The 144,179-nt window shown below is 36.7% G+C and overlaps 3 protein-coding genes across 8 annotated transcripts; 2 read left to right on the top strand and 1 right to left on the bottom strand.

Moving 5' to 3' along the window:
- The first annotated feature begins 30,401 nt into the window (after positions 1 to 30,401).
- Positions 30,402 to 61,344, top strand: ALDH1A1 (aldehyde dehydrogenase 1 family member A1). The gene is made up of 13 exons (XM_068175777.1): positions 30,402 to 30,579; positions 37,789 to 37,893; positions 41,529 to 41,669; positions 44,802 to 44,931; positions 46,002 to 46,063; positions 48,073 to 48,201; positions 50,569 to 50,682; positions 52,261 to 52,363; positions 52,925 to 53,109; positions 54,591 to 54,755; positions 56,566 to 56,723; positions 58,248 to 58,322; positions 61,097 to 61,344. The coding sequence occupies exons 1-13, from the start codon at positions 30,436 to 30,438 to the stop codon at positions 61,167 to 61,169; spliced, it is 1,584 nt and encodes a 527-aa protein (XP_068031878.1). The 5' UTR covers positions 30,402 to 30,435; the 3' UTR covers positions 61,170 to 61,344.
- A 15,997-nt stretch (positions 61,345 to 77,341) lies between these two features.
- CCNH (cyclin H) lies at positions 77,342 to 92,255 on the top strand. 5 transcript variants are annotated; one of them, XM_068177559.1, is made up of 10 exons: positions 77,345 to 77,514; positions 77,607 to 77,729; positions 78,912 to 78,985; positions 79,246 to 79,456; positions 79,764 to 79,927; positions 81,654 to 81,721; positions 84,171 to 84,282; positions 84,799 to 84,859; positions 86,594 to 86,684; positions 89,882 to 92,255. In XM_068177559.1, the coding sequence occupies exons 1-9, from the start codon at positions 77,398 to 77,400 to the stop codon at positions 86,636 to 86,638; spliced, it is 975 nt and encodes a 324-aa protein (XP_068033660.1). In that variant the 5' UTR covers positions 77,345 to 77,397; the 3' UTR covers positions 86,639 to 86,684; positions 89,882 to 92,255. The 5 variants fall into 5 exon arrangements, with proteins under 5 accessions (XP_068033658.1, XP_068033660.1, XP_068033661.1 ...); XM_068177560.1 differs by lacking the exon at positions 89,882 to 92,255 and adding an exon at positions 88,777 to 88,958; XM_068177557.1 differs by lacking the exons at positions 86,594 to 86,684; positions 89,882 to 92,255 and adding an exon at positions 88,777 to 88,958 and having other exon boundaries at positions 77,342 to 77,514.
- RASA1 (RAS p21 protein activator 1) lies at positions 88,103 to 141,049 on the bottom strand. 2 transcript variants are annotated; one of them, XM_068177556.1, is made up of 26 exons: positions 140,760 to 141,046; positions 125,925 to 126,074; positions 124,445 to 124,580; positions 123,644 to 123,714; positions 120,689 to 120,806; positions 119,806 to 119,837; positions 117,417 to 117,469; positions 117,227 to 117,301; positions 116,641 to 116,791; positions 113,609 to 113,687; positions 110,597 to 110,717; positions 108,389 to 108,545; positions 106,681 to 106,768; positions 104,526 to 104,603; positions 103,197 to 103,354; positions 102,833 to 102,909; positions 98,736 to 98,908; positions 98,367 to 98,526; positions 98,042 to 98,184; positions 97,196 to 97,311; positions 95,960 to 96,046; positions 93,546 to 93,613; positions 91,811 to 91,899; positions 90,939 to 91,016; positions 89,633 to 89,767; positions 88,103 to 88,983 (listed from the first exon to the last, which is right to left on the bottom strand). In XM_068177556.1, exons 3-26 carry the CDS (start codon positions 124,568 to 124,570, stop codon positions 88,900 to 88,902), a joined length of 2,517 nt encoding a protein of 838 aa, XP_068033657.1. In that variant the 5' UTR covers positions 124,571 to 124,580; positions 125,925 to 126,074; positions 140,760 to 141,046; the 3' UTR covers positions 88,103 to 88,899. The 2 variants fall into 2 exon arrangements, with proteins under 2 accessions (XP_068033657.1, XP_068033656.1); XM_068177555.1 differs by lacking the exon at positions 117,227 to 117,301 and having other exon boundaries at positions 140,393 to 141,049.
- Between the last annotated feature and the right edge of the window lie 3,130 nt (positions 141,050 to 144,179).

Genomic DNA, 144,179 nt, shown 5'->3' with positions numbered 1-144,179 from the left:
AACTGTCTGTATTATTCCTGCCTCAGGCAAAGGCAAACCCATCTGTGGGATGGTGCTTTTGCTCAAGCACTGGGGTGCAGCTTTGCGGGTAATAAAGGACAATGGCGAAATCCAGGTTGTGCCCCAAGGGGATTTGATTTTGGGTAAGAATAGCCAATAAATTAAACTGAATTATGTTAATAACTAAGCACTGTGTTATTACCACTTCTGTGATGGCTCCATGTGCATCACCTCACTGAGCACTTCATGGTATTGCTCTTAACAACAAGCCTTCTGTAGGTCTGAGCCTGACCCTCTCATCACAGCAATGAAGAATGTACTTTGATAAAACTGAGCAAGTGCAGCAGTACTGGAATCAGAACTGACTTAAATGTGCAGCATGCAACCATCCAACACCTCACAACATTTTTACTGCTCAAAGATTATTATCAAGAATGAAGGCCAAAATCATAGACTAAATGAATTCAAAATTTTGTGGGGGTTTTTGGTTGGCGTTTTTTGGTCTTTGTTTTGTTTTGTTTTGTTGTTGTGGTTTTTGGTGGTTTTTTTTTTTTTTTTTTTTTTTTTTTTTGGTTTGGTTTGGTTTGGTTGGGTTTTTTTGTGCAGACATTTTATGAACATTTGGCAAAGGTACTCCATAGACTTAGAGAATGATATTTATATTTATATCTATCAAAACAGATAAGTAGTAAAGGTGTTGAGATATTGAGGAGAGTGAAACTTAGCATGACATATACGGTATGGATAAGGAGTGGCTCCCATCATTGCTTTCATGATTTCAAGTACAGTAGAGTTAATTTCTTCTCAGAAGCTGTTACCATACTGTGTTTTAGATTCAGAATGAGAATGGTGTTGATAACACACTGATGTTTTGGTTTTTTTGCCAAGTTGTGCTTATCCTAACTCAATGACTTTTTTCCCTTATCTGCCAATAAGGTACACAAAAGAAACTGGAAGGGAGCATAGCTGGAACTGTTGGCTTGAATTGATTAAAGGTATGTTCCACACCACAGAACATCATGGCCAGTATATAATCTGGAGGAGCTACCTGAAGGATAAACTGGTTTGGATTCAGGAAGCGGGGTTTGGCATTTAAGCTTAAGTGAAATATAAAAAAGAATGAAATTTGTTCATTATCTGCCAAGAGTAAAATTGTATGGGTGTTCTATTTCATCAGTTCTGGAAGCTACTTATTCCTCTCATAAAGGTGAGTGGGTGGAGAGAAATTGCATTGTGCAGCCCTTGCAGCTTTTCCCCCTACCCCCTTATTATTATTATTATTGTTGTTGTTGTTGTTATCATTGCTATTATTGTTATTATCATTACTATTATTGTTGTTGTTATTATTGTTATTTACAATCACTACTGTATTTAACTTTATTTGCTGTTATTATTGTATTTTACTTTATTTTTAATTATTAAACTGTTATTAACTCCACATACAAGTGTTACTTGGATTCTTCTAATTCCACTGGGGTGGAGATGGAAGAGAAGAGGGTTTGAGTGAGTGGGGACATGGTTTTTCATCTCTAGTTGAGTTTAAAACCACAGCAATTACTTATGCAGGCACATTCTAAGGAAAAGTTAGGGGAATTAAGTGGTACTTTTAGCTCCTGCATTTGCCATGGCATCATTTTTCAGGTTCAAATAGATATTACTTTTTGCTTCTCATTTAAATTCAGTTCTTTAAAATTTTATAGACAACCACAAACTAGAAAGATTAACTAGCTTGTGAAAAATCCAACCCTCAAGGTAAAATAGTGATGAATAGATAAATTAGGGTGTCATGACATAGCATGGTGGTTAGGAAAAAGAGACTTGAGTTTTAATGTATTGTATAATTCAGAAATATAGTGTGAATTACTCCATTCTGTCTTCAGCCAGGATAGAGTGCGGACTACAAATGGTAGACAATGGGAAAAGTAGAGGAAGGAGTGGGAATCTTCCAAATTCCCTACAAATCATATTAGTTGAATAGACATAATGACTCTCTACTGACGTTTTGGACTTATGTTGCAAGAACCAGAGTTTTCAGATTTTTACACAATCTTATTTATTGTTTTCATATCTTACAAGGGTTTTAGAGTTGGAATCCATGGAGAAATTTCAGTACTCTGGAAAACTAACAATCAGGACTCTAGTCAGGATTTTCTTTTTCTACTGCCTTGCTAAAAGAAAATTTTGATTTTTCTTACACACACACACAAAAAAAAAAACAAAAAACCCTTATTAGGCCAGTGTAGTGCTGTGGGAAGAGTTCTCTAGCAGAAATTTCACATTTCACCTCAGGCTAAATTCCTGTTTCCCTGAACTAGGAAAGTAACTCTAATACTTCCAAGGTCAGGGCATACTTTTTTCTGTGTATTCAAAAAGCCCCATGTCAACTGTGACTGTTTTAGTCCTCACTGTGCATCTTTAAATATTACTATACTACTGAGAATGAAATGGTAGTAAATTATTTCTACTTAATTCTGCAATCATCTTGGTAAAAGGGGCACAGTATGCTCTGTCACCCAGCCTTCACTTCAATTTGCTCTAACCCATCCTCTGTGGATGCATTCCACAGAGGTGTTATCCTCTAACTAATCAAAAATGTCTAGTCATACTGCAATTATTCCTCACTGCAGTACAATATAGATAATTGAAATTTATCATTTTTTGCTCTTACATTCTGCTTACACTGAGCCACTGTGAAAGAAAGTATAACAATTCCTTATAGCCCTCTTAGTGTCATCCCTGTGGAGAATAAATCATCCAGCAGTCATTTTTCCCCCCTTTGAAGTCATCCATCCAAAGTCACCAACCACTCAATTTTGGCAATATTCACAGAACAGACCTCAGGGTTGCATGGCTGCACATTAAATAGTAGTAGATATTTAACTTTGCCTTTTGAGTACAGATTGTTTGAAATCTCTGGCAGTGTCTTCAAAAAGCCAGTGTTGCAGGAGTCTTAGTTTCTATTGACTTCTATGTATGTCATTATCTTAGTTTCTTATTTACTTTGCTCTGCCATAGATCTTATCTGAGGTTTCTGATTCTCTACAGTGTTACACTATTTTTTACTGAATCCACCACTATACTTAGTAAAACAGGTAACAGAGTGTTACCTGTTAATTTATAATGCATTTTTAATTTTAAATTATTGAGTAATACTATTATCAGGTCATTTAATACAAATAAAATATAGACACACTTTAAAGCTTTATTACTGAGTTTGAGTCTGGAAATGTAACACCTTTTGAGCTGAATTTAGTGCAAAACTTTATAGTTGCTTTCTGTATCTACAGATACAGAACATGGCCCAGAAAAGCAACTAAATCATTAGCAGTCTATGAACAGGAAATTGCTTTATGTGTGGAATAAGAAACTTCCAGAACGGATGAAATAAAACACGAGTACAATTTTACTCTTGGCAGATAATAAACAAAGTTAATTCTTATTTGTATTTCACCTGAGCTTAAATTGCAGTTAAGTTCATCACACAACCACTACATTAGTATCACTTCACTGATCTACAGTTTATGTAAAGGCGTGGCTGAGAGCATGATTCCCACATATCACAACTAAATATAGGCAGCGTTAAAGCTACACATCAACACTCAAAAGTAACTTCATAGTTTGCAATGTGGTTGTATAGGCTTGAATAGGACTCTAAACATTTCTCATACAGATGTGATAAAGACAAGCCCTGTAAGCAACTATGAATAAACAAAGAAAACTGTTCAGATGACATCTCAAGGTAAAACTGACAGTTAAATTGACAGTTTTACAGAAAAGATAGAAAGTATTTTCAGACACCTAGTTAATTTCTGTTCTGAACTTCCTAGGAAAGAGCTTTCCAACAGCTCAGAAGTACCTTAATGTTCCTAAAAGGGTTGAGCAAATTGAAGTTTATGAAAATTCCACCATCAAGATTCTTTTTCTGAAACATGCTTGATCTGCTGCCCATGAATTCAGAATCCAGACTGAACTTTTTCTTGGTTCTCCCTTCATTGCCTCTTTCATGGTTTGTCCTGCCACGGCTCCTTTTAAAGGTACGGATCTCATCATAATGAAAACTTGGCAGTTTAAAACAGAATTAAAAGAATTTCTCAGAAGAAAAACTGTTGCTACTATAGAACAAAAAAACAAATAATGGTTATCTTGGATTGAGAAGACACTTCAAATACCTTCTGAAAAATGCTGCTGATAAGTATTAAACAGAAAATTGAACTGCAAGATGTTTCTCAGAAAACAGTTAAAAACCCCCAAAATAGCTGATTATTAACTCTTGGGAATCTACAGCAGTTTTGGCAATGTAGCATGAAAGATACAACCACAACTACTTTCTTTACCTTAAAGCCTAACAACTTAATTTTGATTACACATGCTATAAATTTAAATTATTTCACTGTTAGTCAGAATTTGCTAAGTATGGATGTAAATTAAATGAGAACTGAGCCCTATATTGCTATGTTTTGCATTATTCCAAAAGAGATTGTATACAAATAATGCCTTAACAAATCCTAACCACATGCACAGAATTTAAAATGTTGAAAGGATGTTATGAACAGTAATGAACTGGCAGCACAAGACTATTTGCCACTGCAGCCTTTTAAGCAACTTGAGTTACCTCAGGTTTAAGGGATTTCAGCTGTGAAAGTTAGGTTTTGAAATCAACAAATTCTTATCAGTGGAAATAGTGAATGAGTAAGAAGGGAAAGACTTGTACTTTTACAAAACATTTCATAATAGTCTGTAGGTAATGTTTATAGTACACACTGTATTAATTTATCAGGTTGTCAGGAACAAAAGTGTTTCTATAAAATATAGACTGCAAGGTAATTCACTTCAACAATTCATTTGTCTATATTGCAGTTTATTATTGCCACTTGAAAGAAAACATGATGCAAGAAGTAATGAGGATTAAGCGTGTATACAGCAAAATTCTTCTGTTGATACATTAACAAATTAATATAATGGAATCTCTACAGTACTCAAAAGTACTATTTATTCAGTTATGAAGAAAAACATGTTAAAATTCTAATCATAAAGCAATCATGTCAGCTGAGGGACAGTGTTAAAGTATTTTTGGGACTCAACCAATATTAGAGCAGTACAGCAGTTCCCCGGGAGCAGCAAAACTTCTTTGAATACAAAAGTTCTTTTAATATAGAAAACAGATGACTTTAGTAGTCACACTCAAGTAACAATTTACTGAGAAAGCAGCTGTCTTTGAAAAAATATAAAATGCAGAAAAACATGAGAGTTCATAAAGGTAATAAAACTCCACCTAAAAGAATGACTAAAGAATCAGCTAAATTACATTCCTTTGATCAGTAAAATCTCTTCTTCAAATTTATTGCAGGTGGTCATCCATAGAAGAAAACAGCAACTGAAGAGATTTTTTTAATTAGACACATTGCTGTCTTAAAGGAAAAACAATCATAAAAAGGCAGCCCTAGGAAAAAAAAATTAAAAGTAGGGGGGCTTGCCTGTATGAAGAAATGGTACATAAATCTTCATGTAACAGGCTCTTTACACAGCTTGGTTAGCTCAAATTCAACTAAACTTACCATGACAAGGTGCAAATTGATCTCCTCACAGTTAACTATTTATGCAATACAATAAAAAAGTCAGAAACAACAAACTCCAAGATTTTAAGGTTACTTTAAAACTGTAATTAACACAAACACTTCCAGGCTGAAGGACAGACAGATTGCTCTCCTGAGAGATTCTGATTGTCCCATTCTGGAAATCCTAGTGCATTGCTTGTGGCAGAGTCAACCTGTTGGCTCTCACACTACCACAGTCTGAATAGTGCCAGGCTCTGGGGACTTTCTCTCTTCCTTCAATATGTGACACTTCATAAAGCTCCAGCATTTTCCTGACAGTTCTGATCCTGTCCTTTACAACTACAAGGCCACACACTGTAAAAAGTAACACAATGACTGAAGCATTTCCCATAAAATTGTCTGCTGTACTAATTTTCCAGCAGCTGTCAAAGACTCATCCTTTGCATTTGTTTTGGGGGAAAGTCCTCTAACTGAATTTTTTTATAGAAACATGACCGTGAGTTTTGGAGCTAGAGGTTTGCTGCTTGGCAACAAATTTAGGAGTGTTATGCCTAGAATTTTCCTGGACAACTGATTCTTAGAGCCAGATATGCAAGGTTTCTATAGAAAATTGAATCATTTTTGTCTTACTGTGAAAATCTGAATTACAGTTAATGTGGAGCATGTGCTAAATACCTGTACTATTTCTCAGCATGCTAAATACTGTCTTTAGGGTAACAGACATTTGCTGCTTACCTTAATTTCCAATAGATACCAAGTTAAAGTAAACTGTACTGTGTATGCTGCATGAATCTGGCACACTGAGGTGTATCAGACATGTAGTTCACTTCAAGAGGCTGTTTCATCACTAAAACGTTCAGTAAAAATAGTACACATATTAGACAATTTTTTGCATTTCCTCCAAACTAAAATACATTGTCTTTTTCTGGTGGACATATCAGTGCCTGAAATTAACCCATGTTAAGTGATGCAGCTGAAGATTCAGTCATGCCAGACATTATTTATGGGAAAGGACTTGTCTGAATTCCCTGAGCTCCTGTTAGCTTGACTTGGCAACTGTTAAGACATTCTACAGCAGAACAAAGGCAAAATCTGACAGACAAGAGCCAAAAAGCCCTCATCCTCCACTGATCTGAAAGTGATTGAATGAAAAAACGATTAGTAATATGGCAATTTCTCCATATGATAACATATGGCTTCCACTCTGAAGAGTGCATTACTATCTACCAGAAGATATTCGGCTTTGGTGAGCACAATGTTACACCACATTTATGTTTCTCAGGAATCCACACTAGAACTAATGGAGACACAATAGGTGTTGTAATATTTGCCAATGGTTGAAACACATCCAAATACTAAAAAAACACAACTGAAATATAAGTCACCTCTGGTTGTACAGATCTGACATTGTTTCACTGCTGGAGTAGTTTAGCAGTAGTGTGACTAAACTCAGTGAGTTGTGCTGATGTAAATTTGGTGTGACACTAGCTTCAGGCATAAATCTACATTGAGTGCTGATCATTATTTTAGAGCTTTCAGTACTCCGAGGCCAGAAAAATAAAGAGGTAGAAAGGGTTTACTCAAAATGAACAGGCTTAAAACTTGGATATGAGTTGCCAAATGCTGCATCATTCAGGTAATTGCTGCATGTATAAGTGGCTAGGATAGTCACAGTCCAGTCAGGTGCTGACATAATTTAAGCAAGATGTACAGAATTGCTAAGAGTGGATGCTAAGACTAATGACTGTTCTCATGTGTTCACATTTGTCTCAGCACTAATGCCTGTGCTTGACAACCTCATGTCACAAATGAATTGTTAGGCTGCTTAAGGAGCTGTCATCAAAGCTGTTGGCAAAAAAAGCAGGTTTTTATATAAATTTGAGAAAGTTCCATTTTAACAGAGCTCAGTGGCAAGGTTCACTCTGTCACAGCTGAATCATATATAAGGAAGTCAAACTAAAATCAATGTAGAGTGATTTATATAGAGACTGTAAGATGGTTAAAGTACAAAGAATGTAGATACAAGAAGTTAAGGGTTCAAAAGGGTATAGTAGCACTTAATAATTGACTAATTTAATGTATATACACTTATATGCCACAATTATAACAGTGACTTAATTACAAATTCAGGATAAGAACATTCATACCGTAACCAACTCTCACACATGTGCACAGGCAAAGAGTTTTATGCATGTACATCTGTGTTTTTAAAGGAACCCATCAAAAATTACCCTTGAGTTCAGTCAAATGCTCACATCAAATCCCCTAGCATCTCTTAATGGGCTCTGTTGCACTTCGAGGAGTGTGTACTGCGTTGGGTAAGTATCAGCTGAGGCCTCATAATCAGTGGCAGTCTTTCAAGTACTGTGCACTGGAGAGCTTGCAGGCTCCAAGAGCCATCCCACTGGGATGGGGGTACTGACGCAGGAGTCATGCCTCAGGAGAGCTCAGAGGGCAGCTCCCGAAGGGGAGCTTGGACTGCTGGTCATGGGGTTGTGAGATAGTTTGCTTTAGTTATCTGTCATTTTCCATGCTGGCCAAAACACAAGCTGGCAGCTACTGGACTTTTTCCCACAAGGTCCAGTAATGATGGTACCATTCCACATGGGCTGCAATACATTTTTTCAAAAGATCTTGTAACATTGGTAGTATTTCACTTGGGTTACAATTAAATGGGGGTATCAGGAAACTAACTTTGCTGAAGCAACTGCTTTAGGAAATTCCTGCAAGCACCGAGTGATAGAACACAAAATAGTAGCAGAATAGAATACCTTGTGATCCGATAATTGTTACAAAATTGAAGGTTTCACGCCATCTTTATTTTTTAAAAAAGCTTAGATTGGTTATCTGCATGGCCTCAGCATTTGTAAGTCACCACATTGGAGAGGGTATACTTCAGATATTGATTATTTTTCGAGTTCTCTGAAGTCTCAGAGAGATGCATACTCACACAGATTCACTGAGCTCCAGCCTGCAGAATTTTGCAGAACACTATTTCTAGTAAAATGTAAGATTCAATGTGTGTGTGGTTGCTGATGAATTGACCTATCTATGGGATATTTGTCACCATGCAGTAAGGTACATGTTGAAGGCATTTTCCTATTATGATGGGGGGTTTCTAGATTTCCAGATAAACTTTTAATACAGTTAGAAAATTTATTGTCTTTTAAAAGCAAAATTTATTTCTGAAATTATCTGCCCAAGATGTCTATGATAATTATCATGCAGAAAACATTAATTGCTTGACTTTGCACGTCTCCTCAAAACAAATGTTGATTGAATAACTTGAAGATAATTACAGAAATTAAAAAATAATTATTTTATATGAATGAGAGGAATTAAAAATTCCATATTATTCAGTGGAACACAATTCTTAATGAAGGACTGCTATAGGTGTGTAGTAGTAGATTAAAGTTTTAATCTGATGTAACTTCATTGATTCCAACACTTACCAGTAACCTGACTGTAGTTTTTCATTATTTATACTGTGTGATATAAGTATTTCCCATTTTTTCTACATTAGGATTATAACAGAAGTGCACATTTTCATTTTCCTTTTTTTTCCTCTTCTTTGGGTGCTGGGTTTCACTTTGTGTAAGCTGATATTTGGGGCTTGCATCTACATATATTTTGGAAAACATTTAGTTCTCCAGGTAGCTGATTTTGTTTTATCTGCCTTCATTCCCATTACTATGTTAGTTTGGAAAAGGAAAGACTAATCTCATAATACTCCTTTAGCAAGCAGACTGGCAAAATGTGCAAGTGGAACTGTATCCCCTCTTTATATCCTCAATCCATGTTCAGCCTTCCTGAGAGCAAGAGAAGTCAAATACTTGATGCCTAGCGCTATGGCGATCTAGTTTTCAAAGTCTCACAACAGTTGCAAAACTCCATTTCTGGCAGCTTTTTGTGCAAGGTTATCCATGGTTAAAGCATATTGTTACAGCTTCACTTAGCCAAAGAGGGGTTATACACTGGTGTGGTCTAGAGAGACAGGACTCTACATTAGGTTTGTGTAAACACGTAGTGTAATGTGTGTACACAACAAGTTTAATATCAGTTCTCTACAGAGCTTTGCCTATTTCACAGAATTCACAGAATCACTAGGTTGGAAGAGACCTTAAAATCATCAAGTCAAACCCGTGCCCTAACTAAAACCATGGCACTGAGTGCCACATCCAGTCTTTTTTTAAACACATCCAGGGATGGTGACTCCACCACCTCCCCAGGCAGACCATTCCAGAAGTTTATCACTCTTTCTGTAAAAAAACTTTTTCCTAATATCCAGCCAATTTGTTCCGGGACTTCAGCAAAATTATCCTCATTTTCCCTTTTCTCATGTTTTTCCATGAAAGCAATTTTTCAGCTGGCATAAAACATTCATCTCAATGTGCAAAAGTGTCTTTGATAAAGGGGAAAAAGTGATTGCATGTTGCATATAAGTAAAACCTTACAAAGTGAAGGCCTTGTAAAGTCATGGCTCAGGTCTGCTACTTCAGCTAAGCAGAAAAGGACTATAGAGAAGTGACTCAGCTGAATTAGAAGTAGAAAAACAAGTTATATAACCATCACGTGTTCACATCATGGTCTATGGTGGTTGGTTGAATTATGTTTGTTATGATTTAAAAGTATGTAACTGATAAAGGCCTGACTGTTTAAAAAGGCCTGCCTTTAACAATAAAGCGCCTCGCCTTTGCACCTGCCTGGTGACCCTATGTCTCTACACACCCTCACTCGCCTCACAATTGTACACTGTACAAAACTAATTTCAGAAAGATAAGTTAATTTGCAACTATGTAAATTTGATCTTTCTCATTTACCTATGTGTGCACACAGGTGCTATACAAAATGACCTGCCAGTTAAAACTAGCAAAACCACACACCAACTATTTTGGTTTTTTTTGTGTGGTCTTAAAAGGCATTTGGAACAAGAGATTTCTAACCTGTTTATTTTCCAGTAAGAAGAGACAGGATGGTGTCATGTGTTCAGAAATGTTATGTTCTAAATAATCATGTCTAAAAATGGTAAAACAGTTACCTTTTTGGCATCCTGCACCCAGATGACGACGGTCTGTGCTTTGTGCTGACTACAATCAGACTGTAAAAAAAGACTGTATGTTAACTGTAATATGGCTTCTGTAAAATATCACTCCCAAGTGTGAGATTACATGATGAAATGCAGCAGACTAAACCTATCCACTGTCACAATTTATTCTTGTACTTTTGAAATGTCATTGTAAGATTGAAGTCACAGAAGTGCAGAAGGGATTCCACTGAATTGGAAGGGACCCACAAGGATCATTAAGTCCAGCACCTGGCCCTGTGGAGAATGGCCCAAGTGTCACACCATGAGCCTGAGAGCATTGCCCAAATGGTTCTTGAACTCAGGTAGGCTTGATGCTGTGAGCACTTCCCTGGGGAGCCTGTCCCAATGCCCAACCACCCTCTGGGTAAAGAACCTTTTTTTTTAATATCCAGCCTAAAGCTCCCCAACACAATTTCATGCCATTCCCTCGGGTCCTGCCAGTGGTTACCAAACAGAAGAGATCATGAGATATGGTTGGCCCTCCTGGCTGCCAGGGCACTGCTGACTCACATGCAGCTTTTCAACTGACCAGGACCCCCAGGTTCCTTTCTGCAGCACTGCTCTCCAGCATCTCATTCACCAGTTTATTTAACACAACCTGGGTTGTCCCATTCAAGGTACTGAATTCGGCACTTTCCCTTGTTGTACTTCATATGGTTGGTGATTGCCCAGCTCTCTAATTTTGAGGTCTCTCCTCAGGGCCTCCTTGCCTTTGAGGGAGTCAACAGCTTGTCCCAGTTTTGTATCATCTGTGAACTTGCTCAGTACCCCTTCCACTCCTGAGTTCAAGTCATTTATGGAGATGTTGAAGAGCACAGGGCTGAGGATGGAGATCTGTAGAATCTGACTGGTGACAGATCAGCTGTCTGATGTCACCCCATCATGCCTGACCTTCACCCTTCATGCCTGACCTGTGAGTCAGTTGCTCACCCACCCCATGATGTGTTTATCCAGCTGTGTGCTGCACATTTTCTCCAGAAGGATACTGGGAGAGACACTATTGAAAGCTTTTCTGAAATCCAAAAAGAGTGCATCCACTGGCTTCCCTTGATCAACTGTGTGGGTTATCTTGTCATAAAAGGATCACAGGTTTGATAAGCAGGACTTCCCTCTTACGAAGCCATGCTGGCTGTGAGCAGTGACTGTGTTGTCCTTTAGTTGTTTTTCAATACCTTCCAGAATAATCTTCTCCATAACTTTAGTGAGACTAAAAAACCTGTAGTTTCCAGGGTCATTCTTTTTGCTGTTTTTGAAAGTTAGGACAAAGTTAGCCAGCTTCCAGTCAACTGTGATGTCTCCTCTATCTTTGGGTTAATCTACCTTACTCAAAACAAAAGTACAATCTTGGCTTTGCGTTACTAAGAGAAATAAACTGTAGTATATATGCAGAAGGGACCCACAAGGATCATCTTAGCATTGTTAGCACCATCCTCTAACTGAGTTAATCTGTTCTCTCATTATTTCTTTTTTTTTTAGGAAATTACAATAGCAGAGAATGCAAAACACAATTGTCCTATACCTACACATTGTCCTTCACATCTCTGTTGGCTAGCTTTTAAGCCTACTAGCAGTAGGTCTGTAGTTTCCATGGTAGGAACTGTTTAAAGGTAACCAGAATTTTCCTTCCATTACTTTTAATTTTAAAACTACAATTCACACTCTCTTTTTTCCTTTGCTTTGGTAAACAGCTAGTGTTAGATGCAGGTTAAAATAGAACATCTCTCAGCATATGGCAACAACTTCTCCTGAAAGTTTTCAAGTGAGATGTGTTTGTAGGTAAGTAAATTCTATGGCCCATGTGGACCTGGACATATACACATATCTGCAAAAATAATATTCCCACAGCTGCGCTAGCTATGACATGTTTTCTTATTATTATTGTGGCCCTACTTGTTCACCAATGCAGTATGTTAAATTCTATGGATATCCAAAGTCACTTAGTGATTGCAAAGACACAGGTGCTCGGATATCTGGGGCACAGACTGTTTTATCATTTGCCTATGTTGCAGAATACATTTCAAAAGCTATTTTTTGTATCTCTCTTATACAGAACATATCCTGCTCCAAGGGAAAAAAAATGACACAATGAAAAAAAAAAAAAAAAAAACACAAAAAAACCCCAAAAAAAACAAAACAAAACAAAAAAACTCATGTCAAAAAAAACCCCCTTGTTGTTAATGAGATGAAGATGTTGGAATTTTAAAGTCATTTTTCCCTATCTGAAAAAAAGTGCCAAAATTTTCCTTGAAAAAAAAATAATCTAAGAAAACTCAGTGCAAAGTTCTGTCCTCCATTGGCTGCATTTGTAATTAAATTTGCATTTGTGTTCAGTCTAAAACAAGGTGCTGTAGGATCCCCTTTCCCATCCTCCCAATCCAGCTCCTTCTCCTCCGAGCCCAAGCCTGGGCTGTGTCCCAGCACCCTGTGTTCCCCTCCCGTCCTGAGGATGTCCAGGGTGGTTAGGATTCGTCAGGTCACACCTCAGCCTGTCAGGACTTGGCGGCGCGTCCTTTGCCCTGCTGCAGCCCATTGCTTCATTTCATCTGCACAGAGCCTGGCAACAGCCTGGCCTTGTTGCATGCAAACAACCACAGCCAGCCAAAACGAGCTAGCTGTTTTCATCCTGCTTACCTGTCACATCCCTATGGCTCTTGCTAAACTATTCAGTGCTGTTATTAACCCCAGTCTGGGCCACAGTAAAGAAGCAAGCACTGCACACATGCTTGTGCACGTGTGTGTGCAGGCACATGCAGGCATAGGGCCCAGCAAAAGCTTCTGGTTCTGGGTTGAGAGTGCTGGGGGCTAGTCTACATCCCCAGTCCTTTCCTCTCCCACCTCTCTCCTTTCCCCCCTTCCTCTCCCCACACCACACTGCCTGCTTAAACTCCTCCTCACTCAGCTCCACGCTGCTTTCAACATCTCTCACTGCTTTCCCAGTTTTTCTCTAATTTTGTTAATGTGAAATATTGACTCATTCTATGTCTTCCACTGCCTTGGTCTGACAACCTGTTTTCTTCATGGCACTTCTTTCTTTTAACCTGATCCCCAGTGACTCCCCTCACCAGCCTGCCCCTCCTCCCTGTCATCATCTGGTCTCCCCTTCTACCTCTCCTTCTCATGTTGCTTTCTGCCCCTCTTCTCTTCTGCCCAGCCTGAATCAATGGAGCAGGGACATCCATGGAAGAGGTGAGGTCTCAGTCCAGGTAGTCCTACAGCCTCAACTGCAACCACAGCAAACACACTCCTGTTGTCCTCTGCCTCCTGCAGGCTCCCACCCTCATCTTGGCTCCTGGAGGAAGGAGACCTCAGGCACAGAAACATGGGAGCTTTGGCCAGAGTCTTCTTCTGGGACTGGGGCAAAAAGGTACCCTTCTAAACGTGGCATTTCACACAGTATGTGCACACCTGAAAATTGATTTTTACTTGCTTTATCTTGAAATTTGTTTAATTAGGGGCTGTGCTTTCAAGGCAAACAACTAACTTACTGGTAATAGGAGAGTGAGAGAAGAGCCAGGATAGCAGTGAGTGCTGAAGTAGTTTCTAAAAAGTAGCAATAATCTAACATTAGTGCAATATTGTATTGCTTATGTTTCTTTGGTGTTTTTGCAAGATGTCTTTGCCTCTTGTTAGAAATAAAAGGCAAATCTGTTCTTAGGCGATTCTTCTCCCCTACTTTTCAGCCTTAATGGTATTTGCATCTCCTCCACCTTCTTCCTTTTTCTTTTCCTTTCTCCATCCCTTTTAAGTTGTAATTCAATCTCTTCCAACACATGATCACTTTTCTTTTTTTGGCACTCCCTCCACCCACTCTCTCATTAGTTTGAGTTAAAACAGAACAATCCAAAACAGAGGCACAGACACAACTACGTGATTTCATTGTCTAAAGGAGACAGAAAACCAGTGGGGATTCTCTTATCTAGACTAACATCTTCCCAATGGTTAACCTAACTGGCTTTAAAATGTTCCTCAATTGCAGATTTGGGACAACAATCTTTCCCTGTTTCCTTTTCTTTTCTTTTTTTTCTTTTCTTTTTTTTTTTTTTTTCATTTCATCATTGGCAAGAATGAGTGAATTGGATTGACATGGAGGTGATAGAGGAAGAGAAATAGTCTACACGTCAAAATGACAATTTATATTACATGGTTAACAGAATGAGTGGTACGTGCAATGGCTGTGGGTATTTTCATCTGCTGTGTTGTACAATAAGGTCCTTTTTTTTCCCCGAAGTGTATCATCAAGATCACTCCCAATTCAATGCAGATTGTTTGCTGGAAGGATCTCCTTCTAACAGTAACATTATTTGATAAATGTCATACTGAAACAAGAATCTAAGTATTCACTTGTTTCTATTAGTGAATCGTGTATATATAAAGGTCAGGCCCGGTATTTTTCCTGTAGTGCTGATCACAGACCATAGGGCAGAGTGTGCTGTGGAAGTGAATTATAACACATCTAAGAAATCAAGCCCTGATTCTGAAGGTAAGGCCTTACATTTTTTGACTGACTACCTACGGCGCTCTTTGGATGAAATGCATGCTTAGGAAAGACAGGTATAGCTGTGCAACTAATAGAAAAATTTATGCCTGCATTAAACATAAATATGAGTGCTTTTGAGCACTTATGAGGCTGTTTATATATGTATATTTAAATGCAAAAATATGTAAAGTTTTAATCTTCAAAGATTGTTGTGTAAGATTCATGAACTATAGACAGACACATTTATAATAATTGTTGGATTACATTTTTAATTTGGTATATATGTGCCTGCATGCGTATGAAGTTGTGTGGCAGTAATTTGTGTCAATAATTTATCCATTAATTTGCAATGCTAATGCAATAAAACTTTAAAGTTACACAACTTTCAATGATCTTTTTTGAAATCTGATATCCAGGATATAGAATAAAAAATCTATTGGAAAAAAGGAAACAGAGACATTGTAAGTACTGCCATCAAAATGTCATTATCTGTGTTAAGAAAAAATAATTTCCTTTATGCCAGAAGCATCTCTTTATGACAGAGAAGACATCAGACTAATGAGACACAAAAGGAATGCTTAATGAATGACAAAGTATAAGCTTGATTATCAGAACATACCAGAGTGCCACAGCACTGGAGAAGATAATATCCCCTCAAAAAGACATCCTTGGAGGTTTTACTGGGGGGTAGGGGGGCATGAAGTTTCTGGCTGGATATAGAAAACATGAGACCAAATATCTCCATAAAAAGATGTTGCAAGACGTTTAGGAGTTTTTTTACAATTTATTATTGTAAAAATTACTGTTTGTTTATTTATTACCCTAGCTATTGGTACAGTTATGTGCAAAGTGCATTAAATCCAGTAAGGAGATAGATTTGGTCCTTATACTGTTCCTCCATTTGATCTTTTCTTTCTATAGTAATGCAAAAATGTAGTGATTGTTGTGGGTCTACTTTAAACCACAAATGAAAAATTGTTCTTTTTCACCCATGGAATTAAAAGAATTTACCTTAACACCTATATTTCAGTACTGGCCATTAAAACCATTTAATTTATACAATCTTTCTCTGTGCGTTTTAGATTACAATGTAAGAGTGGCAAAAGAAAAAGATATAAACATATACTTTGATAAAAATTAAGAACTTTAAAAATCTCTATACTAGATGACATTAATAATTTTATGTAGTGATGACATTAATAATTTTATGAAGTATTGACATCTGAAACGATATTAATTCCAGTGCTATGAAGAAGCCAAAAAACTTGTATGACTCATTAATAATAAATCAATTTATTATTCAGAAAGAAAAATACTGGGGGGGACTTGTAAAATGAAGTTAATGTAAAATCTATCAAAAAGATGCCCAGAAAGTAAAAACTTTTCGAAAGTTTTTTAGAAAGAAATAATTTCCACTTTATCACACATATAGTAAACATGCTAGTAATTCCTCAAGAGTAAAGATCCCTTCACATGCTCAGATTAAAACCATGGTTTCTGTCATATCTTGTGGCTTTCCTCATTTCAAACCAATAGGCCAGCCACTGAAACTTTTCCATGCCTAAAACAGCATGATTTTCTGTACAGTGCACATAAACCCCATCTTCCACCAGCATATAAAATGGTATGGCAAGAGTAGGAGAAAGATGGTGCTATGGTGTAAGAAGTTTGCATTTTAGTATGGCCATTTGTCATAAGCTGAGAGGAATGACTAGAAGATTGTTACGTAACACAAAGCAGAATCTACAGTCCCGGCTGTTCTCAATTCACTGCTGTCCCTGAAGTCCAGTTCAGACACAGCTTCGACAGCAAGCTCAGCTTGAGCCACCACGCTCAGTATGACACTTTGTGAAAGCTTCAGAATGCAGGGTAAGATAATAAACAGCTGCAGAACCAAGCAAAAAGTAACTTCTAAAATGCAAAGGTAATGCAGAGGTGTCTGTGTCCTGTAGATATTAGTAGCACATAGCAGTTAATACATGTGGTTGTCTAACCAGACAAAAACTAAAGCCAATTGTTTTATAAATTATCCTTTAAGAGACACTGCTCCTAGTGGATCAACAGCTCTAAATCAGTTTGGCATGATGATAGTTTATCTTGTGCTGCTAATGCCAATTGTTTTATAAATTATCCTAGTTTATCTTGTGCTGCTAATGCTTATGCCTACACTGCAGTTGATTTAGACCTAGTCTTGAGACATACAGAGGTAGATTCACAGAGATAAATATACTTGTAGGATGCAGTGGTATTTCGACACTTGAAATAACAACCTTTTTGGATTTCATATCGTGCTTAAATACACCTCAGAACTAAAACTCAGACAAAGAATTATTTTAAAATTCACTGCTTATATGTTTAGACAAATTGCTAAAAAGTACATAAAAGCAGATACTGCTGGCTAAACAAAAAAAAATCCAGAAAAACAGAAGCTTATAATGTTTGAGCTGCAGCAATAGAATTTGTGTACTTAATGAATTTGTTTAGGCTATATAGAAAAATACTAATTATGATGACCCAGAATCATCTTGTGCACAGGTACATGCAGAATATTAATTGGATTGCTAAATTCCTCAGAAGCCAGAGGTGCAGTAGGAAATTTTGATGATTAATAAGCCTTAACCTGTTGATAGGAATGCTGGAAAAAGATTTAGTGATAGTAAGTACAGCTTGCTGGATACAGAAATGCTTGCATCTTCATATAGCAGCATAAAAATCTATACAAAAATCTTTTTCATCCTTTATCCAGAGATGTTTGAATGCTTTTATATTTTAATCATGGAGATAGATAACTGAAATTGTTAGGATGAAGTGGGCATATTCTTACTGTAATGGAGTTAACTACCCAAATATCCTTTCAGTTTTTGAACCCTGACCATTCCTTTTTACAAACACTTCCTTTTTAAATCACTGCATGGCATTGCACAGACTACAGGGTTCTGCAAATGCTCACCATCAAGCAAAGTACTTTCTATTATTAATATTCATCTCAATTCTCCATATTGGCTGTACAGCTACAGGCACCAACCTATTTGACAAAATGTCTTTACGTGATACTCAGGTTAGTATCTTCTCTTAATTGCTAGTGTATTGCTTAAGCCCTAATTTGAGTCAATGAATTTAATTGATCTTCTTTTTAAACTTCCATTACCACTCATATTTATTCCAAAATTAAAGCAAAATTAGTAGTAAATAAAATTTAGAGCCCTGAGAAGTAATATCCTTTTAGATAAAAGGAAGCAGCTTTTCTTATTTTGTGGTCAGGTCTCGGGGAAAAAAAAAAAAGAAATCAGAGAACTTTTATTTGGGTGTATTTGTGAAATTATGACATTTTTGTGTGTTTGAAATTTTAAAGCTTTTTTGAAAACAAATTGCCATGACTAATATTAAGAAATATTCTGTGTGGTATTTGAATAAACTGAACAATGAAATATTGTACAAAAGCACATAGCCTTCAGAATATGTTGTCAGCGTATATTATTTAACTAATTCTGTACTTCAGTTCACGATGGAATTAAGAATTGGATAGGAAAAAGGGGATGGATTTGAAATGCCTTATTGAAACTTTACCCTTATTCACTCTTACAGTTGTCACAGAGGTAGCATGGCAAGATAACTACTTCTCTGGCCTCATAAAAACCAGTTAGTGTGTTTGATGTTGTCTTGTTTTTAAATTCTTTATTTGTACAATTGTAGCTACACTAAAACAAGACAAGACTTTTTAGTCCAATAGAATAAAATGTTCATATTACTTTGCTTTACATGCTATCACAAAGAGAAGACATGGGAAAATATTGTCAAAGAAACTTTTCCACTTTGTCTTTCAGAACATTTTAAACTGGTCGTCTTTCCATCCAAAAACTGCTGTCTATGATTAAATAGTTGTGATTGTATTAAGTGAACTGAAAATGCAATTCCTCGAGCACTGAACACTTCTGAACTGTGAGTACTAAAAGTATTGATAAATTTACTTCCATCCTGTGACAATTTAACAGTACTCTTTGACTTTATATGAACTTACATGACTTTTCTAGCTAGATAAACATCCTCTAATTTTAAAATTTTTCTTGCTCTTCATTGGAAACTACAGCACTTGAATTTCATGTAATTTCTCCTCAGTGAACAGCTATTCTGTAGTTTTTCTCAGAACACTTCTGTGTGTACTCAGAACACACAGAGTCGTGTTTTGACAAAAACAACTGAGAAGAAATTTTTGTCTCTTTTCACAGAGATATGACAGTATTATTTTCCATCATTAAGGGTCCTTGGCAATGAAGGACACTTTGGAAAGGAATGTATAGAGAGGTTTGCGTTTCTAAGAACTTACAATTTTGGAAAATACTAGACAGCTGTTACACTTGTAGCACATAATTATTAACAACCTAGTATGTAGCTGTCAGCTTTACCACTTCTAGTGTACTGCAGTGATTTAAAACAAGACACAGGGAAAGCAAGTTTATCAAGGAATGGTAAATAAAAAAGTGAGAAGTTTCTGTGTTAGTAAAGAGGCTGAGTGCCCTTTTATGCCCCTAACTACTGTAATTAACTGATTAGACTACAGTGGAAGAAAAGTTGCTCTGCCCAGAAAAAACCTGGTTTCTGCTCAGAAAAGTGGAACTGCAGTTTGAGCTCCAGTTTCCAGTAGTTAAAAAATTGGACAATTGCTTTGGGAACATTTCTCTTCAAAAGGCACATCACAGAGACACAATTTATGTTTCCTTGCAATATTTATCCATTGCAAGGAAACATAGATTGTGTGCATGTGCTCTCACTGAGGTGGCAAAAGGAGGATTTAGCTATAATTTAGTAGAATGGGAAAATATTCAAAGTGAAAACTACAAAACAAGTATTTCTTACTGAGACCTTTCCTCACAGGTTTGCTTATATTCACTTAGATTGTTTAAAATACTGTCTTCCACTGCCTGCAAAACTTCTGTGTCAGTGGAATCTGGCAAGATAAGCAAACAAGAAAGACAAGTAATAGTTTAATTTTTCAAGCCAGATTTATAACTTTAGCTATATGCCATTTGTTTTTCATTAAAAATTTGTAAGGAATAAATATTAACTTCTGCTTTTGACCACGGTCTCCTGCCCTTGATTTATTTTTGCCTCTGCTTTCTCCAGCATGATATGCTGATCATCCAAGTAAATTTCAGTTTATTGCTATCATTATTATCCCAAATACAACTATCATCCAAGAAATGCATAATTCAAAGAACTTTTTCAGTACTTAGTATAATTATTGTGCATAAACCCTAGAATTCTCACTACCAAAGCAATATGCCACAGAACAGGTCTTTGGCAGGCTTCAGCAAGATACTGGAAAATGCACTAAAATTTTATCAATATAATTATTTATCTCAGGAATAAGAAACCTTGACATTCTCCGTTGTCATAGTTTTTCTTACACAGAACCAAGGAGGTTTTAAATTTTTCTACTGCCTTGTAATTTGTACAGTTAAATTAAAATTGAAATAATATTAACTTAGTTTTAAAAAATATATAGAACTCCTCAGAGATTTACTTTAAAGGTCTGAACTTGAGTCTTTTCATGGGACACTTTGGCAGCAGATGACATTACACAAAAATCATCTAAAAAAGACGTTTATTTACATTCTTAATTACATAGATTACCAGGGCTGCATCCACAATTGATCAGAACATTAGCCTAATGTTACAAAATATCAAACAACAGGAAAAGCACTCTGAGACTTTAGGGTTTCATGTGTTTATGGAAAGAGAAGCAGAGAAGCAGAAAGCATGCCACAATTTGTGGATTAAAAAAGCCCCAAATGTTACTCTTGTTTTCTTATAAGTTCTATAACAATCAGAAAATATTTGCAAGCATTTTTTTTTTCCTCAGGATGACAGTAAGTTATTTAAATACTGTAACATTTTATTGGACTATAATGTTTCCATTTCAAACATTCTTACTCCTTTGAGAAGGAATTTTCCTTCTTTTTCTAATTTTCTTCTTAGAAGTGAAGTGAAATGTATTTATTGAATCAGTCCCAAAAAATGAATCTTGTTCTATCTGCAGTAAAAAACAAATACACACAGAGGTGGCACATCCACAAAACATACTTCTAATTTTAGATGAAAAGTGAATAATGTCACACACTACATATAGGGGTATGGTTACACTGTAAGTTTGGTTCCTTCCCAGATTTACTGTTGCTGGGTTTGTATTTGTAATTCTGCTGGCTAACACATTTCTGTAGAAAAGCTAAAAGATTGGCTCCCAAAGTGTGCATTATTAACCTGACTTCCTGTAGCACGTTGTTATCATCTATTTTCCATCCTGAAATGCATTTAAGGCAACTTACAGAAACTACTAGTACATTTCAAATTTCTCACAACTCATATTTCTTTTTAAATGCAATTATTTAATTAGATGATTACCAGGACTTAAAACTGCACCTTCAGAAGATTTGCAAGATAACAGGAAAGCTCTTGACAGGATTCAGTGGATGCTGGACTGATCACATCATCTTTTCAAAAATCCAAATCAACTGCTTGAGCTGTTAATTCTCATTCAGCAGTGATGCTAATGAGTAGCATACACACAGTAGTACAATATTTCTACCAACAAACACATGAGAACTGGATTAGAACCATTTGGGCATTGGAAAGTTCTTCACAGAAAGAGTAATTCAGCATTGAAATGGGCTGCTCAGGGAGGTGGTGAAGTCACTGTCACTGGAGACGTTTAAGAAAAACCTGGATGTGGTACTCATTGCCGTGGTCTATTTGACAAGGTGGTGTTGGGTCATAGGTTGGGCTTGATTACCTCAAAGGTCTTTTGCAAAGTAGCTGATTCTGTGATTCTGTGATTCTAAGTAGAGAGAAATGGGAATAACAAATAACAAGGTAATGTATCCAACTCACTACACCTAAACTTGAAATTAAGGCTTTAACTACAGAACAGGAGATAATATAAATCTCCTTCCTAATTACCTTAAAAGGAGAGTAGACTCGATCATCTGGAAAACAGAGACTCTTCATAATGTGCTGCAAAAGTTTTATTCTATATCGAATTTTGAATTCTGAGTCCTAGTTCGCCAGACGAGAGATGCTCAGATTTACAACCAGGTTAAAGTTCACTTTTCACTAGAAACAGCCATCTCTGACAGCATCCACAGAAACCTCCCTGAAATTTGCAAACAAAGGCAGGTCTTGCTTCATATTATTTGTTTGTTTGTTTAAGTTAAACTAAAAAGTTGGGAAACAGAGGAGCTGGAAATCCATCAAAATCCTCCACTGACTTTACAATACAAGGAAAGTACTTGAGTGTCACAGTCAATTTTGAAATGCTTTGTAATTAGTCACTGTGCCGAGTTTTTAATTCCAAATAAGTCACTTTCCTACTAAAAATATGGTTCTTTCTTAGCAGTTCCAATTACATTTCAAGTGTTACAAAGGGGAATTTTGACCTCAAGATTATTTATCTGATGCATGGTTTCTAGCCAGCTCTGTAGGAACTTCCTGGAAATAACAGTGTAAATAATAAACAGCAAGTTAGAGTGGGGAGTGAAGGACAGGAGGACAAAAATGAATAATCATGTACTTCTTATTAGTTTTACATAAGTTCAGTTGCCATTTCAGTAGACATTGTCTTAATGCCTTCTACTAATTGCAAGTTTCAAATTCTATTCTAGCAGTTAACTACCATGATGTAGGGAAAAGATACTCAAGTAAAAAGATGTGGATTTTTTTCACTGCAGTGAACTCAGAACCTAATACATCCTATATCAAAACACACAAAAATAAGCCTTTCAAAAGTACTGTAGTAATGATGATGTTGGTAATTAATATAAGACAGTAACATGAATATAACAAAAGCTGATGTAAAGAAATTAAGGAATATTCATTCAGAGAATTGTTTCTAAATATCAAAGGAGGTAGGCGTTAAATATACTTCTTTTTAATTTTAGCTGCTGAGAGACTTCTTTTAGATTCTCTTCAGAACATTAAAATTAGAAAGAGGGTTGTTTTCACTAATAAGTCTTTCATAGCTGAAGAACACAATTACTACACACAGGCTTAAAAAGCACACAAAGCAATTATGTGAAATCAGTTGAGGCTGTCTAAAACTTGGCTTTGAAACAAAGATTCATGGAGAAAATGCTGAAAATTACTTGGCAGTAATTGTTCCTAAAAAGGTAGGTTAATGACTAGTGTTGGGTCTGATTGTGATCTAACCCTGACCAGTTTTTTTCAACTGATTTACATCAAATTATTCATGAAGTTCACTGATAAGAGCTTTTATTGTGACCTGTGTCATAAAATCCTTCTCTTTATTTGTAATCAATTATTTGAGAAACCTTCAAATTATTGCATCACTTATTACTTGTGCCGTCATTTGAACTATGTACCAAGAAAAGTTTTAAAAATTAGTTTGATTTTTTTAGCAGGAAAAGCAGGAATATATTTGTTCTGGTTCACAAAAAGATACTGTAAATATAAGTCGTTCTATGCTGCCAAGACTGGACTTATAGTTTACAATAAAACTGTATTCATTTATTAACTAATGCATTGTTCTGGTAATACTGTTCTATTAAGAGTTCTCATTTTCTCAGACCAGATATTCCATCCAGTATTGCAAAAAGGACATAAATGTTGACTGTGATCATAAAGTTGGATGAGCAATTGACACATATTAATTAAAATTGTCCTGTTGACATGAAAACTCACTTACTCTAATTGAAAAAAACCCATACTTTTGTCATATAAGAACTTACTAATTGACTCTTTCTATGACCTTAATGGCAAATATTCTCAGGATTGAATAATAACTGGGAATTAGGAGAGTATGGAAAATTCTATTGATAGGAGTAAAATAGAGTTGCTTACATTCCATATTTTAGGGCAAATTAAGAGTAAGACTTTTACAAGCAAGTTATGGTTTTTTACAGGTCTTATCCCAGTTTTGTGAGAATTTTCTTCTTTGTCTAGAAATAGATACACTTTTGTTGCATCAGACTATGCTGAGTTCTTTTTATTTGTTTCTGCTTGATTGCCTTCTCCACAGAAACTCTTATACCTTTTAATTTTGTGTTAATTTTTTTATGATAAACTGAAAAAAAAACCAAAAAACCAAAAACCAATTGCAAGTCATTTCAATTTAAGGATGCAAAATATACTATATTCTACCAAATATTCCTGCAACTTTTAAGAAATGCTGTTATGATGAAATAGATAGAATTTTAATTTATATTATGAAGAATATTACTTCCTGTAACTTAAATGGGTTCTATAGATAAATGGTTTTTTAAATGGTGCAATAATTCCTGCATCACTATTCACTCTCTCATTGTCCCATAGTATATCCAGTTCCTTTTATTTTAGTTTGATATTTTCATGATCCCATTTTAGCCATTATTTTATGTGTAAATTGTCCTATATACAAAAATAAAACATCTGTTTCCAAAAATCAATATACATTATGATTCATGCTCCAAAAAATATAGACTATAATGTGCAGATGTCCAACTAGCAGAAAGAGAAATAAATAATTCTAAAAATGTATTTGGCATCATAGAATGATAAAATTATTAGGATTGGAAGGGACCTTAAGTATCATTTAATTCCAACCCCCGTGCCATGGGCAGGGCCACTTTCCCCTAGACCAGGTTTCTCACAGCCTCATCCAGACTGGCCTTGAACACTGACAGAGTTCGGGCATCCACAGCTTCTCTGGGCAACCTGTGCCAGCACCTCACCAACCCTCACAGTAAAGAATTTTTTCTGACATCTAATCAAAACCTGCCCTTTTTCATTAGAGCCATGACCTCTTGTCACTACATGTCCTCATGAAACTTCATTTTTCCAGCTTCCTTGTGCCAGGCTGCCTTTACTGTTGTCTGCCCTGAGATCTCCCTAGAGCCATCTTTTCTCCAAACTGAACAGCCCAACTCTCTTAGTGTGTTTCTCTGCAAGAGGTGCTCCAGCACCCTGAGCATCTCCATGGACTTGTTCCAGCAGGTCCACATCCTTCTTATGCTGGGAACACCAGAGCTGGATGCAGCACTGCAGGTGGGGTGTCATTAGTTCAGAGTAGAGGGGAGAAATACCTCACTCGATCTGATGGCCTCAATTCTATTTGTGCAGCCCAGGATGCAGTTAACCTTCTGGAATGCCAGTGCAAATTGTCAAAACTATGGATATTCTCACCCACCAACACCCCCAAGTCCTTCTCCTTAGAGTTATTCCCAATCTATTCTTCGCCAACACGGTTTTTGGGCTTTGGCTTGCCCTAACCCAGGTGCAGGACTGCTGAAGTTTATGAGGCTCTCACAGGTCCCCATCTCAAGCCTGTCCAATCCCTTCCCTCCAACTTTCACGATGAAATGCAGTATCTTAAACCTACCCACTGTCACAATTTATTCTTGTACTTTTGAAATGTCATCGTGAGATGAAAGTCACAGAATCACAGGAGGGATTCCATGGAGATGGAAGGGACACACAAGTATGATTGAGTACAGCTCCTGACTCTGCACAGGACACCCCAGGAGCAACACTATGAGCCTAAGAGCATGTTCCAAATGATTCTTGAACTCAGGAAGACTTGGCGCTCTGAGCACTTCCCTGGGGAGCCTGTTCCAGTGCCCAATCACCCTCTGGGTGATAAATCTTTTTTTCTGATATCCAACCTAAACTTCCCCTGACTCAGCTTCATGTCATTTCCTTGAATCCTGTCACTTGTCACAATGATGAAGAGAATGGAGAAACGCATTCCAAGACATTTCTTCGTACTCTGTTATTGTCCATGTTGCAAAAGGAAAGATTTTTCATTAACAGAGTTCAAATTTCAAACTCAAATAGATAGATATGCATATGTCTACTGCCTCATTCCATAAGTATATATATTACCAAAATTTTATAATAACTGAAGAACTGCTAGTTATGCTCAGAGATACTGGTGATTACATTAAATTTTACATTACATTAAATTACATCTGTATTTTCAGAAATGCAGGATAGTCAGTGTCCTGCAAGAAGGCAACAGAATTTGCTCTGTAGCCTTGAAAATCTTGTCATTTTTACTTCAGTGCTTTGCAATTAGAGTTATGAGAACTTGCACATTCTACCAAGATTTGGACTATCAGTTTGGATGGGCAAAAAAGCATGAATTTCACACCAGTTCTGCCTCATTTCTGATGTGTCTGCCCTTCCACATCACACTAAACAGCAGCCACTGTTTCTGTTCTACTGCCATTAATGCAATGCCATAAGGAAGCTTACCAAAGAGCACAGAGAATTTCAGAACAAGAATCCAGTGATTTTGCAAATCTTGGAGATGTCCTCTTTCAAAACATATATTGGTGCTTTTGTTCTTTAGATCTTCCACTTCTAACTTAATGCTCATTTCTGACAGTATCAATCGGGGATCTGCTCATATCCCTGAATAATTCCCTTTCTGAACTCCCTGTATATTCTGCATTTGGAAGAAATGTTTCAGATAATCAAGATTTTTAGTAACAGTGATATTGTCTCAACAGAGATTTTTCTTTTTTAAAAATTGTGAGGTTTTATAAAGCCTAGGCATGCACTTCAGCATTCAAGACTCAGTCTGAATTCAGCACAGATGATGCAATACAACTACTGAGTGCAGCAGCTCATCCTGTGCAACCCCTACTCCAGAGAACTTTGGACAGTAGTGTATAAGTCACCATGGAAGATTATTTATCTCCAGTGTTTTAAATTATAGCAACATTGTAGAGGTTACTTTGATTTCTATGTTCCCTTTTAGAAGGCATTGTGTAGTTCAGGTTGTAATTCTGATTGATCATTGGATGAGAGAGATATTTAGTTTGAAAAGTTTCCACATCTGTAAGTGAAAAAACCCAAAGGTAGAGAGCATCTACTCTCTGTTTACTTGCAGTAGTCCTTGCACTCTAATGTGCTCTGGCATTAAAGGTGGTTAAAGATAAATACATGCAATCTTTATGCACCTTTGATCTATGCACCTTTGAGCATGTCTAGAACAAAATAAGATTTAGATTTATTTAATGATATGAAGGGCAAGATTTTTTTTTTTTTCCATAGAAACCAATGCACCAGATTTTCTTACTGCTCTGATTACAATTTCAGCTTTATACAAAGATTTAGTCAATTGTCCCCTATTGCTGGAGAATGGAGGCACCTGGACTGTGGGAACTTGACAATATGGCAGTCATAAAAGAAAAAAAAAGGGAAAAAAAAAGCAGGGAAAAGGGAAAATAAAGACTGTTTAGAAAAAATACAAGCTTGTGCCTACTTATGGGGTGTAAAATCCCAAGAGTTTACGGCCTTTAGAGAAATCAAAGCAATTTCTGGATGAACAAAATTCCAAAAATAATCTTCTTCTACAATATAAAGTAAATATTTCTCTATGAAATGCTAGAAGGGCATAGAACATGGCTTTCAGACAGAATTAGTTCAACATACACTGGCATAAAAATACCAAGTAAAATCAAAAATTTCTCCTGGACTGATATCTCAGGGCAGGTAGGAAAGGCCAGGGTATTACAGATGGAAGGAGCTTTGTATTAGGGACAAGAATCCAGTCACAGGTCACATCTGGCTTGTTCTTGTGATGCACTGGTTTCATTAGTTGGATTTCCAGCTAGCCCAACTAGAAGGTCTGCCTTCATCTGTGCATTTCTGGTTATTAAATTAAATCTTGTATAATGAATATGGCCTCAATATAGGCCCAATAGTTTGCACACCTAAACTACAATAAACTCAGTGAAAATGTTACAACATTGTTGATGTCCCACTGTATGGTCACATATAAGGAGATCTTGTAATTTGGTATGCTGTGTTAGATGGTTTTTTTGGGTTTTTTTGTTTGTTTGTTTGTTTGTTTTTTGTCCAATCTTTGAGAAGAGACACATAGAAAAATGATTTACAGCTTTCTTCTAGCATAAAACTTTGACTTCCTGACACAGAGTGACACAGGTCAGACCTAAAGTTCCTGCAGCCATTGGTCTTGTATTTTACCACAGCCAATGTCATTCAGCAAGGCATATCACAGCTTAATCACAACTTGTACAGTGGAGCTCTACTCTTGTTCCTCTCTGAACTTGTATTAAACAGGGAACTCAGTAGTTTTGAACTGGAATAAAAGTTATGCTTTGGAATATAGAAAGTGCTATCACAAAATCAGAAAATACATCACATACTTCTCCAGGGTGTGTAGTCTCTAGGGCTCCTTCCTTTGGCAGTGAAAAGATAACAAGCAACAAGCAAATTACTGACCAAAGAAAAGAAAGAATTAGGTAGAATATAACATTTCCAAGAACAGATTACAACAAAACTATGTAACCTTCAATAGCTGTATTATCCAATTGTTGCATAATTCACTACTTGAAATAATAGTACAGTCCTATAAATAGTTATAATTCTTGAATTTCATATCATTATTTAGGTGAAATGTGAAAGAATTATGACTCAGGATGTGGAAAAAGTCCTAGAATGAAAATAGCAGAAAGCTAGAATAAACAGGAGATGGTATATGAGGAAAATAAAATACTTCCTGCACTAGTCTAAAATTAATCCTAGACTGAAAATAGATAGGAAGGAAAGTGAAGGTGATTCATGAAATCCAAGGGCTAAATAGGGAAAAAGAAAGAGAAAAGGATTAGGGTTAGGATTAGTGTTAGGGTTAGAGTATGTCTTAGGGTTAAAGTATGTCTTAAATGAATAAATGGTGTGGAAAACAAAGCCGTGATTACTAGCATTTTTGGAAAAATTGAAACTTTACATCCAGCATCTTTAAAGCCTGCCTATAAGGATTTTAGTCTGTCCCTTATAGATATGGAAAGAAGACATTTGCTATCATTTCCGTAAGGAGTTATAATAATTAACTTCTAGTTTAAATGCTTTTCTTTAAAAATTTGGAATACAATGGTACCTAAATGAGAATGCATTTAAAACACTCTCATCTGTGACAAAGACCTTTGCTTTACCTGAAACCAGAGAAATCCACTGATCTCTGTTTTGCATCTCCAGTTAGGCAAATCTGAGCAATTTGCGGGGGTATTAACTAGAGACAAGGTGTTTGTGATTAATGGAGAAATTAGTGGTGGGAAGACTGCAGTCTTACACATTTAAGTAGACTTAAGTGTGTAAGTCTGGAAAAAAAAAATTCTACACAAGAATAGGACTGCCAAGTTATATTCCAAACAAAAATAAACAAACCCTATTTAGACATTCTGTTTTCTGCATGAGACATAAGACTCAAAGACATTCTCTAAGGCAGGTAAACACTGTAACCCAAAATGTTAAAGTCTGAAAATGCTAATCAAAAATATGAACTACATTAAATTACTGTGAGCTGTGAATTCTCCAAGCATATATGTAATCTCAATGAAAGCAATAATATAATTTCATTCTATTTCTATGGTCTGGATCCACTGTGCATTAATCAGAAGCCTGGAATATAAAAGCAGGTTCTGTGAGACCACTAATCAGAAAAGGCAGGACTTGATAAAAAGGAGTTTCTTGTACCTTATAAAATTATTTGCCTGTGAAAGATATATGTTTTTCTTTGAATAATCAGAACAGAAGAGTGTGTTCCATACAGAGTAGAAAAGTCTAGTTTATTGAACAATTTGTTTTGTACTCAGATATTCCAAAGGGCACTGTGTTAACAATTTTGTCCTTAAATTTGTGACGTTGTCTAGAATAACAATTTTTTGTTTAGTTCTACCCAGAGAGAATTTTTTTCTGGATTGATCATTTTTTCCACCTTCACATTTTTGAAAAACACATGAAGGATTTTTTATCACCCTAGTCTTCCCTTATCTCTGTGATCTACAAAACAAACATTAATTACGTTACTTCTAATGTACTCTGAACATATTAAAATGTAACCTAAGGTGGCTTATTTTTAATGAATGCTTTCTAGCTCAGGTAATTATTCTCAACCTTCTAGAAAGAACAGCTTGGTTTATTTTCAGATCTAGCAAGTCTGTCTTTACCTTCAGACCTGCCTTCAAGTACGTGAAGGAGTTCCCTTAGAATCTGGATACCTGCTTGCTGAGAGAAAGCAATTTTACAGGTAAGATGAGGAGGTCTTAAGCTCTGGTCTCCAGTAAGGAATTCGTAGTGTCTGCCTAGGCAGATTGTTTCAGCAGCATGTGCTTCATCAAGGTCTCAGCTCACTGAAAAGGCTGTTGCTTTTGGTCATAAAAATAAGTAGTGTCATTTTCTCTTTGTGATGAATTCTTTCATCCAATCATGTTCCTGCATGCAAATATACCATGGCTGGTTCAGATAAAAAGCACAAATAAAGCCAAGAGCTCAGTCAGGGCAAAACCCACTGCATTCCCTTTATGCCTTATTTCACCTGTGTTTTAGGAACATCCTCAAACTTCTCAACTGAAATCATGAAGAAACAAGGCTCAGACGGCAATCCTGCTCCAGTTATGCCAGCGCTGCCAGAACCATTAAAAGATCTGAAAATTAAGTACACCAAGGTTAGTAGCACTTGCTTTTCCTAATCTTTCTTATGCATTCACTTCAGACAGTAGGATATGCTCATTTTAACCTTACATGAACTAGGAAGACACTGTAAATCAGTGCTTAAAATGTTGATTCTGGCTGAATTCTGATTTTACACATATTAGCAAGTGATGTTCAGTGATCCTTTTAACCTAATTTAAAGCACCTATATGTGCACGCATGATAGAATCATTCCATAATTCACTTGGTGTGGGTGCTGTTTTTCTCCTGAAACAAATTTACGTCAGTGATAAGTTTACCAGAAAGTATAAATGGAGAAAAGAAGGAAATGTTTTGACTATATTATTTTTTAGAACAGTGAATTAAAACAGCAAATTAAAAATATGTTAGCATATTGCATTGTGTTATAATCAGATTCAAATAATTATACCAGATAAGCTTACATGGAAAGGGATGTGTGAAAACAAAATTAAAATAAAATTAATTCTGGTCATATATTTACATTGGAGAAAATGAACCTGCTTTTGAATTTGTTTTTCAGGTAAACAAGTAACTAATAAACTAGATATAGTCTACCAATATAACTATGCAATAGTACCATAAACTCCTTGAAATAGAAAATTCTTTCCATATAGAGTTAGAAATATACAGATAAAGAAGGTCTGGATCCAGACTTGTGTTTCCAGCTTTAAAGGACTCTTTGCTGGTTTTATATCATAATATTGTATCGTAGCACATAGAAATCTGCTAGAACTTTGGAAAAGTGTTGACAGAAACTTTGACCTCTGAAACATTCAGGTTTGAATAGATCAGAAATGACCTCTTAACTCTGGAGATTCTTGGTTACTGTTCTTTTATTTTTCTTGATACCATTGCAAGGGAAATAATTTTATTTTCTAGAACTACTGTTTAGTTTCTTTTCCTAAAATAGGTATTCATCTAAATTAGTTCTTTTAAATTCCATCCTCTCCATCCTATTCCATTCTATCCTTTTTTTCTAATGGAAAAAACTTCACCATGTTCCATTACATGTCTTTCTTGAATAAATCACACAGGATCTTACTTTGTAAATATTTAACTGGAAAGATATGTAGTTCTGCCATGTAGTAGCCTGCTAATGCTCTTCCTGTCTCAAAATAATTATTTTATTCTTTGATTTTTTTAGTTTTCTAAAGGAAAACAACTAATATGCGAAAAACACCAAGTAAAGCAACTGAATAATATGCAATACACACATTCCTGTAAATATTTCCATCCTTTTAAAATATTTCATTATTAAGAATCTATTCTGTTAGTACAAAAAAAGCAACCAAAAGACAGCCAGCATTGTTGAAAAGTCTAGTTTGTAGTGTGCAATCAAGGAGAGTGTCACATAATAAATATTTATTTTGCCATGACAATAGGTACTATTTCCTTAGAAGCTGCATATAAATTCTAATTATGTAGAAAAGCAATGCACTTGTTTATAAAATCTAGCACATGTCTGTGGAGGCTTGATTTTTGCAATGCTTTCCTCCTCTCTTCAAATATCACATAGGATTGTCTGAAAGCCCCAGCAGTGTACTAAGGGATAGGGAGTTGGGAAAACAGAAATGTCATCACATACACAACACTCATTCCACAATTTAGTAAGGCCTCTGCACTCCTGTGTACACATCCCATTCCTCTCCTGTCCCATACAATCTGGAACATGGGATGTGAGTGACTAGTAACACTGGAAGAATCAAGATGAGGGAAGCAATAATTACTGCTGATGTATTAACCTTTCTGTTTAAATCAGCTAGAACCATTTCCTTCATCTTTGCAACCTCCAATTTATCTTTTTCTACCATTGCATAATACCAACAGTCATCACAAAAGGATCCGAAGAGAGATCTGCAGGAGATGTTCCAAGGACTATCTTTACTTAACAGTCTACTTTATTTTCTATGTTTGGGATCATTTGTGGCTTTTCACATGGTTCACTTAACTAAATGATCTATAGATTGGTATAGCTATATTTCAGAGTAAGCCTTTTACATCTGGTATAACACTTAACACACTTCAAGAAATTTGACTTTCAGACATCAATCAAATGTATTTTAAACACTGAAATTAGCTTGGATTTTGAACCATAAAGCAATTTTGAATTGGTTTAATATATGAACCTCCTTTAAATATATTACCATTAACCCAAAACATTTTGGTAGCTAGCTAAAAATGTGTTAGCAAATATTTTACTTAGTCAACATAGATTGCTTGACAAATGCTTTCTATCATGATGCTTTCACATACACTAAACCCTGTAGTACTCCTTTAATCAGAGAATCTCAGATTAGTTAATTATTAGGTTGTCAAATTGCACGAGGGGAAGAAAAGGGCTGAACATTCTCTTGCTCAGCCACGTGTGGAATATCAGGAAGTGTGGAAGGGTAAGACACTCTGAGTAAAGAAAAATTATAGCTGAACATTAAAATGCTGCAGCCACTAGCTTCAAAAACAAAGGCTAGGCATAAAAGCTCAAAAACGTAATTTGAATATCTGGGGAAAGGTAATGAGCTAGAAAGGTATGATAGAAATTTACTCTTTCTAAGATCAGCTCACTTTGTGTAAACAGAGTCACTAAATTAAAAATTTAAAAATTTACATATTTAATAGAAAGAGTTATTCTCTGATTATTAGTCCATTGCAGACAATAAAATGTAATTCCTGCATCAATACTAGCATATTGCAAGGGAGAGAAAGAAAGCTACATGGAATATTAGCCAAATATAAACTTTTTGTAAGGAAAAACCTAAGTGGGAGGAAAAAAAAGAGATTTCACAGCAGCATCTATATTGACATATTTTTTTAATGCTTAAGTTTTCATTCTTTGGTAGTACCTTAAGAAATGCCACATATTTTAATTTTATTGCTCAAAGAATACAGTGATATTCCATAACATATTTTGAGACTAGTAAATTAGAACATATGGCACTTGAATGAGCCTTGTCTTGGGCCACATAACTTTAAGGCTTAGATGTATCTGTAAAATTTACTGACAAGTAAATTTTTAGAGAGTTATTGTACTCAAGAATACCTGAATGGCTGTCACAATCTATATAAGCAGGACTGAACAGATACAACAGTTATTCAGCACTGTGCACCACCACACACAAGTGATGCTGAACTGCCTCCAGCACGTGTCCAGCCTCAGCCCTGGTGTCTCCTCATTGTTCCTGGCCTGTAAAAACATGCTCTTTGTGAAATTCCCTGCTTTACAGTCCACACAAGAAACCTTGAGACCAGCCAGATAAGCTAGGGCTCAAATCTGGTGATCACTTTTATCTTTGTAAAACAGAAAACTGGGCTCATTTGAAGATGACTGTCAAGAAAAGTTTTGTTATAGCCAGGGGCAGATTTAATGTGGGAAGAGGCTTTGCTTTTTCTTACACTGTAAGTTTGGAAGAGTTTCTGATATCTAAACAGAAGATAGCTTAGAGCTTTATTTCCATGTTTAAAAAGGTATCCTTAATAGCTAAGTTAGGGAATGCCTACATCACCTTTCTTGACTACATCTCTGTAATAATTATGATGTAAATCAATATTAGTGAATTATATAAAAATTCCTCCTGAACAAAGAGTGAGTTTATAGAAAGATGCTGAATATGGGATCAGTGCAACAGCAGAAATTTTCTTTTTAAGCTGTACTTCTAAGTTATTTTGCAGAGCCACTGAAGCCTGAAACCCTGTACAGACTGCATAGCAAAGAGTTATGATTCATAAGATGATGACAGCTAATGTAAAGACCCTAAAATTTCTTTCAGCAGAGCTATGGTGCTGTTTGTCAGAGGCAAAGCTGTACAGAGTAAAATGCTTTCTTTCCTCATGCAGCTTAGACACAAATATGGCATTTTCCATCTAGCAGATACTTCAGAATTAATTCACAATTCTTTCAAAATACTCCAGAACTGAAGGAAAAGAAACCATAGAGGTGGCAAAAAAAAAAAAAAAAAGGTAAAGTTCAGGCCTTCTGCAGGCCTTCTGTCTCCATTCTCTGCTCAGGTCATCTGAGTGATGAAATCAACTGTGTAAACAAGGACAGAAATACTGTAGCCTTGCAGGTAACGTCAACACCAAATGGATGGTATTAGATCATTTGAACTGAAATCAATAATTTCCAAAATGCAAGATTTTATTGCCCTATGACACTGAGGAATAAAGACATCAGAGGATTTTCACTGATGTTGCCTGTGCTTTATTTAAAATACTAAGCTCCAATAGTGTACAGTCACAACTACTGGAAATCTGTATTTCCAGTTCTACTGCAAAGAAATCTGAATAGTCTTTGGGTCTATTCAGTCTATTGAAATAGACTATATATAGTTTACTTCATCTCTTTGGGTTGTTGAAATAATAATAATAAAAAAAAACTTTGCTCCTAAAATTCCAGTCAAGTAACAGTTACAAACATCTGTAACAATATTTCTAAATCTTCGCAAAATAAATTTGTAGCCCTAAACCTGGTGATCCATAGACAGTCACCACAGACAACCCAGTGCTTAGCACTTGCCACAGAGGGGCAGGTCCTTTGCATTTATGTCTGAAGAGCTGTCAGTGGAGTTCTGACTCACTGACAAAACACTCTAACCTACTGCAAGATGATCCCAAGCATTGTTTTCCTCAGCAGGTCAAGGTTGTTGCTAGAGGCTGCTGTTAGCTGGTACTTCAGTGTTGCCTGGATTTAGAGATACACATCCTGTTTATATAAAATACTCCATAGCATTTTATGAGCATGGCTGCATGCACATTAATGAGCACAGCTGCCTGAAATGTGCTAATACAGTTTATATGAGGGTTTTGATTTTTTTCCTTTCCCATCTTTCTTGCCGCCATTTTGCAAGGCCACTGGCTAACTTATGAAAGACATATGGGTTGTTTGATTTATATACAACTCCGATACAATATTGTATATATATATAAAATATAGTGAAGTTATATTTTAAACAGGAATGGTATTAGAGACATTAAAAAGAAATATATTCTCAACTAATATTATGGGTGATATTGATTGGTGCAATAAATGTAGTACTTAAACAAGCACCTTAAATATTTTCAAAAATTTATGTTTTGCTATTATTCCTTTCACAGACAGATATGAATTTGGCATGCTGTAACATCATAGCAGTATTATGTTAATATTTACCTTTTACTTTGTCTCTTTTCCTGGCAATGGCTTTTGTCATAGTAATCATTTAACTGCTGTCTCTGTCCTTTCACCACAATTGGAATTTTGTGTGGATATTCCTATAACTGGCTTCATCACCTTTCAAAAATTTCCATGGACTTAGATAGTTCACAGACAACTTTTGTTAGATTAGGAGTTTGATCAGTTTGATCAGTCTGCTGGTCAGTTCTGATGGTCAGAGGTGGCAATGACATTGTATAAGATGCCCACATAATGACAAGCAGAAAAATACAGAACTGTATTAATATAATACTAAGATATTAATATATTAAGATTGTTGCCATATCCATTTAGAGATATTAATTTTATCACTCTTGATGGTTATTAATAAACTATTCACCAATAATTAACAACTACTCAACCAGTTTTAATACCATGCAGAATATTTATTCCCTGAAATCTGTCACATTTTAATAACATATGTGGTTGTGCTGGAAGGATTTATTCCTCGAGTTTCTGTGACAAAAAGCATTTATCCTGCAGTTCTGGCGTCTTGAGTCAACCATCATCTACTTTGCCTACACCAAAGTATTTTCTGGTTTTATATTTCAAAGTTCCTGTTTCTCTAAGCAGCAACACTAGGTTCTTTGTCCTAATGGAGAGTGCTAGCTGATCTCACTGCTAGACTCCAGTAACTAACTGTGGGGAAAGATGCCTTGCCTCTAGAGAGAAGCACAATTTGAGTTCAAAATACCTGGTAGAGTGAGTCAGAGTCTGACATGTCCCTGTAGGTGAGCACAGTTGAGATCTCATACACATTCCTAGAATGCAATGGCACTGGAAGCCACTTTGAAGGGCAGCGTCAGCCCACCAGCATCAGGAGGGTAGGCTCAAGGTACTGGTAGGACAGATTAGCATGGCACACCTGTTTCAGCACTGACTTGAACCCAGAGATCACAGAGGGTCAAGCAGAGAAGGACAAGTGCTGTTAACTTTGGACTGTATACTTTATCATGCCCACTGCAAGAAGTGTACAAAACACTTATTAGCAACTTATCCTCCTCTTTTCAACAGCTGTGCATTTATTAGGTCTTTTCAAGGCATATTTCCTTTCTGCTTCAAGGTTAACCTACAGTTAAAGAAGAAATTAAACCACTTTGATCATTTTACCAACAGTGCCCCAGAGATGGCAGGCTCTAGAGTAGTACAGATCTTGTGCACCCACAGGTAAGGCCCAGGCTCTGTTTTGCATTTGTGAACAGAGATAAGTACTTCAAATTTCAACCAGAGGTCCTTTTGTATGTCCTAAGCACACAAAACCATTTGGGTGCAATTCTGTGCAATGTGCTCTTATATAATCCTACTCGAGCAGGGAGATTGGACCATACGACCCCATTGTGATTCCTTCCAGCCTTATCCATTCCATGATTCTTTAACTCATTCAATTGACTATGACACGTTTTCTTTCAGTCTCAGCTTCAATTTCAAAAAAACCTTCTATTGCTTTTGTTTGTTTGGGGTTATGGTTTGGTTTGGTTTTGGTTGGGATTTTATTTTTTTGGCAGGAGAGAGTGAAGATAAATCAAAGCAAAACTAATTAAAACAGTGATCTCCAAGATATTCTTAATTCAATATACTATGCTTACTAAATCCAAGGACCAGGTTTTCTCCTGTCTGGCCATGTAACAGAAAGTGCCTCCATTGTTACCAACCCTGTGAGCATGGGAAATCCAGGCAGGTTTCCTTAGGTCATTTAGGGCTGAAGCTCCCTTCTACTTCACAGAGAGGAAGGACCACTTTACAACAGCATATTTTTATGACATGAAACAAGTAAAAATGCAATGTAGAGAAAGTTTTCCTCTCCAAAGGAAGTGAATTTTAAAAAACTGATCCTGGTTAAGTGTGTATGTGATTACTCATCTCTTCAGAATAATCTAATAACAGCTATCCAGTTTTTCAGACATTTATCAATCTAGCAGCTCTCAGCTATGAAAGGCAGGTTTGTGCACCAAAACATAGAACAGACAACAGCTATATATGTGTTACTAATATTATTGCACTCCTTTTCCCCCTGCAGATATTTATAAACAATGAATGGCATGATTCAGTCAGTGGTAAAAAATTTGCAGTCTTTAACCCCGCAACTGAAGAGAAAATCTGTGAGGTTGAAGAAGGCAACAAGGTAGGGTTTTCTTTCTTGCCCTTAACTATAACTTTAATTTCAGTGCATCTTAAAAGTAGGAAGGCAAGCAGCAACTTGTGTAATGTAAAGCATCACTTCACATGGACCTGCTACATCCTGTATACTTTCTTTCACAAACCCTTTTTTAATAAGGCATAACATTTTTTTGTAAAGAGACGCTGAAAAAGTGCTTTACCTTAGGCTCATATGAGAAAAGTTCTGACGAAACATTTTTTCTGATTTGTTTTACTAATATTATTGATTTTTTTTTATCTGTGATCATTGACATCTAAAATTTATTTGGGATTTTATTTTACTTTTCTGTTATGTTTTCTTCATTACAAATTAATATAATCTTGTTCATTACACATTTATATAAAGCTTTTTCTTATAGAAAATATAAAAAAGACAAATACCTATCATTTCCCACAAATTTTGGGAAGATGATCACTACCATGAATATTTTTAGCTATTTGTAGTCTCATTACTGCCTTCTACAAATATTTTGTTTTGTGAAAAACATACTGGAACATAGTCCTAAATATTACTTTTAAGCTGAAGGTAGACTATCAAATAGTCACTAATTCCACCAAAACTGACCTCCTTAAAGTGTGTTGAATAAATGAAGCAGATGATTAAAAATATTTTTCAAAACTGTAAAGAAACTTTTTTTTTTTTTAATTTTTATGAGATTCTTTAGTGGAAAGTTTCAGATAGATGCTATGTAATCAAAGATATAATGAAAACCTGAGCACTAATCTCTATATTTTTGCAATATTTGTGTTTTTCTTACAAACAGGATTTGACTAGTGCTACTATATAGCTTAAATGTAAGAAAAGTGGTCTTTTTTTTTTTAAATAGGATAGACAATGTGCTTAACAGCATTAAAAATGCTGACCAAAGAAAGGGTTTTTTAATGTATTCTGAGAAAGTAAATACAAGAAATGAAGGTTTAATTTCCAAGTTCACAAGTAACTGGAAATAAAGCCAGTTTTATAATAAATGGTTTGGTTCTTGCACATATGTATTAATTTTTTTATATTTCCACTTCAAAGTTAATCTTGTATCCAAAAGTGATTTTTTTTCACATATCTCACAAAATTATATATTCATTTTAGTCAAGAAATATGCATCTCTAGAATGATTTGTATAACAAGCATTTTTTAAGCTTAGCATCAAAATGTTAAACACCTTTTTATCCAGTAGAACTAATGTAAAACTTGTGAGTTTGTCTGCGTTACAAGTTCACCAAAAACTATTGCCAATATAATAAGCACATGCTTTTTCAGAATCTTTTAATTTACTGTACAGAAATTCACACTGAAATAAAATTCTCTTTTGAGAAATACACTCAGAATCATCTTCTCATTAAATCTTTTTTACTCTGGTATGTAATCTCATCTAATAATCTTTGTCTCTAATGTTGTCTAGTACTTGAGCAATAGTGACTACAAATTACTACGAAGGTCATAATGATGTCACATTTTAAGCATTTTCTCAGAGAAACATGGCTGAGAAAGTCTGACTTTTAATTATTTCCCCTGTAATGAAATTGTTTGTAAAAATCTAAACACCCGAAGATTTTCAAAGGTTTTTCTTTTCTTTAATACCAGCTATCTATAAGTAGTGCTGAGACACTGATAATTTATCATCCCCAAATTAAATTACTTATAACCTGCAACTGTTCACTTACCATTCAAAATTTTTGGAGCTTTCTTTCCTTACAAGCTCTCAAGTAAGTCATTAAATGAAGAGATAATACTATTCAAAACACAGGTTTGCTTTCTCTTCAATAATTTTGCAAACTAATGTGTAATGACAACTGCTATTAACTAAATTGCCTAGTGAATTGTGCAGATCTAGTAAATTACACAGTCATTATGAACCTAATATGCAAGAGGCTAGACTTCAGATAAAGAGCCAAGAGATTTTAGGAATTTAATTTGTGCATACAATAGGGTTGACAAAGGGCTGTCCACTGCCTTGCAGTGGTATTTAAAAAAAACAAGAGGAGATTACAAAGAACAGACATATATGTGGGTGGGAACTGTTTTCTTCCAGTTTGATGGCTCTTTCAAGCTACATTCCTAATCCTAAAGGCCCCTAGTAATAATAAAGCAGCTCACCAAATGGTCAGCATATGTAAACTAAATGTACTTCTGTAAAAAAACTGGCTCAGAAAGGAGTTTTTATACTCACAGTGTAGATTTATGTAATGAAATTAAATTTCATACAGTTGAAGAACAATCTTTTCTTATTACTTTTCATTCACAGACCTATATTACTCTTATATTATTTTTCTCAGTTTTAATTATTTCTGCACTTCTAGTAGAAAGAACATCAGACAATGTAGCTCTAATTTATGTCCTTCATATTCATATGATATTTTTCCCCTTCTCCTTTTCCAGTTAAGGCCAAGCCACAGTCCTTGAGTCCTATTGCAAAGATGTAGAAAATTTATGATAGAGTTCAGAGATAGTGATGAGGTGTTTGAAAACATGCTGACATATTCTGAAGAAAATCAATTCTTAATTTGGTAGATTTCAGCTACCTGATGTAGGTGACTGGTCAGTATTACTCTATAGTAATGGCTATGCTATTCGTATAGTTCCTTTCTCCTTTTCCAAAGTTTCCTGGAAAACCGTTTGGAAGTTCTGTGGCCTTCTGCCTCATAGGTCTGTGCTGGGTTTTCCAAGTCACTAACACACCCCACTCACAGCTTCTTAATATTGGTTGATGACTACCAATATCAGTTAAAGATTCAGATCTAGTTCATGTTGAAAACAATTGAATATAGTGTTGACTTAGTTGAATTTGCTGACTTAGTAAACCTTGATAATGATTTCCCTGGAGCAGATATTAACAAACAGCAAAAAATACTTGAAAGATATCCATCAAACATTGCATGCAAATTTCTCTGGGAAATGTGGCCTATAAAGAAACTCCTTTTTATTCTTTTTTTTTATGAAATTTTTAATTTCTGACAAAATCCTAGAATAAACCTCTGTTCTATGTCATTGTTTTCATTGGTAAATTTTACAAGAACTTTGAAATACAGAAGAATTCCAAGTACTAAAAGCCTTTTTTCAAGAAATTGTAATTGTTTTTTTTTAATCCTGAAATACGCATCACACAGAATAGTTTCATTGTAGATTTTTCTTCTGTAGTGGAAACTAAATGATAAATAACAAAATATGCAATAAAAAACGTCAACAGACCAATTAGCTGTCTAACCTAATGACAGTGCTTAGACCTCAAAGTGTCTAGGCTTAGCTTTTTAAACATGGCTTATTTTTAATTTTTAAAGTAATTTTATACATGTGTAGAAAGGGCTTAAAAACCAAATTTTTAAACATAGAGTTCTTTTATATTTTTTTTATTTTGGAAACTTTGAGAACACATCTGTTTCTCATAGAATTTGACATTCTTGAAATAGCAACAGAAGTGTTTGAAAGAAAATAACCCATGTAACCAAAATTACTGGTACTAGTTTTGATTAGATTGGGGTTTTTTCTCTAATTTCAACTTTATGTCAAACTTATGCTAAACTTTACACATTGAACAGCAAAAAAAGGAAAAAGTCCTATGACAGAACCAATTTTTGATCACGTAAGTGTTTTTGTTTTCCCCACAGGCAGATGTAGACAAGGCAGTTAAAGCAGCAAGAAAGGCTTTTGAGCTTGGGTCAACCTGGCGTACAATGGATGCTTCAGAGAGAGGAAGGCTCTTGAATAAACTAGCTGACTTAGTCGAAAGAGATCGTCTGATTTTAGCTGTGAGTATGATACGTGAACAAAAGGACAAAGAGAAAAGTCCTGATTTTTACAGAAAGATACATGACTACTCTTTGGAAAGACATGACTACTCTTTGGAAAGATAGGCTGTCTCAATACTTGGTTTTCTTCTCTGTAGCAAATGGACTTCTCTAAGCTGGCTTGCACTCTGGTCTGTTAACACCCTATATCCACAAAGTATTTGATTAGCTTTAAAGTGATACTCAAACTGCCTACAACCACAGTAATTTGAATCACTGATTCTTAAGGGCACACTAACATTGATCCCATGGTTAATGCTTGTCTAAACCAAAGTCTGAATCAAGGCCTAAACTCAAATCAAAGCCTGAATCAAGGCCTAAACTCAAAGCCTAGCTCCATGCTTTTAGATGATACAAGTCAGAACCGGGAGAAATTTTGAATTTCATGACTCTATATTTTCTTATCACCAATCCTTCATTAACTCCAGCTTGCAACTTGTAACAAATTATAAAACTTAATCAGAACCAAAGGCAGCAATGGATTATTTTAGAAAGAACAATAACATGAGTGCTGGGGAATGATGCCCTTGTCACCCTTGCTCCAAGTATGACACAAGAACAGACGAAAGACCAAATTGCAAGAGGAGAAAAAGAAGCTTTAACACAAAGGAATCTCCGGCTTATATAGACTGATATGATACATTTTACTTGATTGGCAAATTAATAAAGACATCTTCCTCACACACTGTCCTTGAGAGGAACAGAAAAACTAAGTGGAAAAATACCACCTGCAGATTGTTTATACTAAGAAGTTATCACATTCCTACAACTCCCTAAAAATTCTCACAAGACACTGTGAGAAACCATTGCTGTTTCTCTCTCCCTGACCAGGTTGGCATCCACATGCCCTCTCTCTACAAACAACTGTGTATTGGCTATTATACCAAATTTAAAAGAAGATACATAACTTGTAATGCTCTCACCTACAGATTGTGCACTAAGGCAAGAAATGACATATAAAATAGAAATACACCACCAATTTGATAAAGCCCAGTATCCTCCTCCTTGTTTTAAACGCCACTTATGATACTATTATTAAGGTGACTTCTCTGCTATTTCAAGCATATTCTGGAATTAAAATTTAGGTGGGATAATTGCTTGTGCTAAAGATGAATCCTGGTTTTCTGCAAACAGCATAAAAACTTAGAGAAGGAGGAGCACCCAACATTCAGGATCATCACTCAGACTGGTCCAGTTACAGCTTGAAGTATTTAGCCATTAGCCACAAAACACACTGTAGATAAGCTCATAAAATTTAAACCTTCAGCTATGCAAAATCTGAAAAGCATCTGTTGCCCATTATATAGTAAAGTTTTCCAGGAGAAACCTTGTGTGGGTGGAACTTATGTCCTTTAAAATGCTAGATTTGAGTTGAGAGAGGCAAAATTTAAAGAGAGCTATATGCTAAATAGAGCAGTACGCCCTCTTGTCCATTAAATAATTGGATGAGCTGGCATTTCTTTCTTCATTGTACAGTCTAAGGCATTAGAAATGCAAAGAGGATGAAGATACAATCTTTTTTCCCCTCAGGAAAGGTGGAATATTGAATTGTTTGTTGTTTATGTTTGCCATTTTCATAATATAAAATAATTGCTTTTCCCTGGGGCCTCTTACAAGTCTCTGTTTTACTGACTTTATTTATATTTCCTACAACCTAATCATTTTATTATTTCCCTTTTCAGAAAAGGTATGTATGAGTAAAGTGCTTTCCATATTTTGATGAAGAGAGATTTTCTCCACTCACAGTTTATCCTACCTGCAAAACTAGTACAATAGAGTAACACATACTCCTGCAAACTAGAGGTGAAAATACATGTCCAAAGCTTATTGCAAAGTCATGTTCCCGTGTTCATACATTTGACTAGGATTAAAAATATTCCCTTTCAGTGCTTTATTTGTTGATAAGATGCTTCAGAGGCTCAGCAGACCTGTAGAGAGCCAAAAAGAGTAAGTCGAAGCAAAGTACTGGAAGAGCCACTGAAAATTGTGATACTTAGAATTCAATCTCTTTTAATGTTGAAAACTAAAGATTGCATAAGTTTGAGGCCAGGGAAGAATTTTCTCCCATGCCCAAACGGAAGGAGAACAATGCCACATATATTGCCTGGAATGGCAAGGGCATATCTAATTTAATGAGTTCCTTGTTGCTAAGAGCCATCAAGTATTGCTCTGTTTGCTCTGTTCTCCTCCCAAGTATGGTATCTGAAACGTGTCCAGTTAACTAAAAATATGGACTTCACAGGGGAGTTGGTGAAAATCTGTTCTTGGAGGATCAGTCTGTCAATCCAACATGAAATGCTAAAGAATGCCAATCTGATTACATCTTGAAATTATCGTTTAGATCTAATAACTATAGTTTGGGCTCTTCCTGCTGAATATTGTAACAAGATTGTTCATAGAGCTGAAGGTCTTCAATCTTTCTGTTTTGGAAATCTTGCGAAAAATATTATTGAAGTATCAAAAATATGTTAACACTATTTAAGAACTGCTCATGATCTTTATGTCCCAATAGTAAGGGGCATGGAAATTAATCCAAACCACATTCCTTAGATCTGGCTGGAAAACAACCCTATTTAGAGACTCTTACATACAACTATTTATTTGTCATAACGAATTTTTCTCACTTAAGAGTTCTAGATGGCTTAGCTCTTTCCTTTGCACATCAAACACTCAAGGTGCATTTAGGATATTTTTACAAGACTTGAATCTTGCTGATATTTTATTTGCGTCAATTATTTGCACTGTCTCCTGCCTAATCTCTTGGCAGGAGTGCTTGCAGAATATTCAACATAAAGTAGAACTGTGTAGCTGATTCGTATGGGAGGGATTTTTTTGAGTAAATCTTACCACTACAAATGCATTGTGATCGTGCTATCTCTGTAGCTCAATACAAATAAACCATCATGAAATTTTCTCACTTTGAAATTGCTTCATTCAGTTTTTCAAAATGTGCTCTTCATAGGGGAGTTATCTAAATGGTTATTCTAAAGCTGAAATCCTCAAAGTGAATTTCCAAAAGCTAAATTACAAAGCCCAAGCAAAAGAGCCATTATCAGTATTTGATATTAACTGTTTAATTGCTGTTGTCTGCAGACAATGGAAACCATTGATGGTGGGAAGCTCTTTTCCACGGCCTATCTAATGGATTTGGGTGCCTGTATCAAAACTTTACGCTACTGTGCAGGCTGGGCTGATAAAATCCATGGGCGTACTGTTCCAATGGGTGAGTAGCTCCAAGATAACAAAATGACAGAACTGAGGCCAACACAAGCTGTAAATAACTGACTTTTACCTAGAAGTTGTGCAACACAGAAAATATCTCCAATGGAAAATATTTTCAAAAGTTTTTAAGATACATTATTAAAGAGTTGTCATAGTTCTTGTAGTGTAGGTCTTCACTTTTCTTTCTTCTTCTATACACTACTAACAAATATTGTTTATGAACCAAAAAAATCTAACCTGTATGTACATCTAAGAAATGCTGTAGGCTACTTTTGCATAGCAATGTATAGTTTATACAATGCTACAGTAGTGAGACCTGGGTGTCTACATATTTAAGCAAAGATTAGCACAAAGCAGTAATATTTATTTCAGTGATTGGATAATGTATTAGGAAAAGTACGACAAGATAGCAATGAGGAAACAGCATTTGCTAAAATTTCATTCCATTCCCTTTCCCATTAAGCAGCTCTATGAAAACATTGTCTCTCTAGCTACCTTCTCTCAGCAAGACAAAGAAAAGAATGGCAATAAAGAAGGAATTAAGGAAAAGGTAATAAAGAAGGAATTAAGGAAAACTAGAGTGATAAATACTTCCAACTTTTTTGCTTCCTATAGACCTCTATTCTAGGTTTAATGGAACACATATTTATGTGAATCAAAGAGAATTTTATATTTAATGGATTTGATTTAAGCTAAGATCTAATATGAAAAAATGTCTGATATGTACCTAGGATTTAAAAGAGAAGTTTTTGACAGAAAAAAAAAAGGTGATAAAAGAAAAAAGAAATGAGGAATGCTTATTGGTGTGCTGTGCATACCATATTGAGAAGCACGGTTGTCACTGCAAAAAGACAGTCAGACTGGAAAAATCAAACCTTGGAGCTATGAAGAAAGTAGACATTGAATCCAGATGTACTTTATGGCTTTTTGCATAGTTAAGATTTTGAAAATATCATTTATAAGTAAAATTATATCCAGCTAAGTTTGGTACCCAACTTTATCATCTTTGTGATTTAACTGTTTCTCACCAATGCTGTGTATGAATGCCTAATTTATTTCTTTTTCCCATAGATGGAAACTTTTTTACATTTACTAGACATGAGCCTATTGGGGTGTGTGGCCAAATTATTCCTGTAAGTTGTAACCATTTATGTAAACACAAATGATCCTTGTTACAAATGGAAATTCATTTGAAATTTTGCCCATGCAAGTGCATTTGTGAAACATTACTAACCAGAAATTTTCAGGTCCTGAAAGATAGAGGCTATCCTGAGTTCTGTAATTCTGATTCATCAGTGTGTGATGAGACACTTTGGTCCAACCTTGTCCATCTCCTCCCTGTACATGGAGAGAAAATAAATCTCAAAAGTTTGACTTACAAAATAATTTGAAAAATGAAGTTGTGTTTTGTTGAAACTGAAAGGATTAGAAATAAACATGTAGGAGAGTGTAATATTTACAGTCTATTATGTTTAAGCCTATAAGCCTATAAACCATAAGCTCTTTAAGACCTAGAATATGTGTTATGCTCTGTAGAGCAGACAGCTGGATCTTTGTTTATGGCTAAGACTCATTTACCATGATGGTGGTACAAGTTATAGCACAAAGAATGTGTCCAATAAAGCTCCTATTTGGCACAGCTGAATTCCCAGTTTTGAATTCGCTCTTTTCAACTGAAGTTTCAAAAGACCTACCTCAGTCAGATCATTCAAAACACTTGAGGAGCTCAAGTTATAAATTTATTTGTGAAGTCTGTGTATTTTTGCTGGGCGTTTGTGAAAACAGTTGTATGCAGTCGGCTCTCCTTATCCACCCACCACTTTGCATACGATAGTTATGAGCAGCCTCACCCGACCTGCTTGACAATTCAACAGATTCTGAAAAAGTCATCTTGTCTATTAGGTCTGCTCAGACACGTGGGTCCTGCTCATGATCCTGACATCTCTAAGTTGATCTTGATAATTTGTTGTATCTTTAGACCACCACATTGATACGGAGAACATTGCTTGAATATGTTTATATCCAGTCTCTAGGAGATCTTGGGAAACTGCTAGTTTAGATCCTCTTGTAGGTCAGACACAAGGCATTTCAAGTGAAACACTCAGTCAAGCTATGCTAAAGAGCTAGAAATACTAGATGTGGCCATTTAAAATATAATTATCTCCTGGAAGTACAAGCAGCAGTTAGTACAAACACTGACGTCCCTTATAAAATGTTGAGTATTTCTGAGTATATCTTCATTTTCCCACCATCGAAATATGAAACAACAAACTGGAGTTTTCTATATAAACCAAAACTGTGAAGACTATGTGGATGCTGCAAATCACTTTTGATAGCTCACCATTTCCACTTCCTTTAACTTATGCAGTTCCACTTTAACAATGAATATGCAGAAAACCCGGTAATCCTTCACTTTATATTATTTATGATCCCATTATTTTTGGGGCTGTGTTGAGTCTGGAAAGAGACAAGGAAAGGAAAAAGAAGTATTCCATGTATATTCTTCCCAGCCTTTCTGATCAAATAGGTAACTCTTAACTGCTTTTTTCCCCATTTCAAAAAGGTATCTGTTGAGCCGAGGGTCATGGCCTCAATGCCACCCAAACTATAACAAATATTCTCAAAGGGGCAAACCTGTTTTCCCTGGTCATGCTGTCCCTCACACTGCAGAACATGGGATCCAAAGCATTCAGCTGCTCTTCAGTCTGCCTGAACTGCCCACAACAGACAGATGCCAGTGAAACCTCCAGGGGAGAGGGCAGCGCCAGCATTATGTGTTATTACCTTTTCTCCCTTAGAAAACTGAATTGATGATGGATGTGACCATTCAAGATAGCAAAACTCCCAATTGCACCACTAATGCAACAACCACCTATAATACTTTGTTAAAGGAGTACACTCATTGTCTCTTGAGCTTGTAACTAAAACCTTGGATCCTCCAGACCTATACATACAAAAAAATCCCCAGTCTTTGTATTACATGGCTTGCCAATTGGTTTTTTTTCTAAACATCTTCTTTCTGAAAGGAGTTCAACAAAAAGTTCAACCACCCAGCCGAAAATTTGCACTATTATAATAGAAAAGGCTTAGGTATTTTGGTGATGTATTAGAAAAAGGATACACTTTCTCATCTGCCTTTCAGTGGAACTTCCCAGTGGTTATGTTTATCTGGAAGATTGCCCCTGCCCTTTGTTGTGGAAACACAGTGGTTGTCAAACCAGCAGAACAAACTCCACTCAGTGCCCTTTACATGGGATCCTTAATTAAAGAGGTAAGTCACCAACAACAGAGCTATTTGCCCATCTCAGAAATGTAAGAGTATGCTGCAGCTGAAATGCCACAAAGGTAATAGAAGACAGGCTCGTTGCATGCCTAGCTGTGGAACTGACCTTGCTGTAAACCAGTGAAGCCAAACCAGGGCAAAAGCATGCACACCTTTCAGCCTAGTACACACACACAAAATCCCACAACAGCAATTTAGTATACTCCATTCTTTAGCAAATATTTTTGTATTACAAAAGCACAGTACCTTTCAGAGTCAAAAGCAAGCACTCTGCAAGTGCAGAGTATTTGGAGGTGGGTAGCAATGACTTTATTAGCACAGTTATCACAAAAAAGAACCTGTTTGTACAGTTGTGGGGTTTTTTTAACTGAACAAAGTTTTCATCCACCAAAGTTTATTATTAACATGGAGCTGTAAAATCAAGCTGGTGATCAAGCTGCCAAACCTCTGAATTCTCTTCACACAGAAACTGTGAGAAGACACTTTGTGCTCCTGAACAAGGGGTGGGCCAGTTTTTTTAATAAGCTAGTGTCTCCAAAATTAACAATTGTGCCCAGTGCAGCAAACACCCAAAGAGAACAGTAAAATAGTTTAGATTTCTTTTCAATAAAATCAACAAATACAATCTAAGATGTTCAAAGGTTGGCACAGATGTCAATAATCACCAGTGCAGTAACCTTGCAGAGTTTTAGTGGAAATGACTTGGCACATTTTCTAATTCTGCTTTAAAACAATGATTCAGCAGAGCATACTGACTGGTTGTATGTTAATATTACACAGAAACTAAATGATTATCTAAATGGAGCCATGTCCTGCTATTGCATCTCATAGTAAATGCTATAGATAATTCTGGGGAGGAGGAATAGCTTTTAAAAATATCAGAGAAACCTTCACTATTAATTTTTAACAATAAGTATCTGAAAGTGTATTTCTCTGAAAAAAGTAACTTTACAGGGAAAGTAATTAAATTCTGTTATGTTCTAATGAAATATCTATTGCGATAGTCTGATTTCTTTAAAGGAAAGCTCAGAAGTAGGAATGTGATAATTATCCAGAATATCAAAAATACATTGGAGGCCAAATCCCTGCCAGTGATCACTTCAGTATCTGCTTTAGACTTGTGAAAATATCTGAATATTTAATTTAACTTTCTAGCTCCCAAGTGCCCACTTAAAAAAAAAAAATATATATATAGTCACTTCTGGTAACTTTCACTATCTTGCTTAATAGCACTCACAAGGCTCCCTTACTAATATATAGAGAAGAGCTCCTAAAACAAACATGGAAATTAAATGCTCAAAGAGAGATTTCTCTACACAAATTAAGTAAGAAAGACAATGCTAAGCAAATGGAAAGAACTTCATTGTCTCATCAATTTCAGGGTAAATATTTATCTGGGAAATTAAATTAGCACAGCAAGCATTGACAGACTGTATCTGAGCGTGAAACTATAAGGAATAAAAGTTGCTTGAACAAGAGTAACAACCTGGTATCCAAAATGCAGGACATGAGTTTTAGGAGCTCCAACTCACCACCTGAAATTCACCATTTTCCAAAAAATATGCAGCTGCCTGCATGTAATTGCAAAGTCTTGTTTAGGGCTATAAAGAGACTTATTGAAGTGATAATGTAGGATATGAATCTACTTGATATTTTAATTCTGTGTTCCGCAAGTGTCCTTGAGATTGTGCAGCTGCTTCATGAAACAACAAAATTCCATCTACTCTTTGAACATCCTTGGAGTTTGCCTGACAAGCTGCTGGAGGAAAATAGCTTTTTTTGCTGTGAATGGAACATATCTAATACAGGATTTATGGAAAACAATGCATTTGTTTTGAACCATAGGAAAAGCTTATTTGCATTAAAAATGTGCAAGATATTGAAACTATCAATAGTTATTGAAACTATCAATAGATCAATTTTCAATAGATAGATTATTAATTAAATTCCATCTAGCATGGAGATCAATGTGCAGAAGTCTGCAAGCACATATGTTGATTCAACAGCTTTAATGAAGCCGATGTGAAAGTAAACAATATTTCTTCATAGATGTGAGTGAGAAAATTTTAAAAAATATTTCTTCAGAAATGGCACTGAAAAAGAACTAAAGTAATATATTCTTTGGGGGAAAAATAAAGTGGTAGTTCAATAACATAAAAGGTGAAAGAAAGAAGGTGTAAATAATGTGAGAATTAAACCTTATGGGGCTCTAAGGCTGAGAATAAATATATTTATTCTATGAAATAAAGGGCTAAGAAAAGGTGGCTGGAGAACTGAAAAGGGAAGACCATGCAACACATGTTCTTATAGTTATTATCCTTCCCCAGATTTACAGGATTCTTTCTTCCAATTCAGGCAGGATTTCCACCTGGAGTAGTGAATATTGTGCCAGGCTTTGGACCCACCGCTGGAGCAGCAATTTCTCACCACATGGATATAGATAAAGTAGCTTTCACAGGCTCTACAGAGGTACTATAATGAATGCAAGAAAATATAAGCAGGAAATGTGCCCCTCTGATTCCCAGCAATGATTTAATGTCTAACTTATTCTGTGTAATTATTTTAGCTCTCTTCTTTCTTAAGGCTGCTGGTTTGATAAACAAAGTCTGTTTAATGATTTGTTGGTTATTATTAACTTTAAACATATCTAAACAATGTTTGTATTGTTGGAAAGCCCTTTAAACAAAGGCAGTCCATGAGATACAGTAGGTCCTAGTATACCAAGCATATATTAAGTCTTACTCCTTTAAACCAAAACTTTTTCATAACATTATTTTTTTGAGTTTAATAACACGGGATGACAGGAAGGTACCTAGGAAATCTCATTCTTCGGTCTGGACACATTTAGGTGAGCTGACAGATTTTTGGTATTTCAGTGATACTTAACACCGTCTGGGTGGTCTTAGAATAATGTTTGAATATGTGGCTTTTTAAAAGGAAGGTCACTGTTAATTTTCCCTAACCTTCACTCTGAAGAACTGTGAGGGCTATAATTGAATATTTCTCATTACAGGCTATATATAGGATTAAGGATTGGCTATTTCTTTGATACAGTTCATTATATTGACTGTCTAAATGCATCCTAAATGGAAAAGCTGCTATCTGGTCTCAACTTCTTGGATGTAGACTCCAAAGATAAATATCACTGCTTCATGTCAGAGATCAGTACACACTGAGTGCAAGAGCTATGTTTACTTTCAGAAACCTTCAGCTCTACAGTAATGGGAAATGAAAACAACCCAAAACCCTGACATCTGAGAAATATCCCACAGATGTTCCCTGGGAACTACAGTTCCCAGTGCCCAGTGAACCTCCAAAGGCAGATGGACCAGAGGGTCTATTCTAGAGTTTGGTGACTGCTCTCTTCCAGCACCGCAATTTAGCAATGAGAAATGATGGCAGGAAGGCTGACAGAGGGAGGAAGTTTGCCTGATGGTTGCTACACACAGGCAGTTAGATACCACAGACACAAGAGCTACAAGAAGATTTTTCTTTGCAGCTTTTCCAGGGCAATTCACAGTAAGTAGTCCCTTCAGTCATGTCATCAGTAGAAAAAAGCAGGGTAGGGGTTCTAGCTTTCAGTGTTAATTTTCTCCTCTTCATTCATCCAAGAGAGAAATTGAAAAGAGGAAGAGTGTCCTTGCAGCCAGTGTAGATTTTCTCATAAACTTTGTACATTAAAGAGCCTTCTCATGCATAAAATAAAGGAATTTTAACCTAATGGGAGTAACAGGTGAAGCACCAACCTGTGCCTGCTTTAGATTAGAGACATGTGCAAGTAGAGTGGTAGTAACCAAAAAAACACCATATATCTTTGGCAGTTAACATTACAGGGGGAAACTCTTCTAGAAAATATTTCCAGTTCATAGGTTACAAGTCCCCTGTACCCTGACTCATTTCAGTTGTTTTATTTTAACTTATTTTTCATTTCATTACTGGGATAGTAGAAATCTCTTAACTGATTTTCACTTTTGAGGAAATCAGAAAAGTATTATAGAGATCATTATGAACTTTTTGACATGAAGCTGTCCTCTTCCTACCTTTTAGGTTGGCAAACTGATTAAAGAAGCAGCAGGGAAGAGCAATCTGAAGAGAGTTACCTTGGAACTTGGAGGGAAAAGTCCTAACATTATATTTGCAGATGCAGATTGTTAGTAGCAATTTTATTATATGAACTAGCACTATTGAAAATCCAATGCACTTTTTCCTTTCTTTGTCAGTAAATTATTTTAACCTTTTCAAAAAATAAGTAATTTTTATTGTTTTCTAGTCATGCCATAATTTTAAGCTAGATTGCCACCAAAATCGATTGCTACTGAATAGATGTAGAGCTCTGAAAGACTGTTCACTCCTAATGTAATTAATGATCATCCTAATGAAGCATGAATGAAGAATGAAAATAAGATAGAAGGATCTTGAAAGGTTTATTAACTTTCTGTCTGAATACTTTTCTTGATACTCCTGACAGGGCAAATAATATTAAATCTACATTTCCCAAAGAATATCTGAATGTATGTTCAGCTAGGTGTACCATGATGCTCTTGAGAATGATAGTTTGGACATAAGTAAATGGTTGTATATCTGTGTTTTAAAGAGCCATAAAAATAAAAAGTGCTAGAAAGGGAAATTAGATGGATGACAAAGGTTAGTATAGAATTTATGATGTGATGATTCAGGTTTATGATATGACAAACTCTGCTTTTCTTTGCAGTGGATGCTGCTGTGGAATTTGCCCATATTGGTCTGTTCTATCATCAGGGACAATGTTGTATAGCAGGATCTAGGATTTTTGTGGAAGAGCCTATTTATGATGAGTTTGTTCGCCGGAGCATTGAAAGAGCAAAGAAGTATACTCTTGGGGATCCTTTGAAGCCTGGTGTACAGCAAGGCCCTCAAGTGCGTAATATCACATGTTTTCAGCCTAATTCTGTCATGACATCACAATTTAATGTCTTTCTAAACCTACTGTTGCAGTAATTTCAAGGCTAAGTACAGTTTTGTAGAGGTTAGTCTGGAGTACAAAGAGGAAGATATCAGAGGGACTGTTGTTTGTGACAATATCATAGGCTTAAGGTCTCTTTCTTTTTTTATTATTGAAGAGTAAAAATTATAAAAAATTGAAATGCTTTCAGAAAGCTCCAATGCAAGATCTGTAAAAGTGCAAGTACAATCACCTATGTCATGTTAGAGCTTGCTAACTTTTCAGATAGTGCCACTGCGACTAGCTTGAAGAAATAAGACTTTCAATTTCTTTTCCTTTTTCAAGACCCTAGACTTTTATTATGCTGCTCTCAGTTTTAGAATATTGCACAATTAAAATTTGCAATTTTTCTCCTTTTGTTAAAAGATCATACCAACAGCTTTCCTATCAAATGAATGTTAAAATGCAGCATTAAAATCTATTGCTATCACAATGCTGAGAACTCAACACTGTTACAATAGTTCTCATCTAGTCTTATTCCCACATCGGCTTATACTGCAGGACACGGAATAAAAGCATGGGAAAAAGTGCTGTAGTAGAGAAAAAGAAAAAGTAGGAGACAAAACCACTCCCATGCATTTGATAGAGTAACATATTCTTTACTGGTTATCACAGTCATTTTGAGTAATAAAAGACACCCAGTAAACTGGAAAAGAGTGCATTCCAAGCCAAAAAAGATTTGAGAAATTTAAAAATATTATTTTGATATCCTGGAATATGTTTTGATACAAGAAAATAAATTCAGCAGAATAAATTTAAAAGTCAAAAGGCAGATATATTCAAAAAAGTAAACTCCATTGGTCTAGTGTATAGCTAATATAAAATTAACAGAAATGCTCTCTCATATTATTGTGGCTTTACTGAGTTTGAATTTCATGCTAACAATTTAAATGAGAGATGTAAATACACCCTTACTAAAAAATTAAGGAAGGTAAACATGGGAAAAAAGCAATAATGAAAATATCTGAATGAGCATAAAGACTCTTTTCTCCTCCAGTCTCATAATTTGTCAAAGCCTTTTTCAACTTATTTTTATCCTTAGCAACTTTTATCTGAAGCTTAACTATTTTACAGATTAGAAAAATTACTTCTTTTAGAACCGGTATGATCCCATTTAATGGAAAATTGTAATTATGGGTATAGCTGCATTTCTTTTATGGTAATTATGTTAAATATCCCTCTTTGTCATCAGATCCTTGTTATGCTTTCTAGAGTAATTATTTCTAGAAACAAAAAATTATAGCCTGTATCAGGTCTATTCACTGTCATGTATTGTCCCAGAGAAGAAGCCATATTTTTCTCCAGCTCACAGGGACACAGTTTTAGGTAAATAAGCTAGAAGACCAACTGTTATCAGTGTGTGTTGTTTTCATTCCTGAAACATCATTTCATTTAGATTGATAAGGAGCAGTATAAAAAAATCCTGGAACTAATTGAGAGTGGGAAAAAAGAAGGAGCCAAACTGGAATGTGGAGGAGGTCCATGGGGAGACAAGGGTTATTTCATCCAGCCCACAGTTTTTTCTAATGTTACGGATGATATGCGCATCGCCAAAGAAGAGGTAAATAAATTTTCAGTAGTCTCTCCTCTCTCTGGAAGTCATCTATTTAAATATCTGTATAAAACATTCATTTAGAAAGTCAAGTGACTACATGAAAATTCTCTCATTAAACCTGCTGTTCCATCCTGGTGGTGTTTAAAGTGCTTTTGTTTTTTTCTGGTGCTCATTTCACCAGATTGCTCAAGGAGGGAGAGGAGTATGAGGCTGCCCTGCCAGCAAAGGCTCCTGCAGTAGATAAATGCTGGGGTTTAGATTATTTGCATTGCTTCATAATGTCCATGTTTCACATATCAAAGTCACAGTGACCTGGAAACCTTGGAGGTACAATTTATGAATGTTCTACACTGCCTAAGGAGCCACTTAACTTGGTGCTTGTATGCACCAGGTGGCTCCTTTGCAACGTGAGAAACTAGTTGGATTGTGCTTCCCAGAGGCATTTTGTTTGTGGCATTTCATTTTGCCCCTGTGGGATTACTTAACTTAGATCAGTTTGCAGATGTGTCTACGCTTCATTGAAGAATCTGCTACAGTCCTAACTAAGGTGACAATGCTAGAGCACCAGTGACTGTCTGGAAGGAGCCAGAGACATTTAGGAATGTTGAGCTGCCATCTGAGCTAGCTCTCTACATAAAGACTCATAGTCAAGTCACGACCTCTTTGCTGTGTTTTCTTTTACATTTACCTTAATTAATAACTCCTATAATTGTGCTGCAATTGGTGTCCATTATACTACTTCTTATTAGAAAGCTGATGCAGTCTCCTAAATATACTTACTACATCCAGCAAGAGCCAACAGCCTGAGTTAAAATGAACACCACAGCATTTAGAACTAATTGTGACAGGAAGAAGGTTGTAAAACATGATATACCTGTATGAGACAGAATTTGGATTGTTTCCACCATACTATGAGTCAAGTAGGAAACAGCACAGTTACGATTTTTTCGCAGTTCTGTTAGTTACCCTTTGGTCAGCAGTACCAGAACTGCTCCTCACATTATTTTAAGTGTAATGAACAAAGAAGCTACGAGTAGCCAAGACAGTTTAAATAACATTAATCTTTAAAGAATGTCTGAGTTTTGAAGCTCACAACTTGAACACTGGAGGAATGTTCAGTGGTTTTCTGACCTACGGAAATCAATCCTTAGAACTCTAGCTAGAAGCCAGCACTAAAAACTCAGTCAAGTAGAAAGCTCACAGTCTATGGAAATATTAGTTAGATGTTGTAATGCCCCCCTCAGCCTACATAGTCTTGGTGTTCTGTGGTAGGCATGGGTACCTCTGGCTGAGAACTCTGAACAATGGTAGCAGAAAAGCTGAACCTGAAAGACTATTCTCTTACTTGACACCCACATGGAAAGCAGAATTAGTTGTTTAACTTGGAGTACATTCTCAGTTGTGCAGCTACCTGCAGGAATAGAATTCTAATAGTAAATTTAGGTGAATGAAAAATTGAATGTCTTTCTTGACTTTAAAAATGCAGCTTGTCCAGAAAACACTAGTCTGTTGGTAACCAGTAGCACACTGTGACACCATATTAACTACCTTTATGATGGGTGCCTTTTGATCATTGTTTCTTTGTTTCCATTGTTCATTTATTGTTTTATGAACTATTTAAAATAGGTAATCTTGACTTCCTTCATATTGCAAAAATCTTTATGCAAATTTATAGTAATTTTTAGAACTTTATTCACTCTTGACTGAATTAATTCAGGAATAAGGCCATCTGACAGAAGTAAACTTAAAAACATCAATTACTTCAAGTAGCAAGTTATTCTAGTTCACTTCATATGTTTACATGTGTTTGATACAGATATTTGGACCTGTTCAACAAATCATGAAGTTTAAAACCATAGATGAAGTTATCAGGAGGGCAAATAATACCACCTATGGCTTAGCAGCAGCAGTTTTTACCAAAGACATTGACAAAGCATTGACATTTGCAGCTGCCCTTCAGGCTGGAACAGTATGGTAAGTAAAGTTTTTTTAAATTCTTATAGATCTTCAGGTGTCAATGGCACTAATTGTAAGACATATTCACAGTATTTTGGGTGGTCTTTTTTTATATTTATTCCTTGTCATCTTTATGGACATAGATCATTGTCTCGTCTGTTTATGTTTCCTACATGTTTCCCTATTTAATATGTTACTAAATAATTACTTCTTGTTAGTCATCATGCCATTTTCCAATAAACTTAGTCAAAAAAAAAGGAAATTTACTTGCTAAAAAGAGAAGGAAACAAAAGAAAATGCTGTGAGAGTGCCCTTTACTTCAGGATCTGGGGATAGCCCAATAGATAATTAATGAGATCAGTTTTGGTATTGTGTAAAGAAGTTAATCACCTGAAGTTCAGTGGCCATTAGCCTGGGCAGAGCCTTTCCCATTTCTGCAATGGGACAGATTGATAAAATGTGATTGAACAAAGAAAGGATATACAAGCTGGGAGAATTACTACAAGGCCAACTATTTCCAGCAAAAGAAAAGAAGAGGCATCCTATATGGAGCTGGAAAATAAAGAGGTAAGAAATGAAAGAGTGAAAGCTTGGAGGCACAGCAGGGCCTAATGACAATCACTGCCAAAGACCTGCATTTCCCTACAGTTATTTCAATGCATCAAAAGGAGAACAACCAATTTTACTTGAATGCAAAACCTGTGTTCAATTTACATTTTATTTGAAAGCACTTGCAACCAGCACAAATTCCTGCCCAAATCCTGTGATCTAAGAACATATGCTTTCCAAAAATAAGTTAACAGTCTCGCCTTCAGATATGGTATTCTTTATATGGAAGAAAGTTTAGAATAGAAATGGAATATTCGGGATTTGCTCTTAGATGATTGGTGGTCTAGGAATTCTTAGCTATGAATAGAATCTCTTTTGTTGAAACCATTAGAGGGGCAAGGAGGATAGAATATAAGATATGAAAACAGAGAATATTTGATTTGACAAGGTTGTAAGACAAAAAGAGCTACTTGGTAGGGAAATGGGATGCATATTTTGCCAAAATTCTTCATACCTAAAAATTTGCTTGTAAAATTCATTTCTTAGTTACTATTGTGTCTTTGTTCTCAACCACAATACAGAATAAGGTTTAACTGAGAATCAAACAGAACTTCCTAAATATATAGTGAAGCTATCCTGAGTTTATCTATTGGAAGAGTAGATAAACTCTTCTGCAGAACACTTATCTGTGGATAACCTTTTGTGAGAGTGCTTATGTACAAATTAGAAATTTTATTGCAATGATCAGAGAAAGATATGACTGTCTCTCAGCTTGAAGACCCTTGCTGAGTTTAAGTACTCTTATAATAACTGTAGTTGCTTTTGATGCTTCATTTATCTCAACTTCAAACTACATATATTTTTGCAAATATACTTAGATGTTGTTTGTGACTATGGCCATAGGCTTTTTGGAGGTGATAAAAAACCTCTGATTTTTCAGAAGTGAAAAAAAATTGTTTCACACTGACAAAAGTAATTTTCATGTTCTTCCAGGGTTAATTGCTATAGTGCATTGTCTGCTCAGTGTCCCTTTGGAGGTTTTAAGATGTCAGGAAATGGACGAGAAATGTAAGTAAATGTTTTTAAAGCTGTAGATTCACAGGATATTCAAAATGAAATTCCAAACCCTGACTTAAAATATGCATAACTAGGATGTCCAACTTGAGATTTTGGCAAATAAGTCTCTAGAGTGCTTAGAAGCATCATGTTGTCAGAGGCAATGTCAACCAGCAATTCCTTTACAAAATAAATAAGAAAATTTCTTAGAGGCATGTCACCAGAGGACACAAGGAAAAACAACACACCACAGCTATGGTCACGATGAAGAGACTAATTTATTTCTTCTGACTCCAATCATTTATAGTTCTCAAAAGGTGCCAGTGGATTGGAAGGTGAACGTGCCACCTCTCCAACGACACTGGACAAACTACCAGTCTATCAAATTTCTCCGCCTCTATGAAAGAATGCAAAACAATAGGTTGTTTACAGAAAGTTGCGTGAGAAAGTTCTCTACAAGAATGTAAACTCAGAAGGCTTTAGAAAATCCTAAAGAAATCAGGGCAACAGAGGCACACTTTTTCAATATGACTAATTTGCATTGTTTTTATGCAATATGACAAAATTGCATGGTTGCAGTATACTGGTAAGCAAAACTGACCATTGTGTTTATGGTTTACAGTTTTTGCATATATAGAGAAATTCTCATTTTCATTAAGATTAATTTGTGGGTAGTTTGTGAAATCCTCTTTAAATACTAGGTTTTGAAAACACAAGGCTTTCCAAAATCCTTGATTTAAGCAAGATTTTTCAGTTAAAAGTTTTTGAAACTAATATTTTTACAGTATGTGCCAGCCAGGCCAAAAGTTTTCATGAGAATAATCCTCTGTAGTCTTCAGACCTTTGTTTTTCCCAGAATAGAAGCACAGTAGCACACATATATTATAAACTAATCAAATTTTTTCAAACCCCTGAGTTTTAATCCTGTTTAAATTTGAACCATATCCAGTCTTACTTGCATTTTTTTACAAAAAATGCCATATCTACAAGAACAAACTATTTTTAAAGCAATAAGTAAAAATTAGTACATGTAAGCCTTCTTTTTTATTAAAATAAATACATAACACTTCTAATGAACCAGAGAAGTGATTAAAAAAGATATATATAGGGGGCCCTTCAGAGCTTCTCTTTATGTAGTTTCTTCAGAGAAAAAGGGTAGTGTTTTCATACTTGATCATCACTGGGCACAATCTGCTTCTGATGGCACAGCTCCCACTGACTTCAAAGGAAAGAGTCAAGACAATGTTGAGAGCTTTAGAAACCTGGAAATTGAAACCCTTAAATAATTTAGGGCATTTTTATCAAATACAGCTTTGCCTTTGTTGGGTGCAGGTGCCAATAACTGGGAGATAATCAATTCTGAATTACAGTCTTTTTCAGAAATATTTTTTTTATTTATTTGCTGGAAATTACAGACTATCAAAAATGTTTTCTATAACAGTACATTTTGAAGAAATGAATCTTTCATGCTAACAAAGTTTTCAGGTTCAAAGTCACAATTATCAGACCAATAAAAATATTCCCATTATAGGACAAGGAAAAAATCATCACCAGATAGATATATGTCATGAGAAAATTAGTAATTATGTGACAACCATTTCTAGGAGAAGAGGAAATATGTGTGCAAAACCTACACTGAAAAAAACAGGATGTGGTTGTGTTAAGCCACTGACTTCCTTCATCCTAGAATAAAATTATCCATATAATTATTGGAGTGATAATGCCATTATGAATTAAATTACCGAATGTCATATACTAACACAATTCCTCTCCAGAAATGAAGGGAATTAGTAAACATTTTCATCCAGCACAAGTGTCCTGAGCAGAGATTCCTGCTTTGCTTATATATCTATTTAATAAGACAGCATGGAGATCTGTGTAACATTATAGTGTAGCAAGCCCTTGTTCCACAGAGCAATCAGTTATATCTAAATAGTTTGAGTACATCAGATGTCAAATAGTTAGGAATACAAACAAGCTTCATCTCATCACTGAAAACATAAAGGTGAAACATGCTCATAACATGCCAAAGATTTTAACTCTCTTTCACTGTCTCAGTTTTCATCATGGAATAATTTTGTCCCCATCTACTTGAGATGAAGTTCCTATTCTTTGCCTCTGGAGAAAGCTCTTGGCATCAAAAGAAGAGCTTTACAAATAACTTGCTGAACATACTTGTGAAGATCTAACATGCTCTTGATCTGCTGTACAGAAATCCAGTTTAGAAACACTCTAAATTAAACACCACTCACAGAAATAAAACTACTCTCTCTGCCATTTTTCTCAGGAGACCGTTGCTGTAGCTTTTCAAAAGGTTTCCAGCAGCAATCTAGCTGCACAGCTGTCTCCCAATGTGTACTTGTTATATATCCAGCCAATTGCACACTACCACTGAAAATCCCATCCAGAATAAAACTCATATAAAAAGCATTAGCATAAATATTGCTGTTGAGGCAGGATGGGAACAATGAACTCCAGTTCAGAAGACAAGAAGGAAAAGTCTACTTTATTTCAAATGCACCACTCTGTTTATAGAGAACATCGTGCAGACCAATTTCAATGGTCCTAAAGTAAAAACATCTCACCCCATTGGTGCTCTGTGAATGACGCACGGTGGCAGAACATATCTATTATAAACAATGTGAACAACAAGAGAGATAGTGAATTATTTACATTTCTTTGAAACTCTTTCCCAGGCCCAGCCTGGTTAGAAACCTCTGTTTTTCTCTCTGACTGAACTGAGAATACCCATACATAAATGCTGCTCTTGGTTCTCTTTTATCTAGGGGAGAATATGGACTTCATGAATACACAGAAGTTAAAACTGTCACCATCAAAATCCCTCAAAAGAACTCGTAATATTGTTTGAGGTGCAGAAATTAACATCTTCAAATTAATCTGAAAAGGCTATCTGAATTCTTAATTGTTTTGTAGTCCAAGTGATGCATTAACTTTTCTGCTTTCTGACTGTATAAGAGGTAACTTCTTACATTAACAATATAAGGAGTAGTATAGAAAAAATTAATGTGATTAATTATGAAAAGATATCTTTAATGTCTGGTTCACAGCTAACTCATTTTAAAATCCAAATACAGAAAGATCTACTCCTGTTTGCAGTTGTAGTTCTCTGTAGTGTTATGAAAATTTTCCTTTTTCAGTATATTTTACAAGTACAGTTTGAATTTATGTGCTTTTGTACGTGTTAGATGTCAAGTTCTCCTTGCATTTGCTTTGTGGCCTTAACAAAAACACTAAAGAGTAGTTACCAGATGTTTCTATGTTTCTCTAGATAAATTTCTCAGACTATTGAAGTTTTTTATCATGCTACATGAATGTAATCTGTATAATGTTAAAAAATATTAAAATTCACCTACAAAACCTAGTACTTCTCCCTTCATTAGTCTCTTCTATTACACCAGTTTACCTATGTAAAATGTATCACGAAGGCACTAGTGGCATGTTCAGGTCATCAGAAATAAACTACATCTGCTATATGGAGGCTAAAGACCCCAATATTTTGCCATTATTATAACTGGAAAGTAGACAATTTGCAAAGAGCCAGCACTTGGCTTTGCAGTGTTAAGTGCATAACAAATCTTAATAGACATATGAGCAATAAACAGTGAAGAGAAAGAAGAGGAGGGGAGGGAAGGCAATCTCCTTTGTGATTTATACCTGCTACATTTTTCCTGTACTCTCATACTTTCATGTAACTTGCCTGTTCTCTTTCCTCTTCTTTCCTCCTCTAATCCATTGTCTCTTTTCATCCTTTTTCCTCATCTGTTCCTTATAGCTGCTTATTCTTATAAAGGCCCTCTTTGAACACCTCTGTCCCAAGCTCAGCTCTGGCACTTCACAGCTCTCTAGCAGCTCAGCTGCCAGCACCCTCTGATGGTCTCTCAGCACCAGCAGCCACCAGATAACCTCTGGGGCGGTGGCCTGTAGATAGCCAGTACACAGCCTGCTACTGACAGGCTCATATTTTCTCAGGACTGAATCCAGAGCCACAAGTCAACTCTTGCTAGACAAGTTCAGCCTTACAAACAACCTTGTACATAGTACAAGCCCTGCCCATTAATAAGAACACAACAAAACAAAAATTTTTAAGCAGCAAGTATGGAGAATTTGCACAGTATTAAAGGAAAGAGGGTTCTGTTCATTTGGATACATTGGTCACTTTTTAATTATTTTTCTTTTTAATAAGATAGTTAAAACAAAATACAGATGAGACTTTCACCTTATGACTCTTCTTAGAATGCCTTTTTCCATTAAGAAATGGACATAAAATTTGTGGTATTTCCCTCTACAGTGTCTACATTATCTATTTTTGGAAGGTATCCATTCAAAATCCCATATTCATGCCTCTAAATTAACTTCATAAGACATAGTTTTCAAACAAATTGAATTCTGGTCCTATATAAGAAACAAGTAAAAGACTAATAAAGGAAAAGAAGGAAGAGCGAATAAAAAGTAATAGTGTACTGTGAAATAATTAGCAGAGATTTTTCTGCAGAGGATAGTAGACAGAAGAAAGCACAGAAATAAAAACAGATGACAAATGAAGTAAAAAAAACCAAAATAAAATCTTTAAAAATAAGCTGCAGATAAGAAAAGAATGATAAAAATATCTCAAAGTCTTGAAAAGTGGCAATGAACACAGTATTAGTGAAAACATAGATACAGTGAAGGATTTCATATTTTAAAAGAAATGAAAAGCCATTTGTAGAGTTGGTGGGTCTTCAAAAATCTTTAACATTCAAATTCTGCTTTTGCATTCAAAAGTAGAAATCTCAAAGAAGGATAAATAAGTCAAATTACATTAAGCTTACCTCCGCATTTTCTCATGGATCAGGAGGACAATTCTGAAACTACATTCCTGATCTTCCCACCTTAACTTCTTTACCTGGAAGAAGGATACAAGGGAGCAGAATGAGACTCGTTGGTGACATTAAGCCAGCAGGCTCACACATGGTTTCTGGTATGGTCCAACCACTGTAACCATTCTAGTCTTAGAAGCAGACTAGAGCTAGTCAGTGTCAGTGTTGGCAGCACAGGCCTGCAAATCCAGTCTTACCCATGGTGCCTGTGACTGCAAGCCAACGCAAAGAATGACTTTGGAATATAACACAAGGGAAAACACAGCATAAAGCAGGGCTATAGGAGAAGGACCAACTGGACCCTTGTAGCATGTATACATGTATATTTTCTCCTTAGCATGTCTAAAATATTTTATTAGTGTTCCCAACAACATTGTAAATATGTATTTTAGTTCCTGTTTGACAGTCTTGATGGGTAAAAGAAAGCTGGCAATGGTCTTGTTCTGTCAATTTTATTTTTTTGATGTAATCAAAGTGTGACATCTAGTAGCAACTTGAAATTGCCATATTTCAAATGCTTTGAGTCAGAGAAGTGCTTTCATGTGTATATTGTGTATGGTGGGGGCAAGGGAGGAGAAAGAGAGAGGGAGAAAGGGAGAGAGGCAAAGTCATTCAGCTGAGGTTTAACACCCTAAGTTTTCATCAGAGTCAAAGACAGGTTTGGATTGATCTGATGACACACTGAAGTTGTTCCCAAGAGATGCCTATGTAAAGAGATACACTCTTTGGCTGTAAGCTTAAGGAATTCAATGTGTGTTGTTCCCTTAAAGAGTTGAAATGTGTTTGTAGGAGGCAAACAAGGGGTCAATAAATTTCATAGTCCAGTCTGACTTACTTAAGCACATTTGTTCACAGTGTAGAATGATGCCCAAGCCAAAAAAAAATAAGACTATGGTCCCATTTGTTCCTCAACTGCCAGTTTACTGACTCAAAGGTCAGGGGTGGATTTCTCTCAGAACTGTAGTATTGCTAGTACTAATCACTCTGTTAATAAAAGAAATGTCCTTTCAAAATTAGGCGTGTTTGTAACTATGTTCATAGTATTAGAGTCTCCATCAGATGGTAAAACATCTTTGCTATGTATTTGAATTGCATCTATACATGGGTATGATGACACGTGATCTTAACAGGAATAAATGAGGACTTAAACTCTGCAAATATTACACAGGTGATTAAGGAAGCCCTTTTATTCTGGGATTGGATCATTATCATGTTACTCCCATTATGTGCCAAAGCAGCACCATTGAAATTTACTGCAATGAAACACGAGAAGAGCATTAGTTGATCTCTATGTAAATATTTCTTATAATGTTAGTGAAGCTGTATTCACTAGCTGTGAGTATTTCACAGAGGATGAAATTTAACGAGAGAAATCAGCATGTCCTTTCAAGGTCCCTGAAAACTGACTGCTAGTGTCAGCAGCAGTTATTAGATTTTTATTTTATTTTTGAAACCATGATATTTTTCCAATAGTTCTTGAAGGCAATGGCTGTCTAGGTAAATAATGAGAGCAACATTCCAGCAGATTTAAGTGGGACTATTTCTTTCCTTAGTAAGCTCTTTTCCTAATCCCTTAACACTAATAAAGGCATACCTTTAATGTTCATGGAAGTATGATGAAGGACATGATTTTGCAGTTTTATTGGAAAGTTATTTGTTTCAAGGAAATTTATACCACATAGAAAAGAAAACTCTAGAAACCTGGACTCCTTAGGGTTATTTTCTTGCTAACAGTGAGGTGATCTCTGCCCCCTTCCCTGCCTCCAACACGCTATATTTTTAAAGAGTGAGGAAGCTTTTGAATGGCAACAGAAGGATAGAGGTACCCTTAGGCTATTTCAGTCAAAATAGTGAATTTTTAAGGAATTCTCTTTCTGTTTCAAGAAAGAAAATTACTGATAATCCCGGACTACCAGATATGCTGGCCTTAAGACAGAGAAGAAAATATATGGAAAAAGTATTCAGAGCAAGAAAGGCATCTGGCTTGGATAAAAAGTGAAAATTCCCTGATGAAATAGGTTTTAGGGAAGAATTTGAAAGATGTGAACCTGGCAGCCAAAAGGTTTTTTGGGGAGAAGAGTAGGCCATCTGGGACACAAAGGATAAGTGCAGAAAAGACAAGTGCAAGAAAAAGAGAAAAGGAAGGGAATAGTAACAGAAGTACAAGGAGTCCAATGAGGAACAAAAGCAAAGGATCACCATGAGATTCTGAAAGATCTCACTGTAAGATCTCATTATAATTCTAAAAGATTTAACATGAACTTTAATAGATAAAGAGTTCTTCTTCAGCCCCTTTATCACCATGTTTGCTGTCAGACTATTTTTGAACACCCAATCCTTCTGTTTCCCCTCTTTTAATTCAAGTCATGGTACAGTTCTCTTGATATTAGTGATGTTTTCCACATATTCCCCCACTGAAAACTGAGATTTAGATAAGTCCTTATTATGGAAAGTCCACTATAAAATAAAGCAGTAAAAAGATGTCTCTGAAAATTTGGAAATAATAGTTCCCTGAGAACTTAGTAGGAGGTCTGAAGGACTGTATTATTACTTCTGTTATGCTGAGAAAAAAAAAAAAACAGTGGTGAATATAGTACTCTGCAAACAAAAGTAGAAAATCTGGAAGCACAACATAAACCAAGTCGGTCAGTTTAATGTTGCATGAAAAATAGGGAAGGAAAATGATCCAATAAACAGAACTGTGTATGAGGTGATTTGACTGTTTAAAGTCCAGCTTGTGAAACAATCCTCAAAGAGCAGCAACAAAGATGATACCTACACAGCATGTGAGTTTGTCCTGGAGGGAACAGGCTAAAGAGTGGCCACACAGCCACACCACAGACAAATAACACTGGGCCTCAAGAAATAAGAAGCCACAACTCATTATATCCAGGCAGCTTATGGTGAGAAGCAAAGGTCTTGCAAAGGGTTCTGGGACTAATTGGGAGTGGCCATGCAGATCAACAGTCCGTGATTGGCCAGAAGGCTTCTAGAACATTCTATAAGAGATTATATCTGCATCTATATTTATCTATCTATCTTTCTATCTATCTATCTATCTATCTATCTATCTATCTATCTATATCAGCGGCACTTTGGGGTCTTTTGAAGCAGCCTCTTTATGTTTCATTTTACACCTTTGCTTATGCCCTTTTATTTATTCAATATAATAAGTAGCAGGTCAGAGAGATCACCAGCAGTTGGACACGTGCTACAACAGCACAGTACTATGAACTGCCTGTGCAAGAAGAAGAGACCATAGATGGTTTTACACATCACTAGCAGGCAAAGCAGAGAGATCTGGCAGAAGTATTAACCAAAATACCATAAGGCTGTCCTTGACAGATGCTGAATAGAAGTAGCCAGCTCTCACAAGAAAAATTATTAGTACTGAGGATTTTTTAGAGGAAGAAAGCTAGAAGAGATAGCAGCAATGAGAGGGTTTGTTCTCTTATTTTAGTTTATATTGTCATATTGCTTATAGTTCTATGTGGGGCATAAGATTATGACTAAATAATAGCTTGACAATTACAAATTATCAGTACACCCAAATCAAAGATGGCTCTTGCCATGAAGTGCAATTTAACACACTCTGACAAGCTTTTACGTTATTTAACATAGTGGCACCTGGCTACCTTCCTCTCACTATCAGCACAGAAAAATCCCTTACTTTCTCACATTCTTTATGAGTACCATTTCATACACTGCTAAAAAGCTTTGATAATACAACATGGCCCATACATCACAAACCCTGATGCAGCAAACAAAACAGTGCCTTCTGTTATGAGTGATAAATTGCTTATTTCTCAAAGGTTATAAAGTGTTACCTCATGGCTTTTTGTTAAGTAATTGCCCATTATCCACTGTTCATCCCTCATTAATTACCCATTGTTCATCCCCTGTTAATTACCTATTGCTCATCTCCTGTTAGAAATCCCTTTCTGTCAGGTTGGGTTTCACCCCTGCTGCTTCCTAGAAAATGGCACCCGGGACTGTGAGGAGGAAGTGACATCGGAGTCAGTATGCAAATGAAGAAACATGCCGAATTCAGCACCAGAAAACCCCTAAAACAGCGAGCCACAATGAAACTGAAGGACTCAAACTACTGCAAAGGGTAAGCAACTAGTTCTAGTGTCCGCAGGAACTTTTCTAATCTCTCACTCTAACCAACAGAGATGCTGGCTAGAATGAGGACTCCTGACCACAAGCCAGACTGTGGAATCCTGCTGCTACCGTGAGGACAGAATCCCCGGCTCTGCCTGCATGCAAAGCGGACAAAGCTGCGCTCCTTCTCCTCAAGCAGCAGCAGCATGCATGTGACTCGTCGGGCCCCCACCAGAGCTGGTCACTTTTTAATAAAGGCATCTTAAAGGAGCACGATCTCCTGCCCGTTCCTCTCACCTTCAATCCCCACTATTTTGGATTCTACATTCATTCTGAATACAGCTCATTAAAATATGTAGAGCCCTATACTTATGACGCAGGAATACACTGCAGTGACAGCAAGAATGATACTGGCAAAATTTGAGCAATATTTGGGATGTATTGCCCTTATAAGAGAAAAATGTCTGACAGGAAAATAAGTGAACCAAGTGAGAACAAACAACACTGTCCACAATTACCTACATTCAAGAACAACAAAGACTTTTTGGGAGTGTGAAACAAAAGAATGAAAGTGTCACGTGAACCTTCTATTTGGAGCATAAATATGTCCCATGCACAGACATGTTAACGCCTGCTTTAGAGCTCATACCATGGACAGGCATGGTGTATGTAAGCACTGTGTGTGTTAAAGAGCTGACTCTTACATAAAGGATCTTAGCCCACTGTGTTGATGGCAATCTTTTAAAGGCAAAAGTTCCTGTGAATGAACAATCATGGTCTAAGTAAGAGTAAGGAGGTAGAGAGAAGTATTCACAGCTCACAAAAATAAATTCCATGTAAGGAAAAAAAACCCTAAACACATAGCTTTTTTGCTAATGTCCCCTTAATATGATTGAGAAATTAAATTTTGGGGTTATTTACATGCAAATTCGCCATTATGGAAGGAGTCCCTTCTGTTGAGTTCAAGATACCTTGCAGTCTGATAAACAGCTTGTTTCATGTCTTTTGCTGATTTTCTGATGGAAGGGTAAGGCTTTCTTTTGTTTCTCTCTAGACCTCAGCAAACAAACAGAAGAAGGCAATTGAACTCAATGATCTTAGAGGTATTTTCCAACATTAATGATTTTATTCTACTTTATAAAAAAAAATTATTTTATTCTACCTAAAGAGAGGTTCAGCTCTATAAGAAATTATCCTAGAAGCCTAAACCTTACACTCAGCAAAGCAGGATATGTGCTTTCCTCACAATAGGTTTCTTCAGTCTTTACTCTGTAACTGCACTCCTCTTCAGAGAGGTCTACATTATCTTATATGAAATAGATACGAAATAGACCATGTCTGACAATATGTCATTATGTCAAAACCACCTAGACTGTGTCTTTTTCTATATGTGATGCAGTAGCCACCACTAACTAAGATAGCCTTTCTAAAACCTTCAACATTTTATCTTTCACTTTTCCCTGCCTCTGAGAATATATAGGTTTTATAGCTAACCTCCACTGACTTTTTTAACGTTAGAGATTAGGCTGTTTAAGTACATGGCTTTATGGACACCAGAAGACAAGATATTAAACTTTTTATCAAAATGAATAAATTTTTATGAGCTTTGTTTGTTGCACATGCTATTTTTTTCCTGTTTATACTTTACTGAAAGAAGCACCTCAATGTAAGTACTAATCATATGCAACACAAATATGAGTTCCTATGTAAGTCATTTTATTATGGAGTATATTTACAAGAACAGAACATGGCAAAATTTTATTTCATAGAAAGAGATTATGAAAATAAAAAACTTTGACAGACCAGACATACAGGAAGAAAGAGACATATGCCTTCTCTGTCTCACCAAACATGCCTGGCCAGGTCAAGGTCACAGTGATTTCATTTCCTCTTCCTTTGTGTACTTCCTAGTAAACAAGTAACTGCCTGTGAGAAGAGTGGGGTAAGTCAGTCTGATGCAGAATTTTGGCGGGGGGGGGTTTATGGCACTAATGCAGTTGGAAAGCATCTGGAAAGAAGAGATTCACAGCTCATTAGGAGTTCCTTCATGTCATTTGAAGACCTGTATGGAAGAAGCCAGTTGTGTATTAAAATTATTGATTCCTCAAGTCCAAAACTTTCCATCACGACCAAATCTAGCAAAGTCTGATATTTTTCACTGTTAAACTCAGTACTCAGAATTGTCCAAGCTGGTACTACTTTGTCAATAACAGAGACCACTTCTGAACACTCTATAGCCTTCACAAAATTTTCAGTCCCATATACTAATCTTTTTTAAACAGAGTATTTTCAAGGAATGTCAGCTGTCACTTAGCATTCATTTTGATGGCTTCACATAACCTTGTCATTCAGACAAATATCTCCTATGAACATTGATATGCTCTGTGCAGAAGTTCTTCATTGGAAACTGGTGCTTTATTGCCTCAGGACTGCTTGCATGGCGTTACTACTTTAACTTCCAAAAACATTGTCTGAAGGACACACGTTAACTTTTTTATACTGAAAAAAATTGCACATCTTTAAAACTAATCTTTGTGGAATTTATTAATGGAATAAATTATTTTGAAGTTGAGACTAGTAACAGTGGTATTTAGTCAGGAAAATGTAAAAGAAATGTGAGGACAGAAAAAAGAGCATATAGAAATAAGTTAAATATTTAAATTTAAAATTCTTAAAATATAAGAATTATGTATAAATAAGATATTACATAATTAAACAAAAATAATCCGCCTACTTTTTTGTCTCTCTGCAAGAAATCTTGCTTCTTTAAAGTACTGATGCACAAACCTGTGAATGTGTGTGACAATGAACTACAATCACCTCATAAAATCTACAATTTCAAGGTCAAATCTCATTCACAGTAATCAGATGAAGGCAGAGGTACTCCAGGGAAGAAGGTGGACAAGATTTTGTCTTCTAAAAGCTTTACAAGTCCAAAACTTGTAAAAACAAGTCCAAAACTTTAAAAAAACAAAGCTTGAAAAAGAAATCAGAAGAAAAAAAAGACATAAATCAAGAATCCTACTGAAGAGGGAGGTTATATTTTTATGTCAAGAGAAAAGTTGTGCTGTCAATATGGATTTGATACAGAAAACCACCTTTCACAGAGGTAGAAATAAAATGTCTTGTATTATTTAACAGGCAGCAAAATATGGTAAATTATGAAGTTTTAACATTTGTAAGAATGCATTTTTAGTTATAAAATTTGAAAGCCAAAGTCAATTAAACATGCCATCCTGATGATATTTTTAAACCATCACCTAAAAAGTCCAGGTTCTAAGATTTATGGTTTTTCCTTATACATTTCCTTAGAAGTACAATTCCAGGAAGACTAGAGGTCAGCATATACATATAAAAACTTTAGATTTGAGAAAAAAAATTTACACTAGCCGTAATTAATAGATTCAGAGAATTCATAGCTAATATTAAACTTAAAAGAGATGCAAGTCCAAAAGGCTGAAATGCCTGCAGACATCAGTAATATTGACAGTGACACTCCACAGCAAGCAAAGGAGAAGAAGCTGTTTGTGAATCTATGCAGAAAGGTAGAGCAAATAGTTGATTTAACTTATTTTATTATACTTTCTCCTTTCTTGCCAATACTAATTAAATAGATGCAAAAAAGAGCAGAATCATCCACAGATAACCTACTAATATGTAGGATGTTGTTCAGCTCAATCTTTGATGCAGTTATTAATGTGGATTTCAAGAATTTTTTTAACATCTATGAAATCTGTTTCTGCTCCTATGACATTTGTGACAGATGGGTCTTATTTCATCATTGTGGTAAATACATTAGTCTTTTGCCATAATGTAATGCAAACATTTCCTCAAAAACAATAGCAACAAAAAAATATATAGATGAAAAATAATCTGTCAAAAGAGCACCTGCAGAAGGATTTTTATAAAGGGAATATCCTTTGCCTCAAGGACGTGATGGCACAACAACACTTTAACTTGCCTTGTCTGTCAGTGCAATAAGAAACACATGTATTGAAAAAAGTACTGCAGAACAAGAAAGGATTCAATTTTAACCCAGGATTGAAATAGTCTTAATTTCATAATCTGCCTGCAAGAAAATCATACATTTTATGTCACAATCCCATATAAATTATATGCAGAACTACAGTAAAAATTGGTTATTTTTTAATTTATTTTTTTATTCTTCTTGGCAATCTGTCCTAGAACACACCTAGAAGACTGACAAAATGGCATAAATGTTACCTGTAACATATCCTTGCTGTCTGCAAATATTTCCAGGGGGTACCTTGAACTCTCAATATCCAAGTGAGCATTTTAAGAACGTTGAAAAGAAATCTGAAAAATCTTCTGTGCTAAGCACCAAGATAACAATTACAAAATTGATTGCTGGAACATATCCAATAGGCAACTAAACATAGCACACAGGTAAGCAACAAGTTTCCTGCATTCTCAGGGAACAGCCCCTGTCATCACTGGGCTCTGGAGTCTATCTCTGGCACAGGTGCTTTGCTTCTAGAGAAACAGGAGAAAAGTAGAAAGTGCCATCTACAGAGCAGGTTGCTGTAGTGACATTTTCTGGAGAGGCAAAAACAATGGGAAAAATCTAGGGTCAGAGGTTTGACACTGAAGTCCTGCACAACAAAATCTATTTGCCAGCAGGATCCTAGTACAGAAAAACGGGAGTCCTAATCTGACTGTTCACACTGTGATCTGCAAAGCTTGCAGATCACAGGATTTCAGCCTGAGACTGAGTTCATTACTTCTTGTGCAGTTTAGGCATATATTAAGTAGCCTAGCTTTTGGCACTTGAAACAATCAAGTTTTAAGCACATCCAGGAATACTCTAGCAGACATATGGGTAACAGAGCAATTTTGCTAGTGGAAAGATATGTTCACTGAAACTTCCATCAATTTCAGACAAGGTAGCCAGAAGAGGAAAAAATTTACTCTGTTATTCTGAATGGAAGCCATGAAAGTGGAAGTTATATGCCTGTTTTGTGGAATTGGGTACTGACCCTCAGTTGTATCTCTCTGCTAGATGGAGCTGACAGAAGAAGTATCCACCAATTCCTTGACCATCTAACAGAGAGGTCTCAGCTAAGTGCTCTGGATGGCCATGTATTTGTAGACTAACACTAGCAAGAGAAGCCAAACTAAAAGAGCAGATTCAAGTCACCTTGCTGGAATTTATCCAAAGCTCATCACAGGTGCAGAGATTATACATCACTTGAAAAGTAAAATGTGTGATTCTGCTATGTATCTTTGGCACACCATAAAAGTGCACAGACACATAATACTACATAAGTGGTAAAACATTTATAGCAAGGATGCTGTGAAAACAAATTATCCTGATGATGAAAACGGCTGAATGGTAGATGTCAAAGGCTGGTAATCAGTGACACAGGGAAGAGTTGGAGGCCTGTGATTGTAGGTATTAGTCAAAGTCCAATATTGGGCCCAGTATCAGTGCCTTCAATGAAGGGAGAGATGCCTCCTCAGCATGTTCACTCATGATTCTGAGCTGGGAGGAGTGGCCGACACCCAAGTGCTGTGTAGCCCTTCAGAGGGCGCATTGCAGCAGATGGGGCAGCTCCACTCCTTCCCTGTGGCCATGTGTACTTGCTCCTACATGTTGGCCCAGGTTCTGACAGCACCTGAATTTACAGAGCAACGGATGTGAGGTCACAGTCATAATCTACCACCAGGATTATGTGTGGGTTCTCTGCTTGTTTTTTCTCCCTCTGTCGAGGTTGGGATTGAAGGCACTTGAGATGGTGTTTCATGTTCGGACTCAGGTGTTTCTTATTTCTTATCAGTGAAAAAGCCTCACAGCCGTGAGTTCTATAGTCTTTCATTAGCAAGGCATAAAATGGCTAACTATCTCTTTTTACAAGGTCTTTTAAAACTAAACTATCCAATTAAGAAATGATACCTAGACTATTATCCCTCTTAATCCAATCACTGATCCCTCAAAGCCCACAGTGAGGACTTTTCTGTCCAATTACAAAACATCACCCAAACCCATGAAGAACAAGGAAGAAGATGGCGAAGAAGAACAACCTTCCTCCACCCTAAAACTTCCATCTTGCTTCATATTTATTTTTATATTCTAAAACCCCAAACTCTAAGTTTTCCACCCTGTGATATTACACACTTCTAACCAACGGCACACCCGGAATCCCAGTGCTATTAATCAGTTTTGGAAGTCTTCTCCACAGCCTCAAGTCAAATCCAGTGCTCTCTTGCAAGTCTGTGCCTTTCAGCACAAAAAGTTTAAAATTCTCAGCATCCAAGATTCCAGCAATTATAGTTATTCCAAGGATTATTATTAGGATTACTATCACCTCTACCACCCAATAACGTTACAATGTGATGTCTGCCCCTGTGGCTCTTGGAAATACACCGCTAATTGGAGGCTGTCTTCTGCCCTCTGGTGCACCCCAGAAAGGAGGGTATCACCAAACAATGAGATCTGAGTTGATGGATCCATGGCTGTGGAAAAACAGCAAGGTTAAAGTTTGGTCTATCACAGATCATCAGAAATTCAGTACAGGGGGTTCAGGAAACCAGGAAAAGTTTCAGATTGCATTATGAGGAATGGCTGGATTTCGCAATCCATGAAGGAGTGTTTCCCGAGAGATGGCCAGAATGCACAGATAACCGGCACAGGAGAACTAGAGACATGTTGGGAAGGGGAGCCTTGCAAGAGAAAAGCATCAGTGCAGCTATATCTGCAACATCATGTAAGTTTGACATTGCCTAAATAATGCTGTCCCAAATCCCAAGTCTGGGACCAGATCAATTCATGTTGGAAGCAAGAGGGAAAAGGGTCATTGGGGTGGAGTTGTTTATGTCAGTAGAGGCAGTACTGGAGAAAGTGAAGTGCAAGGGCATCTGAGGAGGAGAAGAAAAGACAGAGCCTTTGGTGACTGGCATTAAATACCTATGGTGAGCAGAAGACATGGGTGAAAAGAAAAGTAGAAAGCAGAGCTGCAGTAGCCCCAGACATGTGCAGAGGCGCAATGGAACATTGGGACAGACATCCCTTGTGCATCACTGAACTGTGGAGGCTGGCATCACTGAGTGGCAGACCATGACATTCCAAAGCCTGGCTCTCCAACAATACTGACCTGCCTGGTGTTCTCTTCTGCTGGCCTACCTCAGAAATTATGTCTGTGAGGGCAAAGCCTTTTGTGCTCCACCCAGCCTCCAGCACAGATAGGAATTCTGTGAACTTCTCATTCCTCAGCTTCTCAACTTCAAGAGAATAAGAGCTTCTCTAAATGTCCAGACCAAATAACACATAAAGAGTTACTCCTATTACTGAGTTAAGCAACTGATTAATAACTCATACAGCTTTGCTTTTCAAAAAAACTTTCAGTTCTTGTAATTCTCTTTCTGAATGTAGTAAAAAAATTTATACTCACTCTGCACTTTATTAGTGTATTCTATACCATTCTTTGTAGACCTTATTACTTACACAAAAATCACATTGCAGTATTTCTTCTTTTTATTAACCTCTTTAGCTACAAGATAACATACCAAAATTGTGTTGCGGGTAAAGAGGTTGTGAAAAGCACTACTGTGAAAAAAACAACAGAGAACCAGAAACAGTAAATTTTGGGTTCTGTTCATAGCTTGGTCTCAGACCAAGCACACAAAGGTATTTTATGATTACTTTTCCAGATACGTTATCTAAATCTGCATTTTTCTACTTTCAGACTGAATTTCAGAATCACTAATAATTCATCGTACCAGTTAAAGGAAGAACTACAATCAGTGAAGTCTGTATTTGTTTGATATCTTTAAACCCATATACCTTTGAAGTAAAGATTCTGAAAAGTGAAAGGCATAAAATAAATGGAGTCTTCAAAAAATGAAAAAAATCTGCTTTATCCTCTGTACTGCTCTCTTTAGAAATTTTCATTCCTATCCTTACATTTTACTCTTAGAGTGATGATGTAAAATAACATATTAATAATAATAGTAAAGTGAGTATTAGAATAACGTGAAATATTTATGAGTATCTAATTTGTGATGGAACTGTCACAATCAGATGCACAACAGCACTCTATTGGTATTTTTTGTACATATGGCTCTTGGAACTCAGATTTGGTCAGATTTCAAACTGTTTATATGATGGATGTGCTGATTACTGTAATTTAGGGCAAAGTATTGATGGATTCAGACTATATAGATAATACAGTTATTTCTTGTGTAGTTTAGGGAAAGGACCTTCGTCATGTCAGCTCACAAGGAACCACTTTGTCACTAAAAAACAGGAAACAAACTCTCTAACTAGTTTTTTTATGTTAGAAAGCTGATATTTTTTTAATATTTTGGGTGCATGGGGATAGCTTCACCGAATATGCATACTCACTTTCAAAACTTTTCACTATATATGCACTGTAGCAAATAAAGGAATTGATGTTCATTGGCTGTAAGTTCCATAATTCTCTTCATTAATAAGTATTCTATGTCCTATTTGTTTTCTCACTTCTCATGTTAATTATCCCAGTTCTCCAGTTTTTTATTATCTTTTTCCCAAACAGTACATCCAGTACAATTGCTTAACTGACTTGGTTAGTTTTTTCTTTATCTTGAGTTTCTGCAAAATGTCCTTGTGGTTCATGAATTTTCCATTACTTGTGTCTAGTTTCAACCATAGATGCCTCTGCAAGGCTTTGTTAACATCCTTCTAGGTCTGAGATCATTGAAACATATCAAAGTGTTGATTACACTTGTTTCAGTGAAACTTGAAGTTTCAGTAATTTTCCCAAACCATGTCCCCGCAATACCAGCTTATGACAATATTGCTAAATGCTGGCTACAATGGTATATGACAGAGCGTAAAATCACATTGCTTCAAAAAAAATAAAACAATTAATTAGAAGAGATGATTAAAATAATTAATTAGAAAATTTATGAGTAAAGTTATATAATTTCCCACACTAATTTTGGCACAAGGCTTATTAGTCACAGATGTAGAGAGTTAAAACAAAGCCACATTTATCCATAGTGTTTGTAGTAAGCACTGTATGATACAAAACACAAACATTATTGTGCTAAGGTTAAAAGAATTTTTCGCCACTGCTGCATAAACTCCTTTTAAAAGAACATAACTTGTTGGGTAACACTTTTAACTACAAGTCCTCTGACTGTCCACAAAAGTAAGTTTTACATACTTTCCTCACATACTTCAAAACAAATATTAGATACTACACAGTAATATCTAAAATTTTTAGCTGAAGCATGGAGGCTATGAAATGCTGCTTCCTTAAAAGCATAATTGGGTTTTATATATAGTGGTTACCTGGGGAGAGCAGGAGACTACGGAAGGAACTTAAGGGAGCAGAATCACAGAACATTCTGACTTGGCAGAGACCCACCACGATCATAAAGACCAGTTCCTGGGCCTGCAGAGGACACCCCAAGAATCACACCATGGGCCTGAGAGCATTGTCCAAACACTTCTTGAATCCATCAGACTTGCTGATGTGATCACTTCTCTTGGGAGTCTGTTCCAGTGCCCAATTACCCTGATGGTCAAAAACTTTTTCCTGATATCCAGCCGAAACCTCCACTGACTTAACTTCATGCCATTTACTCGAATCCTGTCACTGGTCACCACAGAGAAGAGATCAGTGTCTGCCTCTCCTCTTTCCTCACAAGGAAGTTGTAGACTGCAATGAGGTTTCCCTTCAGTCTCCTCCAGGCTGAACATTCCAAGTGACCTCAGCTACTCTTCATATGGCTTCCTCGCTAGACCCTTCGTCATCCTGGCAGCCTTCCTCTGGATGCTCTATAATAGCTTAACGTCTGTTTTACATTGCGGTGCCCGAATCTGTCCCCAGCACTCGACATGGGGCTGCACGAGTGCCATGCAAATTTGCAAGTATACATTAATAAAACCGGAAAAGAAACACAAGCATGCTGCTATTCTGCAAAAGTTTACGACATACTGTTTCGCCATAGCGATTCCTTAAAAAGGAAAAGTTTGGAAAAGGAAACGGAACCATCCCTCTCCCATGAGGGAGGGAGTGTGCTGGGCCCGCCCCGCCGCGCCCCGCACGCTAAGGTGGCTCCCGTCGTGCCGCGCGCGGGCGCGGCCATATTGCGGGGCAATGTTCCACAGCAGCACGCAGTGCCGGCACTGGCTCTTCCATGGCGAGGCGGAACTGGCGCAGCGCCGCGCTGACGGGAACCGCCGGGCCCGGGCCAGGGCGGCGGCCAGCGGGAAGGTGCGCAGGGACGCAGGGGTTGCGGGCCAGGGCGGAGCGGGGCGGCAGGGTGAGACTGCGGCGGACTCAGGCGCGGCTTTGCTTCTCCCAAGGTGCCGCATGGCGACCCGGTGTTGCTGGAGCCGAGCGAGGAGCTGGCGCTATGCAAGTACTACGAGAAGAGGCTGCTGGACTTCTGCGCCGCATTCAAGCCCGCGATGCCGCGGTCCGTTGTGGTAAGCGAGGCGAGGAGGAGCCGCGGCCTCGGCCCTCCTTATTCCTTCGCCTGCTGCCTACTTGGCTTGTTTTTGAGAGCGCGGATATCTCTAAATCTCTTTATCTCTTTCCTCTCTTCTAGCACTACAGTCTGTTGCCGCTTTCTGTCTTTTTTGTTTCGTTTTCTGACACGGGAAGCCATTTCAAAACCTGATGTTTTTCAACGTGATCTTTTGGTTGCGGCTCTTAAACTTGCTTGGGTGACTGAATTGTTTTGTTTCCCCATAGCAAAGAGTAGAAACAAAATAGATGTAGATGGTTGATGGAAATGTTTGATGATACAATGAAATAATCCCCCAGTCGCTGAAGGAGACAGTCCCAAATTTGAGCTGTCATTCACATGTTTCTCCAGCATTAGTGCTTCTCTGACCACAAAATAAGCTGGATTGTGTACTGGCAGAATATTATCCTACAAAGGGAAAACAAAATTACCTTGAACTTATGTGTCTTGAATGCAGAAGACCGTATTTCAGAAGGGAGAAGTGGGGACTTAGAGCTGAAGAACTGAGTGAAATTGTGCCTTTCTCTCATTAAGACATTAAGATGTATGATTTACATTGTCCCATGTTAGTCCTCCCTTTTCCAGGCAGGTTTTTTGAAGAGTACTGTGTTTGAGGTTGCCTTTGAAAGATGGCAGTCACTGCCATGGCATGTGAGGCCAGACTTATGTTTGAGAAGTAGTTCCTGCAGAGTCTTAATTTTGGAAAGCATTGGCTTTCATGCTGATAAACATGCTGTAAAATTTACTGATGTAAAAAATCAAATTGTTTGAATTGCTTGCAACTTTCAGGATGATTTTTTTTCAGCCTTTGATTTTTAAATTTCGTTTTAACACCAAATTTTTTTCATAAAGTTACTGCTGGCTTTTTAAGCATTGTCTTCTGAAACATGAAAATTATTTTGTATTGCAGTTGTAGTGTAAGGTTTTTGCAGGCAAAATAAAGATTTTGAAATACGTAATTTCTGTGTGTGTGAAATACTTAATTTCTGGCTGTATGTGTCTTAGTGTCTCAGTGTGTGTGCCTGTAATATATATCCAAACTTGCCCGTTTTGTGGGGTTTTTTTTCCTTTTTATGTACTTACATTTTTTTCCTTAATCCATTTTTATTTTTTACCTCCCTTTTTTTTTTTTTCAATTTAGGGTACAGCTTGCATGTATTTCAAACGTTTTTACCTCAATAACTCAGTGATGGAGCATCATCCTCGGGTAATAATGTGAGTTATCAATACTTCTTGAGTTATTTTATCAAGTGGAATATTAGAGGTATGATCTTTATATTTGTAAAGATGTGGGGAAAAAAAAAGAAAGAAAATCTGAGGGCTTAAGTAGGAGTAAAGACAAAATATGGTTAGTTCCACTATCTTTTAGCTGTATTCAGAACATATTTAAAAATACACCTTTTCTGAGCAGAACTTTTGATAGGAGAATGGATGCTGCATATGTCAATTCTTTGCTTTTTTTTTCCCTCCTCAAGGCTAACATGCACATTTTTGGCCTGTAAAGTAGATGAATTTAATGTATCCAGTGCACAGTTTGTTGGTAACCTTCGAGAAAGTCCTCTTGGTCGGGAAAAAGCTCTTGAACAAATACTGGAATATGAACTGCTACTTATTCAGCAACTGAACTTCCATCTGATCATCCACAATCCATACAGGCCATTTGAGGGATTTCTAATTGATATTAAGGTAGTACTCTCTGATATGCTATATGCTCTGTATAGTAAAGTAATACAAGTCTGTCATGCATTGACTTAAAAAACTTAATTTCCTTTTGAAATTAAGTGATTTAAAAGATCTGGTTTCTATAGTGATAGACAAATACCTGAAAGATGGTTGTCTTACTTGTGGTCTTCAAGTTTTTTAGGATATTTTTGGAATAAAAATATGGTCTGCTACTTTTTAGCTTTATAAAATACTGTCGAATTGTGTGTTCTGAGCTCATGAACAGGAATGACAAAACAGCTGCTTATTTTTCTAAATCATTGCTTTTTAGACTCGCTATCCAATGCTGGAAAATCCTGAAGTTTTGCGGAAAACAGCTGATGACTTCCTTAATCGAGTAGCTCTGACAGATGCATATCTGCTCTTTACTCCCTCACAGATCGCTCTCACTGCCATATTATCTAGTGGCTTAAGAGCGGGAATTAATATGGAAAGGTAGTATTTTCTTTCTTATAATTGTGATTTAAACAATCTGTTTGCTGCTTGTATAAAATTATTTTGCTCTAGACATTCTTAACTACTAGAATTGTGTATTTACTGAATGCTAGTACTTGTCTGTTCTTTATGGTTTAGAATGGCAGTGGTACTGTTCATTTTCATAAATAGGTGATGAAAGCAGTTAGTTGTTGTCTGGTTTTCATATTCCTTTAGAAGTAGTGAAAAAAAAACCCTGATGACTTAGCCTTAATTAGAACAGCATAGGATTTTCTGACTCAGTTTGAGGGTTACACAGGGAAGAAAGTGGAAATACAGTAGAAACTGAGAGTCAACTGAAGTGACACTGAACTGACAGCTTATGGGCATGCTGTAACATGCTCTGTAAGGCTGCTGCAACTGTTGAGTTTCCATGGATATGCACCAGGGCTAAGGTGTTGCTTTAAATCACTCTTTTCTTTCTCTTCTGTATCCTTGCCACTGGTGTTTGCAGAGGTACTGTCAAACACTTTGATACCTTTGCTGAAATGTGTAGTTTGTTTGGTTTAGTTCTCTTATGGACAAAACATATGCTTTTGTTCAGATGAACAACTGAGGTGATTGCTGTAAGGACCTGTACCTGGCATGTTTTAATATCATGCCACTGCCTGTGAGCATTTTGCATCTGGAGTGTAACACCTGCTCTAAATCCAAAAAGTTCTTTTAATCTTCCATCTGTTCTAAATGTATGTCAAATCTCTAGTTCTAAAATAAGGAGTGTTGGGAGTATTCTTTACAGGATTCACTGTCTTCTGAGAATTGTATAAAAACATTCAGATGCTTTTACTTGAAACTTGATCTCATTCTTTGATCTGCATTCTGTACTGCTGGTGCCAAAATTCAGAAAGCCATGCTTGCAAAAAGAATGAAAATAATTTGCAGATAATGCGTCATTCAAGGTGTCTGAACTTTGTTGGCACGTTCAGGAAGAATTCAAGTCTTTGCTACCTGTCTGCACCATACAATTGTATGCACCTTGTCATTTACTGTTTCATATGAGTTTTTGCTGTAGACGTGAGAGAAGCCGATGGTGCAGCTGATGGTCTGTGGACCTGTGATCAGGTGCAGCTGCAGAGGTGGTACAGAACACGTGAGAATTGGAAAACCTGTTGCTCTCATGGGGGAAGGGATAGAACTCCTTGGTTGTTGTAGGTGTTGGTGAGGAGGATTGCTCATGTCTGTTTTATCCAGGCAGTGTGCAATAGTGTTCTTACTAAAGAGAAGTTTGATCTCATTGGGAAGAGGAAGGGACCAATAGGCTTATGCAAGACAGTGTTTAGTAATAGCTTTCAGCTGCCCAAAGAAGCAGGCCTGTCTTGCGAGCTCTGCTGTTGGTCAGTCTGAAAACCACTGTAGTGCTTGCTTGTCCTGTTGGCATATTGTACAATAGTGTGATGTTGTCATAAAGTCATAAATGTAATTTGACTTAGCTCCATGAGGCTTAGAAATACCTAATTTAGCAGTGTTATTTCTATATGACTGGGGGAATATTTTTGTCACTTTCTTACAGTGACAGATTAGCTTTTTTTACCACTTTATAGCACTTAAGTAAACAAAGGGTTCTTATTTATCTAATTATAAAGCTCTAGGAGATGTTAATTGTAAATAATACACTTTCACTAACTCAAATGATTGCCATAAATTATTATGACACTTTAAAAATTTACTTTTCAATGTCTCTTTGCAGCTACTTATCAGAAAGTCTTATGCTGAAAGACAGATCAACCTTATCCAGATTACTAGATAACATGAAATGTAAGTAAACATTGGAAAAGTGTATTAAAGAATATCTCAAAACAAGAAAGAACCATCTTTTCCAAATTACAAAAGCTTTAGATAGAAAGTTTTGCTTCGAAAGGTTCTCTTCACCTTAAGGCATGCATAAGTTAACTGCAGACAGTAGAATGAACTACCCAGCATGTGGGTGGAAGGGGAAAAAAGACTGAGACAAAATGAACAAATAAATTAAACAAATTAACATGAACAAAAATAAATTAATTATTTAACAGGCACAGGACCTGCCAGATGCTTTCAGAACTCAAGTGCTAGCAGCTGATTCAAAAGTGAGAAATCTATTTTGAGAATTAGATAATGGTATCTGTAGGACAGAACTAAATTGCTTTTTAAGTCACCATTTCTTAAACATTACAGCTTCAGGCAAAGCCTGCATGTAATAACACCACTAGAAGGTACGTTTTGTAAGCTAAATGACTAATGTGATATGCCAGTATTTATACTGCACATCTGTTTTGCAGCTGTAAGGTGTTTCAGAAGATGCTTAGCTTCACTAGTGTGAAAAATATCTGTGTGTGTGTATATATTTTACAAATAGTAAGAATACTACCATGGTTTAGCTAAGCTAAAAGGGAGTGTAGTACACTGATTATTACCTTTTTGTATTTAAATGAAAAGGTTGTGATATGAAATTCCCAGTAAGTAATCAGTTACTGAATGCATTAAGCTAATGCATGCACTTCAAATGGGAGTGGTGGCAGTGAAACTAGGCTGGCTGGCATGAGCAGTGAATGCACCATACCTGGTCTACAAATTCAATTTAATTTATAAAATTTAAGATGTCCTTTACTTTCTGGTCTCCTAACAAATCGGGTCTTCAGACTTCCATTGCTGAGGTGGAAGGGAATGCTGGGATCACTTACTCTTCACTTCAGTTATTGTGGATGGTAGCTTTAGCCCAAAGGCAGCTCTTCCATAAACATAAGATGATTGGAAGGAAATTTTTCAAACATTTGTAAATTACTTCTACAGAGTACTGGTGGTAGAGAAAAAAACTTGTAAATTTAATTTGCATTATTAGAAAGACTGGAACTGGTATTTTTTAGGACGACAGGTACAATGTTGATTGCAAAAAATACCTGTGTGTTTTGAAGCTTGTTAGCAGAGTAATGTCTACTCTGCCTTAAGGAAATCCAGAGTCAGTGATGCTGGAGACTTGTTTCAGTGTAGTTAAAATGAGGAATGGAAGGATGAACTGTTGGCTCAAAGCCTGACTATGACATAAGCAATACTGAGCCACACTGGAGACTGGATAGGCTTATGTGATTCACAAGTGTGGTGGGTTGACCTCAGCTTGATGCCTAGTGACCACCAAAGTCACCTTATCACTGACCTCCCTAGTTGGGCAGGGGAGAGAAAAGAAAATTACAAGTTCATGGGCTAAGATAAGGGCAGGGAGAGTTCACTCACCGTCACTGTCATAGGCAAAACAGACACAACTCGGGGCAATTAATCAATCACCAAACAAATAAGAGTAGGGTAATAAAAAGTGAACAACAAATCTTAAAAATACCTTTCTCCCACCCTCCCTTCTTCCTGGATTCAATTTCACTCCTGAATTCTCTCCCTCCAGTGCCAGGGGGACTGTAGTCAGCTTGCCATATGTTTCTGTTGCTCCTTCCTCCTCACATTCTTCTCTCGCTGCAGTGTGGAGTCCCTCCCACAGAGACAATCTTCTACAAATTTTTACAACATGAGCCCTTCCCACGTGCTACAGTTTTTCATTAACTGCTCTAATGTAGGTCCATTACATGGGATGCAGTCCTTCAGGAATAAGCTGCTTCAGTGTCGGTCTCCCATGTAATGGGGTCTTGCCAGCAAACCTTCTGTAGTGTAGCTTGCTCTTCTGTACATGGTATGGTATATAGTACGGTATTCCCAAGGGGTCACAGCCTCCTTTGGGCACACCTATCTGCTCCAAAGTCACCTCCTCTACAGGCTGCAGGTGCATCTGCATACTCCACACTCCTGTTGACCTCCATGTAGGGGCACAGCTGCTTCACCATGGTATGCACCAGGAGCTGCAGGGGAATCTGTTCAAGTGCCTGGAGCACTTCCTTCCTAATGTTTCTCCCTGACCCTGGTAGATGTAGGGTGTAGATGTCCTCATATATTTTCATCCTTCTTTCCAGCAGCCATTAGTGTTGCACCAGCATTTGGATTTTGCCCTTTAAATATGTTATCACAGATGCACATCCACTGTCACTTAATACGCTTGGCCTTGGCCAGTGGTGGAAACATCTTGGAGCCATCTGGCATTGCCTCTGTTGTGCATGGGGGGAGCCCCTAGCAGTGTCTCACAGAAGCCACCCCTATAGGCCCCACACTACCAACATCTTGCCATACAGACCCAACACGAGGCAGAGCAGAAATGATCTGTGTGCTCACAGCTGTATTGTTGCCATTTTAGGCATGAAAAACCTCATTAAAAAATATGAACTGCCGAGGCCTGAAGAGGTTGCTGCTCTAAAAAAGAAGTTAGAGAAGTGTCACAGCTTGGACCTCTCATTTAAATCAAACCCGTAAGTATATCTTGCATGTGTTAAACTTTGGCCTTTTTTATTGGCATATGAATATTAATATTTTCTTACCTGTGTGAGTGATGGAAAATGAAAACCCTTAAACATTCACACACTGTTTGCCTACTTGCTGTATCTACTGGAAGCTGAGATCAAAGATTCAGAGTAGTGCTTTCACTAATGGCTAAACAGGTTCTTTTGTGCTGATCTGCAAGGCAAGCTGATTATTTTGGAAAACTGGAATACTGGGTGACTTCTAAGGTGTGACTGCTTGATGTTGTATGTGATGAGAACTTTAAAATCAGGAGATTAAAACAAGAGTGTTGTAAAGGCTTAATGTTTTCTTAAGAATTATGTGGATGGCAAAGGACTGCACCCTGAATTTCCAGCAAGCTTCAGGCTGAGGCTTCGGTAGTTTTTTTATGGAACAGGTATGTCCATAATGTAATCCTGGGGTCAAATAAAGAGAGTCTTAAGTTATAAAAATACCCTAAGCATTTCACTTTTCTTCTGGGTTAGGAAGAAGAGGAATTGGTATGAAGATGATGAATATGTCACAAAGAAATGTAAAATGGATGAGGTTAGTAAACCTATTGTACAAGTTTTTCCTGGTTTTTTTTCCACTCTTAATGCCAAGACAAAAGTGACACAGCTACTGAGATAAATTTATGCTTCTGTAATACAAGTTTACTTGTTGCTCACAAGTAAAACTGTGACTGAACCTTTTTCAATCTTTTTTTTTTCACTTTAAATGAGCCAGATTTCATACGTGACTGCACTTGGGCCTGCAGTCAAGGGTGTTCTTGAACACCCCTGTATTTGTGGAAAAGGGGAATAAATATGCAGACCGTGGTTCCTGTTGTTACTTGTGCTTTGAAAGTTTTTATTTACTTTATTTGGTTTCTTGCTCAAAGCAGTGTAGAGTGTTGGACTACATTTATGTCAGACAATTTGTTAACAAGGCTGTATGAATTACAGATGGGTTGCTAGTACTTTGTGTTATAAGACCAGGTATAAATAAGGTGGAGATGAACTGATGAGGGTGACTCAACAAATACAAACAGTATTAAGGTTGTCCTTCACATCTGAGATGAACACCTTCCAGAGCTTTTGTTTGGACAATAGACAGGAAATGGGAGAGAGTCCATGCTGGCAGAGGTGTACAACCCTTTTTAACTGGCCTCGTTTTGATACTAAATAGTCTTAAGACACACTAAGTGTGGCATTTAGAAAAACATGCTAACATATAAAGAGGGTCACCTATCAAAATCTGAAGATAAAAGACAAGATTTGTGTCTTGCTGTTAGAGATTATCATAATAGGTTGATGCTATAGTATCAAATTAGATTCTAAAACATTATTTAAACAAGATTATAATAAAATTGGCATTGAAAGTATAGTCTAACAAAATGTGGGACCTTGAACTTCTTTTATAATTTTAGTGCTGCAAAAACTTTTAATAAGTTTTCATTCCAAATGCCAGTCTTCAAAAGTATACTAAAACTGGCAACTCTATAAAACAGGCACTTGGAAAACTTTTCACTTTATGACAAAATGACTTAGAACTAACAGGTCCATGTGAGCTTTGGAGGTTTCACTTCTTCCCTGCCACAGTTTAATTTGTATTAGTTACTCTACTATGGTCTGAGACAGTTTTGAACTTCTTTTTAATTCATATCTGTAATTATTTTCCAAAGGAGTAACCTCATAGGATATTCACATAGCCTACAGCACTTCATGATCAACTTTTGTACAGTTTCAAAGGTCCTGAAACTCATGATTTTTCATTACTGGTGTATCTGAACTGGGTTTCTACTTGTGTCATTTCACTTCTGAGTAATAACCACATGATAGAGCAGATCTCAGCTGGCCAGGACATTAAGGAAAAAGTGTGCTTAACTTTTTGAATGCTTACAGAGTGTGCAAACTGCTCATACCTTATTAATGGTTTTATTAATCCTGTAGTTAGCTGGTATTAGACTGTAGTCTACAAAGCCATGAAAAGGATAAGACATTAGTAGAAGGTGCATTATGAGCTGTTTTGGAAATCTCTACATAGTTACCCAACATAAAGCTCATGCTTCTTTATCTCAGGTGCGGAAAGGGGCTGCTAACATGACTCTGTGTCCATGACTGTAAGCATAGTTATGGATAACTAGCTTTAAGGTTAAAGGCCTGACTTGCCCCAAGTTAAAATATTTTTTTAGTCTTCAGTTCATGGAATTTCTCTCTAAGTTCTTAAATCCAGACTATACAGGAGCACATCACCACACACAGATGTCACTCAAAGTGCTGTGTTTTTTCCTTCTGTTAGGAAGAGTGGGCTAATGATGATCTTCTGGATTCAGCATTACTTTGAAGGAAGATGGACTGCTACCACTGCAGGAACTACTCTCTGGTGTCAGGTGTGACTGCCTGCCACAGGTTCCTCATTATGTGTCCTAAGGTCTTTGTGCTGTTAGTTCTTACCTTGGCAGTAAAGCCTTTTACTTTCTTAATAAGTTTGTGGTCCCTTTAAACCCTCAACCCATTACATGGGAGACTGGCAAGATGTGGTTCAGGAAGTCTGGCCCTTGTTTTTAGTTTAGAAACAGTTTGACGTGGCTGCAGTGTAGTGTTATGAGCACCAGCTGATTTATTCCCTTTTCATACACCCAGTTAAGTTCTACAATACACACACTTGCATGCAGCTTTGGGTGTTGCCCAGTTTCATTCTCTTTACTGCATTTTGTGTGTAACAGGTAAATTAAGTAGGCAGCTCTGTCTTCCACTTTGTGTTTTTACCATGTTATATTGCCTGTACCAAAGCAACCAAATCCACAAAATAATCCCTTTTACACACTGTTAAAGATCTAAGTAGGACAAGGTTAATTACTTAACCCTCTGAGATGCAGTTTAACATAGACTTGGCATGGTTATTGGACAATCTAAGAAAAGACTTCTCTAGTAACAAGGTGTTCCAAACACATGTATTGTCACTATGGAGGAGCATCATACATGTCTGCCTAGTGCCATACATGTGATATTTGGGAGCTTTCACCTTCAAAAAGCTGTTCCAGCTGGAGACCAGGGCAACACAGCAAGAGCCACTTTAATATTACAGCAAAGGTGCAAAAGCAAAGTCTCTGATTTTATGTGACAATGATTTGGCAGTTCTGATAGACAGGAAAAATACTCTGGGTGTTTTAAAAGTTTACAATAATGTTTGTATGATAAAATTATTTAAGTGGTTATCTCATTAGTCTTGTCAGTGTATCCTTTTATTTTCTGTTATTTTCTATTATTATATCACTGCCTAGAATGTAACAGACAGTGATGATTAAATACTCTTCAAATCAACAGCACATTTTACTTCTCAAATTTTTTAACATTTTATGGCAGTGCAGTGGGCAGGAAGACTTTCCACTAGACAAGGTTGCTCCAAGCCTCATCCAGTGTTACCTTCAACACTTCCTGGGACTGGGGCACCTCTGGCTTCTCTGGTACTCTGTCAGTGCCTCACCCCACTCAAAGGGAAGAATTTATTTTTATTAAATCTCAACCTACGCAAGGAGTTTTAATATTTACTTTCTCACCCAGTGATGTACAAATTAAGGCATAGGGACAAGGTAATGCTGTCTGAGGACTCATGCTCAGAAAGCGACACACTGTAAACACTGCAAAGTATGCCACCAGTGCAGACACTAAAAAATTTCCACAGCAGCTACTCAGCCAGTTTCCACGGAGTTAGAAATATGCCGCTTGATTTATTTTAAAAAACTTACTGTTCACTTATAAAAATATTTATGCTAGACTTACAGTTCAAGAAAGACCAAACAATACCTATTTTATAAAATGGTTTAATGAATGCATGCATGTCTGATATAATGATCAATAAATTTACTGAATTCAAATTATTTACTATTGTAAACGTTTTACAAAAGCATTGTGATTTATCTGGATATACAGTTCTTGATGGAAGAACTATTCAGACTGAATCAGTGGCACATCAAAAAAATAAAGCTGACAAGACCCATTCTGCCTATTCTCTTTCAACATCATTCCAGCAAGAGAAACAGCATGGTATAAAACGTGTACAGTAAAGGTTGTTCCTACCATAACATCACATTCTGGAAAATGTAAATATAAGTTAAAAGTGGTTGAAACAGTCAAAAGTCATAATTATTGTAACCAGTCAGAAATTACAGTAAGAAATGTTATCCAGTTAGTTATAGGTGGTTGTCAGAACAACGCCTTTCTTCTCATGTCAGTTGATAATTCTTTTCCAATCAGACAGCAAAAACTTTGGCAATTAGAGGTGCTGAAAATTTCGAAGTCCTAGACACAGTCACAGCATTTTCTCTTCAGAAGGTGAACTGTACACCAAGGCTCAGAGGTTGTAAATTTTCATTGTTTCCAAGTGGAAAAAAAAAAGTGCAAATGTCCTGCACAGATAGCTTAACAAAAGCTGCTGGTACAATCATTCACCAACAGGATCTTTGTTTTCTTTTTGCATAGTTCACACATCACTGGGAATGTGACAGGGTGTGCTATTTTTGGCAAGAGCAAGAAGGATGTGATACTGGTGAGAGTTGCCATGTTGGGCATGCTGGATCCATGCAGAATTCAGGTAGAGAGCTGCTACCTTATGTTGTTAGACACCGAATACTGATTTTGTTTTTGTTGTAGCAGTTCAGTAATGGCCAAAAGCTTCTTAAGAACGTGCTGTAAAAGAGAATGAGTCAGTAAAACTACATGTTAGCTACTGGAGACAGAAAAGGCCTTCCTGAGCAGCATTTTCAGCATCAGCCTATCAGACTTGCAACTTTAAGTTTAAATATATTACTAAAAAGAGAAAATGTCTGATTCCCTAGCCAATAATGGTAGTTTTAAAACGATGTTACGGACTTCGCCTGTCCTCCCATGGATCTTCTTGCTTCATTGTGGTTAACAGGAAGGCAGAGGAAGTGTAAAGCTAACACACTGTTAAAATTTGCCAGCAGTGTTTTCTAAGCGTACATACTGGCAAACCAGTAAGTAGAAATGAGATATTAATAGAAAGCTAAGGAAAATTAATTTGGTTCTCAACTGAATAAAAATCCAGATCTGAAAACTAAGAACCAGAGAGTCAGTCAGGAGACAGTAATTTTGTGGGTTTAAGGCTTCCTCTAAAAACTTTAAAAAACACCCAAACCTAGTTGGTTTTGTTGCATGGGGGAACAAAACTATGGATTAAGTATTTCCTTCATAGCTAATAACCCCCTGGTGAAATACAACATCAGTCATACTGCTATAGAAATACCACAAAAGAATCCCAGTATTGAGAAGTAATTCAGGACACAGCACCCTCTACCTGTGATTTCTGTTAACTCACCTGCATCACCCCTCGCTCGTTGCTGAGGGTCCGGAGCTCATCCGAGTGTGCCACACAGATCTCATGCAAAGCTGCCAGGTCACGGGAGAGGTCAGTTCGAGAGTGCTCTGCCGTGTCTGGAAGCTCAGGAACATTCTTCAACAAAGTAGAAGACAGCAGATTTAGGGTGCCAAGACCAACTCTGGTCTTACTAAACTTCCAGACCACCTTTCTATTATTAATTATCTGTTTGTTTTCTCATCTTCACAGGCACATGTTTTGTGAGTATACTGCAATTTGTAGTGCTAGAAGGATTCTTACTACAAGATCTGGTATTGCTCTGCCTTTAAGCTGACCAGAAACCTACAGCATTTCGAGACTCAAACCCTCTAAATGAAGGGGAAATCCATCCATTAGGAGCTTTTTTTAATCTAAATGAGAGAAAAGCAACAAATAGCAAAATCTGCATTTACCTATCAAGTAACTCATTAAACTGATGATAAACCAATAATGCTGCAATTAAAACAGCGGAATAATCCAACAGGGGTTTTCAAACCAACAGTTATCAGAGACCTCATGTAAAATCTATCATTTAAAGAAAACTGATGTAACACAATATGCAGAAGTTGCAATTCAGTCAGAAAAGGATGACATCTAGAACCTACCCAAATGCCACACTTTCCAAGTGATTTTGAGAAGTCTTTTAGGACACTTCTAAAGGATTAATTCAGGATCCTTAGCATATTTTTTTCATCTCACTTTTTAAAATGAATTATTGCATTTAAAATGCATATATATAAAACATGATGACCTAACCCCTGTTACAACAATCACACACACAAAACAGTCACGCTTTATAAGGACATAGTGACAGCATTTCACTTTCAAACTACAAGATGCAGAATGCACGCAGTGAAGCTTTTGCCAGTGCTAACTGAAATTCAACCTAATATTTCTTGAAGAAAAATTACTTTCAATCTCTGGTCAAAACCATGTGACAAGTTACATATAAAAACTTCTGGTTTAAAAACATGTTTGTGAAAGGTTTGTATTTTTGCCCAGTATTTCTAATCTCATAGCTACAGAACCTATTTCAGCTTCTCACATTTACAAAGGCACTAAATTAATAAAGTCTTAAGAAGATACTTGATGGTTTTAATTCCATATGACAGACCAGCAATTTTAAAGTAAGTAAAAGTACTCAGATAAAAGCATTCAAAATTATGTGGCAGCTGATGCACTGCTGAGCTAGTTAATAAGAGGTGTAAAAAATTTTAATTTCCAATTCTGCTATGTAACTTCAGCAAATACTTCTTTAACCACTTACCCCAAGCTCATCCAAGAACATGATCATGCGATGTTTGTTGCTCTTGATGAATGGATTTACCCCTTCCATATATGGCTCCTAGTAATTTTAAAAAGTATTCATTAACAAATCAGTGCCAAGATAATTGTCACATCTGAGGTGAACACAGTGCAGTCAGGCAAATGACACTGCAAAACGAGTATGTAAATGGGAATAATACTATCTTTTTTCAAGTGGATTTCTAATGTCTGCAGCCAGTCACAAGGCTACAGAATTTGGTTTTCTTGTATTCAGAAGATAGACAACCTGTGATTCAGAATTTTTCTTACACATGTATACAGATACAAATTTGTATCAAGGTGAGTGTCTCTAAATACCTGCTTGCAGAGAACAGATACTCTCTGTTCAGAGGTATCATCAGGAACAAATGCCTTCTTTCCTGTTTTGTCATTAACTCTTACATTCCAAGTTCTGTGTTTCAGAGAAACAACCTTCTCATGCCAGCCTGAAGTCATGTTAATTATGCTTAAATCAACAGATATATTTTTAGCAATGTTTCAGCCTGGAAATTGAGACCAATCACTGCTGGCATTCTCTTAGTGTCTTAATAGAAACTTTATGGAAAGCTTGGGCTTATTAGTGCAATAAGTACACTTGACTTACAGCTTTCATTATGTCTAGCAGTACGATAGTATAAACAGGAGAGCTTTGAAGTGCTCTACCACAGAAAACACCAAAATAGCAAGTGATAAATGCAGGGCGAAAGAGAAAGTCATAGGTTCTGCATGAGAAAATAGCAACAAATTTTTTGCATGCATTTAACAGAAATATATGAAAGGTGTACTGGAAGCACAGTTCTCTGTAGGTTGTTCTCTGTGTAAAATTATATTCACCTTAGCTCCAAATTCAACCAGATTTGCTAAATTCTGCACAGACTTGGCGACCAGCGTCAGTGTTCTTGCAGCAGTGGGGGAAGGAGAATCTGGCAGGAGTGCAAAGTAGAGAGTCACTGGCCATTATATTTAAAATTAACAGCAGTCACATGAAAATAAATTCTTTTCCCATTCATATTTTTATTGATTTTTTAAATATAAAACAACTGCATGTGAAAGATGTCACTTGGTAAAGTAAAATATATTGCTTTTGTAATGTCCAAAAGCCATGTTAATCTGATCATCTTATTTTCCTTAATAGTAGCACACAGAACAAGAAGGCAAAGTAAGTAAGTGTTACTAAGAGTTAGGTGAAATGATAACCATTTGCTCAAAACTTGAGGAGTTTTGTTGAAAGGAAGATTACTTGTTAAAACATTTACCTTTGAAATTAAAAAAAAAGAAAGTTTACATTTTCCTTATCTGCTTATACTCACGTAAGTGGTCACTGACAAGTTATTTAAGTTACTGGCAGCAGGAAAACAAAGTGAATGTTATATGCAATTGTAGCCTGTATTTCCATGAAACTCCAGATTATAATGACTGTGACTATAAACACTTCACATTAACCACTGAAGTCTTAGAACTTCCAACAAGTCAGTTAGAACTTCCAACAAGTGATGTTGGAAAAGGAAATTTACTTTTCTCTCCAGTTAAGGTAAATAGCCTGGTTGAAAACATTCCACTGACTAGGGTTTTAGGGTTATATGGTCTGTAAGTTTCCCTTAGCAGTAGTTGAGAATGGCACCTACTAGCTGGCAGTAACTCAGCAGGATTGTAATGTTCAAGCTCAAAAGGCATTACTCTAATTCTTAAGTCGTTCTTTACACCTGCAGTCACTGAGTGCAACCCAAGTTAGGAGGTACCTAACTTGCAAACTACCCAAAGATAATAAAATGCCAAAAAAATTATCACTTGTTGCAGGCCGTGTTTCTCAAATGCTTTCTCCAAAGCATGTACAGAAATGATTACTGTGTGAGAAAGGAACTTTGTTTGACACAGTCCTCATTTAGTAGTTTAAAGACTGATGATAGAAAAACAAGCCCCATTGTCTTAAAAACTCTCTTTAAATACAGAAAAAAGCTCTTCTGAACCAGATTTTTTTATTTTCTCCAATATTTCCTATTTTTCAGCCTTTCTGAAGACCATCCCTCTCTCATCTTTAAGATTCTATATTTAAGATCAACTGTATTTAATGAATCAAAACACCACTCTAATGGCTGGAAGCCATCTAAGCAGGACATTCAAATAAATTGTTCAAGAAAAATTTTCTAGGTGCACAAATGTATTCCAGGCTCTGTAGACACACATACCAACTTCATAAATCTTGTACATTTCAGAGATACCACTGCATTCAGCTATTAACTCTGGCATTGGACTGTATTGAAAGTGACATCTGGAGATCCTGTAATTACATTTTTCACAGTGCTAAAATACATTAAACAATGCTAGACTCAAAATTGTATTATTAAATATCACAATGGATTTTTTTTTACTTTAAAATTATATTGGGGATATCCACAGCCTTTGAAGGTGAAAAGCATATGCCCTAAGGAGTAGTTAGCCAAATGACATGGATAACTTGACTTGAAACATAGCATTCAAAAAAACTTCCTATTTTGCTACATTACATACTACAGTGATTTCATGTCTCCTGCTGCATAACGTATAGAATCAATCTGAAGCACACAGTCACCTGAGATGATATTAAACATCCTTGGGTTCAGGATAGCAGGACAAATCAGTCGAAGAAAAACAAAGCCACTGAAATGAAATAAAATAAAATTGTATTTTGTTCAAAACCATTAGAAAATGAAAGTAAAATTGTGTAGTCTTTCAGGAATAAAGTTAATGTGGGATCTTGTTGAGACAAACACCAAGAAATTAGCCTGTGCTGTGTAAAAACATAAATCAAGATCATCATGCTACGATTCTATCAACTGCAATGAAATCTGAAAGAAGAGGCACATTGATTTCCCAATATAGGTGAACAAACTGTTGAAATCATGTAGGAAGAAATTAATTGCCAAGTAATAATGAAGCCAATCCCAGACTATGCTTACCTCAAAAGGAGCCACCCTTGGTCTCTGACCTCCCAAAAATTCTCCACTGTCTGCTACTGCAAGATACCCATCTCACAGCCAGCCATTTCCCCAAGCCACCGTAAGCTGGCTTGGAGTGGATGGGTAAAAAGTGGGTAAAAAGATCTCTTTTGGCAGAACACACCTTTAGGTCAGTTTCAGCTGATCCATTATCCTGATGATACTACACTTCAGTAGTAAAATGAGGGATCTGCTACTTTCCACTGTGAAAGAATTGCTGCCATTTTAAAAGCTGGAAAAAGAGTGCTCTGTTCTAACTGCTGAACTAGGAATTCATTCAACAGGAACCCAGAATTGGCTTCAGCAGCATGAGAAATAATCTATTTTCCTGTTAATACCAGAGGTAAAAATCATCACTCAGGTTAACCTCAGCTCCAGCTAATTGCTGTATAATGAAGTGACATACAGACCAATTAAATCAATCTAAAACATCTGTAATTTTGTCCTTGGACACCACCAGAAGGCTGGATGTCACCACAGCAATACCAGAGCCTGACTTGTAATGAAAGGAGGAAGGGAATGTTGCCTGTTGTAAAGTACACATTTAGAGAAATGTCCATATTTCTTTAAAGTGAAAAATAGTAGTGAGGTTGATGCACCTTCTCTAAGTCCAAGATATGTTCTGTTATAGATGTATCTTATCTCTAAGAAACACAAGTTATGGGCTGGTAAGAAAACCCTTGGCCAGAGGTTAAGCTAAAATACTTTTTGTGGTGAGACTTCAAAGGTACAAGTCAGTAATTAATTCTGAAGTCTTGGCACATACACCAGTCACTCTTTTAGAGGTGCCCAAATTTGAAGGCAAACAACTTACACATCTAGCAGAGACCCTGCTGATAGGGAAGATCTGTTATTCCTTACCTTTGTCAACCTGCCTAAATTAGGAATGAGCAAATATCTACATGGGAGTTTTAAACCAGAGAGAAATGGTAGCACATTATGACTGATAAAATAGAGAAGATACCCAGACAGCAAAAACTGTCCATCTGGCTCTGAATACTAAATTATTCTTAAACAAAAAATAGCGCAATGGAAGGTAATAAATATTTCTGAAGGCTGTGAAACTGCACTCAAAAGACAAATCTCTAGTATCCACTTGTGAAATGGAACACCACAAAAGCAAGTGATAAAATATTTTTATCATCCAGTGGAGACCACTGGGAAAACTCTGAAAGTGAGCTGTGTGTTCACTAAGGAAAGCCACATGGTCCTCTTTGGAGCTGGGGATGAACAGCCAGAGATACAGAATTCACTACTGACCTTTACAGCCTTCCAGCAGCTTAGCCCCTCAGAGTAAAAGGAGCTCTCAAGTAGGAGCAGTCTCCATTTGAAGGCAATGCTGCTTCACAGTATGAAACACATAAGGTTTCTGGCGTCAAAATGATAAATACAAGCCAAAGAGAAATACTCTGAAAGATCCCTCCATGGGAGATCAACCTCTGCTAACGATGCAACTGCATGGCACCACAAAAAGGAAAGCTGAGGCTCTGATACCCTTAAAATCCCTGCCATGTTTAGAAAAATTGTCAAGACCACAGCTTTGTCAAAGGTTTTTGTTTGACCTGCCCTGGCAATGAACAGAGTTAGAGTTAGTTTTGTATTGTGCTGGTTTAATAATGCAGATTGGAGTTTTGGTGGCTGGTGTGAGTTCAGAACAACCAAGTTCTGTAACCTCCAGCAGCATTTTCAGAGGAGCTCCAGAATATTTCAACATGATTGGGCTGTAGTATTGTAAATTCAAAGTTAAAACCATTAAGTAAAGCTATACTGACCTCTATACTACATAATTTTATTCTGGCAAGGCTCTAAGAACAAGACCAAGAATCCAGCAAGCTCAATCTTTAACTGGGACATTTTGCTTCATCATCATAAATATCTTAAACACTGCAGTAACCTGTATAAGGTCATACAATTTTGTCACTGAAGAAACATAGATAAGGACACTGAAGTATGTCTCCAACAAGGCTTGAAAGCAGTATTTCCAGAATAAGGTTGACAGGTAACTTACCTAACAACCCTGGTTCTCATGGTAGTATTAGCTGGCCATTTGTTTTGAACAGACTTCTGTAGGCATCCATAAATATACCTCAGTGTCCTGCAGAAACAGTAGCCAATTACTCATTCCATTAAACTTACAGAATGAAAAAAGCTGGTCAGACCAACCTCCTACTGATGCAGAACTATTATCAACTATATATTAATAGCTGAGACAAATCTTTAAATTATAAATTAAGTCTTAGTTAAAGTTAACAAATTTATAAGAGTTCTATTTTAAAAGTTGTTTTAAAAAGTAAATTTATAAATAACAAAGAAGAACTATTCTGTGCAATTCTGTGATCATTCAGATGTACATTAAATGTTTTTTAACTGTTTACTTAAGTAGTATTCCCTTTCTGAAAAATGACCACTTTGATGGTTGATTTTTCTTTTTGTTTCTCTTTTAACTAAACAAAAGCTATTCTTTCCATACGTGACACAAAGTGAAAAAAGATAAGAATGTTAAGCACCACAGCAATAGTTCTCTCCCATTAAAAGAAAAATAAAAGGACATTTGTGGTGTATTTCAGAAAATGTTGATCACTGCATCATATACTTAAAAGGAATGCAATTTTCAATGCTAACCTTGCCAGCAGTAACACAAAAGAAAATTCCATGCTACTCCAATGACTCAAAATTGAGGGTTTCATATACTTTAAAAGCTAGTGACACTATGAAAGGAAACTATACTATCCACTTTTTATTAGATTATTCAAATCTGAGGTATGAAAACAAGTTACTTTATGAAGTAAAAGAAGCAGGAAAAAATGGCCTTTGCACTTCCCTAGCAGACAAAAACAGGCATAGAATGGTATCACTATTACTAACTACCTGTATTTTTAATATGCTGTTAATAATTCCATCTCTTTCTCAGAGGAGAAAGACTGACAAATACATGTCATTGTCTGCTAACTACCACTGTCTTCTACCTTTTTGTAAAAATATGAGATTAATTATTTTATTACTATTTTGTCCCTGATCTCTTGAGTCTAGTAGCTTCTCCTTTAAAAGAAAACCAAATGTGCCAGCCAGAGGCTTTTGTAAAACACTATTAATTGCCATAAGTGTTATTTTCCCCCTATCTATTTTTCTTTGTCTATACAGCAATACTAAAATAAATCAATAAGAACATAATTTTAATACAGAATGTTACTCATGGAAACACAAATTTTCAAATATAAATCTGAACAGAAATGTGCAAACTTACGGGGGCAGTATCTCTGCAGCCATGAATATCTTCTCTACCAATTCTGAAAGTATACTAAGTAGATGTGCCAAATTAGTGTTTACGTCTTCATTTTTTTCTAACTTCGAGGGATTTAACTAAAAGAGAAAAATAATATGTTTATCCTTGTATCTAGAACCATATATATATAGTTTCTGAATATTACACACTGAGTACTGTTTCAAAGTAAATGAAATATTCTGCTGCTATACAAGTCTCTTACAGAACTCAGTCATGTTTCAGTAACTTGTCAGGGAATGCAAAGCAACAGTTTTAAGTTCTAATATACATATCTGGCTTTTATCAGCTTGGATATTCACCATTTTTTCATCTGAGTGACTTTTTGTGTCTCAATCCAAATTTCTGATGACTCCCATCTTTTCCACAATGAAGTTAAAGTAAAACACAGGAGTTAGGAGAGTCATTTTAAAAAGTTTCAGGATCAGTAATAACCATTTAATATGGAATTTTACAATTAAAGCTAAGTTCAGATCCTAACTTCTACTATATCTTGAGTTCAACAAGAGTTACCAAGATTAGGACATTCAGTAACTGCTGCAGAATGCCTGCTAAATAATTAAAAGAAATTTTGATTATAAAACTTAGTCAGTCCTACTATGAATAATGTTTGAAGCCAAAATCCAGGAAAAAATATAAAAATATCTCTTAATGAATTCAGTTCCTGTATTTCTGATGTAAAATTGTCTAGTTTTGAAAAATTATTAAATGTCTCTACAACTAATATTTAATGTAAACACAACAGTTAATAACCAATGGATTATTATGTCAACAAACCAAAATGTTTAAAAACACAGTTTAAAGTATCACCTCACAGGACTGCTTGCTCTCCATGATCTTTAATATGGAATCTTTTAGCGCATGATGAACAAAACTTGTTGCTGTGGCTTTCATATACTGCTCCATAAGTGTGCTTGCTAAAGTGGTGGCACGGAACAAGGTAGTAGCTTCATCTGAAAAAAGAAATTGGAAAGAGAAAAACTGAAAAAAGGAGACATCAGAAAGAGAGGAAGAACATGGTTATGCTTTGACATAAGCTGCAACTAAAGGAGGAGAAAAAACAAGACAGCATCAGAACCCTCTCCTCCCCAGCTGTCCAGAATTCCAGCAAACTTTGTAGGATTTAGTGCAGTACCTTCCATGCTTATCTCCCTGTCATTTAGTGTTCGTAACAACAGGGACTCAAGCTTTTCATGAAGAAAAATCTTCAGTAAAATGCCAGCCAATAGTGTTCTATCCTGTCCACAAACATGTGATAAGGCATAGACTACATGAAGTTCTTTCTGGAGTATAAGCTGAAAGAAAAACAAATTTAAAATATTCAGAAGCTTCTCCTTACATATAACAGCTTTGGAAAAATATTATATTACATATCTATATATATACAGCTGTCACTGAAAAATATTATTTGATTACATCAACCAGTGTTACTGAGATCCCTCTCAATCAATAAAAAGAGTTCGTTTTGACAGCTGAACCATGGATGGTAAACTTAAGTTCTTACCTCTTTAAATTCACTGTACTCTTCTTCTGGCATGATCTTCTCCATGGAATATCGTGCTCGAACACGCAAAGATCCTGGCTCAATACCCTTTAATGGTACATAGGAACTGAGTTGAAACCACTCATCTGTTGCATGTCCTTTTTGTAATCGGCTTAATTGGCAACGCATGAACACTTAAAGGAAAAAAAGGGTTGTTCAGGTACGTTATCTCCACCAAAACAATGCTACTATTAAATAAAAAAACAGTTTTATTTTCAGCACATCATATTATTTTAGGAAAAAATACTAGCAAGAGTAAACAAAAAGTTTTTTATCAATATATATGAATGGAGTCATCCTCTCTTCAATGGTTTAACAGTGTCCTGTAAACTGAAGAAGAAATATATGGCAATCTGTAAAGAATGTCTACATATAAATTCAAAAATGCCACACGAGTATTAACATGGCTTTCCTTGGAACCTGCAAATCCAGGTAGCAGTCAGAAACTAAAATACAGGTTAAATCTTTAGAGTTCACTACTTCCTTTCCAGCCTTGCACTGACACCACCATGAGGGTCTGCTCCTATTTATTATTAAGAGTGCTCCTACAGTATTCCCAAACACTGACATATGTATTACTTTTATAATAACTCCAGTCTAAGTAACTGTTTATGCGTATTAGGTTAAAAAGTGTTCCCAAGCACTTGCTGACTAGATAATGAAAGTCAGCTCAAGAATAACCAAATCATTAACCGGTGATGATGGTACACTGAAATTGCCAAGCAATGACCTGCACTGCAGCTGAAGTCTGGTGCAGCAGCCGGCTAGCCAGCTACAGAAGCTGGGAGGGAACACAGGCCCATCCAGAGCAGCAACATGTGCTCCTGAGTGGAGGGATTTTTCCACAAAGAAAGGCCAAGGCACTTTCAAAGGCAACACTGCGCCTGTGAAACACCCACCATGCTCCAAAAGGAGTCTGCAATTAGTTTTACATTTAGCCTATCAGTCTGCACATCTCAGTCAAACACCCTCTCTTTCCATGACAAAGATATTTGCTTTTACTTTCCTCATGTGAAAAAACAAAAAAGTCCATAAAACCAAGATCTTATTTTTTTTACATTTCTGCAAAGCCAATACACCAATCTGCCCTGCAGAAACTGTCAACAGCTCCAGCAGATTTCTCATTGCCCCAGTGTTGCAATACATAGCAGGATGTAATTTAATACTATAACAGAAGATCAGATTTACAATGCCTCATTCAGGACAATCCTGCTGCCTACTTCATATTCTTTAGAGCTGATGAACTGATAAAAGTTAATGCATTTATATCAGTCAAATAGCATGAAAAACAATACATCACCACCTGCTACTTATCACCAGTGTGAATGGAATGTCATTAGACTACGTAATAAATTTACTTTCTTAGCATACTTCTCCCTGGCATCAAAGCTCAGTATCCACAACTAAGCAATGTACTTTTCTTTTTATTTGCTTGCACATATAAGGCACATGTACCACAGTGAAAGGAATGGTGAATGAACTCGATTTAGTTTTTCCCTGTGGTTATTGTAGCACTTCATAGCTATAATATAAATAATATGACTTGACTTTGATTTTTAAAAAAATCATACCAAATATCTGTACAAGGACTGTAGAAGAGTTATCATAATTTATATTAAATTACTTTAAAGTAGTAAGACTTTTTTCCTGTTTATAATGTTACATTGAATTGGTAGGCTCCTTTCAGTAATAGATTTTTACTCAACATGAATTAATTTGAAATTAACCACCGTAGTGCAAAATCAAACCAGAATCTCCACTCCAGTTCAACACTTTATGGTGTTGTCCTTTGAGACCTACTAATTCAACTGTCAATAGTAGCAGATGGAAGTCTACTAATAAATTCTAGGACTTTGGGTTTTTCAAGCCATATTATATATTTATTTGAGTAAGACCTTAAGCAATTTACAGTTAGAGAAACAAGTAAAAGTGAATATAATTGATGCTGAATCGTTTAGTATAATTTCTGACTATCTGGAATGCTTAAACTCTAAAGTAACTATGGAATATTTGTAATAGACAAACTTCTATGTAAAGACCTGAAAACTCAGGAAATATTTCAAAATATTGAAAAGGGGGCCTTCATTCATGTATTACTTTGGTATTTTTGTTTTGTGTGTTACAATGAAAGAACAAAGCAGTGACTCCAACAATTAATTTTTGGACCTTTAATCTGCATTACATGGAAGGAAAAGCAAGCAGAAAATGTGAGTTAACCCAATTAATAACTGGCAAGATGAATAGTATCAGCTGTACAGGACTGCCACTTCATAGCATTCCACAAGTAACATCTGTGGCTGAAAAGGAAAGGAAAGATGGTCGGTTAAGGAAAGGAACCAGTTATCTTGCTTTTGAAGAGTTACAGGTTTATTCTGGCGGTGCAACACAACGCATGTCAGAGAAAATGTGGTTTAACCCATTTTACCCCAGTGAACTTCACATACGTCATAGGGCTCAGGATCTAAGTAGAGGTATATGTTCATTCAATTTGACTTAGTGTAATCTTTATCTCAAAATGGATGAGTTATGCTGGATTATGCTTATGCTTTAAGAGTGTAGATAACTGCAGAAAAGATATTCAGCCAATCCTGCCCCTGACCTAGAACAGGAAGCCTTCCATCATGTGAATGCACAAAACTAACAATATTTCCTTAATCTCAGCAGAGAGGAGGAAACTACAAAAATACTTTCAAAGAAACTATGGAAGTATCCCTCTCAAGTATTACCCTTTTAAGATTGTTTTCCTAACCAAGGCTTTGCTGTAGATAGGTCATCAGTTTTCCAGCTCAAATGAATTCAAGATCCAAGTTCACAACTGCAATTATAGTCCCTTAGTCTGTCAGAGAGAATGTATCTTTATTCCTCCTGCTATGCAGAAACTTTCTAGTGAAAGAAGGAGAAAGAGATCTGAAATTGAATCAGTTTCTACAAGACCATGCAAAATGAGTTGTAAATACCTACTTTGGCTAAGGTTTCCCTACAGATCTCAATAAACCCCAGAAAAACAAAAATCAATAAATTAGCATTGGCCTAAGTTACAGACCAGTAACACAATATATGCAAACTGAAAACAATTGCACTAGATTATATATACTCTTGACTGCCTTGGAACAGAGAGCTCAGAACAAAATGGAAAAAAAATCTTGGAACAAATTTGAAGAGGCCAGGAAGAGTCATCTTGCCCTACAAGGAGCAAAGAGGGTGCACAGGGCTGAAGCTGCTCCAGAACAAGTATACTGGGAAACAAGATACAAGATACACTGAAGAACAGGGAGAGAAAAAAAAAAAAAAAAAAAAAAAAAAACAACACCTACCTGAAAGTATGGTGTGGGAAGAGAGCTGACCTTAAAAAAAAATTTCTACCTAACAGTATCAAATTCAAATACTTCCAACTCTTTCTTTTCTAGAAAGCTGACAGATTCTACCACCTTGCTGTTGATTTGCTGGAACAGAAAACCACATTAACCTGTCTGGCCAACATGAGGAGAAAAAAACACAGATCCTTTCCCATTCAAAGTGATATTGAGATAACTTCTGATTTAAGCCAAAGAGTGGTAGTAAGGGAAGAAGACAGATGAGGTTAAATGGAAAGAAAAAAAGGGAAGGTTTCTTCAGAGACTGCCAAGATTGTTTTTTTAAATTAAAAAATTGCACCTTTCCCTGTCTCACTGAAAGCAACCAAAAACCTGAAAAGAAATTCCATGTAGACAGACTCCATGGTACTTAACCATTTATGGAGTAGACTAATATAGAAAATTTCTCTTTGCTCCTGCTATTTCATAAGCACAGTCATTATCAAGCAGTAGATACCATAGAGCAGAGCTATGTCAGACATACAGGACTAGAGTATAGTGCATTTTATGACTAAAATAATTGGAAGTTCTCATTATAAAAATATTAATGGAAAGCCAGTACCAGACATCAAAAACATACACAGGCAGTATGGTGAACCTAAAAACTACTTAATTCTCTTGTGACAGCCCTTGACAAAAGCAATGATAACTGCACAAAGTATCCATTGCTGTATGTATAAGCATCTTTTACAGAAAAATACTTACATATATCTGGATCTTTACTTTTCTTTGTTTTGTTACTAAGACTTATCTCAAATCTATTAATATCAGATGAAAGATCACTAGGAGAAAAGACAGAGAGCCTCAATTAATACTATACATGGCTGGCATTTAAGCTTTTCCTAATTTCATTTCAATCCCACGTTATCATTATCAGCCACTTATATTAGCAAAGACAGGTGCCTCCAGAAAATTCTCCCCATGCAGAATTTGTCTGAAAGGTTGCTGCTGCATAAGCACATATACAGTATTTTTTAAAAGACTGTAGAACTATAAACAAGTGTTTAGAATCTTAAATCCAATACAAATTAAAAGTGAAATTCACTAATTCAAGACAATTAAAACTTACTCAAAGACAAATTCTTCAGACCACACAGGGTTCTGTCCTTCCCTGATGTGTGTTTTTGCTACCTGGACACTGTTCAGGTAGATGTTACAATATGGATTTGTAAAATGCTTTACTGGGAGTGTATGAGCTTCTTCTACATGCAAAATGAGACTGCTGACCTGAAAAAAAATAAACTATTTATTTTTTGTTGCAAAAATGCAAAGCACATGAATTAATTATTTTAATCCTCTATGCAGAGGATTAATGTTAATATGTGAATACTGAATACCAAACTCAGAAAGAGTAAAGTAAAGTAAATACCAAAATCAGAAGAGTAATGACAAAAGGCATTGGAACATTTAAGAAGCATAACGAACAAAGTAAGAGTAACTCAAATAACTGCTGAAAACAAATATCCAGACCCATGTTTTTAAGACAGCTTGGATTTTTATTTTAAAATAATTTTTGAGGCAATCAGATTTGCAAATAACAACTTTTGCAGACATAGAAAATTTTACTGAAATGAAAGACTGGCACTTTGAGTAAGAGCCATGGACAATTCCAAATGCAGTGGTTTATTATTTGGTGCTTTCCTAACAGATTATGTAAAATTCTGTTGTGCAACACATTACATTGTATTATTTTATGCAGATAAACACTGTCTTTGCTTTTTGAAAAAAGTAATTCCCTTTTTGTTTGGCTTTTGCACATTGAAGCTCCCAACTGCACCTGTCAGTAAATTTACCTAATTTAGTTCACTTATTTAGAAGTATCCAAACTTCTTTAATGTTCACAACCGAACAGATGTGGTTTATTACTTTTTAATCACCATTTTATTCCATTCTCTTCTGCCTGTAACAAATTACTATATTCAATGTTCCTAAGATTAAATCATATCAGGAATTCTTAAAGTATTTCCCTGTTATTCTCCAATCATTACAGACATAGTTATTTAAGACTGATTGCCCTCTCTCTCTGAAGAAACTCTGGCTTATACGGCACTTTAAAGAGGCCAACAGAAATGAAGACAAGCTTGGCTCAGCATGTATTTGTTACATAAAATGAATATCATTAGTTAAATAATTATATTTTATGTAAATAAAATGTAAATAATGGGTATTTTATGTATGTGTCATAAAAATTTTTATAAAATTTTTTGGTTACATGTCATATGAATTTTAAAAATTTCCCATATGAGGTATATTCGAAAAGCTGCTGACTTTTTAGACTTTTATTTAGGATTTGCTACTGTTGAAAGGAAAAAATTCTGAGACTTATTAATATCATTTTGCACAGAGGAGGCAAAATACTCCTCCACAGGCACCTCCAACGCCACAATATCAGCTTCACCTGACGCAGACGTTTATTTGATGTTCCTGGACTGGTTTTTCTTAAACTGCAAAACACCTGCAGAGCTTTCATCCAGTCCTAAGAGAGAAGGATGCAGAAGAATGTAATGAAACCAAGTCAGATACAGCTTCTTGCAGTGGAACAGACATAGCTGCAAAAAGTATCTGAATTTTCACTTTAGCTTGGCAAAACCTAAGTTTTCTGTAATTCCACAGTACAAAAGTCTAAATATTAAAGCAAATTTATTATCATTACTAAGCAAAACCTCATAAAGAATTTGCAAATCTGAACCTTTTTTTTTAGACTAATCAAGCATTACTAATGGATATACAGTGTGACCTTTGCCAATTTTCCAGTGTAGTGATACTACAAGAAATTGCAAATTGTATATAAAATTAAGAAAAAGTTGTTTGCTTCTGAGAAAATTGCATTTAACAAGCCAAACTGGTCTGATTATTCTCTCCAGTGCTCCCATATGGCAGTCACAACACTATATACTTCCAACAAAAACTGAACAATTAACAGAGAAACATAAAGCATATATCCAACATTCTCCAGTTTGTCTTTGGAAGGTGGAAGATGTATTATAGCCTCATTCGCTAGTTACTGTCTCCCAACCATTAAATCCTGTACAATTCTTGCAAAGCACAAAATTTAGGTTTTGACCAACAGTCTTCTCTTCAGTCAGTATCTCAAAGATCTGCTATCTACTCTCAAAGTACAATTTAACAATGTCATTAAAACCCCCACTACACTGCTTTAATCATTCTTCACAGCACCTTCCATATCTTAAAAATACAAGAATACGTACTGCATCTATTCTGAGCTTTGTGAGTTAGGCTTCAGCTTTCAAATCCTTCCAAGGAAAAGCTTTCAGCTACACCCCACCAAGTTTCTATTTTTCTATAAAATGTTAGAAAGTAAAGAAAGCTGAGCTTTCTCAAAAGATAAATATTTGTAAACTTTTCTGGGCCAAAGCCATATTATAAAGAAACCTGAAACAACTGTGTTCTGTGTAAACACAGTGAACAGCTTGTTAAGCACTTTGAAAACCAAATTAAACCAAATGTTCAGAAAACAAAACAGAATATTCTATCTTCTACACGTTCTTAATTATTTTACTTTTTAGAAAATGAAAGATTTTACAGATATAATAAAAATTAAGGTGCATGGAATTTAATTTATATAGTCTCAATTATGATACAGCATACTGCTTCTCAAACTCAGTACAATGACAGTTGTATGACAAATTCCACTACATAATTCTTATGTCATCTCTGCAAATTTAACAATTGGCATTAATTTAAAAAGAAAATCTGTGCTTTTCTTTATATGCAGCACATAAAAAATACTGTATTTATATAGACTTCATGCTCTGGTGAATACAGTCTGTTATGAGTGCTCTAAAAAGCTTTCATAATAACGTCAAATGCAAAGCTTGACTTCTAATGCCATGTATACATCAGAGCTGTGAACTGCAGAGCTTAAAACTTAAACAAGAACACTGTATCATTTTAGATAAAATCTACCGGTAAAATAATTTCTCAGAAGTAGGTTTCTATCCCACAATTCTTAATCAGTGAACATAACTGTTAAGAGAGCTAGTAACTAAAGATACCATATAAACCCAGAAAACCTTACACTCTGCAACATCAGGGCCAAAAACTATGCATGACTACCAGTTTATATACACGGCAAATAACTGGAAAAGGCAGTTGAATGCATTTTGGTCAATGGGCACACATACATGCATTAGCATTTTATTTATTTCACTCTGAAGTAAAACTCTCACTTACTGTGCTGTGTTTTGTAACATGGAAAAGACCTTGAGAGTAAATTTTTTCTTTCTGAATTGAACTATGTCAAGAAACATGTATGTTCTCCAGAAACAGGTAACAGAAAATAATGGAAGTTCTGCGCATGGGACCTGACTGGAATTTGTCAAAACTGAACCCTGAAGAACAGGTAATACAGGTGCTAGATTTTCAGCACCAACCTTCCCCCTCAGAGATCTGCTACCAGTTCATTTTAACACCTGCTTTATAACCACTAAATATTTGTGATACAATTGCTTCCTGTTTCAGAAGGGCAACATCACTGAAAGACACAATATTAAAAGTTACTTCTTTTACACTTAGCACATAAAAGCTCTCACCTGTGCTTGTTCTGGAGTTTCGCCTGCAAAGTAAAAGATGTAATGCTCTTCACTAAAGTGCTGAACTACTATCTGAAAACAGTTTGGCCTTAAAAATAAAAAAAATTAAAAAAAAATTAAGTTTAATTAATCTTCACATATTAACAGACAACTTCACTTGATCTGTGCCAAAACAAAGTTTACACTGAACTAACAGATTTCTTCTGTTTGTCTGTAAGATGCATTGAATAATTGCTTCAATTTTTGTTCACCTACATGTTACCATCACAAATGGAAAGAGGAAGACTACCAACAAGATTTATCAGATCTTCAAAAACTGCATTTTGGTTTTGAATTTATTGTGTCATTTTAAGAAAACTACAGTACATGCAGTCTGCTTCAGAATATTGACACATTTTTAGAATGGTGTGTACTGAACAGGGATGTATGCTGGCTTACAGTTAAGGAAAAAAACCAGCCATCTCACAACACTTGTCAACAAGGATTATTCCTACAGAGTTTAAAAGCAGCGTAACTTCAGCATTATTTCACGATCAGTTAATCATACATTAAAGATTTTTCTTTCAGGAAACAGTATTAACCAAAGGAATCGCCTATATGAATGTGTCCCACAGCTCTCATGACCAGTAAAATGTGTACTAGATCATACACAAAACATTTGAGTGTATGTGACACAAACCTCTACAACCTTAAATGATGCAGAAGTACAGACTTCACTGTACTTCTGAAGAAAGGGCAGACAGTTTTTTATCAGCTGCTTGAAGTGCAGGAGGAACTCTGTCTCAACTTCAGTTCCTCATGAACAGCTTCCTAAGCTGCTGCAACCATGCATGTCCTCCTACATACCTGTAAGTACCACCTAACACCCAACTTTGCTCCAACCCACAACACAGGGTTTCTTAAAAGCTATTCAGGAGAAAGAAACAGAATGTTTATTGATTACAGTATATACCAAAGCTTCCTGCCTAGTTGTCAAATACATAGGGAACATTTTAGTATTTTTTTAAATAATCTATGTCTGTGTTCCTCATTCCAGTAGTTAGATGTTGAAGTTTTTTTCAAAATTATTATAAAGATTTTTAAAACCCACAAACAGACAAAGCAAAGCATCATTCTTTGTAGATCAAGAAATTCCACTAATGTTAAACATCTGTCTCTAGTTTTTTCACAAAGTAACTAGAAGTTGACTATATGTAATTTTTTAATAAATATTAAGATCTGTAGGATAGCCGGAATTTCTGACTTCTATCACTTATTATATAAGTAAATATAGTTATTTCTTCTATAAAGTTCTGTAATATAGGCCAGTAGAGTTGTTTTTGTAACTACCAATGAAAAAATACATAAATGCTCTTCTTAATTTCTGGTGATATCTAAAAGACTTCTGATTCTCAACTTTCTTGCTGATAATCATGTCCCTTGTGGTCAGCATATTTTGAATATCAAAATATTACAGTAAGTGAGATTTGATGTATAAGTAACTCTGAGTATAGCAATTGTGCAAAAACAATCTCTGAGGACGTTTACTTATATGAACTAGTATACTACAAACAAAATACTTGTTTTTAAATAGAAAAGCACCTACAGACTTCTAACCAAATCAGCTTTCAAATACCTACCAAAATAACGTAGAACTTCTAGAATTTACAAAAATTCTTTATCTTATTAACTCTTGGTGCAATAGGATTAAAAAAACCCGATGTCCTACCTGCCAAATAAACTGTCATGTACTCCATAGACAGAACACACACTAAGGTCTATTAGTCCTTTGGGTTTTGTGGCTCGTTTTTCACTTTCAAAATAAATAAGCTGGGCATCATTTCCCTCTAATATAAAGTACAAGTTTTTCCATCTCTTCCCTTTACCTGTACAAGAATCAAGGAAATGGTTACACTACTGTCTAAAACAAGTAAATATTGTAAATTAAGAAAACAGAAGAGAGCAGTAAAGCTTCTGTCAAATTCCAAATAGAAGAACAATGTACAGATAATCATGCTTGAGTTATAACATCAGTATACACATTCAATTTTATACATGTGACTAAAACCAGATCCTCTTCACAGATGCAGGCAGAGTTGCAAAAGATTCTTCAAATATCCTCAGTGCTTTCAACAGCATTATGCAAGTGCCTATGACCTGCCCCAACAGTGAGCTCCTCTCAGTATTACGCCTGTATCTATAAAGATTGCAAATAATGACAGTGTGGATCCCATTCACTAGATTTTTTTAAGAAATGGACTTGGCATTAGAAAGTTACTCTTAAACTCTGACCATTGATTGCATTCCAATACTTTACAACATACAGCTGAAGAACAGAAATGGAAATATTTTATATACAAACTTAAATCAGAATCAACCTGCAAGCACAACCATATATAAGAATTTGGCTGGTTCCACTTGCTGCAGAGAAGGTTCTTTGAATTGCAACAAATTAGGAGCATTCTACAACAAATTAATGCTTAAATCAGAGTACCATTTAGAAAAAGCTTTTCAGCCTTTATTTTACACAAATCATCATAAATCCACTGGGGCCTCAAGAAATTAGTAGCAGCATTGTTTTCAAAATACAAATGTAACACTCATTTATTATACTATGACTCCTAGATGGAGGAGTGATTTTATTGCATTTAATCCATATACACTATGTGCATCTCTCTACAAAAGAGCACTCCAATTTGCCTCTTTTAGCCTGATTTTTCCAAGTAATTCCCATTTCATTCTTCCTTACTCCATAACATCTCTCTACACCTCTGAGAATAAGCCTTTTCAACAAAGTCTTCCCTTATTCTGTTCAGAAGGTATATTGTGGGATGATTTGGGGTTTTTTAATGTCTCTTGTATTAGGCTATATGTAAACTCATACCTTCTTTCTTGCATTTGGTCACTATCCAGATTACCACCTGTAACTTATCCTTCATGTCATTTGCAGAAATCTTGTTATTGATACCATTTTTCTGTGTCCATTAATGCTGATGGTTCCAAAAACTAGAAATAAAACACTCGGCAAGAGACCAGCTTCCTCAAAACTTCAAAGATTTGTTCAATGGAAATTCTTCAGGGTAATACTGAAGGTTACACTGAAATAAGTTAAGCTGTCAGGTTTTAATGTGCTGCTTATGTTACGCTGTGTCAGCATTAGAACCCTGAAAAGTCATTATATCCTTTGTATGGCAGACTGTGCATTTTAAATTTAAGATTGAAAACATACAACCTGACTTGGAATAACAAAATTAAACCAGCTGTTCTCTGCAGTGAATGTACAGATGTACACTATTCTAGCTCTCTCAAACCTCTATCAGCTAGAACTTAGTGAGCTCAATATTAAGTACAAGCACTTTATGAAAATGTATTTCATTTCATGATTTTGAATGCTACCTTTGAAAAGGACGCCTACTTTTTGTGCTGTGCTTTTTCAGAACTGCCAACCAAAATTTTCATGCTGCATGTAATTTCATGTATCACAATGTTCTATCTACTACTTAAGGAAAGAGATCTCTCACACTCCTTACACACTTTCTAGAACCTTTTGCCCACTTAATTTTGCTCTTTCTAGTACCACTAAATTCACAAAATTCAGCTAGGAACTGCTGATCTCTGCTTCCTAGTGACCAACAATAGGGCACAAGGAAATGGAACCAAGTTAATGCAGGGAAATTTCAGATTAGACCTCAGGAAAAAGTTCTTCACTGAGGAGGTGGCTGGTCCTTGGAACAGGGTATGCAGGAAATGCTCACAGCCTGTCAGGGTTTAAGGAGCATCTAGATAATGCTCTGAGTCATGTGGTTTAGTTTTCAGTGGAGCTGCAAGGAGCATGATCTTTATGACTCCCTTCCAATTTAAGATACTGTATGATTCTATGATCCTTATCTGCTTTTTCTCTTCCTTTAAAAAAATAATAGAGGCAAACATAACTCACTTTTTTTTAGAAGATAACCTTTTTTGACAATATTTTTATAAAAAGCATCCTTTGTTTTCCGACGAATTGTATTGTAGATTTCTTTTCCATCCACTGTATCATTAAGCACTTGTTCTTGGTGCTACAAAACATGTCAGAAAAACATACTTTAAGCTCAGAAATTGCCATTAAAAAATGTATCCTATGAAGTTGTGATCAAGACCATCTTACTGAATGCTACCAACTAACTACTATTGTTCTCTCATGCATTTTACTAAAGCATTCCTTTTTCATACAATACACATGCTAGAAATGTACTATAAATCTTTCCATACTTCCCAAACTGAAAGAAAACAAGGGTTTTCAATACAGACCAACTTCTACAAAGTAAGTCTTTTTCATGTAAAAACAAAATACATGACCTTTCACTGTGATTTCACTGCATTAAAATTCTTTGAAGATTTATCTAGCTCCTAACTGTCTTCTACCAAAGCTCATAGGCCTGATTTTGGTGCAGATCATAATTAAAACTGACTTAAAGTGGCACAGTCTCTCATTAATCTCATTAGAACTCAAATGTTGTAACTGAGCAAAATTCAGGACAAGAGAAGAAGGGAAGAAATAAGAAACAGAAAAAAGATAAATTCCCACAAAAAATGGTAGTATCTAGAAATGCAAGTAATAAATATGACCAAAACCTAAGCCAGGTCTGACCTTACTAAATAAGATGATGAACAAAAGCTCTTTAGCCATAAAAAAAAAAAGAAAAGCAAGACTTTAAAGTAGTAAGGACATCACTGAGATTAAAAGACACATATGAATTGGTTCTTACATAATACTCTACTTTTCTTCCTGTGCATATTATCTGCAAAAATTATGATTTTGATCAAAACAACAATAGCAAGATGAAAAATAATTTGGTAATACTAACAGGAATTACAGGACCTACAATGGAAGCTATATCCATATGTTATGAAATGATAACATATAATGTAACATATCTAACATAACATGATTATCTGTCAAGATAATGTCTATAACGTAAGTGCACAAGGAGTAGTGCACAAAACAAGACATCTAGTGACAAATACTTTTAAGCAAATATCATATTATACACAGGAATTCCATCAGATTGACTCTAAAATTATGCAGAACTTCTGAATTCTTTTTCCTCCTCAAAAACAGAGTATGGTGCTACATGGAAGGGAGGTAAATCTGAACATTAACTGTACCTCCGCGCACTAAATTTTCAAATAAAGTCACAAGTGCATCTGGCAAGGTTAAAAGAATCTGAAGTACTCTCACATAGAAAATGAGTCAATGCAGAGTTTATTAATACAGAAACTCTAAGTTTCGTGTATGTGAAAAGTTAAAATGAAGACTTATTGCCATTATTAAAGAGGAATAATGAAGAAAGTTGCTAATTAAGTTTTCCAAGAAGCAGTCTCAGAATTCCTATTTGTTTTCTGACCCAATCACATTACTGAGCACAAGTTAACAGCAGGAAACAATGGGGAAGCACCAAGGACACAACCCAATTAGCAGTATATGAAAGACTGCAATAACAAGGAATATAACTCTTAGTGCAACATAGCAGTTACACCTTTCGATACTTACAGTAAATGAGACGTGAACAGCTGAGTCACTCATTGGAGGACTGGGCTGTGATACTGTTGGCTATGCTAACATACTGGTCTCACAAGGATGGACTTAACTTCTGTCATGACAGCCCCTAAGGTGCTGAGTTTTGGTTTTGTGACTCAAACGGTATTGGTAACATACCAGTGTTCTGGCTCTGGTTGATTAGTACCTGTGTAGCCTCAAGACTTTCTCCATTTCCCACTATGCCCCCTTCCTCAGTGAGGTGGCTTGCTGGGCAATATGCTGGGAGCAGCAATAGCCAGGACAGATGATGAAAACTGATCAGAACATCAACATCATCATCATCAATAAGCGTGTGGGCACAGGGACGTCTCAGAGAGCAGCTGGGCATCAGTCTACTTGTGAGAGGTGCCGAGTGTTTGCCTTTATATTACCCCTTCCTTTGCTTAAAAAACAGTATTTATCTCAACCCAGGAGTTATTTTGCTTTTGCCTCATTCCAAAGGAATAGGGAATGAGCAAACAAAGGTGCAGGTCCTTAGCAGCTCACTAGGGCCAAGTTACCACAGAAAATTAAGTGCTTTCCAGAGGGAAAGGGAATTATGCACAACATGATACTACTCTAAGTTGTTCTGGTACATGTTCAAGAAAGGTGAGCTCACACCAAAACTGGTAGCAGCAAGGCAACTATGAAAACATTACAAACAGACAAGATCAGCTTCTGTGTGCTTAGATTGGTGAACAGAGGAAATGCTTTCATACTAATAAAAAAGATCCCACAAAGGGGTATGACTTGACTGCAACTCTCTTTAGGGAGGACAGGAAGAGCATATTTCTGATTTCCATTGAAACAGGAAAGCTTGGGAACAGAAAAAGAAAAGAACAGGTACGTAAACTTTATAACTAGCTATAAGCTCATGAAAAGCTGAATGATGTGGTATACTTATTACTGGTGATCTCTTAGAATCAACTTCTACTATGGGGCAAGTGTGCTTCAGAACAAGCGCTGCAGTCCCAGCCCTACAATCACTCCTGAAGCTTTTCAGTGTGTATAGGTTTCCTGTGACAGGAGAAAAACCCCAGACACAGAAGAGAGAAGGGCAGAATGGTTCCCCTTAATATGCAACTAAATCAAAGCATGAGCCCAGGAAAAGAGCCAGGGGCAGAGGGTAGAAGTCGAACACCTCACAGCATAGACAGAACTTACCATACTTTCTGTTGACTACAAGCCAGTCTTCAGTAAGTGTATGTATTTGACAATAAAACAAAAGAAACAGATGAGCTGTAAACATTGAAACTGTTGATGACTGTCCACTGGAGATTTTGCTGTTTAACTACTACTCATACCTCTGCTGTAATTTAGTTCATAAATTGATTTCATAGTGGTTCAGTCTGTGACTTCAACATCAAAGGCTCAGAGATTAAATCCTACCTGCATTGGAATGGGATCTTTTAAGTAATATCCTTCAACAATCTGTTCTTTTCTGTAGTGCTCAATGATGTCAGCAATACTGTTCCAATAAGAAAAATAATATTGAAACGTTTAACACATTAATTTTTCCACTGTTTGAGAATCTGCTTTTCCATAAAACCACAGAAAACATTCCCACAAAGTTTTAATAAAATCAAGTGTTAATCTTATTTGAAAGGAATGAGGATTTACTAATAAACTGAAGTCAAAAAAGTTCACAGAACTGTATTCAGAATATATTAATCCTAAACTCTGCAAAATATTTTAATGACTTGCTTAAAATGTCAAATGAGGACATGGCACTTTCCACATTCAGGCAGTACATGTGCATTACCTGCTTTCCAAGCAGGCTGAAAAAATGCTATTTCATTGGCAATGATTTTCCAAGTCCTAGATTAATTAGCTAAGTGGAATGGGACATACTCTGAGTGAAGTGCAATCTCTTTCTAGGAGGACAGGAATAGAAAACAGAAAAGGTTTGTAGCAGGGCTTACACAGATCATGACTGGACATCCCTGAGCTATCCTTTTAAATACTCATATCAGTAGCACTCCTCTACAGGGAAGCATTCATTCTAGTCATCAGATTCAGACTGCAATTGCACTTGGAAGGCTCAGGAGAGAATTAGTGACACATACAAGCTGAAATTCAAGGCATTTAAGTTGCTCCAATTTCTTTTCGCACTACGGAAATTTAAACTGTAGTAACACAGGGACATCAACAGAAATTAATCATTTATATGCAAAATATCCATCTAGAAAAAGAGCTAAGTAATTAAATAGATAAAAATATACTCAGTGTGACTTCTCAGTTTATGCATACTCAGCTGCATGTGCAAAGATACAAATAAGGCACATGTGCAACACAGGAACAATAGCTGATACTGTAAAAAAATCTCAAAAACTTCTAAATAAAGCTGTATCAAGGTATCTTGGTTGGCTTTTCTATTTCATTCTGAAGCTATGATCTAGGCAAATTTGATAAAATTACCTTCCCATGAGTACTTTTATTTTTCACTTACGCAAAATGAGATTAATGTTTCTTTCAGTTTTAATGAAATCAAGTAACTAATTTCAATTTTTGCTGAGATGCTGTCTGCATATGCTATTTTCTACATAAGAATGTCAACTGTGTCACACTACAAAAAACAATGACTCAGTCATTATATTTCACAGGTTGAAGAGCTACTACCAACATTTTCTAATCAATCAAACAGCATTATATGAATTTTCTCACTCATCAAATCAGGAATACTTTGACCTTCAATGCACCATCTTCTTCCTTGATTAAAAATGTCATTAGGAGTTCCTCAATGTAAGGAGCAGGTGCCTGAAAAATTTCTGCAATTTTGTAATACTCAGTTGTATTTAAAAACTCCATCTATAGTTAGAGTAACATAGACTAGGATTCCAAGCTTTGATAGAGCACCTAGGGGCTGCCTTCTTCATTATATATTTGAACTTCCAGCAAATTTACCAACCTCATACACTCAGAGATTTGAACTGAATATCATCTTAAGAGTATAGTGATTAATTCTCCCAAACATACAACAAAAATAAAGATTTTTTTGACACTAAGGAAGATCTCTGGAAACTACATACCAAAATACTAAAAGAAATTCTTAAAGCACTTTGTCATAATTTATTGTTGCTTAACTTTAAAATCTTGTTTTCTGTTCAGCTGTATAGAATCTCTTTCAGACAAATGTAATCGACACACCAAGTAAATCCAGCATTGTTATAAAGTAATCTTAAGCAGTAACAATGCAGTATCTTTCTGAAAGTGTACTATTTAATGCTACAAGCCCATTTGAGACTGAGAAGAGTTCCGCTAACTTGATGATTAATTTGACATCACCAAGCATGATGCCAGGGGGGGCTCCTGGCATATCATCCTCCTCCTAAGCCACACAACTAGAAATCGGCATTTACCTTCATGAAAGGCTGACCCTGCAGCTAGCCTGGTTTTCCATGAGGATGGCTGGAGGCCAGACTGATTAATGAAGAAGGTATTCAAGCAGCCTGGGTGTGAAATGGGCATAGGTCCATAAGGATCCAATTATTTAGCCTCACAGCATCATGTGATTGAAGTCATATGAAAAAGTCCACTGAACTTAGTGAGGAGACCTTGACATTTTCTCAGACACACCAGCTGCTGAATCTCTACCCACTCAGAAGTGACAGAAATTCTCTACTGGGGTAAGAATGCCCTGGTTCTAGGTGAGCAGGACTGGAAAAATGCTGATTTTTTTAAAGGCAGGCAATGACCTCTGTTTAAGAGTAAAAGTGAGTTTTCACTACTGAAAAGTCTTCCAGATAAAACAACTCTAAAAAAAATACTATCAAAGATGGAGGTGTACTGATAGTTTTTCCCACAGAATGAGAAACACCTCATTATTTCTCTTTCTATTTTGTACAAGTTACTATTTTTTTGCACCAATGGCAAAAGAAATTCATCTTTTGTTTGTTCACTCTAAATGAACTGATCAGTATTTCTGCTCCAAGAATCATGCACATATTTCTATGTAATTCAGTAACTTTTTCCAACAATGAAAGCATTTTTCCCCTTTCTTGTAAATACCTGTTTCTATTATTTGAAAACTCCACTGATTGTCTCAGATAAAATCAGCATTTTTATTTTCCCCTTTTCAAACAGACAAGAACACATGTAGAAGCTTCCAAGATGCTTCAAATAGAGTAATCTCTTAATTACAGTTACACAATTTATAGATCCACATTATCCATTCAAACCACAATTTACAGAGTGAAACAACTGGTTGGCAGAATAAGCACAAATACTTCAAGAGAAACAAGTTACACTTAGGCTATTTAAGCAGTAAGAATCTGCTCAGTTAGAAGTAACTACTACGGAAATTAGGGAAAATATTTAGTATAAAGGAAACTACAGTCTTAAAATTATAGTAGTAAATGACTATCAGGAGCAAGTTATACAAGCGCAAAATATGCGTAATCCCTTTTGCCACAAGAACTCACCTATTATAGTATCTGCCTCCCATCATAAACTGATTGTTTGATGTTGGACATATTTTAAAACGCTGAATATTTTCACTGGTCCGGAAATAAAGTGAATAATCACCAGGGGTATTATCTGAAGGCCTCACAAGAAAACTGCACACCTGACCAACTGAGAAGACATCATAACAGTGTTATTTTTCTTAGTGATATATATATAAACCCTTAGAAATCTATTTCTACGTAAACTAGAAAGAACTGCCCACTTGAAGAAAAACAAACTCCATAAAGGTAAATTCCAGTAGTGATCTCAAACTAGAAGAATTAGTAATAAACGACCAAAATTAATGAAAAATGGTTCAGCTGTAGCCTGCAACCGAGCCACATCTTTGCCATCTCTTTAAAACAGCATACAAAAAAGTTTGATAAAATTTTTAAATCTCTGTTCCAGTATTTAAAGTAGGGTATTAAAAAATATGGGTCAGAAGTACTGTTTTCATTTAAAGAAATATTTGCTTTATGAAAGTGAAATAACTGATTCCACATATAACAATTTAAAAATTAATTAAATCAAAAATTATTAGATTAACTTTACTTGAGAACATACTCAGTACTGATAGCCATGGAAGTTTTCTTCCAATGTAGTATTCTACTGAGGTAGCACCCAGAGAGATTGGGGAATCTAAAACACTCATTTATGTTTAGCCATAAAAGGAAGCTTTGCCACAGTTTAATATTAACAGGATCACTTTGTGCCATTTCACTATCACTATATTTCACACCAGAAATACACATACCTGTCATCAGCAAATTATAAGCTTCTTGTTTGGAGATCTTCCCATGGAACCATCTTAACAAAGATGAAGAGAAAAATTAGAAAGCAAGACTACCAGTTCTCTTTTTTGGTTGTGCTAACATCTAAGGCTCTGGCACCTATGAATTAATCTTTATTTAAAAAGACCCAACACATACAGATGAGAGAAACACTGTCTAGGCTACTTAATGATTCTCTCGTCCCAACAATACGAAAAGACTAACACTAATAGGTATATAAATAAATTACTTTCAATAAAACACTTGGAGCTGATGTTCAAATACAGGCAAGTTCAGAGATTGATATGAATAGTCCAAAAAGTAGGTAATTTGATAGGCATTATTTGATGTACTAGCAATGTACTAGAATAATGAAATCAGAAGCTAAAACAAGAAGTTATACACAGAAAACCTCAAACTCAGATTTCCCAGAGCTATGGAAACAAAACCTAGCTTTGTTAGATTAATGAATATAAAATGCTTTGATCTCACACCTTGTACTTTCCCAGAGTCTTTTGTCAGAGTAGTACCCCACAGAAGTTCACAGCCTCTACCTAATTTTGGCATGATACTTACCACTATTCAGAAAAGCTTGACATGCCACAACTTAATAATCTGCATTTAAAGGAAAGCTAAAGGTAACAGTGCTTTTGTAAGAAAATACTCAAATTTCTGTCTTTCTTTCTATACTACCTTCAGATATTAATATGGATTCCTCTGAAAGGTAAACAACAGCTGAAAGACAGAATCAAAGCTCCACACATCTCCTACAAGCTACTTTCCGAATATGAAATTTCCACATTTGAAGACATCCATACTGCCAAATTGATTAGCAGAACACAGTAAACCAAACAGACCACTGAAATGCCTCCTTCTTCCACCAGCCTCTTCGAAAGTGGGTAACAGCAAAAAAATAGCAAGCACAAATATGACAAACAAATGAGGACATCAGATAAGTCATCAAGGCACATGACATTTTTCACAACTATCTGCCACTCATCTTCACTTGTGAATATAATCTATTAACAGACTGGCATATCAACACACTACTGATTCTAAGCTGTATTCAATTTTTTAAAAAATTTTAAGTATTTAAGCAAATAGAAGGAAACTAACAGTCCTGTGACTTTTTCTTCAAACTTTAAGTGTTGTAAGAATCACAGAATTTTAAGAACACAGAATCCTTTGCATTGAATATTACTTTTAAGATCATCACGTCCAATCCTCAACACAGCACTGCCAAGGCCATCACTAAAACAATGTTCCCAAGTGCCACATCTACACACCTTCTAAATCCCTCCAGAGATGGTAATTCTACCACTGCCCTGGGCAGCCTGTTTCAGGGCTTGACAACTCTTTCAGTGTAGGCATCTTCCCTAATATCCAATCTAATCCTCCCTTGGTGCAACTTGAGTGAGCTTCCTCTTGTCATATAACTTGTTACCTGAGAGACCGCTTCTGGCTACAACCTTCTTTCTGGCATCTGTAGAGAGCAATGAGATTTTCCCTGAGCCTCCTTTTCTTCAAGTTGAGCCCCCACCAGCTCCCTCATCAGACTTGTGCTACAGACCCTTCCCCAGCTCTGTTTCTCTTCTCTGGACCCACTGCAGCACCTCAGCATCTTTCTTGCCATGAGAGCCCAAAACTGAACCTAGAAATCAAGGTGTGGCCTCAAAAATCCCTGAGTACAGGGGAACAGTTTCTGCCCTCAACCTGGTGGCCACACTATTGCTGACCAAAGCCAGAATGCCATTGGCTTTCTTGGTCTCCTGGGCCCACACTGGCTAATATTCAGCCACTGTTGACCAGCACCTGAGGTCCTTTCTGCTGAGCAGCTTTTTGCAGCCAATGCCCCAGCCTGCAGCACTGCAGGGGTTGTTGTGAACCACAGGCAGAAACCATCACTTGGCCTTGTGAGATCTCACACCATTTGCCTTACTGATCCAGCTTCTCCAGATTCCTCTGCAGAGCACTCCTACCCTGCAGAAGATCTACGTTCTTGCCCATGAAGTAAACAGAGACACTGTTCTAATAGTACTTTGGTACAGTATTTAATGTTGTTATCTCCAAGGCAACTGTTTTCAAGAAATACTCTGTTGTGCACATTTTGGCTGAAAGTGATCATACACTGCCTCATCTAAGATTTCAGCACTGCAATACCCATTAGCAACAGACACACGTATTACTAGTTGTAACTAGTTATAGGACTTTTTCACATTAATTATCCCTGCATCTGCAGCAGCTAGTATATAAAGAAGTCTTGAGATTAAGAAATAAATAGTTTTGGTCACTTTCTCAAGAACTTAGAAATCTCACAGTGGAACTTGACAAACAGTTATGAATGCTTTCAAACAACAAAACAAAAATCCTTACATTTTGCCTTCATGGGGATCTTCTTCTCTTCCCTATGAGAAAATTAAGATATCAAGTGAATGACAACAGTACAACTCAATTAAAAAAAAATGTCTTAAGACCTTCTGTAGAAAAAAAAATTACATTTTGACATCTGAGGCATTTTTTACCTAAAGGGCTTACTGCAGCTCTATGAAAAGCTTTCCTCTTCATTCATTAGGTGAAAATTCAGCAAAAATGTTATTTCTGATGATTACTTCATTAATAATCCAAATCCTATAGAGGTGATAACTTTTTAGAAAGTTTCGACCTTCTCAGCCTTCCTAACATTAAATTACCACTGACCTATCAGTCTACAGGTCAACAGTCTAGTACTGCCACTTCAGTTTAGCTATTCATATCCTGACACAGGTCATCTATGAGAAGCATCTCAAGTAACATTGCTATTAGCAAAACTACATAGCGTGTAAGAAGACATTATAAAAAAATCTATTTTTTTCTTCTCACCAATAAATTTTTAACCCAAATTTCATCTTAGAATAAAGAGAAAGATCTACCACAATGCAAAATTACATTTTGTTGAGTTAGTGAACATTTCATGGCAATTGCAAGAAAGAAATGCAATTTAATGATTCTTCGCCAGGACAGAAGATTTTAGGGAAATGCCTAGTAAATTTACAGTACTATTCATTTGCACTTATCTTTTGACAACACATGAATAAACATTTTTGATAACAAACTAGGCTTAAAGGTTTGCTTTAGTTTTTTAGAACTACTAGATGAATTTACTAGGTTCAGAAAAGTACATAATTAGAAAACAATTAAATGTCAGTAGTTTTTACTCAATATTATTTTATAATAAAATCCCATTCATTTAAGAAACCTGAATATAAAAATTACTTACCACTTCTTCTACCAAGTCTTCAACAATAAGACCTTGTTCATCTGTCCGTAGGTTTGTAACCCACATCCAGCCATCTTCCAATTCATTATGGACAATAAACATGTCTCCTTTAAGGAAACTGAAGAGGGTTACAGCAAGATTTAAATCAGAGACACAATCATAATATAAAGTTTACTGAACACAATGAATTCTTGAGTATAATTTCCATAAAATATTTGGGAAAACCTATTTGTAAAAAATGCAGGAACTGATATTCCAAGGACATGTGCATTGTTGCTCACAGTTAAGTGCTACTGTATACAAGTTTTCATACTTTTGATTTATTTTTTGTATCTAATATATACTTCAGTGTTGTCAACTTCAAACTGTGCTAATGTAGAAAACAAAAATAACACAGCAATATTAGAATACAGTAATATTGTTCTTTTATCAGGAGAGATCAAATATGCAACACAAGTAAAATAACCCTTAGTAGTCTCTAAGAAAATTATATTCCTTTCACTGAAAAATTACCTTGCATAATATAAGTTGTGGAATACCTATTCATTATATTCTCACATATGAAGACAAGTGATGCAAAGATAATACAAAGCAGTTGCCAGAGATGCCATGCAATTAGCTACAACCGTAAGAAGCTAATATTCGGAATCAAGAGAATCACAGAATCAAATAAATTGGAAATTACCTCTCAGATTATTGAGTGCAACATGCTACCAAATACCACATGTCAACCAGACAATGGTACTAAGTGCAACATCCAGTCTTTCCATAAGCACCTTCTGAGACAGTGATTCCACCTCCATGGACAGCATTTCAATATCTAATCATCCTTTCTGTGAAAAATTTTCCCCTAATGACCAACCTAAAGCTGCCCTGTAGACTAAAAGGATATTTAAGATTATGTCCTCTCATCCTGTCACTGGCTGCCTGTCTGAAGAGACTGAACCCCACCTGGCTACATGCTTCTTTTTGGGAGTTGTAGAGAGCAATGAGATCTTCCTTGAGACTCCTTCTCTCCAGGCTGAAGCCCTACAGCCGCTCCTAATAGGACTTGTACTCCAGACACTTTACCAGTAACATTATCCTTCTCTGGACTCACTCCAGGACCTCAATGTCTTTCCTGAATTGAATGGCCCAGAACTGGACACAGTACTCAAGGTGTGGCCTCACCAATGTTGAGCACAGGGAAAGAATCACTTCCTTAGTCCTACTGGCTACACCACTGCTGATCCAAGTCAGGATGCCATTGACTCTCTTGGCCACCTGGGCACAGCTGGCTCATCTTCAGCCAGCTGCTGACCAGCACCCCCAGGACCATTTCCAGTGGGCAGCTTTCTAGCTCTGCAGAGGGTTTATTGTGGCCAAAATGCAGGACCCAGAACCTGGCCTAAGGGACTTTACACTTCTGGAAGACTAGTGTAAGTTACTCCTTAAATGTTAAGAACACAAACTCAGGTCACATGAAAAATCTTTCACTGCAGCACAGAATTTTTGATCATGTTTCATGATGCATCAAGGTACAGGAAAAACAATAAAGAGTGAAGCTCAATAACTACCATTTCAATTCAAAATTTCATAGCAAATGTCTATGGCAGGCTCTCATTTGAAGTAGGCTAACAGTAAAAACAAAACGCAACGAATCACTATTGAAAACAAAGAATAAATTCAACTGCTATTCAGCTTTAACAGGTGACAAACAACAAGAGCACCCTCCATCACTGTACAGTTACTGCATGGAAGACATGTTGAAATTAACTCAGTAATACTTCAAATTTAAGAAATATTTACTCTGATATTAAAATTTTAAGTCAATATTCTCTGAAATACATCATTTCTTTAGGAGCATATTAATTTAATCTAGAACAAACTGAGAATTCTGGTCTCAGCTATGCCACAAACAGAACTATTTTAGCCATACAGATCTCAAAACCAAAATACCAACTGTGAATTTCAGCTCTATCCTAAAAGAGGAAGAAAAAGTTTCATTGCCTAAAATTTTTGTTATGATAGCAAACAATAAAATACTATTTCCTCTTAAGCTGATAGGTGCAATAAGGCACGTAAAGGATTCTTTTTTGTTGTTGTTTTCAAACATAGTAGGAAGCCTTAGTTCTAATGTGCCATGAGAAAGCCCCTTTCCCAGTCCAATCACCTTAGTAAAACAGGTAAGTACAAAAACAAATATCCTCATATCATCCTTTAAAGGATCAGACTGCACTGTGAGTCTTGGAATAAATTTCCATCCAAATGAGGGTATAAAGCTCTCATACCTTTCTTCTTCATTTCAAGATAATAATCCTAAACCTAAGAAAATTCCCAATTCAACTGGTGTATTACATTAGCTTATGAAATATGTCTCATTAGAGAGATAAGAAATCACCACAAACCACTTTCAAATCCTATTTTTTCATCTGGAAAAAAATTATCTCAAGAAAACAGTATCAATCCCAAGTAACCAGAAAAAGGTCTTCTATTGACCAACTCACTTCTTCCATCCTTAAATTTGTAAGTAGTCAAGGCCCACTTTCTCCTTCTAGTGATCTGCATTGTTTCCATCAGCTACACATCTAGTACTTCCATGGCAGTTCAGAAAAAGGCCTAGCTCATTTCTTCCACACACTCAGATAAGGCATTTCCATACAGAATTCTTTGACACATAAATGTATCCTTTTGGTTAAAATCTAGGGCTTTATAAAACATATTTCAAAATTATAACATTACTAAGTTTAATTCTATGTACCTATATGTACCTTCCATTCAATTAATACAAACAAATACAATAAGAACACAATGTCTTATTCTTATTTCCAACCAAAGAACAGAGATATCATCTGTTACTCTGTGTCAAGTTTAAGATGGAACTGGAAAATAATTGCATATGAACACCTACCTAAATTATTACTATTTATAAATACTCTTGAGAATTTCACAACTACTACTGTTACTCAAACATACCTTATTTCATCAGTTTCTGGCACTTTGGTGTAAGGTAGAATTGCTCGAACTCTTCTTCTGTCTTCCACAGGCTACAGTTTAAAAAAGAGCAATGTTTTTTTTGTCTATATTCTGTACTGTATATTCTATACTGTACAATCTTTCTCCCCAGCCTTATGCTATTGTGAGGCACAGAACATCACTTATATCCGCCTTGCCAGTTTTATATTTCCAAAGCTCAAAACCACTGTCAGCTAGAAACATGTGATTTGTTGACTAAGAGCACTTACTTTAATTTTTTTTTTCACTTAGAGCAAAAGTAATGTTCAGAATTTTAACATTCAGAAACATCTTTATTCAGGTTTTGGGTTTTGTTACATGGGATATTTTGCAGTGGTTTTTTTTCATTTTAATTACTTTCGTTGTTTTAAGGATGGGCATTTGAAAGAAACCTTGGTTATCTTCAGGATGCATATTTGAAACTATTGTTAGTTATCCAAAATGTGACAGAACAATGAAGGTTCTTTATTACAAGAACTCAATATTGTCTCCTTTTTCTCTGTCTACTTAAAATGATGTTACTACATTGTGCAATAACTGCAATACCTCTATCTTCCTCATTATGTATTTTTATTAAATAGCAATTTTTTTTATCATTACTTTGTATCAGTAAACATGCACTTTTATACTCCTTACAGTTGCATGTATGCCTATACAAAACAACAGGAAAGTTTCTCAAATTTTTTCCCAAAGAAAATTCTAAATAGTGATTCAAGTTACAAGCACCTTAGTAAGTTAGTTTTCAGGATTTTTTTTACTTGCCTCTGGAGGTGCTACTGGAAATAAGAGCTTTTCCCCTTTGAGCAAGCAGGACACATGACTGTAATAACCAATAAGGTCTGAGAGTGAAGCAAAGCGACGCCCACCAATGTAATAGTCTCCACACATGGCAATAATCCTGTTAATAAAAAAACACAGAATCTTGACATTAGAAAAAATTTTGCTATCAATTTGTTTTGAAGAAAAGGAGATCAGGAATCATGCTTAATTCTTAAAACAGTGCCTATATTCAGCAAAATGCAGTATTACAGACCCTCTGTAAACATATAAATAAACCAATGAATATTTTATCAAAAATATTCACACATATATTTTATGAGCCACCAGTTTTTTATCTAAAGTGCTGATTCACAGAAAAAAGACAGTACATTTGTCAAGACTTAATGAAATTTAAAAAAATATAAGTGTGAACATCCTGAAAAACTGAAATAACGCACTACTACACAACAGCATTATTACTTGTATCATGCACAACATAGACTTTTTATAACAGGCATAGACTGAACAAAGTAGCAAAGCACTTTAACAAAAAATTACTACACTTCATGACTATACAATGCAGAAAACAACATCAAAAATTAGTCATTTTACTACAGTTAGTTTAGCATCCATATTAAAAGAAATTACTTCGGAATAATCAAAGTTATCTCCTGAAACTCAATTTAAAAATTTGGTATCTAATGGGAAAAAGCTCACACAACCATTTCAGCAGTTTAATAAAACACAGACTTCTTACAAAACAGTTTATTTTTTTCTTTAACATTTGTGTATTTTCTTAAAGAATAGATTTTTTAATGCATAATTTGAATTAAGCTGTTTCTCCCAAGAAGTAATGTAAAATGCATACAAAAATGAATCTTCAGATATTAAATCCAAGCTCATAAGCCTTTACTTCTGCAATGGCAATCAGAAAACAATGCTCAGGACAGATGATGAAAGCTGTTTCCAGCAAATCTTTCAACTACTAAACATATAATCTACTGATGTTTTTTGCTTTGGGATTTTTTGGTGGCTTTTTTTGTTTGTTTGGGGTTTTTTTTGTTTGTTTTGGGGGGGTGTTTGTTGGTTGTGGGTGGGGTTTTTTCCCCTCAAAATTAAGGAAACTACCAGATGTGCTACCACTTTAACTGTGCTAACTGCAATGATTACTGTGGAACAGATACAAAACAATCTCCTTCACTGACTGAATGAAACCTGCATGGCGCTTTAAGTTTATTCAAACCACTTTAGGCAAGCTTCTCTATACAGATATTTTTGGTTTCCTCACACTTCAGTTCTTCAACCTACAAAGTAATTTTCAAGTAGCATGGTTTAAAACAATCAAACACAAGTAAAAAGCTGCACAATGAAAGCATTAAGAGTCAAAAATATTGCAGTGTAATACAATTATTGTTCACTTTATTGTGTTCTGAAACAAAAAGTAGATAGATCAAGTATTTAAAATTAAGCACTTAATTCTCACCTAAAATGATTGACATTTGTTTTACTAAGGAATGAAAGCACAAATGAACCTGGTCTCCGATCACTCTCTCGAATAAGGTAGCTTCCAGGTTTTCCTGCTTGTCGAAGTCGTTCTTCTGCAATTGTTCTGTCAAGTTTTCCATGATACCACCTGAATAAAAGAGTAACAATGGGTGTCCTTAGAACTTAAGGGCTTCATTTACTTTCACAAAATAGACACCTAAAAGGAAGAAAATCTTTCAGTCAAAACCCGTAACTCCAAAACTTAGTCTATCACATTGTTACAAGTTCAACCTCCTAGTTTACTTATTTCCAATAAACACTATATTTAACACAGCAGAGTTTTTCTGATAACCTACTTTTCCCAAGGAACAACCCTAAGAGGCAGAGGCTCTACACATAATCAGTTTTTATCTCCTCTCTAATTTGTTCACTTTAAAAAACAGAAACTGAGGTGAGTGACCTGACTTGGAACACTATTGTATTTTAAGCCTACAAAGGTGTCAGTTCAGGCTGGGTATTTCAAAAGCAGAAATGGAGAAGTGAATTCTATCAGACTGTTCCTCAGCTGAAAGAAATGCTACTGCAGCAAAGTCAGTAAAGAACTGGACAGCAGTCACCAGGCCACCATCCAGCCCCAAAATCATCTTTCCTAATCACAATGTGCACTCCCTCAATCAAAAGTGAGTGCTGATGCATGGAAAACCACAGACTGCAAAATATGATAAAGGAATCTTTAAATCTACTGCTGCCATTCAAGCATTCAATCACCTACCTCAGTTTATTTACACAGCCTTTGTCAGAACACTTTTTCTACTTCAAATGATCAAGTATAACTTTTTTTTTCCAAGAAAAGAGTGATGGAGTGCAGTTTTCAAGACAGCCATTGCTCTCATTACCTTCACCAAGCCACAGTACGTTCCAGAGCTATATATTGCAATAATTCATTAGCTCCTCCACCTAATTTTGCTTGATTTAACCTTTAATTTTTACACTCGGAAACTGTGAGCTTCAAAATAGCCAGTGTTTTAGACAATTAAAATCCTTCACCATTTCAGATTATATACTGTTGGGGTCTGGATATCGAGGTGATCCCGAGAATGCAAAAGTCCTTGCTTCCCAGCCTGCACAGAGAAGTCTGAATGCGTAGGGTTGGCTTCTCAAGGCTGTTTATTTTCTCTTATCTGTAACATTCCTTCTCTGACCTGCTAAGCTCTGTCTAGCAAGTCGGCCTGCTAAGCTCTGTCTAGCAAGTCGGCCATGGCACTCTGTGTGCCCTCTAAGACGGTGTTTGCATTTTATACTAAAAACTACGTGTACTATGTTTACAATAATGTGCTAATATCTATCATTTATGTTGGACAGTGTGTCTCTACCTTAAACCAACAGAAAAGTGTCACCATCACACCAAGACATGGAGGGCAAGGAGGAGGAGAAGAAGGTCAGGACACGCCCAAATCCTTCCATCTTGTCCCCTTGAACCCCATTCTAAAAGGCCCCAAAATTCTACTTTTTCACCATGTGTTAATTAAACTACCACACTACTCAAAGCCTTGTGGCTTGTAATTCCTCATACAAAGTTGGCAGTTTTTTTCCACGGCCTAAAATCTAAGCCACAGGTGTTTTTGACTTTGTGCCAAGGTCTCTGAGCCCCCTGCCAGGGTCTCGAGACAGCCATGACTGCCAGAGGGATGTCTTGGGTTCTCGCAATATACCGTTTAGTTCTAACAGTTCACAGACTGCTTTGTAAAATTCACACACATGCTATTTCAAAGATATGTAAATGATCTGTTAAACTAACATATGCAAAAACATCAAATTTTTCACAGCCTACAGCTTCAAAAAAAAATTAAAAGCTAAGCTGTTGATAAAATCTGAACAAAAGCAATTTTTTTTGTTACAAAATGGAAACAAAAGCTTTGAGAGCTTTTATCAGAACAAAACCTTGATAAACCAAACCAAAAAACACCATTTCACCATTAGGAGCAGCACAAGCATAGATACTGTTTAACTGTTTAAAACTGGGTGCTCACTAGTATTGCTCCCCTTTGCTTCTCTTCCTCACCCTGATCAAAACAAGTTAAACCAGTAGAAGCACTGTTGTGTCTGTACAACATTTAAAACTTGAAACTGCTGCAGGCCTAGTTATATTAGCAAGAGCCTGTGTCATTCCATTCCAGAGCAAAGCAGCTTCATGAACAGAAACTGTCATTCAAAGACAGTCTACAAAGAAGTGGTCACACCTTCCCAACAAGGAGGGTCTTTTAGGAAAGGAAGCAAAATGAAGACAGTTGATTTTAAAGTAAGTAGGATGAAATATTCTGTGTGTCAGTGTACACAGCACAGCTGAAACCTGAGCGAGTTTGTTCCCAACATGTCACAACTGGGCATTGCTTTCCTGGATAGACTGACTTTCATGAAGTATATAACTCCTCAGTGATCCAATAAGCTTTCCTGATGAAGAAACCAACATTCCATTTCATGAAATCTATTTTAGACTAATAACAGGTTCACTGAGCTTTTATTTGTTCCTATTTATCACACACTTGAGGAAAATAATCTTATTTCTATTGAGAGACATATTGCATTAAAATGCCAAATTTTAAGAAAGGCACAATTTCAAAATGAAGAAGTGGGAGCCTTAATAGGAATGCAAATTACAAAAAAAAATTACAGAATAAACTTTAATAAGGCAGGCAGGATCATATGCAAATAGAAGATTTTTTTCTGTAAGGGACTGGAATTTCTAACAATAGCACAAATTTAGATGCCCCAATTCTCAGTCCAGAAGCTTCAAACAAAAAAGACACCCTCCTTGCTGGTGATGGCAATATATATATTGCTATATCCCACATATTGGAGATTACATTCTCTAACACTAAACAGGCTATATTTTGTCCCATTCAACACTTTTATATCAAGTGTACCAGAAGACATTTATTACCTGGTAAAGCATTTAAGGAAAGGTTTGTTTTCTGAAATAAAAATATTAAGTTAACTTCTGAGTGCAATTAAATTCAGTGTCACTGAGCCCATATATAAAATGTTAACTTCTGATGACAAAAAAAACACTGTATTTTACAGCTCACTCTGCATTACTGTAATGTACCACATAACTCTATAGTACTAGCTGCAGAAATAAATATTAACACTAAATTTAATACAAATGACAGCACAGTAGTCAATATTGAACAATTATAAGAGAAAACAGCTGAAGTGATATCATCAGGAAACCTCTGCTGATTTCACACATCTTTAAAAAAATAGGATACACACTTAAGTGCAAACTTGCATAATAACTTTAGAATACACAAAATGATTGTCAAGAAATAACTGCATTTTTTCAGAGAGCAGAGTTTCATCAATACATAAAAAACAGTTTATTCACGTAATATTCAATCTAGGAGTACTGAAAGACATCACTGTCAGAATCAATGCCTTATAACCCATCCTGCTATGACCAGTTTTCAGTATTATAGAAAGATATATTCTGCAACTTCCCATCATCATTTTCAAGGACTTTGATAGCAAACAGTAAACACTGTTTTACCAAACTGCAGTATTCAATCTCATTTAAGGATATTGACTAATCTAATGAGCACTAATGAAAGATTTTAAGATCTCTTATGCTGTATTACAAAGGAAGATCCATCCAATAGTCAGTGCTATCCAAAGAAAGTACAACAGAAATGAGTAAACTCCAGAGCTAGCCATACTCCTAATTTCATCAGAGAATAGAGCACAGAACACTCTGAAGGATATAAACATGCTACCATCATTTCAGAAATGAAATAAACCACCAGATCCTTTGGTTTTAAGCTCCAATCAGGTAGTTGAGTGAAGCCTGAGTATTTCTGCAAATATACAACACAAGAAACCACCTCTCCCTCTGAGTTTTCTACATCAAGATTTACAACTTAAATATTTTGCAATCAAAACAGTTTCAAGTTTATTGTTTTCAGTCCAAAGCAATGCCAACCACAGAGATTCTCAATGGATGCAAAAGGACGTGCTATGTATGGTGTACCGTAAGTCTCATGAAAGGAATTAAAGTTTGGATGGGAAGGTATTACATTAAAAACCTGCCTAGCTCTTCATAAATAACTTGCCAAATGACTGTAACTTACAAGTGCTTACACTCAAAACTCTAACTCACTACCACTTAGATGTACATCCTCCATTATTGCCACAAGGTCCCCATAATTTCTCATCAGTCACATCTGCTTGTTTGCCTGATCCTACCCTAGGAACACTTCAGTATTTCTAACATTACCTTTGCATTTTTTTAAATGCTGACAATCCACTCCTTTCATTGTGTTTTGAGCAAACATAATTCAATGACATTCTGAAACAGAGCTAGTAGTCTAACAATGCAGTTGCTGTTATAACATGCATTGAAAGAGAGTAAGTAGCCTTGCAAGCATATGCTATGAAATGATTTAACTATAAAATGTCCTATCAATTATAGATAGCAATTGAGGTGTTTCTTTTCTGTGACTACCTGTTTAACTTGCCTGCTTTAAGAAAACTGTGTAGCTGTTCTTTATTTTGCTTCTAAGAAAATACCAGTAGAAGGCTTACATGTTTCAGAAAACTGTCAAAAGTATGTATGAAAATACTCCCATTTGCCAGTTTATTTCAAAAGCAGCATGTTCAAAACTCCAATCCTATCTATCACAATTTAATTACAGAATGCAGACAGAACAAAGACACAACATCACAATGAGCCTCTATATCCACACAAGCAACACAGAGGTGTGCAGAAGAATGGTGCCTATACTACCGCCACACTGAGTGGCTGACAACCGTAGGACAAGACATGAACCTCGTGGAATGAGCTGCACTGCAGTCAGAGCTGTCACCTCTGGTCCACACACAAACAAGAGATCCCTGTATTTTCCCATGCTTCACAGAAGATGCTGGGTAGTCACACCAGCCCCATTAGGCCCACCCAACCCTTCTTAATGTGAGGAGGGATGCATTTAGCAAGTTCACAGTATAGCTATACAGCTTCCAGCCCCCATCACAGCCCCAACAGCACAAGGCTCATGCAAGTAACCAGCCATTCACAAAGAGGTAGTAGACGGTGAATTTACTATACAGAAGGAGGCAGCTGCCATTACATATGGAAGCATGCCACATTGTACAATCAAATCTTTATATTTACATATTTCCTTTTTACATGTGGGAAAAGCAAGTGTGAAGTTTTGCTGCTCTACTAAAGGATTCTGCTCTTAAAGTACGCTGCAATTTTTACTTAGGCACACAGTAGGTAACGAAGGAGAGAATGCAAGAGGAAGTGCTGAAGGGGAGTAAAAGTGAGTTTCACAACTTAGTACAAATATAGATGTTGATAACAGCTGTAAAGTTCTTTATTTCCATCTAGAAAAAGCTATGGTGAACAGGAAAAACAGTCTTTAAATGCCCCATCCACTTCACTCAAGGCTCTTCTCAGCTATACCATGGTACTTCAAGAAAACCTGTAGTAACAACGGAGAACTTGTAGGAATCATGGTCAGAGCTCCTTTACTATGAGTTCAGACTCTGCCTTAGTGCCTTTGACACATTAGAGATCGTTACCACCTCAGACCATGAGCCCTGTTTCAATTTGAGGCAAAAGAGAGCAACGATTACTTTGAACTGGGAAAATCCTCAGTATCAGAAGACTGGGGTGTTTCATGAAGACAGACAAGAATTACATAACAAAATATCCTGAACTATTTTTGTCTTCTTATTCTGTTAACATCAACCATCCTCCTCTCAAGCCTTCCATGTGGAGATTCTCTTGAGGGGTGGATCATGGTGATGGGGATATCCCACAGTAATTTGTGCCAGGAATTGTCACTGTTTCCCCCCCGGTTCCCCCATGGCTCAGGGAATACCACAAGAGGTGTAAACTCAGCTTGAGATCCTGTGGGATGTGGAATCAGGACTGCCACTTCCCTTCAGCAATCAAGGAGAGGGGCCACATGGGTGACAGTGAGTGTGGCTGACCTATGATATTGCTACCCGTGGTTTTCAGCAGTGCAACCAAAACCTGTCTGCTTGCTTCTCTCATTCCTTGCTGCAAGGGAGCCCAGAGCCAACACCTGGGTGCTGCCAGAGGCCAGGGCCATCATCACCTGGGAAAGTCCCGCTTTTGTATCCCAGTGCTCCTGCTGGCCACAAGACCACGACGGCACCCTTCCCTGCCTCACTGGAGCCCGCTAGCACCCTCTGCCGGCTGCAAGGCAGTCCCTGCAGCTGTAGCCTCACCAGAGCCGTCCCCTGCTGGTCATGGTCATAACTACACCAAAGGGGAAAAGTGGCACTTAACATGAGCAAACTTCGGGAGTTTTTGTTTGTTCTGAGATATATATGTGTATGTCTATTTTAAATATTTATTTATTTATTTACTTGCTAGTAAAGAACTGTTTATTCCTTTTCCCCTACTTTTGCCTGGAAGCCTTGTAATTTTTGAAGTTACAATAATTTGGAGGGAGGGGTTGTTTTCCCATTCCAGGAAGGTTTGCATCTTCCTCGGCAGGATATTTGTCTGGCAGATATTATCCTTAGCAGATTTTAAACCAAGATAAGATTCAATATTCCTATTCACTGCTGAAGTTTGATTTCAGTCTTATAACTTCCCCCAGCCTAAACTGCACTCTCAGTACTACTATTTTTATCAAGACTTTGCCTTTTACCACCTTACTCCCCATTTCTGTCATATATGTAAGGCGTGATACCGCCTTTATGCACCTAATTTGCAGAGATAAGACTAAAATAATTTCAGTTAGATTTTACTACATTAATCTCCTTCTTCCATCTTGTTAGTTATTATTCAGTAGTTACCAATTTTTGACCAAGTCTCTGCAGTTCTCCACATCACAAAATTTACGACCAGAAAAAGATCTGCCAATATACTAGAATGGATGCACCCTTAAGACAAGCAGTTGAAATTAACTTCTAGCCAAGTAAGTGTTCTTTGTCCAATGTGCATGACTGAGTGTTACATACAGTTCTAGGAACATGAGGGAGAGATTTTCATCCCTTTTGCTTTCCTATGCATTTTTCTAAGAGACACTTAAGCATACCCATGTAAGCTTAACAAAGTCTCACTTTGCTTTTCTCATCTGACTGTTCCAAAATCCCTCAAAAAGAGAATGGAGAAAACTGAACTGTGCTGTGTTGTAAGACTAGGACCAACCAGCTAACATGGAAAGTCACCACCACAGGCACTCTTTGGCACACTAGCTGTGTCAACCTGTTAACCGTAGAACTTGCACACACCTACACAAAAAAGCCATTAAAACTCAGCAGAGTTTATGTCACATCTGAGCTAGAACTAAATGGATCAACTGAAAACCTCAGTATGTCTTAACAAAGAGACTATGAAAACATGAAATAGAAAGGTACGTATACAGTAAAGAGAGTAATAAACAATCCTATTTAAATAATTTCACAAAGGGCAGAAAGCTTCTAAAAGTTTCAATTGCTCTAGCAAACAATGCCATAACTTTAGAAGAGACAGAGGTGTGACAAGAGCATACCATTCAACACTGAGAAGACCAACTGCCTATCTTATTTTGCAAGAACCACCAATAAGCAAGTGAAATACAGTGAAACTTCAAGAAAAATAGCTCTTGAAACAGCTGGCATTTTTCTTACTGAAGAATCAGATTAGGAAATTAATTCTGGAACTCATTAAAGGCCTTAGCAAAAAATTTTCCATTTTTACATGCTAGGTATCTGTGCCCTCAGGTGAAAAATACACCTTTTTTGAGTAATTAGTTTTGAAACAATGTTAATAAGGCTATATAAATGAGAGATATCCTTGACAATAATGAAGGAATTTCTAAGATTCTGTTCAATTTGTCTGCCACTACCCTCATTAAATGTACCAGACGCTCTTTCATCTTCCTCCCTCCTCCTTGCCCCTCACCCTCTTTAATCAAACACAGGTTTTGGTTTTGTTCTCCTTTCTCACCTCCTCCTGCAAGCTAGATTGTTTTGAGAGAGAGATGTGTCAAATGCACATATGGATTAACTGCTTCTACAGTGAGAAAACCCTGACAGTTATTTTTACACTAGAAATTAAACCCTCACCTGAATTGTGAACACATGTTCAAATCTTCCAACATGCACTAGGAACAACAGTGGGGGAATATAATCTACAGTACAACCCCTACCGAACAAATCTCACCGTGTAACGTAAAAAAATTTCTGTGTAAAATGAAAAAAAGAAAAAACCCACCTGTTTCTACACTGGAATATGGTTGAGATGATTACTACAGAGGCTTGGTAACATGCTGCTTTTAGAGGAACAAAGATATTTCTCCAGCATCTTTTTGGGAAAAACTGTGGTTTGAATAAGATTAACACAAGCAATTCCTTCATGTTCAGTATTAGGCAAGTATCCAACCTTGTAACATCTCTAGTGCTAACTCTACTAAGAGATGGCAATACTGAGAAGTGGACTGACTTATGATCATTCCTAAATTTTATAAATAGAAAATATAATGTCATTTATCAATAAAATAACCATACATAGCCTTATGAGCCATAAACACAATTTCCTTTATATGGCTAAACAGATGCATACAGATGCATAATTCTATGGAAAGCAAGAGGTAGACTCAAAATAATAGCAATAAAAAAGAAGATCAAAATTTTCCTACACAAATCTACACATAATTACCATATGATTCCTGAGTTGATTATCAAAAGTTAGCTAAACCTAGATGGTGATCATCCCTCTCCACCCAGCTGTGCAGCTGCAGCTGGAGTACTGTGTCCAGCTCTGGTCCACGTAATTCAAGGAAGATGTGAACAGGCTGGACACTTTCCAAAGGAAGGACACTAAGATGAACAGGGCGGGAGAACCTGTTCCATGAGGAATGAATGAGCTAGGCCTCTCCTCTCAGAAGAATAAAAAGCTCAGGGGCATCTCATCAGAATGTTCCAGCAATTAAAATCACTCACTGAAAAAATCTCATTCAGTAAGAAGAAAAACATCAATGGAAGTTTTCAAGATGTGACCAGTCAGGTAGCAAGAAAATCTCAGTTATACTCCCTGTCCCCCAAAAGGTTGGGACATAAGAACTTTCAAGGTCCATCAAAATCTGGACTGATTCATGGTTCTATGATTCTATACATTCCAACCCTGATAAAATTTCATACTCACAAAAAAAAAAAAAAAACCACAAACTATTAGCACTTGAAGATTAACAACTATTGCTATTTCAGTTTAGCAAAAAATGGAACACCAACAAAAAAAAAAACTGGTATGGTGTGAAGTTGGCCTGAAAAGTAGCTGAAAATACTGAAATGTGAACACAAAAATTACTTTTCTGGGTCTGATCTTCATAAGAATCAGACTGTAACTTGCCATAATACACTGTGTGCACCAAGTATCCTGGAAACCTGAATACTCCATTCCTGAAATATGACTGGAGCTTTGAAATTAATCTAGCAACACTGGGTACATTAATTTGTACATCTGATTAATTATAATAAAAACACACCCTATACAGAAAAGCTATGTATTTCAAGAAAATTATTAAATATTTAAGAGGCCCTGTTAGCTACTTTAGAAAAACCTTTTTAAAGGCAGATTCCTGAGTTTTACCAGAGAAATTAAGATGTGTCTATACAGAAAGTAATGAAATATTATTTTTGCCAACTTAAATATTTCTTGTACTTTCATTACAGATCTCCTCTATTAGCAACTGTCCTGACTTTATCCCTGACTAATTACAGAAAGAGTTTTCAGCAAATAGATCCTATAACATGGATTTCCACCTCTAAACAGTATCTTTATACATATAGATAGAATCACTTGAGTTGACATGATCACTGGGGATCACCTAGTTCAACCTTGCCCCCCTTACACCCTCAGCTCAGGTAGGATGAGCTACATCTGGTTGCTCAGGGCTGTCTTCCATTGGGTCATGGACATCTTCAATGATGGAGATTTCATGACCACTGAGCAATCTTCATCACTGTTTGATCACCTTCACCATAAAAAAAAATCCAAACAAAATAACAAACAAAAGCATCCTGTTGTATTTAAATGGAAATTCAAGTTTTTCCATTTGTCTCCATTGCCTCTTGCCCTGTCACCTCACACCACTGAGGTCAGTCTGGTACTCTCACAGTACCCTTCCCACATGACTTTTATACTCATGTTTAAGATCTACTCAACTTCCTCTTCTCCAGATGAGAAGTAACTCGAGTAACTCCATGTCTGTCTTGTACTGGTGAGCCCAGCACTGAATACCCTAGATGTGTCTCACCAGTGCTGAGCGGAGCAGAATGATCATCCCTCTCAAGCTGCTGACAACACTCCTTCCAATGACACCCGAGATACCATCAGCCTTCTTTGCCACACAGTCACACTGCTGGCTTTGTTCACATCCTCACACTCACATGCTTCTCTGCAGAGCTGCTTTCCAGCTGCTTAGACCCACCACGTGCTAAGGGTTACCACTGCCTAGTGCCAGAGCTTTGTGTTTCCTTTGTTCAACTATGCAAGATCTCCCGCAGCCCAATCCTCCAGCCTGTCCACATCACTCTGGATGTCAGCACAACTACTTGGTGTTTCAGCTGCTCCTCTTTCAGTTTTGCATTATCTGTGAACTTGATAAGGGTATGTGCACTCTGTCCAAGCAGGACACAGTACTGGCCCTGGAAGGCACCCTAGGGAAGGCCTCCAGTAATTTGCCTCTATCTGGACTTTGAGCTGCTGATCATCATGCTCTGTTCCCAGTCATTCAATCAGTTTTCTATGCACCTCATGTCCTTTTACCTAACCTATACTTTTTCAGTCTGTCCATAAGAAGTCTAAGGAAGACAGTGTCAAAAGCCTTATTAAAGTTATGTTTAACTCTCTCCCTTTCTCCCCCAAGTCAATGACTACATCACAGAAGGCTCTTAGGTTGCTTAAGCACAATTTTCCCATTATAAATCCATGCTGATTACTCCTCACCACCTTCAGCACTAAATATGATTTAAAGATAAACTAATTTAGTAACAGAAGCTTTTTTCTGCTCTATTACTAACAAGACTGATAGAGCAGGTATTTTATATAAAAATAAAAACTATTAGAGACCACCTTCAGTCTTTAAATAGTGTATAAAAGTAAATAAAGCAGGTCAAGTATTTAAACTCTGTCAAGCACTACAATATTTTACTAGTACTGACCATACTCTGGAGGGACACTGAGCAATCAACCCAGCAATACTTATGTGTGGCACAAAGTATTAAAACAAGATGCCTTCTCCTCCCTTCTACTATGCCTACAAGCAAGACATATTAGAAGACGCTTATTTTTAGGGGAGAAAGACATGAAAGAAACTGGAAAACCACTATGGGAATTTTAGGAATTTATACTTGAACCAAAATATGGAGTCCTATTGTAAAGAGACCTAAGCCCTCACTAGAAAATTTGTGTTCATCTTCCCTTCACAATCACAGAACATACAGACAAAAAAGCTGGAAAAAACACTTCTCAATGGGGTAGGCTAGTAGATGAACTGCAGAAGTCCCACAGTGGTATTATGAGACTCAATCAACAACATAACATAAAAACTAAATAAAGAGTAGGTCAAGACACTCTAGTAACTGTTCAAACAAAATTACATTATATAATGTTAACTAGAAACACTGCCTAACCTAATGAAAAATCATCCTCAAACTTCTGGCTCCAAATGCTATCCTACTTCTGGTTTTATTTATCTTAAATTTTCATTTACTTATGAACTAACACACTCAGTTTACTTACTGCTTCATTTCCTGTAGCAAGTTAGGTACAATGTTGTTTTGCTGTGTTTAACTACTAATTTAATACAGTGCTTCTAACACCACACATCCAGGTGGAAAGCAGTGCTGAGTATACTACCCACCAACTTTTGAAAAATAACAGTGTTGTCTTTAACGCACAACAGGAACTGATGAAGAAAATCATTATCTAAAAAAGACAATATTCTATCTCAGCTTGCCACCTTGAACATTCATGTGAAGATACCAGAACTTCATTCTATGATCAGGTGGAAAAATGGTCTACTTTAATGCAATCCATTCTTATTTAGTATTCCTCTACCTGTCTTCACCTTCAGTGCTTTTTCTTATTATGTTGCCAGAACAAGCTCCAAGAGTGACTGTAAGAATATATCTGCTTTGGGCAAGATTTGTTTTAACCAGACAGTATTTTGACAGCCTATTTCATTTTGTGCGGTTCATCACTTTCAGATTTCAACTGATTTCCATTTCAAACTGATAAGCACTGCTCAAAAAACACTGTATGAAAATGCCAGTTTTGCTGCAATACTAGAACAGCTCCTGCCACATTAATGCAACACTAGGACAGACAATGATTTTGTCAACCACGATTTTAAATCAAATACATAACAGAATGAGCATTCATTAAAGCATCATCAGCACTCATTAAATCCAAAGGCATTTTCTTATGCTATTTGAGCCTCTGTCACTGAGCTCTACAAATGGGGCAGAAAGCAATGGAAAAAATGACCTAAACAGAGTTGCCCAATTTATCCCCTAGTATCCTGTGTGTCCCACCTAGCATTAAGCTGCAAGATAAACACACCACTGCTGTGCTCCATAAAAATGAAAACACACATACTGAATAGACAAGCCTCATGTTAGCTTCACTCCAAATCAAAGATTAAAAAAATCAACCCTACTGGGGGATTCTGAGTTTGTGAATAAAGAGAAGGTCTTATATGTTAATATCCTCCCACTGCTTGAATATTAAAGAATACACACTAAAAGAAGACATATTCCCCAGACCTCCCTGAGCAAACTATATTACAGCATCCTTATGGGAAGTGCAGAACCTGCAGGTGCTTCATTTCTCATCTCTTCGTACTAGTTACTATGAAAGCCAGAATGCCAACTTTACACTATTTAAAAGCATACTCATGTTTAAAAAAGCTTTTGTAACATCTTAACAGCCTAAAAATTGGAATACGAGGAATTCATATTGTATCTGGTTTGTGTTTGAGCTTCTTTGTTTGCTTTGGACTTGTTTTTTTAATTCGCAAAACAAGCTCGGAGAAGCTTGTTATAGAAGCTATTATAATTTTATGTCCTGCTTAAAATGACAATGGCTCCTGAAATCCTAAGAGTATGTAACAGAATTCCAAAGTTAACTCTATCAGTCAAGTTATGACAGAATATAAAGAATGAACCCAAAATTTCACACAGATTTTTAGGTTAACTTTCTGACCTATCTATATATATATATATATCTTTAAATACAATTGTATGTCACTCCCTAAATTATCCACTATACCTGCAAGAACTACAACAACATATTTTTAGAAACTATACTAATGAAAAAATGTAAGCCTCTGAACCATTTCATTTTGGGGAGAATATGATAAGGATATGGAAGAAAAGGTTTATTTTCTATTCTAATACACACCTTGGAAGTGCTTTGAGTAAACCTGTTGATCTTCTACAGTGTAATCCAAAGGCTGTGTTTAGAGTACTTACTAATTACAGAGACTCTCTATAACATTATCTGATCTTGTATTTCACACAACTTCAACAAAGAACTAGTCTGCCTCTAGTAGAAGATTCTTTCTAGCACTAAAGGAATCCAAATTTAACCTGATGTACGGATAAATATAACAAAACCTAACTATAAGTTTACATTTTATTCCAAATGTCCCCTCTCTCCAAGCATAACATATATGAAAACAACTCTAAATCGGTTGAGCAGCAAGGCAGTTAGAACACGTATAAAAATATCACTCTGTTAACACTTTTAAAATAAGAAATTATTTTAATTCCTTTTAAATCCACTATTCAAGACTGCCTGAATTTTTAAAAAGATCCAACATGTGGGCATTACTTTTGTTCATTCTATATGAAATAAAAAAAAGATAAGTTATCTTTTTTTTTTTTCAGCAGAAAGCAATGCAATACAAAATGATGACATGGTAAATGAAAGTCTTTTATGCTATGGATAGTTTGTTTTTTTTAATCTATTTACAGAAATTAAGTTTATGACTCTACTGAGAAGGGGCTAGCAGCGACTGGAAACGTCTCCCCAACAAAAAGTTTAAACCATAAGCAGAATGGCAACCTCTTCCTGGCAACCTCTGCAGTACTGCTATGAAAACTTTCAAAAAACTAGCTCAGCCGCCTTTTTCCCGTAAACTGATCCCACTCAGTACCGGAGGACCAGCTCCCCGTGAAGGGGAAGGAGTCCGACCTCCCTGCTGCCGCCGCTCACTCTCCCGACTTGCGGGTGGGCTGCGCTCCGCAGACTCCCGGCAGTGTCCCCGTGAAGCAAACTTCCTGCTGGAACGGAACCAGAGGGAGAGAAGGTGAAGAGGTGGGACGCAAAACTTCTGTGAAACTTCCAGCCGAGTGTGACACACACTCTCCCCGGCTAGCGGTGGGGGTCCGGCAGCACGGTACCCACTCCCCACAAGGATTAAGGCGGGGGCGGTGGGTACTCACTGATTGGTGGGGGGCGCATTGAGCGGAATGGCCACCTCCTCTTCCTCGTACTCCGGTCCGTCCAGTGAGTCTCCCTCGTCCACTGTTCCCAGCCCCGCGGCCAGCAGAGGTGGGGGCGGCGGCGGCGGTAGCGGGGGGAAGCCGGGATCGGCAGCCCTAGCGGTCGCTGGAGGGGCTGGTCCCGCGCCCAGCTCCAGCAGCCCCAGAACCGAGCACAAATCCGGCCCGCCTGGGGGGCCGCCGCCGACCAGGAAGGGGCTTTGCGGCTCCGGCGCCCGGCCACGGCACAAGGCGGGGCAGTGCCCCAGCTCTCCGGCGGCGGCGGCTCCCGCCGTCCCGGCCACAGCGCCCGAGCCGCCCTCCTCACCCGTGGCCTCAGCCGCCATCATGTTGAGCCTCGCCGGCGGCCTCACGCCGGGGAGGAGGCGACAAAGGGGCTCTGGGCCCCTGCCCCCACCGCGCCCCGCCCCGACCCGGCAGGCAGCGGACCCGGGACGCGGCTGAAACTTCCCGGCGGAGACTGGCCGGGAACAATGCCTGGCTGGGCGGGGGCTGGACCGCTCCACAGGGCCCCGCGCGGCTGCCTCGGCCCGCGGTCGCCCCAGGGAAGTGCCGCCCGCCCGGGGAGCTCCGCGCTTGCGCGGCACCTCTGCGCGTGCGCGGGCGGCACAGCCCCGGCCGGGCTGTACGGTATGGCGGGCGCGGGTAGCTGCGGTTGTGCGGGCCTGGGAGACAAAGGGCTCGTTCCGCCGTCGAGGGGCTGGGAACGCGCGGGGGTAGTGTCGGATTTAATAGTTCAACCCAACATGAGGACTGTAACTCTGAAGCCGTATGATCCAGCGCCAGATCCGGGTGCCTTTTGAACACCTCCAGGGATGATGACTTCATTACCTCCCTAGGCAACGTGTTCCAATGCCTGACCACCCTAACAGTGAAGAAAAGCCATTGGGTGTCTTCTAGCTCAGCTTATTCTGTATGATTCTGTATAATCTGAATCTCCTCCGTCTCGGTTTGAAGCCGTTTCCCCTGGTCCTGCTACTGCAGACACAGTAGAAGAGACCAGTCCCCACCGCACCATGCCCTCCCTTCAAGTACTGATAGAACAAGTGGAAACGTTTTTGTCAAGGGAGCATTAGACTGGATATTAGGAAAAAAAAATTCACTGAAAGGGTGGACAAGCACTGGAACAGGCTTCTGGGGCAATACCTGTCAGTGTTAGGTTGACGGTTAGACTTGATCTTGGTGGTATTTTCCAACCTTAATGATTCTGATTCAATTCTAACAATAAATTTTAAAAATACATCCTGGTGGTACTGTTTACCTTGTAAGAACTCAGTGTCTGCTTTACTCTGTACTTCCCTGAAACTGTATTTTTGTCATTTACTCCAGCTTGCAAGCTCCCAATCCCACCTTATGCGAATCTATACCTACCTTCACCATCAGCTATTTTTCTCCCTAAAGTGGGTTTATTTGGTACATCAGCTTCACTTCACACATAAATACCTCTGGGATCAAGAAGACATCATGTGATTGCCATTACCAGGCAGTACAGTATGTAGATATCTTTTTTTTTGTTGGTGTTGTTTTTTCTTCCCAGTTTTAAAGAGCTGACAAATAGCAGCACGTTTACACTTGCATGCTTCTCTACAGTTCTCAAAAGGCATCTAAACATACAAGTTTTCAAAGCTTTGCTTTACCCAAAAGTATTAAGTGAATTTTTCCTGAGGCCAATAAACAAACTACTGCTCCCACTTTCACAGCTCTCAAGCTCTTTTTATCTGCTGAAATTGTTTCATATCTTTCCTTCTGAGGGCAAACTCTGCTTTCAACTTACACTACTAAGACATGTGGAATTATGTTGGGTTTTTTTGCCCAGGGTCACAGTGAAAAGAGAAGCTGGCTCTAGCCTCAGTCTATATCATTGTAATATACCCATATACTGCTGTTCTGCTTTAAGAAATTGTAATTTCAAGGAATATTGTAGGCTGCTCTCTCTGTGGCTTTCCCTTTACTGCTTCTTGCTTCCCTCACAGATTTCTAAACAAAATAATTTTAACCTTGTTACTGTAGTAGTAGCAATAAGCCTAAATATAGAAATGCAGTGTAAATATTTAAAATATTCCCATTATGAGGCAAGCTTTTCTAAGTGCCTTCCAGGGCAGCAGCATGTGTGTGGGGGCATAGGGATTCTTAGCACAGGACAGCTGTGCTAAGAATTTCACTCAGGGGGAGTAATGTGTCTACAGCGCTCTTTCAAGAGGTTTATTTTGGTGAGAACAGTTTTAAATTTGAAAAGGATTCTGCAGAGAAAGAGCTCCTAGTAATATCAGCTGAGCTGTTACCTCTGTGTGCACCCAACACACCTTTTCTGTTCACTTTGCAGGCAGAGTTGCCATCCTGAGTTACTTGGTGCTGGAGGTTCTACACATCAACTAGTGTCACTTCTTAAGCCTTGGAAGTTGACTGCCTCTTTAGAATCACAAAATACCTCGGATTGGAAGTGATCTATAAGGATCATTGAGTCCAACTCCCTGCTCCTGAAATGGAGATTTTTGGAGTTCACTTGAGTTAACAAAATGAATTAAGCATTTAAATTTTAGCTTGTAGAATTATGTGTTGAATTTTAACCTTTTACTTAATAAACCCCTGCCATGGTACAAAGGGCATAAGAAAATGCAAATTTCTGAAGCTTCTTGCATAAAGAACAATACCGGAGGAGACCAGATGCAAAGAACCCAGATAGAGGGGCTCCTCTGTCTCCAAGCCTATCAAGACCGACAGACGTACTCTGATAAGCACTAAAGGACCAAAAACGCACACGCAAAGGAGAAAAGTTCAATCATAAGGAAGACTACAATCTTCAGCCTCAGAGACCACTGAGCAAACCACACATGCCCAGAAGGGTGTGGACCTATTTAGCATGAGAGGCGAGGACAGGCGGGGCCAGGGGTTGAATATGCATCGAAAAGTTGTGTGATGTTTTGCATATGGAACACCTTTGGGAATAAAGATGTGGGTCAGACTGAGGCTCGGGGCACAAGTTTTTATGAGAGATATCTCACTTGTGCTGGGTGCTCACATACATACCCACTTCATAACTACATCAGGTTCTGAAGTCTATTTATTCCGCATATCACTTCACTCTCAGGACTACCCAAAAGTACAGCTACAAGCCTTCATGGGACTTTTTTATAAATTTATGTATTTGGATGAAGGGGCAAGTGTTACAATATTTTTCTTGATACTTGTTGAACTTCTGCAAATACATCTTATTCTGAAATCCCTGCTATAAATGACACTAGCATAGTCACTCCTTCATCCCTCCTGTGTCAGAATGGTGTCAGGCTAGATTCCCTGAAAAGTACATTTGCATGTTGCCTAGTTTGAGCTAATATAATAGTATATATTGTGAGAACAGTGGCAGGGGGGAGGTGTTCCAGGCAGATGTATGCCAGATCAGGAGCTCAGGTATTCCGTCTGGCTTTGTCACTGATTTGTATGGCATTGGGTAAGTAATTTGAGCAAAGTTATTCTTTCTCCATCAGTAAAGTAACAAGATATTTCACACATATGTCAGAGAATCAATTACGGTTTTTTACAAAATTTGAAAGCTGCTAAATACCCTAATTGTTAGGGTGAAAAGCCACATAAAGCATGACACAGTATTTCAGTTATTAAAAGGGAAAGTGTTATTTTTATAGTAGATACAAATACCACAAAACATTCCCTTTCACTCCTTATTTCCTGCCTCTTTCTTCTGCCTGAGCACAGTTTATTTCTACCTTTC

Source organism: Anomalospiza imberbis, chromosome Z, assembly GCF_031753505.1.
Source record: "Anomalospiza imberbis isolate Cuckoo-Finch-1a 21T00152 chromosome Z, ASM3175350v1, whole genome shotgun sequence".
Taxonomy (NCBI): Eukaryota; Metazoa; Chordata; class Aves; order Passeriformes; family Viduidae; genus Anomalospiza; species Anomalospiza imberbis.
Note: the sequence above shows the minus strand (reverse complement) of the source record. Positions and strands in the feature narration are given on the sequence as shown.

Coding starts and splice junctions, on each gene's coding strand:
- RASA1 (XM_068177555.1), bottom strand. CDS start 140,781: ATGATGGCGGCTGAGGCCACGGGTGAGGAGGGCGGCTCGGGCGCTGTG. Junction 104,604..106,680: donor AAACTCCAGAACAAGCACAG/GTGAGAGCTTTT, acceptor CTTCTCTCTTAG/GACTGGATGAAAGCTCTGCA. Junction 96,047..97,195: donor GCTGCAGAGATACTGCCCCC/GTAAGTTTGCAC, acceptor CTGTTTCTGCAG/GACACTGAGGTATATTTATG.
- CCNH (XM_068177557.1), top strand. CDS start 77,398: ATGTTCCACAGCAGCACGCAGTGCCGGCACTGGCTCTTCCATGGCGAG. Junction 79,457..79,763: donor GATTTCTAATTGATATTAAG/GTAGTACTCTCT, acceptor ATTGCTTTTTAG/ACTCGCTATCCAATGCTGGA. Junction 84,283..84,798: donor CTCTCATTTAAATCAAACCC/GTAAGTATATCT, acceptor CTTCTGGGTTAG/GAAGAAGAGGAATTGGTATG.
- ALDH1A1 (XM_068175777.1), top strand. CDS start 30,436: ATGCCTTATTTCACCTGTGTTTTAGGAACATCCTCAAACTTCTCAACT. Junction 54,756..56,565: donor TGCGCATCGCCAAAGAAGAG/GTAAATAAATTT, acceptor TGTTTGATACAG/ATATTTGGACCTGTTCAACA. Junction 58,323..61,096: donor TCAGGAAATGGACGAGAAAT/GTAAGTAAATGT, acceptor TCTTTTATCTAG/GGGAGAATATGGACTTCATG.